The following is a 144,179-nucleotide window of genomic DNA, read 5'->3' on the forward strand; positions in this document are numbered from 1 at the left end:
ATAAGGTATGCTGACTGTAAACAAACATTTTTTGACAGCTTACAGCATATAATTACTAGAATCAGTAAAAGTTCATGGATACTATTTTCTCTAGAAATCCCACCTAAGGCATATAGCACTTACTTATGGAAAACAGGTGGCGTTCATGCATTGCTATTTCTGCCAATGGGAGCAAATGCATATATACAGGAAATTCAGAAAATTTGAGAAGGCTCAGTCTTGGAACACCATACATCAGTTTCATCAATAGTGTATGGCAACCATCCGAGTTTGCCTTATCTAATTAAAACTCATTAACACTCAAACATCATTTTAACTAAAGCACTATCCAAAATACAATCACGTAAAAACCAATGCAATATTACTGCTAGTGGTGCAATGGCAACTGTGCTGCCTTACATAACTTGTTCCCTTTTACGTATGTTGCATATCATAATGTTGTTTCAGGAATGAAAGATAATTCTTACATAAATGAGTATAACAATACAACAAACAATAAGCTGTAATTATACGAATGACTACTGAAACATTAATAGAGGTTAAAAGTTAAAGAGATTAGAGGGATGAGAGGGGGTGGGGTGGAGGTGAGAAGGGAATGGGTTTAGAATTAGCACACTTCAAATGACATACACGTGATCTTTTGCGGTTCTATAACCATAAAATTGTTTTCTGTGAATAATTAGCATTGTACGAGGGTTATTCAGAAAGTAAGGAACGATCGGCCGCGAAATGGAAACCCCAGTGAAAATGCGATGAAGTTTTGCGCAGGTGTATTGGGCAATGTCTCTAGTATGCCGTCGATCACGTTACGTCGTTCTTACTAGTTCTGAGCACACAGAGAGCACATAAAGATACCTAGGACAATAGTGTCTACCGCGAAGTACGAGGGCCTGGTGAGATATCTGGCCTGAAGCTATGCAGTCAACATTACGTAACTGTCGTGCGTTTTCTTCTTCAAGACAATTGTCAGCCGCATTTTGCATGGGCAATGAAGATGCTCCTGCATCGTTTTCAGTCGGAAATGTTTGGTTACCCACAATGCAGCCCGTAATTGTCACCCTCTGAGTTTCATCTCTGCTCACATGAACTGCTGGCTACGAAGACAACAATTTGACACAGACAACGAGCTGTAGGCCAGCGTACAGAATTGTCGGAAAGCACTGGCAGCTGCCTTCTATAACGAAAATATGGGAAAGTTGGTACAACGCTACGACAAATGTCTAAGTCGGATCGACAACTATGAAGATAAGTAGCTGGAAGTTGTAGCTATCTGTTGCAAATAAAACAGTTTTGATTTTTACTATGGTTTCTATTTCGCAACCTATCGTTCCTTACTTTCCGAATAGCCCTCGTAAAATAGTATGACGCAATTGCACAAGATTACGAAGAGTTTTACAGGATTTTTCAAAATGTCAAGATTAATCTTGTTTACCGCTCCATCCCCATTTTTTCAAACTGTCAAGATTAATCTTGTTTACCGCTCCATCCCCATTTTAATTGCATCATGCCATTTTATAATGCTTGTTATTCACAGAGAACGGTTTTATGATTATAGAACCACTAAAATCGCATGTACGTCATTTTAAGTGTTACAATTCGAAACCTATTCGCTTCCTACTCCCTACTAATCTCTACAATTTTTAATCATTATTAATTTTTAAATTGTAAAATGAACAATTACAGTGTATGCTTCGTTATACAGGGTGGTCCATTGATCGTGACCGGGACAAATATCTCACGAAATAAGCACCAAACGAAAAAACTACAAAGAACGAAACTCGTCTAGCTTGAAGGGGGAAACCAGATGGCGCTATGGTTGGCCCGCTAGATGGCGCTGCCATTGGTCAAACGGATATTAACTGCGTTTTATTAAAAATAGGAACCCTAATTTTTATTACATATTCGTGTAGTACGTAAGGAAATATGAATGTTTTAGTTGGACCACTTTTTCCGCTTTGTGATAGATGGCGCTGTAATAGTCACAAACATATAGCTCAGAATTTTAGACGAACAGTTGGTAACAGGTAGGTTTCTTAAATTAAAATACAAAACGAAAGTACGTTTGAACATTTTATTTCGGTTGTTCCAATGTGATACTTATCACATCTGAGAACAGATGCTGTTACAGCGTGATTACCTGTAAATACCATATTAATGCAATAAATGCTCAAAATGATGTCCGTCAACCTCAATGCATTTGGCAATACGTGAAACGACATTCCTCTCAACAGCGAGTAGTTCGCCTTCCGTAATGGTCGCACTTGCACTGACAATGCGCTGACGCATGTTGTCAGGCGTTTCGGCGGATGACGATAGCAAATATCCTTCAACTTTCCCCACAGAAAGAAATACGGGAACGTCAGATCCGGTGAACGTGCGGGCCATGGTATGGTGCTTTGACGACCAATCTACCTGTCATGAAATATGCTATTCAATACCGCTTCCACCGCACGCGAGCCTCCATCATGCTGGAAGTACATCGTCATTCTGTCATGCAGTGAAACATCTTGCAGTAACATCGGTAGAACATTACGCAGGACATCAGCATACATTGCACCATTTAGGTTGTCATCGATGAAATGGAGGCCAATTATCCTTCCTCCCATGATGCACCATACATTAACCCGCCAAGGTCGCTGATGTTCCACTTTTCGTAGCCATCGTGGATTTTCCGTTGCCCAATAGTGCATATTATGCCGGTTTACTTTACCGCTGTTGGTGAATGACGCTTCGTCGCTAAATAGAACGCGTGCAAAAAATCTGTCATAGTCCCGTAACTTTTCTTATGCCCAGTGGCAGAACTGTACAAGACGTTCAAAGTACTCGCCATGAAATTCCTGGTGAATAGAAATATGGCACGGGTGCAATCTATGTTGATGTAGCATTCTCAACACCGACGTTTTTGAGATTCCCGATTCTCTCGCAATTTGTCTGCTACTGATGTGCGAATTAGCCGCGACAGCAGTTAAAACACCTACTTGGGCATCATCATTTGTTGCAGGTCGTGATTGACGTTTCACATGTGGCTGAACACTTCCTGTTTCCTTAAATAACGTAACTATTCGGCGAACGGTCCAGACACTTGGATAGCGAGAAGCATACATAGCACACGCCCGTTGGGCATTTTGATCACAATAGCCATACATCAACACGATATCGACCTGTTCAGTTATTGGTAAATCGGTCCATTTTAACACGGGTAATGTATCACGAAGCAAATACCGTCTGCACTGGCGGAGTGTTACGTGATACCACGTACTTATACGTTTGTGACTATTACAGCGCCATGTATCACAAAGCGAAAAAAGTGGTCCAATTAAAACATTCATATTTCTTTACGTACTACACGAATATTTAATAAAAAAATGTGGGTTCCTATTTCGAAAAAAAAAGCAGTTGATATCCGCTTGACCTATGGCAGCGCCATCTAGCGGGCCAACCATAGCGCCATCTGGTTTCCCCCTTCAAGCTTGACGAGTTTCATTCTTTTTAGTTTTTTCGTTTGATGCTTATTTCGTGAGATATTTGGCCCGGTCACTATCAATTTACCACCCTGTATAGTTGTACCTATTTCTGTATTTTTTGCTGGGAAAAATCGTTACATGGAGCGTAAGTTAATAGGAGAAAGTTATGTAAGGTAGGACAATTAACAGTGTACAATTAGCAATAAAATACGCTGGTTTGTACATTATTGTATTTTGGATGGTGCCTTAGTTAAACTGATGTTTGGTTGTTAATGAATTTTGATTAGATAAGAGAAACTGGTATAGCTGTCATATGCTATTGATGGAACAGCTGTATGGTATTCCAAGATTTTGCCTTCTCAAACTGTTTGAATTTCCTGTATTATGCGTTTTCTCTTATTCGCGGAAATAACAATGCATGGGAGCCACCTGTTCTTCACAAGTGAGTGCTACATGCCTCAACTGCTGCTTCTAGACTTGGTAAATTCTTGTGAAATTGTATTTATGAACTTTTTCTGATGCTATAGTTACATGCTGTATGTTGTCAAAAACTGCTTTTTGACGGTCAGTTGACCTTATGTACCCTGGAGCCATCCAGCTGGCCCTTCGGCATTATTTTCGACCACTCAAAAGATCTGTTACACATAAATGGCTCTGAGCACTATGGGACTTAACTGCTGTGGTCATCAGTCCCCTAGAACTTAGTACTACTCAAACCTAGCTAACCTAGCGACATCACACACATCCATGCCCGAGGCAGGATTCGAACCTGCGACCGTAGCGGTCGCGCGGTTCCGGACTGTAGCGCCTAGAACCGCTCGGCCACTCCGGCTGGCTGTTACACATAGTTTTTAAAAAAGCGCTTTTGTAAAACACTGTACAGTGATTTTCAATTATTTGCCGGTCGGTGTGGCCGAGCGGTTTTTGGCGCTTCAGTCCGGGACTGCGCCACTGCTACGGTCGCAGGTTCGAATCCTGCCTCGGGCATGGATGTGTGTGATGTCCTTAGGTTAGTTAGGTTTAATAGTTCTAAGTTTTAGGGGACTGATGACCTCAGATATTAAGTCCCATAGTGCTCAGAGCCATTTGAACCATTCTTGATTTTCAATTGTTTACTGATGAAATTTTTTCACACGCTGTAACGATGAAATGTAGCCGTAAACAAACAAATGAAGCTTGTACCATGTACCAGCTACGTCTTGAGGGCTAGTTCATTTTATCTGCAATTTCTCCCTTGGTAGCAGTTTGCGTTTACCTCGTGACTGAGGACGTTGATGAAATACAATGCATCTAATGAAAAATCTATATGACTGACGTAACATTGGTAAGCTAGAAAGCCATATTCTACCCATTGCACTATGTCTCTAATCAACTGCAAAATGTTAGAGATTTTCATAGTATTTGATACCAGTTTTGTGTTGCATTTTATAGCCTTAGAAACTGACGGAAAGTCGAAACGCGTAAGGTGATTTTGGGAACAATAAAAAGTGGGGTCAAGACACCAGAAGGTTATTGAACTGACTCTTCATGCCAGGCGGCCCTAGTTACATCATCACGCTGTTGAGTACACTCCATCTGCGTGGTTGGCTGCCGCCAGCCAGGATGCCAAACTGCTAGTTTATTTGCCCTCCACCGAATTTAATGTCATGTAACAGGTGATTGGGATCGACAGAAGGCGTAGTGTTCTTTTGGGCAGCTGTCGCTATGAGCCTCGTTGAACGTCCATGACAGCTCTTTGTGCAAGCAGTGACACTGACACATTCAAGGGATGTCATCTGATGGGCACTGAAGGACGTAGCCGCCCTCTCTTAACGAAAAGGGAAGCAGGGTCTGGAAGAACGAATGTCTGATGCCGAGTCATCTGTTGATGTTCTAAGTTGTTGCCTCCCGGAAGCAACGATGCGAAACGTCCCGTTCCCCTGCAGGAAGAAAAGGCAATAGCATCTGCAATTGAGAATGGTTCTGACATCGAGATGGACCAAAAGAACTGACGCATAGCCGTAATTCACTGGTCTCAGTGCTATTCCTGCCATAGCATAGGATGGGGCGGGAGCACCATAAGCATCACGGTGGCGTGGCGCAGATCCTGACGGAAGGTGCAGCTTACTGAGCCCTTGAGAGACTCCTGGCGGCACGTGGACGCAACCGAAGGGATCCTGGAAGGGGATCAGAATGGGAGACAGGCATCCATTTGAAGAATAACAATAGAAGGACCCCGTTTTGGGGAAGGCGGCAGATAGAGAAAGCTATCGATGTGTCTGTCTGAAGGATCCCACAGCATGAAATGAGCATTAGAGTTCCACACCTGAGGAAGGCTGTCCATCATGTAGTTTCACGAAAGCGCGTTGGCAATGTGGGACATTCATGGGTTGTTCCTTCATTTTACATACTGATACCTGATGTAAGCATGACCAACAATTTCTATTCCAATGGGGTCACCGGAGCAGAACGGGAGCCAGTACCCTGGCGCCAGTCGCTCCATCTCAGGCTTGGAAGGTGATGGAGGGGCTCCTTCATCGACCAAATCTACATCTACATCGACTTCTTCATGGATACTCTGCAAATCACATTTAAGTGCCTGACAGTGGGTTCATCGAACCACCTTCACAATTCACTATTATTCCAATCTCGTATAGCGAGCGGATAGAATGAACACCTATATCTTTCCCTAACAGCTCTGATTTCCCTTATTTTATCGTGGTGATCGTTCCTCCCTATGTAGGTCGGTGTCAACAAAATACACTCCTGGAAATTGAAATAAGAACACCGTGAATTCATTGTCCCAGGAAGGGGAAACTTTATTGAGACATTCCTGGGGTCAGACACATCACATGATCACACTGACAGAACCACAGGCACATAGACACAGGCAACAGAGCATGCACAATGTCGGCACTAGTACAGTGTATATCCACCTTTTGCAGCAATGCAGGCTGCTATTCTCCCATGGAGACGATCGTAGAGATGCTGGATGTAGTCCTGTGGAACGGCTTGCCATGCCATTTCCACCTGGCGCCTCAGTTGGACCAGCGTTCGTGCTGGACGTGCAGACCGCGTGAGACGACGCTTCATCCAGTCCCAAACATGCTCAATGGGGGACAGATCCGGAGATCTTGCTGGCCAGGGTAGTTGACTTACACCTTCTAGAGCACGTTGGGTGGCACGGGATACATGCGGACGTGCACTGTCCTGTTGGAACAGCAAGTTCCCTTGCCGGTCTAGGAATGGTACAACGATGGGTTCGATGACGGTTTGGATGTACCGTGCACTATTCAGTGTCCCCTCGACGATCACCAGTGGTGTACGGCCAGTGTAGGAGATCGCTCCCCACACCATGATGCCGGGTGTTGGCCCTGTGTGCCTCGGTCGTATGCAGTCCTGATTGTGGCGCTCACCTGCACGGCGCCAAACACGCATACGACCATCATTGGCACCAAGGCAGAAGCGACTCTCATCGCTGAAGACGACACGTCTCCATTCGTCCCTCCATTCACGCCTGTCGCGACACCACTGGAGGCGGGCTGCACGATGTTGGGGCGTGAGCGGAAGACGGCCTAACGGTGTGCGGGACCGTAGCCCAGCTTCATGGAGACGGTTGCGAATGGTCCTCGCCGATACCCCAGGAGCAACAGTGTCCCTAATTTGCTGGGAAGTGGCGGTGCGGTCCCCTACGGCACTGCGTAGGATCCTACGGTCTTGGCGTGCATCCGTGCGTCGCTGCGGTCCGGTCCCAGGTCGACGGGCACGTGCACCTTCCGCCGACCACTGGCGACAACATCAATGTACTGTGGAGACCTCACGCCCCACGTGTTGAGCAATTCGGCGGTACGTCCACCCGGCCTCCCACATGCCCACTATACGCCCTCGCTCAAAGTCCGTCAACTGCACATACGGTTCACGTCCACGCTGTCGCGGCATGCTACCAGTGTTAAAGACTGCGATGGAGCTCCGTATGCGACGGCAAACTGGCTGACACTGACGGCGGCGGTGCACAAATGCTGCGCAGCTAGCGCCATTCGACGGCCAACACCGCGGTTCCTGGTGTGTCCGATGTGCCGTGCGTGTGATCATTGCTTGTACAGCCCTCTCGCAGTGTCCGGAGCAAGTATGGTGGGTCTGACACACCGGTGTCAATGTGTTCTTTTTTCCATTTCCAGGAGTGTATTTTTAGAATTCGGAGCAGAAAGTTGGTGATTGGAATTTCGTGAGAAGATTCCGCCGCAACGAAAAACGTTTTTGTTTTAATGATGTACACTCCAAATCCTGTATCATTTCAATGACACTCTCTCCCCTAGTTCTCGATAATACAAAACGCATGGCCCTTTTTGCGTTAGTTTCAATTTGGCATGCTTTCCTCGTTGTTTCTGCAACAGTGTTCTGAACGGTTTTGTGTATCAAGTGGGATCAGCTGCGTCGCTTGTTAATTTATTTGGTATAAATCTCTCAATTTCTGTCGATACTATTTCTTTGAATTCAAGCCATATGTGGTCTACTCTTACATTGCTAATTTGGAACGAGTAGAGATCGTACTCAGGAAGGCGCGAAGTAAAATTTATCTGCTTATTTCAGTAGGTGTACTTTTAATTTACTTTTGGATAATTTGGGGGTCATAATATTCAGTCTCGCTACGACAACCCTGTGTTTACTAACCCCTGTATCCGCTTTGATGCTCGTTATTAGCTCAAGATTATTGGTTGCTAAAAGGTCACGTGTGTTTTCACAAGCGTTTACTATTCGCGTTTGCTCATGAACTAACGTCTCGAAATAATTTTCAGAGAATGCGATTAGCACAATTTCTGATGATGTTTCATGCGTACCTCCAGATTTAACCCTGTATTTTCGCCAGCGTATCGAGGATAAATTAAAGTCGCCACCAACTATAATTGTATGACTCGGGCTTTCCTTTAGGTCTTGGAGCTCTGATACTTTCCCAACACAGCTACGACAATATACATTTGTTATACCGATGGTTCTTGTATCTATGTTCTTCCTGTGTTGGATTGCACCCTTTGAGACTGAAGCCCGTTTTGTGTTTCCTCGGACGGAAGTGCTTGAATTGTGGACACAGAAACTCAGATGCTGGAAAGAGCAAGGCCCGTGACAAGAAACTGCGCTGTAACAATGACTGAATGGTGCTTCACATGCACATTTAAGTGCCTGGCAGAGGCTTCATCGAACCACCTTCACAATTCTCTATTACTCCAATCTCGTATGGAGCACGGAAAGGGCGAACACCTATATCTTTCCATACGGCCTCTTATTTCCCTTATTTTAGTATGGTGGTCGTTTCTCCCTATGTAGATCGGTATCAACCAAATATTTGCCCATTCTGAGGAGAAAGTTGGTGATTGGAATTTCTTGAGAAGATTCCGCCGCAACGAAAAACGCCTTTGTTTTAATGATGTCCACTATAAATCCTGTATCATTTCAGTGACACTCTCTCTCCTATTTCGCGATAATACAAAACGTGCTGGCCTTCTTTGAATTTTTTCGATGTACTCCGTCAATTCTATCTGGTAAGGATCCCCCACCGCGCAGCAGTATTCTAAAAGAGGACGGACAAGCGTAGTGTAGGCAGTCTCCATAGTAGATCTGTTACATTTCCTAAGTGTCCTGCCAATAAAACGTAGTCTTTGGTTAGTGGAAATTGTCCCTCAAGAAGGCGGATTCCTTTTCGCACTCTTGTGGATGACCTCACACTTTCCGTTATTTAGGGTCAAATGCCAATTTTTGCACCACACAGATATATTTCCTAAATCGTTTTGCAATTCGTTTTGATCTTCTGATGGCTTTATTAGTCGATAAACGACAGCGTCATCTGCAAACACCCTAAGACGGCTCCTCAGATTGTCTCCCAAATAGTCTATGTAGATAAGGAACAGCAGAGGGCCTATAACACTACCTTGAGGAACGCCAGAAATCACTTCTGTTTTACTCGATGATTTTCCGTCAGCTATTACGAATTGTGACCTCTCTGCTAGGAAATCAGAAATCCAGTCACATAACTGAGACGATATTCCGTAAGCACGCAATTTCACTACAAGCCGCTTGTGTGGTACATTGTGAAAAGCCTTCCGGAAATCCAGAAATATGGAATTAATCTGAAATCCCTTTTCAATAGCACTCAACACTTCATGCGAGTAAGGTGCTAGTTGTGTTTCACAAGAACGATGTTTTCTAAATCCATGTTGACTGCGTGTCAGTACACCGTTTTCTTCGAGGTAATTCATGATGTTCGATAACAACATACGAGGGGGGACCCAAAAGAAACCGGACTCCGAGGGCGCTGCCACTCGTAGACGTAGTGCAGGGTTCTCACGCTAGATGGTGTTAGTAGAGACCTTCATGAAACAGCTGTGCAGACGGCGTCAGTGTAGAGCTGAACGTGCAAGTGTGGTATTGTGTTTCTCCGACTGTTGGAGAGTTACCTCTGCGAAGTCGTTATGGCAACTTTAAAAGAACAAAGAGTGTGTGTGAAATTTAGTTTCCTGCTTAAAAAAACTGCAACGGAGACACACTAAATGCTTCAGGAAGCTTTCCAGGAGGACGCTATGAGCTGCACACAGGTTTTCGAGTGATTTGGGCGTTTTAAACGTGGTGAGATGTGTGTTGAAGACCAAGCTCGTTCTGGACCCCCTTCAACATCGCGAAATGAGGAGAACATTGAAAAGGTCCGCCAAAAGATCGAGGATCGTCGCCAAACGATCGACCAAATTTCAGCAGAGACAGGAATCAGCTGGAGGTCGTGCCAGCGGATTTTGAGTGAGGATTTGCACATGAGACTTGTTGCTGCTAAATTTGTTCAGCGCCTTCTCACACAGGAGCAAAAAACCATCCGCATGAATGTGTGTCAGGACTTGAAAACAGAGACTGCACGTGATCCAAACTTCTTGAACAAAGTCATTACAGGGGATGAGAGTTGGTGTTACGGGTATGACAGAGAAACCAAGCAAGCGTCAAGCCAGTGGAGGACTCCCAACTCTCCCAGACCAAAAAAAGCAACGCAAGTGAGGTCAAATGTGAAGACGATGATAATTGTCTTTTTTGATGTTCGTGAAATTGTGCGTCGGGAATTCGTACCCCTGGCCAGACTATTAACCAGCACTTTTACTTGGATGTTTTAAGGTGTCTGCGAGAGGATGTGAGGAGGAAACGCCCGGAATTTTGGCGATCAGGTGACTGGTTTCTGCATCACGACAGCGCTCCAGCACACACGGCCTTACGAGTGACCCACTATTTGGCATCTCAGAGGTGGTCTGTCGTTCCCCACGCTCCGTATTCGCCCGTGCGACTTTTTCCTATTTCCACGAATGAAAAAAACGCTAAAAGGGGAGCGTTATGACGATGTGGAGGCGGTAAAAACAGCTTTGCAAAGGGCACTGGACAATATCAAACTTGAAGAGTTCCAAACATGCTTCCAACAGTAGGAAAAGAAACTTGACAAGTGCATCGCATGTAATGGAGAGTATTTTGAAGGTGGCTGAAGTAATTTTGTAAAAAGATTCATCAATAAATTTTTTATGACAACAATCCGGTTTCTTTTGATTCCCCCCTCGTATGTTCCCAAATCTTGCTGCATATCGCTATTGATGGGTGACGACTGCTTAACGGCACGTAGTGAGTCCTGGTCCCATGGTGTAGCCTGACGTTACAGCAGTGAGTGGCTGGCAGATGAAGTGGAGACCTAGCGGGCGACCAGCTGGAGAGGGGCGAAGGGTGAGCCTAAGGTGCGGGTCGAGGCCTAGGTGTGTGATGCTGACGGCCCGAACGACGTGCCTCAATAACGGCAGGATGCTCAAAATGTGCCTCAAACTCATCGGAATCGACCCACTGGAATGCCCATTCAGAGCTTTGTGGTTCTTGAAAAGTATGCACCAGTGACAAACTTTCTTTTAAATAGGAGATACTCGGGCGAAAGACGCCGTTCTACTGCCTTGGGGCAGAGCTTGAGCAAGTAACATGTCTCTGATCGTGGAATGAACTTATGACACCGCTCGGATTTTCACGTAGAAACTGAAAAATACTGGTCAGCCCTTGCAAAGAGGCAGTTCATAAAGTATATTAATGTCCCGATTGTTTATACGTAAGAAAAAAACATACAGCATGCCGCCACCACAAGAAGGTTACCCTGTAATATATGTGACTTATTTACATGTCTGTATAACTCTATTCGCTCCAGAAAAGGTTGCTTTACAAGTTAAAAGACAGGAGCACCAGTGGTGGACAAGAAAACTGCACACTTTCTTACATCAGCTCAAGGTCCACAAGCAGCAAATTAGTTTTCCAAGCGGTCCACATAGCCGGTACACCAGTCCCGATCCGGATCGAATGGTAGGAATGCAAGGGACGGACGCTGAACGTCCAGGTTGTGCTCTGCGTCGCCTTCCATATGATGTAACAACCGGTTCTGTGCAACTGCCAACGTGTCCAGCATAGCCTGCAGAGGCTTGAGGAAAGTAATCGTAGGCCCAAAGGCGTCCACAGGTCCCACCACTCGAATAAAACACATACAAGGATAATTTGTAGCACGGAATGCACAATAAGTGCCCAGGGAAGCAAAACGTTGTCGAGAGTTCTAGCACACGGCCACAAGGGCAACTGTAAAACCTCTTACAAAATATCCAGAGATCGGAGCAAGCACACTCCACCACCGCCAGCCGTGAAAAGAAACAGATATTCCCGTGATGGAGATGGCCACAGTGGCAAGGTAAACGCATGAAAATAGTCAAGGAAGTGTGCAATATCGGAGCAGATGCAGGTGAAGTAGAGAGTTCGCATCGCAATACCAACGAGTAGCAAGATGCGTAGGCTGATAATCAGTAGTGACAAGAGCAATGTTGTAACGTGGGTATATCTCCAACACCACACCACCGCATTATGACTGCACCGTTGTAGTGTCGGAGACAACTACACAGATAAATAATGCAAGTCCATTCACTGCATTTATTAGAACATTCAAATTACACGGAGAACCCCGTCATAACTGAATACTAAAAATACGCCCTGGAAGAGGTAGCTTCCAATAACATGCAATACAAGTGTGATTATTCTGCGTAGTAATCTGTATCTACCAAGTAATATTCCGAGATGTCTTCACGGAGCACTCTTAGATGACTGCTGTAGACTGTAGCGTGAACTCCAACCGTGGACTGGTCGCTGCCTGAACTTGCTGTGAACTCACTGTGTACTGAACATAGGCCGTTTGTTGAGGCCCGACGGCGCTGCTTATATTGCCCCGCTTATGAGTACACTCAGTCTTTGTGATTGTTTACCGCCGGCCGGAATGATGAGTTGCTTGCTCTTTGGCCCTCGTGATTGGCACCTATAGAAAGCGTGGAGCTGTATTTCCATCGGCTGCCGTCGCTGTCAGCCTAGCCGAACGGCCGCGCCTGCTGGTTATGCAGCCGGTGACACTGTGCCGTACATGGGTATATACTCGGGGGGCGCCAGAGGATGCACCATAAATAATTCAGAATTCGAAACAAGAACTGTGCCTACCTGAGTAACTTAAAGTTAGATATCCTCGGTTTCATTAAACGACTCAGATCTCGTAATAAATGCCACTCTTCAGGACCAGAATGTTTACATATTAGATTCCCTTTCAGAGTATGCTGATATAATAGCTCCATACCTAGTAATCATATACAAACGCTTGCTCGATGAAAGATAGGCATCTAATGACTGGAAATTTGCACAGGTAACGTCAGTACTCAGGAAAGGAAATAGGAGCAATCCCCTGAATTACAGACCCACAGCAGCGACATAGATTTGCAGTAGAATTTTGGAGCATATATTTTGTTCGAAAATTATAAATTGTCTCGAAGAAAAGGATAAGTTGTCACGTAGTCAGCACGGACTCAGAAAATATCGTCCTTCTGCAACACAGCTAACTCCTTATTCTCGTGAAGTAATGAGTGCTGTCGGCAGAGGATCTGATATTGATCCCATATTTTTGGATTTCCATAATGTCATTGAACCATTCGTCATAAACAGGTTCTAATCAAATTGCGTGACTGTATTATCGTCTCAGTTGTGACACTGGATTCGTGTGTTCAGACAGAAAGGTCAAAGTTCGTAATAACCGACGGAAAGTCATCGAGCAAAACAGTGATCACATCTGTCGTTCCTAAATTACACTGGGCAACAGAATTGAAGGATGACTTTTTCTAAATTGCCTCCCATTGCTATGCATATGTTTAAAATTTCGCTCACAGGTCCCTACAACCTTTCTCCGAGATGGTGAAAACACGTGGCGCCCTGCAAAGTCACTCTCGGGCAAGCTGTTGATTCATGCGATAAAAGGCCACAGTTGAGTAGTTCGTGTAAACTGTAAGGTGGGTTAATGATGTTACATTGGCACCTAGTTTTACCGCAATTCTGTCCAACGCTACAGTGGTCATGCCACAAGATGAGAAGATTGTCAAAGCCCCTCTTACCCACATCCCACGCCTTCATTTGACGTCTTTGCGGTGGAGGCTAGAGTCGCGCTGAAACCAAGCGGGGTTCTTATGAGTGGCCCTAGAGAACGTTTCAGATACACCGCTGCTCAGAATCGACACGAGGAGGTCTCAGGGGTGCCATAAAGGTCATCAATGAAACCACCACTTTCCACGGGGCGTTGATTCCCACAAATTTAGCGGCTTAAAAGGACAGTTCGCAGTGTCATGAGCAACACGAAGACGTTCTTCACAACCGTGGACACTAGTGACACCCTCGGAAGTTCCAACCCTTCTCTAAGACCACTGCGGGGCTGCTTCCCCATTAAAGGTGATCGCACCCCATTGGAGTGCAGCGCGAAAGCAAATTTTTGCCCACATGTTCAGGTTGGAACCTCTAGGGACCGTTCAAAACCTTGTGGCGTGATCACGAGAGACAGTAACATTAACATGTGCATGTATAAAACTGCAAAGGGTACCTCTAAGACCCCCACGGTTCTGCAAAACCCTCGGTGCCACTTACGTACCTTTGTTAAGCACGTTAGAAATGTTCCTTCAGAAATTTCGACACCAAATAAGTCTGGTGGCTTCTCTAGCGCCTGCACGTTACTCAACCTTTTAGACACCTCTCGGGTGTTGTTTTCCTGCCTTCAGACACTAGAGCAGCCGCCAGGCTAAATTAGAGACAACATTTGTTATGTTATTAACATTCGCAACAAAGTTGCGTGGGTGGAGCCGTGGTTGGTGTTGTCGTGTGACTCGGCCACGGTGGCGTAGAGCGGAATTGTAATGAAATTTGGTGCCAATGTGACATAAGTATTTCCAAATAACTTCCGGGAATTCAGCCAGGTAACACTTTCAGCGACCGCCGATATTTCGGCGGGAGAACACCCCGCCATTTTCAAGGCAAACTGCAACGGACAGGCGACGTGCATGCAAATTTAATACCTCGGTTCTCGGACCCAAGCAGGAAAGATAACACACACACACTGAACACTAGTGCCACCAAAGATGGCCAAAGTCAGAGCTATCGATAGTGAGACTATGAATTCGCAGGTGAGGTAGCATTGAGTCTGTCCCTCTGTTTCTTGACAAGGGAGAGAGCCGGATTCCAAATAGAGTTTAAACAGAAACCTCCATCCCTGTTAACAAGGTTGCTCGCTAATTTAATCTCAACTGCCTCCCGAATCACACTGTCCCAATAGCTGGACGTGCATGCCAATATCTCGGTGTTATTATATAACATGGAGTGACCAGTATCCAAGCAATGTTCGGCAATAGCAGATCTATTTGGCTGCTGTAATCGTGTGTGCCGTTTATGCTCAATACATCTGTCCTCCACGGTCCTGATAGTTTGACCAATATATGCCATGCCGCAGCTACAAGGGACACGATATACACCCGCCTTACGCAGTCCAAGATCATCCTTAACGGAACTCAAAAGTGCTCTAATTTTAGATGGAGGTCGGAAAACACATTTCACATCGTATTTCCGTAAAATACGACCGATCTTATTGGACGTGTTTCCTACGTAAGGCAAGAAGGCAGCAGACTTAGGTGTTGACTCAGAACTATCATCAATCACCTGATGTACAGTTGGTCGATAGCGCAACGCACGTTCAATCTGTCTATCACTGTAACCATTTTGACGAAATGTAACTTCAAGATGGGACAGCTCAGCTGGCAAAGTCTCAGCGTCAGAAACGATACGTGCCCTGTGTACCAAGGTACGAAGTACCCCTTCACGCTGAGCCGAATGGTGACAACTATTAGCTTGTAAGTACAAGTCGGTGTGAGTACGTTTCCTGTAGACTGCATGTCCCAATGATCCATCATCCTTCCTCCTAACCAACACGTCGAGAAAGGGAAGGCAACCATCCTTTTCCACCTCCATCGTAAAACGAATGTTCGGGTGGATCGAGTTCAGATGTTCTAGAAAAACATTCAAATTCTCCCTACCGTGAGGCCAAACAACGAAGGTATCGTCAACGTATCTATAGAAACAGGCGGGTTTTAAAGGCGCCGACTCCAATGCACGTTCCTCGAAGTCTTCCATAAACAAATTTGCGATCACAGGAGACAACGGACTACCCATCGCAACTCCATCTGTCTGCTCGTAATACTGGTCATTAAATAAAAAGTAAGTGGATGTCAACACATGCCTAAAGAGATTAGTTAAATCAGCACCAAACCTGGCTTCAATTAACCGCAACGAATCAGACAGAGGAACACGAGTGAAGAGAGAGACCACATCGAAACTCACTAAAATATCAGTCATTCAGCCTCGGGCCTATACTAAGCTTGTGAATCCTCTGCTAGAGTATTACTGTACGGTATCAGCAACCATCAAACAATTTTATTATTCAAGCGTCCTACAGTTACCTTCAAAGGGGGATTAAGGAGACAAATAGGGAAAGTGGTTATCTGTCAAGTTGGCTTCTTTCTTTGCACTGCTGAAATACTCGATAACACAAATTTAAAGCCACCGCTCTCATTCACTCTGTATACTGGCGTGAGTTAATAACTTACTTTTTATATACAAATATTAAAATTTGCAAAGCCTGCTCATACTTCATTCACACATATATGTAAAATTCTCTCATATTTGTCCCTATCTTAAATCCCTCCCGCTTCGTTGATGTCCTTGTCTTAAACCCCTTTCACTTCGTTGAAGCTACAAGTGCTCACATTTACATATCGCAAACAACCATCTACCCATCCTATTGGTGGCTCACCTGTAATCCATTTACAGTTATTTCATGACTTTTGCAATGCCCCACATTAATTCCTTACTAAACTCATCCATAGTTACATCACAAAATAATATATAGAAAATTATAAACATCACTTGGCATCTAGATCATACAATACAGTAACACGTATGACATAACACACAATAGATTCTTAATTTTAAATGTTTAGCATATACCAAAGATAATCCTTATTTTAAACCAAAGACAGTGATTTACAATCAGATAGTTTAATCATGAGTGTAATAATGAGAAACCTGGAAAATGACACAAATTAGCTAAGTATTATGCATTTTTTTTAGTTCATGGAATCAATTATACTCTGTCATGTTCCAAACATCCCCAGATACTAAATACATCAACGCATTATTCAATGGGTACTTGGCAGGTTGGCTAACCTTGTATATAATAGAACGTGAAATATCATACTACTAAAAAAACTGAAAAACCAACAAAATACATTTATTTAGCATGTGACAAAAAGTATAAGTTAACCTCAGGTCTTTGCTGAATACGACTTTGCTGAAAAGGATAATAAGAGAGACAACACAACAAAAATAAACACTGCGTTGCAATTTGACAACAAAAAATAGCAAATGTGTGAGTGTGAAATCTTATGGGACTTAACTGCTAGGGTCATCAGTCCCTAAGCATACACACTACTTAACCTAAATTATCCTAAGGACAAAGACACACACCCATGCCCGAGGGAGGACTCGAACATCCGCCGGGACCAACAAAAAATAGCTCATAGCTTGGTTTTGTCCTGCATTCATCACACTTTAGCATGTCTTAGTTTGACACATGTATAACACGTACGGACACCGCCACGCAGAGCATGGACGACGATCATCATTCACCACTGACAGCTACTTCCATTTCCACGGAAGATTTCTGCCGAAAAGTCCATCTTCTGAGCAGCCCTGTCTTTCATGGAAGGTTGTGGAGCACAGTAACTCGTTATTGTTCTCAAGGTGGTGGTAGGGTCATGGATATTATGATTGACACAGGACATAAATCTCTTTTTTGTGCCATTGTTCTTATTGTTTTGCTGAAGCTAGGTGTCTCGCCACAGAGAGAGAATTTGTACTTCATGACACCACTTCGCTTTAGCGGGTGGGGTGCTGACGTCAGTAGGTATTTAATCTCGAACTGCATTGTCGACAGTGAGATGCTAGTTTTACTCTCATGGAGTACAGGAAGGAATAACAGGGGTGGTATTTCCTCCACAACTAACGGCAAAAATCACGCTTTCTCTGACAGCTTGGTTACGTTTGAGACTAAAGGTGCTATAGAGATATAAAATGGTGTTGCTTTCTCCCGCACAGGCCCGTCAAGTGTAGCAGAGTGCCCAAATTGTCATTATATATATATATATATATATATATAAACAGTATGTTGAAGTGGTGGCTGACTACTTAGAGTTGTCTCAGCGATGCATTTATTATTTATTTATTATTTATTGTTTATTAACATTACAGTGTGACCCACTACCTTGATAACTATAGTAAAAATGGTTCAAATGGCTCTGAGCACTATGGGACTCAACTGCTGAGGTCATTAGTCCCCTAGAACTTAGAACTAGTTAAACCTAACTAACCTAAGGACATCACACACATCCATGCCCGAGGCAGGATTCGAACCTGCGACCGTAGCGGTCTCGCGGTTCCAGACTGCAGCGCCAGAACCGCGCGGCCACTTCGGCCGGCGATAACTATAGTAGTTCGTTTGCTACTACAGACTAGACAATTTTCAGAATTTTAGTACTTTTCTTGTCTTTTATATAATTTTACTTAATCGTATGGCTAGGGGCCCCCGCCGGGCAGACCGTTCGCCGGGTGCCGGTCTTTCAATTTCACGCCACTTCGGCGACCTGCAGGCGAGGAGGTTGATAGGATGATGATGTGGAAAGCACAACACCCAGTCCCTGGGAGGAGAAAATTCCCTGACCCAGCCGGGAATCGAACTCGGGCCCAGAGGATTGACAATCCGTCACGCTGACAATTTAGCTACCGGGGGCGAACTTTTATATAATTAAATTGTTAATTAAAAAAGAAAACCAAAACCAAAAAACAAGATTCAAAAAGTACAATCGGAAAAAAATACTATATCCTTAAGAAGAAACTAATACGTGAAAGGAATGATTTAGAGAGCAAACGGGGTCCTTTTTTCCCATTCATTTCAACTAGGAGGGCTCCACTAAACACTCCGAGCCTGTCTAACCTAAATTAGCATATTCTAATCTACTATAGCTACTACTACAGCATATGTATGTATGTTGTGAAATTAACTCTGCGTGATTTGTGTATGAGGTACGACAGTACTATATTCCAAGTACAATTGCTTTCTCCACTTAACCGTGCTGTAAGCGGTACAGGAGCTTCTGAAGCTAATCTCTAGCCTCGTCTCCCAGAAGAGCGCTTGTGCTTGTGTATTTACGTCTTATTATACTGCATGTGCACTTTTATGCAAAACTTTATAAAGTTCACGTGTTTTATAGTTTGCATGTTATACTTTTCACAAATGAAACAGTTACATGTTTGAAAGTAATGATTCAAAGAACTAAATAATTACTTGTTTTACTTGCACAAACAGGAAAATTCGTTGTTTTATTTCTATTACTTATTTCTAAAATCCATGTTTAAATTACTTGTAGTATTGTTGCAGTCGTGTGGTCTGCTACTATGGCGTGTATGTACCTGGTGATATTGGAGTGTTCATTCCATCATCTGTGTCTCTGTGTTCAGCTGTCTCCATATCAGTGTCTGAATCTCTGTTGTCCCGTGCAACATGTGTGTCGTAGAGTATGTTTCGGGTCGTGATCTTGTATATGGTCGTTGCTGTTTATAAGTCTTGTGTAGCGCTCTTGATATTTCATCAGTAATGCGATTAAGCATGGCTCAAATGGCTCTGAGCACTATGCGACTTAACTTCTGAGGTCATCAGTCGCTTAGAACTTAGAACTAATTAAATCTAACTAACCTAAGGACGTCACACACATCCATGATTAAGCATGTTTCAGTTGTCTGGGTCTCTTAAAGCTTGCTCTATGTCTTCGATTTATGACGTCGGCCTTAAGTGTCTTAGTGTGCCGCATTTCAGCGTTAAGTGTTCGGGGGATCCATGTTGCCGACATTCACACATATCACTTTGGCTAAGGCCAAAGCGGTGTGTATGGTAAGGGCCATGGCCCGTCAGGAAGCATATCGTACTGCGACTTGGGTCAACGTCTCTGAGCCTCAACCGTTCTCGGATGTGCGGGAAGAAGGGGAAAACCCGACGGTCCTTGTCAGATGTTTACCATTCTTTTTGCAATGTCTCAGCCTTCCAAAGATTTAATTGGCATGTTTCTGTAATATACTCCTCTGTAATCTCACATACATTATCCAGTCTTCCTCTTTTGAGCCAGTATGCTGCTGCTCTGTTTCTAATGGCTATGTCAATAGGTTATGTGGCAACTACACCGTATAGGGCTTCCACATACGTGGTGCCGAATTCCCCTGACATTCTGAGCAATACACCTCTTTGTCCACGCCTCACAGTGGATTTTTGGGTCGTGAATGATAATCGATGCACCCAGGCATATGCTGCGAAAAATATTATAGATTCAAAGAGGGTAGTATGATACATTCACAGTGCCTGCAGTGGTATCCTGTACTGATTTCAGTTTAGTGTGGCGAGCTTGTGCATTAATAGTGTCGCTTTTTGAGTCGTAAGTCTTATGTATTCGTTGAATGTCAGTCTTTCGTCGAGGTGCATCACTAGATATCTTGGTATTTTCCCGTGTGCTACTGTTGTTCAGCGTAATGGTGGGGATTCTCTGCAAGGCCCCTTTGGTCAGTGAACATACTGTTTTGCTTGCCGCAATTGTGAGCTTATTATGGCTGCACCAGTCATTCAGGTGTTAAGGGGTTGTGTAGCCTTGCTTTCGAGTTGCATTCTCGAGTTTGCAGTTTTGAACATACTGTCTTGCTTGCCGCAACTGTGAGATTGTTATGGCTGCACCAGTCATTCAGTTGTTAAGGAGTTGTGTAGCCTTGCTTTCGAGTTGCATTCTTGAGTTTGCAGTTATTACTACTAGCAAGTCGTCAGCATAGGCTGCTAAACCCTTTGCCCTATCATCTTCGTGCGGATTGTTTAGGAGCGGTTCTACGGCAATATCCCAGAAAACTGGCCGACAGATTGAGCCTCATGGGCATCCTTTTGTTATTGTTTTGATAATCCTTTGTGTTTCTGCTTGCCATTGCACCATCCTGTCTTTGCAGTGGTCAAGTAAGCTATTGTATAAGACTGTTGGCGTCTGCATCTCTCGCAACGTTGCGAACAAGGCTGGCCACCAGGGACTGTCGAAGGTACCTGTTATCTCTATTGCTATTGCTGCTACGTAGCGCGCGTTTAACTGCATCGTCTGTTGAGTTTTTTGGTCTAAAACCATACTGATGTGGACTAATGCCGAAGAGCAGTGTGACTGTAGTTGATTACACAGCAGCCTCTCCTGCACGTTAGCCAAGTGTCCAAGTGGCAGAAGGGCCTGTAAGTCTTTGGGTCTGTTGGGTCCTCTGATTTTTTGATGATTACCTCGTTCGCTGTTTTCCACATGTCAGGGACCCTATCTTGGGGCAGTGCTTCATTCAGTAAGTTGGTTAGAAAGGGGGTGACCTGTGCACCAGTATCTTTTAGCGTTTCTGAGTGTATGCCATCTGGACCGAGCGTCTTCTCATTTTTTAATTGTTTTATTGCTAACGCTATCTCTTCGTTGGTGAGTGGGACAGTGACGGGGCCTTTTGTGTAGGTGACCTCCATTGGTCTTCGTAAGTCTGTGTGATGTAGCTGGTCATTTGCCATTTCGTCGTCAGGGAGAAGCTTGTTCAGCAGGTACTCTGTTGAACATCTCCAGCCCCTTGTTATAGCGCCGTCTGTGCACCTCAAATTTGACAGTACTGTCGGCGTCTTTACATCATCTGGTAGAAATTTAAACGATTTCCCCCCCCCCCCTTCCGCCTCCCCCCCATGTATTTTTTGTACCTGTATTTATGCAAAATTGTTCCAATCATCTTGTCGGGTCGTATATAGTTTGTTTTTATATTTTTGCTTTGCATCACGGTATAGTTCCAGACTTACCGCCCTCAGTTGTGCTGTTTTTGCTTTTTGGTATCGTTTCCTTTTGTCTCTAGCGTCTTTCCTTAGTTTTGCTAACCCAGCGGACCAGGGGAGTGTCTGTTTCGGCGCACAGTCGGTCTTTGGGATAGCTAGTTGTTAAGCTTTTTGGAGTAGGTCCGCCAGAATGTGAGTTGTATAGCTTATGCTACCATTGACTGTATGGAGGGAAAATTCAACCACGTCCCTTAATTTTTGCCAGTCACCCGTATTTAGAAGAAGTCGTTGTTTTTGTTCATGTGAAGTTTGTGTGTTCGTGTTTGTGTATGTGTTTGTGTGGATTAGTGTGGCGTTGTGGTCACTATCTGTGTTTTTTATAGTACTTCCCATTTGTTGACAGTGGACTTCGCATTTGCTACTGAGATGTCAATGTTGCTGGATCCTCCTGCACTGTTGTAGTATGCAGGTGTTTATCCTGCTTTGTTTAGAACAAAGAAGCTGCATTCATTTATTATGTCAACTACGGTTTGTCTCCTATAGTCTGTTCTGCCTGCGTGCCATAGAGTCGACCATGCATTGAAGTATGAGTAATCTTTCGTCCATAAGAAATTGTGCTATATCTCTTATTTAGTCAGTAAAAGGCTCCATGTCATATGAATACTGTGCATACATGGATGTGATAACACTAGTCCGCATTTTAAAACTTTTTGTCAGACGATGTGTTGAAAGTAAGTGCTATTGAATCGATTTTATGCTGATTTTAGATATAACTACCGTTTTTGTCTATCACGTCAGGTTTTTTCTCAAAATAAGAAGTAATATTTTGACGATTTTCACTTCTGAGTCCACAAATATATTCCAACACAAATTCACACAAGATGAGTTAGTGAACAAAACACATTAAAAAAATGAAATATATTTAAAAAAACAACACAGAACCCCCCTAATTTGTTTCGTAACTACCTCGTGTAAAATAAGAAGTCAACAGTGTTCCAGAAATTTTAAACTCTCTTCTTTGGCTTCCTTACTGATATGACTGACCTTCTTCAACATCCGCAAGTAGTCGGCTATCACAGCTGTTGTCCAGTGCCGCTGGTACCTTCTCTCCATCTCCTTAATCTCTTGGTGTAAAGTTCACTCTGCTCTTCAATATAAATTTTTCGGAAAGTAGTTGACATGTGAGTGTAGAAAGTGGGCTTTCACACTCATGTTACATTCCATCTTCTTGAAATTCTGCAACTTTTGTCAACAATGGCCTCGTAATTTGGATCTTTGTTACTGCATAGTAAGTTCTCAGTAACTGATCGGAAGGCGGTCATAGACCTTTTTCTCTTTTCTTCATTGTCTTCTCCGAATCTTCATCCTTCGTGAATTTCTTTATTTGAGGACTAAAAAAAATTCCAGCTTTCAATTTGTTCGTGTGATGAAAGGAAATTTCTTTGGAAAGATACTTGACGCAGGGTCCATCCTGTGGTAGAACCTTTAGAAATTACTTTATCAAACCGAATTTTGTTTGTAGAGATGGAAGCAAGGCCTCTTTTGTTCTACAAGCGCTTCGTGCAGGATATTTTTAGTTACAGGCACAAAATTTCTCCTCTCTAGCCAAAGTTTCACACTCCAATGTTTTTGCCTTGCCAGACTGTCTCATTCACATAGAAAGCAAGGCATTTTTCAGAACCCAGCTTGTTGTCCTAATAGTATTCCGATAACTTTGAAGGCACCGCAGATAAGCTGGGTGTGTTCCTCATACTGGATACCTGTTAATAGTATCTTCATGTTCTCATACATCGCTTTCATTTGTACTGAACGGGCCACAAGAATGGACCCATACACGTTTCCATTTTGCAGTAACACGCCTTTCAGACTCCTCATTGACGAGCCTAGAAAAGTCTCTACTGTGTAGGCTCATGTTCAATGCCATAGAAGTTCAGTAACTCGTTCTGTCAGAATAAATGAACTAATTCTTTCTCTCCATGTCTGTATAACGAGTAATGTGTTCCTGATTCCAGAAGATTCTTACTTTTTAACCGGGAGCCAAGTAGTTCAATCCGAGAGAACAGCTATGGAGTAAAGTCGCATTCAGGCTGGTAGACATCACTATCGTCTTCGGTAATTGCGTCAACTTCATTTTCTTCATCATCTGCGGCCACATCCTCTACAACACCTGGAGGAAGAGGAGCAATCAGATCTCCTCCATGTGCAAACTGACCTAATGGCTGAATCAATGCCTGGATACACAATTTGTCTCTTATTTTTCGAAGTGCATCCCTGAACATTAACTAAGCAGAAGTAACAGTCATTAAGGTGATTTTAGGCTCCCTCCACACGATTGGAATCACAAATGGCATGCATATTTTCTTTCCGTTTGTCTACAATCTTAACCTTTCCACATAATATGGCAAACTGTCTCTGGCACCCATCCCTTGTTCTTGTCACCAAGCTTCATTTTAAAATAAGCATGATAATCTTTTTACTCACAGTCTATCTAGTCACTGCAAAATTCCCAAAAATGTAACAGAACATGTTTATGTTCTTCACACACTTGCGTGTTGACATTGTAGTAATAATCAACAGTAGGTGAAGTGTTTTATTAATACTATATTAATTATACAGAATAATCACAATATGGCACTGGTAATACAAGCCTGTCAGATAAGCAACACTTTCAGCTTCACACAGTAACAACTATCATCAACAGGTGTAACAACCTAAAGGTATACAGGCCCGTATTGAGAAATTTCCCTCCAACTATACGCATAAACTACGGTCAAAGGCCGTTGTGGCCGAGCGGTTCTAGGCCCTTCAGTCCGGAACCGCGCGACTGCCACGGTCGCAGGTTCGAATCCTGCCTCGGGCATGGATGTGTGTGATGTCCTTAGGTTAGCTAGGTTTAAGTAGTTCTAAGTTCTAGGGGACTGATGACCTCAGATGTTAAGCCCCATAGTGCTCAGAGCCATTTGAACCATTTCTACCGTCATAGGAACACACCTTTGAATTGTGGCAAAACTGTACGTGATAGCGAAAGACTGAAAAAAGTTTATGAATCATTGTAAAAAGTTGAGGTAGTATCACATATTAATTTTCAGTCATCTGACACCATGCAGACTAGTGTAATCCAAGATTCTAGTCCATGCGTAATTTCAGCTGTGTATACATGTTTAGAACAACGTTGTGTTATTTTTGTGACTGTGTAATTTATGTGCGCTACTACAATTTCAGCCTTGACATTCTGGATCCCGGTAATTGTTATGATATGCTTGGGAAGGCTTGGAAGTCTCCCGTCACGCTTGTATAGCTCTTGGAGACAAATTATGTCTGCCTGTACCTCGTTCAGAAGTCTAGCCAGTTCCATTCTTACCAAAGTGCTCTTATGGCAGTTTACTTAGGTGCTGTCTCTTTATAGTCGTAATAAACGCGCCCATGCGCCCTGACGAAATCCTTATAAACTTCATCTATGTTTAAACCTTCACCGCGCCGGCCGGAGTGGCCGAGCGGTTCTAGGCGCTACAGTCTGGAACTGCGCGACCGCTACGGTCGCAGGTTCGAATCCTGCCTCGGGCATGGATGTGTATGATGTCCTTAGGTTAGTTAGGTTCAAGTAGTTCTAAGTTCTAGGGGACTGATGACCACAGCAGTTAAGTCGCATAGTGCTCAGAGCCAAACCTTCACCGCTTCGTGCGCATGCTTCTCCTAAGAGTGCGAAGGCCTCACGATGGTCGTTTGACAGGTTTTCTGTCCTGTCATTCTGTCGGTCAGTTCTGTTGTAGGGAAACATATTTTTATAATCAATTATGTTATTATTGTGTTGTGTGGGGTTTCTGTGTGTGTCCTGTGAAACATCCTGACATTTGTCTTCCCCCTGTTGTCTGTGTAAACTGGGAAATGTGTATGGATGAAGTATTTTTAACTGTATTATTAGGTAGATGGTTCGTATTTCGCATCGGACTTTCAGTATCTCTGTTTTTGGAATATTGTTTGCCCATCTCGAGGTGATTTGGCACCTGAGTGTTTCCTTTGTGGCTATTTCCCTGTGTGTCTGTGCCGTCTGTGCTGCCACCATACGTAAAACGTACGGGCTTTATGTACGGTCTGCATTTGCTAGAGTCATATTCTGAATGTAGTTTTAATGATGTATTTTAACCTAGTGAACTGTTAGCAGATGTCGTATCTTTTTGTGTTTCTTGCACTGGTATGTCAGTATGTATATCTGTTCGTTGTTTTTCAGTGTTGTTGGTATGACTGAGGTGCCCTAGGCATCCTTTTGTGTTTATTTTCATTGTTTTGTTAAATTCCCCTCTACAATGGTAGAAAAATGTCCTCTTCCAAGTCTTCTACTCGTAGCAGAAGTCCGGTCTGGAAGATCGTCCACTGGAGCATATCGTGTTTTATCTGCCTTCCTACGTGGTGGTCAATGGCTCCCTGAGGACACATGGCGTCTACCAAATCAGTAATGTTAGAATATCTTTGCTGTATTATGTCTCACGTTAGCAGCGCCGTAAGATTGTTCGCTTCTAGATCTGTTAATTGTTCTATACACACAAGTTGTGGCCAAGCGACTGCACACCGCCAATCTCTTTTTTAGTTGATGGCGACTTTGTTCGCGCTTGCATATAGTGTTTCTCTGCATATCTATACCTCTGTTTAAGGATGGCTTCATTGTCTGACCGTTGTCGTTGTACTCCTTGGAAATTGGAAATTTGTGGTAAGTTCTTACGGGACCAAACTGCTGAGGTCATCGGTATCTAGGCTTACACATTACGTAATCTAACTTAAACTAACTTACGCTAAAGAAAACACACACACCCATGCCCGAGGGAGGACTCAAACCTCTGACGGGGGAGCCGCCCAAGGCGCCTCAGACAGCGCGACTAGCCCGCGCTGCGTACTCCTTGTTAGTGAATGTTGTTGATAATGTCATATTCAGTACGCTCTATTTGCCTCTCGTTCAATCGCTTGTAGGTAGGACAGTCAGCTCCCCTGCCTTATCACATGTCCTGTTTCTATATTTGCGTGGTATACACCCAGCTGTGGCTTCCTCTCGGCATTCTGACTTCTTGTGGCCTGGTTTCGTACATTTTCCACAGAATGGTTCTTTATTGCAACGTTTTGGCGGGTGACCTAGGCCCCAGCATTTGAAGCGTTTCTGAACAGCCTCAAAATCTTTTATGTACAAGGACTCGAACTGAATATAAACTATTTCCTTTTGGAGTATCAGAAAACGAACCCTTGGAGTGACTTCAAGGACATTATTAACTGTTCATTTACCTTGTATACCTGTTTTGAACTTCTTTTAGAGGGTTGGGTTGGGTTGTTTGGGGAAGGAGACCAGACAGCGAGGTCATCGGTCTCATTGGATTAGGCAAGGAAGGGGAAGGAAGTCGGCCGTGCCCTTTCAAAGGAACCGTCCTGGCATTTGCCTGGAGTGATTTCGGGAAATCACGGAAAACCTAAATCAGGATGGCCGGACGCGGGATTGAACCGTCGTCCTCCCGAATGCGAGTCCAGTGTCTAACCACTGCGCCACCTCGCTCGGTGAACTTCTTTTAGACTTTCTCATAAAACTCCTCCTTAGATATGTGTTCACTTATGTTGATCTCATATAGTTCCTCCAAGAAGTCCTGATCAGTTAGAGTAGTTGCGACCTGATAGACTGCAAGGAGAAATCGGAATTTCCTTGGCTCTTCACGTCTAATATCTTTCAGCTGGACTATCTTTTCTACGATTTACCATGATGTATCTGCTTGTGCTTCCGTTTCTTAGATGGCTGTATTTGCTGTGGATCTGATTGCTTTTATTTTTACGTTGTCTTGTCTGGGATTGATTGTTTTATTGATTGTTTCACCTACGGCCTTGGCGTCTTGATTGCTTTCCGATTTGAAGAAAATATTTGATTGTTTTGATTTGGCTTGCTGTATGCGTTCTTCTACTTTGCTCTTCGGTTTTGAAGCTGAGCCAGCGGCTGCAAGGGGCAGTGAAGTAGACTTACTTTCTGTTTTTAAACTTTGATTTTCTGATATGAGATCGGTTATTTCTGATTCCAGAAGGTGAATTCATTCCAGCGCATCTTGTGCATTGGCGTTAGCTAATTCTTTACGTAAACGCTCATTTTCCTTACTTAACTCCTCAGTCTGCGCTTCTAATTTTGTTTGAGTGATGATGAGTGCCCTAATTTTAGTTTTCACTAGTGCTGGTATAGCTGTTAAGGCTATTTTAGCTCTGAGTTCGCTTCGAAGTTCCGTAGGAATACCGTCGACTAAGGCGATCTTTTCCGCAGTGGACGCATCTGGTATTCCCGACGATGCCATTTCAGCACAGGTACTTTGTTTTATAGCAGCCGTTTTTCTGCCGCTTGGTGTGCTGTCGTTCTTTTTTCCTTCTGAAATAACCGTGATTACTAGTTTTGGTAATCCGCTGTCGCTACAAGGACCAGCGGCGGCTGTCGCCAACAGAGACCAATTAGTTTTCTCCAGTATCCACACTTTCGCGTGGATATGGAGACAGCGCAGTCAGAGAGGCACAAAGTGCGCGTCCCGAATTCTTCGCAATGCGAGGTGTTGGGAACAAAGATCACTTCTATTTTTGTAAAAGACGGGGCACAAAAAAGTCACACGCCGGCTGAATGACGTTTCGCGTCCCTGTTGCTACTTTGCTCGTTGCTACTCACATACAGACGCCGTTGTTGCTGACGCGTCTGCTGTTTCTGCAGTCGCTGACGTCGCACGCCTCCTCCGCCATTGAAGCCGATGTCCCCTGTGGCCGGTGGTGCGTCAGCTGATACCGATGTTGCCGCTATTGCTGATGTAAGTCGCGCTGGCGTTACGCCAACTGACGCGCAAGGCGACTTGGTGAGCCACGACGCGAGCCGCGGAATAACAACTATTACACACAGGCGAAAATCACCAAGAGTATTTGTACGTCTGTTATGACCGCAATATCAACCACGCTGACTGCACTCACAGCATCTTCAATGGCACTACATGCACTAGCCAGTCGAGCGCGAAAGTTAGTGGATGACACTTTCCAACATAAATGCGTTATACGATCGGAGCGGACGTTAACGGGCTACCGAGACGGCCTCCATCTTGGAAAGCATACAGAGATATCGTCAGTGTTCATATTCTGTGCTTGCATGGGATTACCAACAGCTACTCTGCAGATTACTGCTCCAATTGGCGGTGGTCTTCCAGTGCTCTTTGCTGCACCTACCCGGACTTTGATTTCTTGTGATACGCCCAGCGCGGTGCGTGTTCCCTGTTCCTTGCAGATCGTTGGTGTTTCCGTGCACAATCCTTTCTGGATGGCAGAACGGTGGAATCGCTGTTCGCTTAGCGCCCTCCGTTATCCCAACTGTCCACTTTTGCTTGCGCAGCTGTCCGGTCTGATCAGAAGTCTCGCCGTAGCGAGGCTGGCCCATTTAGTTCCTCTGCCATTCAGTTACCTGCTGCCCTCTTCTCTGCCATCTGTGCATGCCGTACCTGGACAGGTCTTGTCATAACAATTACTAACTTCTACGTATATCAGAAGTACAAATGAAGACATGCGCGGAAAAATGGGCTAACCCTCAAATGTAAACACTTAGAGAAAAGTGTTGACATCTGTTTCTGGCATCTGGTACTATCAAAATTGACATTGGTCTCATCCCTAAATGATATTTAGGGATGAAACCAACGTCAGTTTTGATAGTTCCCGTAGCCAGAAACAGATGGCAACACTTATCTCTAATGCAATTCTGTTATATGATGACATGGTTGGAGATAGTGGCTGTTATTTGAAGACAAATGTTGATGGTGTTGAGACAGTAACCAGCCATTTGTGGCACGTTGCTGTCTCAACACCATCAACTTATCTCTAAGCTTCTACGTTATAGGGTTAGCCCGTTTTTTCGCGCATGACTTCAAATGAATGTATCTCTAATAGAACGATATTTGAAATTTAAGCAAAACTCATCCATCTCTTTAATTTCAGCAATGTAGGCTGCCATATCAACTGTCCTATTTATTTATGTACAAAAGTGTTCACTTTCATAGCTGAGCGGGCAATATGGGGGAAGCCATGCGCGGGCCTAGGTTCAATTCCCGGCCAGGCCGTAGATGTTCTCCGCTCGGGAACTGGGTGTTGTGTTGTCTTCATCGCCATTTCATTCTCACCGACACGCAAGTCTCGGAAGTGGAGTCAGATAAAAAGACTTTCGCCAGGTGGCCGGGCTCCCTGCAGGTGGGGATACAGGCCGAGCCACACGCATTATTATTATTATGTACAGAATTAGCAGAGTATAACTTTTCAATTAATTTATCCACTAATCGAAATAAAAAGAAAAGAATTTACAAACTCTTAATATAAACTTACCTCCGCACTATACTTTATTTCATAAAAATGAGTATTCAGATTATTTTTATAAGTTTTTTTGCACTGTCTTAGAGTTAAGCTCACTCTGAAAAAGTAGTTACTAGAAGTCGTTAGTTCCTCACCCTTCGTTTGCATTGGTTCCTTAATAGCTGCATACTGTCTAATCCTTTAAATGCATTGGTGCAACTAAGGTTTCTCCTAAGATGACATTCCTCATGCTTCCCCCCTCCCTAAGAAAAGCACAAAGAAAGAAATCAAAGAAGCTATGAAACTATATTTAACATTTAGTTGACACAGTATCCACAGCATACCTTCTCATACACCTCATTCACATAATTTCACAACAAAAGAAAACACATTGACATAAAAACAAATTATGATCAGTATAAATTTTCTTCAATCACATCTTCATTAATTACTATCTTTAATTCCTGTCTTATTCCATCTGTCGTTGCCTCTGATATATCATTCTTTTAATTTCCGAGCATGGTGGGATTGTTCCACACTCCCTCTTTCGGTACTCCTTGTATCTGATCATATTCTCCACGATCTACAAAACACAAAGAAACATCAAACATCTTTAATAAGCTAGTACAGACTTCCTTTTCTGACTGCTGGCCGCTTTACTGTTTCCTTCCAGCCTGCTGCTCTCTTGTCTGCGATCTCCATCTAATAACGTGCAGGAGAAGGAATTTTCTAGCAGATTACAAAAATCTTTCTCTACCAACTACAGACATAACAAAATAAGATCCTATGACCAAAAATCCGTCGTGTAAACGAAAACGTGTGTTTTACATATCGCTGTGTGAATAGTGTTCTAATTGTCTATGTGTCCTTTTGTAACCCGCTCCTGTCGCAAACAGCAATGAATATCTTCACATAGTTCATGAGATTCTATCTTTAATAAATCCTCGTTTGACATGGATTTGCCATTACCACAATTTTATCTATTGTATTTACTTTCTTGTGGTGCCTACTCCACCATACATTCAAAAAAGTTAAAAGGGGAATGGGATTCCTCGATAAAACATTATTACTTACTTGGACGAAACCACTGACGCACAACACTCCAAAAAATGCTGTCCCATGATCAAGAATGCTACTCCACCACAATTATGTGCAGCACTTTCTCACCTTACAAAAAACATGGTTGTTTACCTTCTATTTAAACTATTTTCTCAGATTTAGAAATGAATTTAGATACTTATACTAGGTTACTCCCCATAGTAATTCAGCTTACGCTTGTTGTCTCATCTTATGAAATTCATTTAGTGGAGGGTTTAATGTTGCAAATGGGATGTGTTCCACAAGATTTCTGGAATTTAGTCCTCTGCACCTCGACATTCACGGTTCCTCGTGCGCTGAGTGTACCATAATGCAATGGCAAAAACTCAAAACGCAGTGGTTTTTATTTGTTTCATAATCTGTTTCACCTGAGCTTCAGTTGTGGTGGACTGGGGGCGTCCACTTTCATGAAAATCTCGCTGTCGCTGAAATACACTCAGTCGCAAAAGTATTCGGACAGTGGGAAGTTTCACAATGAGTACTCGAGAAACACTGACTATGAAACCCAAACATATTTATTAGCAATATATATGCGTAACAACATTAATTACAAAAGAATTATTGTTTTATTTCGTTTCCAAAACATAAATAACAGAAAAATGCAACATCCTGCACACCCTGCTGCTGCAAAAGTATTCGGACACTGTCCGATAAATGTTCATAAGTTGTACGACGAAAATGTCAATACCTTGTGGGTCCACATTCTCAATACCTCCTCCAATCTACTAGGCATACTTTCCACGAGTTTTTTCGTGAAATCTGGGCCTATATTTTCCCATTCTTGGCGCAGTTTCTCTTTCAAGGTCTCCTTCGTATAGATGTTGTCCGCGCGGAGGATCCGTATCAATTTATCCCACAAATGTTCGATTGGGTTAAGGTCTGGTGATTGGGGAGGGGAGTGCAATACTTTCGGGCAACTGAAGAGCAACCGCATTTGTACAATATGCGCCGCATGCTTGTGATCATTATCCTGATAAAAATGAAAGTTGTCCGCAATACCGAGATGTCGTGCACTCTGCTTCAAATGTCCTCGCAGTATATTCAAATACGCTTCCTTGTTCATCGTATCATCAATGAACACTATATCACCCACACCATTGTTCGGGATGAACTTTTATACCAATGTCTCCTTCCACCTCACTTGCAATTCGTGTGGCAGATATTTTCGCATTCTGTTGTACCTTTCACACAATCACACGTTCATCTGTCTGTGAAAATGTCCGTGGCCGTCCTGTACTGCAACGGAATTCCAATCGGTCTTCTTTCTCGAAACGTTTAATAATGTCGTGAACTGTACTTTTCTTCATGTTCACTATTGCGGTAATTTCCCTGCAGGTTTTCCCCTTCGCGTGATGATAAACGACAAGTTGCCTTTGCTCGAACGTAGAACACTTCCCTCTGCGTCCCGTCGTCGACCTGCACAGGCTCGCGATACGTGTTTACTAATCATCGCTATCATCTCGCGGAAATGTCGGACACACTGCAGTCTCTTCACCCTCTCTCACACGTTGTCCGCCTTTGTCCGAATACTTTTGTTGCACCTTCCCACGCCGTTTTCAGGAAATATTACGTAACAGACACATGTCCAACAACAATTCTTCGTATTTGACACGTGCTTCACGTTGCGACATCGTACCCAGAATCCCAAATACATTACAAAGTGCAATTTCTGTATTTGTTCAAGCGGCAACACACACACACACACACACACACACACACACACACACACACACACACACACGAAAGGAACACAGAATAGTGAACAGAAAAATATGTTACTCAACTCTGGTAACGCTGGTTACAGCAATTATTGCAGAATGATGGTTTAGTCTACCTGTCCTGTGTTGACTACAATTCCATGAACACAAACTAAATAATGTTCTCTGAAATAAATACAGAAGAAAACTAATGTTCTGTCTTGATGTACTTTTCTAAGAACAGTTCCAAACCAACAGTAGTCAGTTAAATCTCTAGGCAGACGCTTTCTGTCCATACACGATAATTCTGTTCACTGTTCTGTTTCCACTGAAGACTAACCACTGTCTGTCAGCCACTATTTCTATCTCCGTCGACGAATTGAAGACTTGAAGACATGAAGAACATTCTGAAGGAACTCCGTAGCAAGACTCGGACTGACTTAACAACTTGCAGCTGCCAACTTCTGCTTGTGCACGGTTACTGAAGTACGTGTCTCTCTTTCCGGTGGCGCTGCCGCCCTTAGGGGGCGTGATTCACGCTGGCAGCGTGTTGTGCAGGAATATTACGCCCTGGTTTGTACCGCTTGTTCCAAATGTAGTCTCCTCCAAAGAGGAATTCCAGCTCCAGTAGTAAGCTCCTAAACGCTTCACCACAACGTACTGCCACAATCTGTTGGTATTTCACAGGTGGTCTCTGATAGCAAAATTATGTTATTTCGGAAGGGCTATACACAATATACAGGAACAGGTTCTTCTTCAACATGTCGTCTAAAATTTTCACTGCACTCGGAATTCCAGATGCCTCCAGGTCATGTCCCATGATTATTTTTGCCTTTTCCCTTGCCTGAACATTCTTTGATCAACAGTTAAATAAGACTGTTTGTACGATGTAAATTGCAATGCATTTGTATGCATCCTTGTAGCTGTTTTGCCTTCAAGATGTCTGCAGATGAATTCCAGATGGAGCATCAATGGCCTAGAAAGCGGAAAACAATGGTCAAATTGTTCCATATAAGACTTTGGGTGCAGAGTGTTGTGATTATTCTTAACAACTTGAAACTTGTGTACTCACAGGTAGTACTTGTTAAAAAACTCTTCAGTCTCTGGTGACATTGTAAATGCCCAGGTGTTGCCCTTCTTATACTCTTTACGATACAGAAGAGCCTGACTTCGCAACACTTCATCCCGGAATACCTCATCTGATACCACACGCACCGCTCTTAGTGCATAGCTTGCTGTAATTCTTGCAGCCATCATCTCTGTGCCAGGCAAACAAGTCAACTGCCTTTGTTTTAAAACTTCCACATCTTTTGCTAAGTGCTCGCCCATCCTTTGCTGATGTTTATTCAGTATTTTTTGCTGCTTCTTGAACACAAGAAGTAATTGCACTTCCGATATGCATACTGATTCCTCATCCACGTCCCTCATTCCTTATTTAATTATTTCCCATTTGTGAACCTTAAGCTGACCTGTTGCTTCACATAACAGATGTTTGATGTCTTCTGCTGTCTGATTTTAATCTTTCTTCTATCACGTTTACACATTTTTACACACTTTCAATGTGGTTTTCTGGCTCATTTTGCTGACACTAAATATTAATGATCTCTTGGTGCATCAGCGGAATTTTCTCCAGTTGCAGCCCAATTCCTTCAAACGGTTGCTTCGGTTTTACCAATATTTCTTTCGTCTCCTTTCGTGATTCGTAGGATCTCTTGTCGCAATCCTTTTAGAAAAACGAATAATGAGCGCACCTCCTCCTCCTCTTCTTCTTCTTCTTCATCTGGATTTTGTGATGATCTGAAGGTTGACTCAATTGAGTGCCATCAGGTTCTGCTGTATTATGCCTAACGCTAGCTCCTATGTCAGAAATTGCTGAAAACATGCCCGTATCTGAATACTGAAACACACCCATACTCTGATTCACATTCCTCCCAGTTCTACTCTACACATTTTCCTCTCTTTTCTGGAGACAAGAATCGCTACCATGCCCTACAGTCTCCATGTTTTGTACTAGATAGGTTACTGCCTTGCCCACTTCTGCAACTTCCCTTTTTTCAACCTATTTCCTCTGTGACAGCATTCGTTATTAATTTAATTCAAAAGAACAGTGATCCTTGTCACATCTATTCCAATTTAAAATGTGTCCTCATCAAATCTACAAACATACACAACACACATCAAAAGAAACGCTTCCAAAATTTTAATACCCAATCATGCAGTATGAACAATATATGTGGATCAGACACACACAAACATCAGCCTATTAAAAGAAAGAATAAAAAGGAAAGCACATAGATTATACCAAAAGGTGCTAGCAACTTAGATTACTTACACCACTTTACGAATATACTGACAATTACTATTAAACTCTCCTCTCTTTCTTCTGAGCAAATCTTAATTGATCTTCCCGCTAACCGTTCAGTGTTCAGTTCTTCATTCAGAAATTTATAGAAAACAAAATTTCGCATTTTCCAGTATGTTTGAAATACTAACAGTATCACATCAACCAGAACTGTAAGTGAAGCAAACATCAGACACCAAACGGAAAAACGTTACATAATAAGCAATTTAATGAAACCAGAAAAAATTTGAAGTAATCAGAGGCTTACCTAATGGAAAGAAATCGAAATAGTGCCAATTTAATATGACACCAACCTGCTCATGGTTGCCGCTTTGATTTGCATGAGCTGAGCCCTATCGAGATGCATGTGACTCCCCACAGACTAAGATGTGAAATCAAGGGCTGCTGAGCAATGGAAATGTTAGAAAAGGATCATGTCGGCAATTCGTAAGTCGTCGTAAAAAAAGAACAAGTGCACAATCCGCTGAGGACATGACGATTGCTTCGATCTGCCGCCAGGTTTAGGATATCGTATGGAAATACCCCAGAGGGTCTGAATTGCTAGCAAGCACCAATTACATAGTGCAATTCTGTAACAAGATCCCATAAATCGCCGAAAAATGCCTACATTTTCCTGATCTTTCTCATCTCCCCTTTGCCTTGGTAGCAAGATATTACCATATGACCTCTCCACAGATTGCATGTATCATCTTGCCACGCAGGGCTCCTGTCTGATGCTAGATGAGAGCCCCATCTCAATATTGCAGTCTCAAAACGTGTCTTAAGAAATATCTGACTACCTCCTAGCCTCGAGTCCAGGTCCAAGTTCCAAGGGTAAACTTGCAAAATCCTCTCTTCACAGAACTCCACAAAGACACACTTGTTTTCCATAGAAAATGTTTATCAGTCGGCTCTCCCAAAGGCAAACATCATATCAAAACTTACCCCGTTCCCTCTGGAAAAGTTAGTTTGACCGCTAGCCATTCTCCTGTTTTCCCAAGATAGAAATGTTTTAATCATTTAGCAACAGTCCCCCACGATTGAAAAACGTTTCTATGATAACCAATGTGAGAAGCACCCGCACTTGCATCTCTCAGAAAACAGCGTCCGATTTCCCACTCGAGTTCCCCTTTTTAGTCACTATCCAGTATTCGTTCTTTATGCTACTTTCTGCAGTTCTCAAAACCTTAGCCAGGCGACAGATTGTAGGCCCACCGGTTCTTTACAAAGCACGGCTGACATTCCGTTCCAAACACGAGTTTTGTACTCTCATGAGCCAAGTAAGGTCTAATCCAACTTTCCGGTCAGCCTCACACCATTCCTTTTCCACCATCATGCTGCCTGCAGCCAGCACCGCATGCGACCATTTTGACTGAATACGGCACTACGTAAAGAAAAATACAGATTCCACACAGTCCCAGCTTTCTAGTTAGCCCTCATTGCTGAGGTCAATTTGCCAATGCCTGCCCACCTGGGCCAACATGGATTCTTCGAAAAGCCAGGGGGGCGTCCAAATGCGGTGCCATTAATTCAACAACACTTGCCTGATGAATGCCAGCCTATGCGACTAGTGGCTCTCCAAGGCATTGTCCTGACCCACACAATTAGGGTCTTCAGACCACAAATTAAGCTGTCCCCTGTGAGAATTTCCCCGGACTGTGGCTAGCAAGCTGTCTCTATTCGGATGGCTGCTCAGATTTGACCTAAATCTCCAGCACTGTACTACATGCGGACTAAATACTCAGAGCTAGTCAGATTTATTTTCGTAGGGGACGACAGTTATTAATGCCGTTAAACGCTCTATGAAAACGACACCGTCAACAATATTGTCGCAGAAGCAGCTAACAAGGGAACCTCCCCATCGCACCCCCCTCAGATTTAGTTATAAGTTGGCACAGTGGATAGGCCTTGAAAAACTGAACACAGATCAATCGAGAAAACAGGAAGAAGTTCTGTGGAACCGTGAAAAAAATTAGTAAAATATTCAAACTGAGTAGTCCATATGTAAGATAAGCAACACCAAGGAGAGTGCGACCACAGCAGCGCCGTGGTCCCGTGGTTAGCGTGAGTAGCTGCACAACGAGAGGTCCTTGGTTAAAGTCTTCTCTCGACTGAAAATTTTACTTTCTTTATTTTCGCAAAGTCATGATCTGTTCGTTCGTTCATTGACGTTTCTGTTCACTGCAATAAGTTTAGTGTCTGTGTTTTGCGACCGCACCGCAAAACCGTGCGATTAGTAGACGAAAGGACGTGCCTCTCCACTGGGAAACGAAAACATTTGCTCGCAAGGCCATAGGTCAACCGATTCCTCCACGGGAAAACACGTCTGATATATTCTATACGACACTGGTGACGGCATGTGCGTCACATGACAGGAATATGTTGTCGACCCACCTAACTTGTACACTTAGCGAATGGGTAAAAAGATTCTTCTACCTTGCCCGATTTAGATTTTCTTGTAGATGTGATAATCACTCCCAAAATAGTGATGAAAACATAAGAGTTTGTCACATAAACTGAAAATAAAAAATTAAAATTTTCACTCGAAGGAAGACTTGAACCTAGAACCTCTCGTTCCGTAGCTGCTCTCGCTAACCACGGGACCACGCCGCACCTAGACTCCCTCGACGTTGCCTATCTTCGCATGGACTACTAAGTTTGTATATTTTACTAATGTTTTTTCATAGTTCCACACAACTTCTCCCTGTTTTCTCGATTGATCTGTGTTCAGTTTTTCAAGGTCTATCCAATGTGCCAACTTATAACTAAATCTGAGGGGGGAGCGATGGGGAGGTTCCCTTGTAAGTAGCACAGTCACTGTAGTGTAGTGGTTATGATACTAGACTGTTCCATGGAAGGTCGTGAATTCAAAACTCACCTGAGGTATTAAATTTTAATTTCTATATTCGGTTCGAGTACATTCTAGAAGTATCAAAAAATGTCAAGAATCATTGTACTGGAATGTTCTGTAACTGTATATATACCGTATGTGTTCTGGCCGGAGGCAGTTCGCTCCGCACTTTTGTATGTGCAAATGCTGAATAAACCTTCGTTTAGTGAAGTTAGTGTTCATCATTCATCTAATTACGCCTTCTTCTACGTGACATGATTCTGGTGGAGGCGCTGGGTATTGGAAGTTGTGATAGCGCACATTATCGACAATACAGTGGCTCCCATCAGGCCACGACAGAGCCGCCGTTTACGTGGCAAGAAACCCGAGTTCGAGCCAGATTCAGCAAATCGCAATCTATCGGAGACAGAAGAAGAGGACGTTACGGTCACATCAACTGTGTGCCACCACATGACACATCCTTCCAGGTTCTCTGGTGACGATGGCCAAGATCCAAACAAGTGGCTGAAAGTGTATGAGCGTATAGCTAATCTTAACAAATGGGATGACATCGTGTGTTTGGCTAACGTATTTTTCTACTTGGAGGGCACTGCCAAGCAGTGGTATGAGACCAATGAGGAGAAGCTCACAAGCTGGGAAGTATTCCAGGCCGGCCGTTGTGCCAGAGCGGTTCTAGGCGCTTCAGTCTGGAACCGCGCAACTTTTTAACGGATGATGGATAATCTTCTAAGTCACTTGAAGTGGAAGATGTGTCTTTGTTATTTAGATGACATTATAGTGTTCTCAGAGACATTTGATGAACACATAAAAAGACTGAGGGCCGTTATTAAGTGCCAAGGCGGACTGAAACTTAATCCAAGAAAGTGTCTCTTTGGAGCAAAAGAAATCAAAATACTTATATACTTTATGTCAAACGAAGGTGTGCGGCCAGACCCAGAAATGGTGAGAGCTATAACGGAATTTCCTATTGATAAAAGTATTAGAGATGTGAGAAGCTTCCTCGGATTATGTTATTATTACCGTCGTTTTATTAAAGACTTCTGTATCAAGGCCAAGCCACTCCGATACTAAAGTTATCTGGCATGGTGCTCAACAAGATTCTTTCGATGTGCTGCGAAAATCTCTGACGACTGACCCTGTACTTGGTCTGTATGATGAGAGAGCACCTACAGAACTACACACAGATGCCAGTGAGTATGAGATCGGTGCTGTTCTGGTGCAAATTTCGGATGGGAAAGAGAAGATTATAGCCTATGCGTCTATGACACAAAAGCCGAGAGAAACTACTCAACTACAGAAAGAGAATATCTTGCTGTGATCTGGGCCATGTGCAAATTTCCGACAGTATCTCTATGGAACGCCATTCACAGTTGTTACAGAGAGTCGTTCACTTTGTTGGTTGACAGGTCTTAAGGATCCAACAGGACGACTCGCTAGGTGGGCACTACATCTTGAAGATTATGACATTACCATAGTGCACTGATGACGTGGACGAAAACTACATCGGCCAGGTGTTAACCAGAGCTGAGGAAGCTCGGCAGCTAGTTCGACTCTGCACGCAGCAGGCCCAAGAAAACGATCACCGAAGGTGTACCAGCTTGGTGCCCTCGTCTGGATCTTCACTCCTGTTCGGAAGGCTGGTCTCTCTGAGAAGCGCCTCAGGTGCTACTTTGGACCTTAATAAGGCTGTAAGACAGTTGTCTCATGTTACTTACGAAGTTGAAGATTTCGAAGCTGACACAAGACGACGAAAGATCAGAGATACAGTCCATGTCCTTCGAATGAAGCCTTATAAGGATCCTGCAACCCAGGGTAAATTCGAAGCTCCAGCGACAGGCAACAAGCGGAAAGGTGACGAAGAGCGTAGCGGCAAGGGAAGTTCAAAGAAGATCACCGCCAGGGCGAACATCAGTCATCGGGAGTCGGAGAATGCAGAACCGATGACTTGTTTCCGGACTAGGAGGACGTAACACCGAGAAGCTGTTCTCTTAAGGAGGGAGCAATGTCGCAGAAGAAGCTGAGTAGCATAGTCACTGTAGTGTAGTGGTTACGATACTAGACTGTTCCATGGTGGGTCGTGACTTCAAAACTCATCTAAAACTTTAATTTGTATATTTGGTTCGAGTACATTCTAGAATGTATCCACAAATGTCAAGAATCATTGTACTGGAAGTTCTGTAGCTGTATACAGACCGTACGTAATCAACCGGAGGCAGTTCGTTCCACGCTCTTGTATGTGCAAGTGCTGAGTAAACCTTCATTAAGTGAAGTTAGTGTTCGTTATTCATCTAATTATGTAGTAACCACAACCAACAGCGGGAACGCCTTGGGTTGCGGGTCGGAGCCGCCAGGCGGGGAAGCCGTCGGCGGTGGAGCACGCACCACCGGGTAAACACAGGACGAGTCGGACGACAGACCAACGACAACTGACGGCAACCGACCACGACCGACTATGAGCGACACAACAAGGAAGAGATAAACAACGGAGGCTTGTGGAAACCCCAACACCAAACACCAAACGTAAATCCACTCGGAACCAGAGCCAGGCAAATGTCATCAACGAGCAACGACCAGAAAGCTTTTTTTTTTCTTTATTGTGTTTCAATTCCCCATCGGGGCGGGCTGGCAGCAGCATAGGCGCTGCTCTTCAGCCGAAAGACATAGAACAAAACAATAGAAGACATTTAAAAACAGCAAACATAGATATATAAAAGATATATAAAAGGGGGAACATCATGGAAGGCAATAGACAAAAAAACGGGGTGACTGTAAAATGGAGATAAAAAACTGTTTAAAAGTAGCACACGCAAAAAGCCACACACTGCGACGGTTAAAAGAACACAAGGCACGGTACGACAGGAGCATAAAGGTAATGACGGATGGCATAGCACATAACGTAACACTGACAGCGAACCTCAAGGCAGTACACAATTAAAATCACACCTCTAGACGCACACGAGAAACAGCACTAAACACAACACTGATGTGGTACACTGATGATGATCAATACAGATGATCTGCCAGGCGCTAGGAGATGAGGGAGACCTGAAGAAGGGAGGGAGGGGAAGAGATGGAGGAGGTGAGCGGGGGGCGCGCGGAAGAGGGCCAGGTAGGGAGGGATGTGGGAAGGAGAGAGGTAAGTATGGGGTGCAGGGTCTCAGGGGAGGGGGGGGACGGAGGAAAATCCGCTCTGGGAGAAGGAGGAAAGAGGAAAAGAGGGCCCTGGGGAGGGGGGGGGTGAACAAGGCCAGGTTATAGTTGGAAGGAAGGGGAGATGTCACGGCGAAGTTCGTCATCCGGGAGGGGGAGGCGTTGGAAATTGCCCTGATGAAGGAGATGGAGGGTGTGGAGGTGGAGAGAGGGAGGGATACAGCGATAGAGGCGCGGCAACGGGCGGGGGGTGGAGAGGAAGGAGGAAACCAGAGGGTGGGGGGGATCAAGCCTGTGAACAATGTAAAGGATGCGGAGATGTTGGAGGAACAGGAGGAGGTGGGGGAAGGGGATCAGTTCATACAGGAGCCGTGTGGGGGAAGGAAGGCGGATACGGAAGGCAAGACGGAGCGCATGGCGTTCAAGGATTTGGAGGGCCTTGTAAAAGTGGGTGGGGGCAGAGAGCCCGGCGACACTGGCATAACAGAGGATAGGACGGATAAGGGATTTGTAGGTGTGGAGGATGGTAGAAGGATGCAATCCCCATGTCCGGCCAGAGAGGAGTTTCAGCAGGCGGAGGCGGGAATGGGCTTTCTGCTGGATGGTCAGGAGATGAGGGGTCCAGGTGAGGTGTCGGTCAAGGGTGAGGCCAAGGTATTTCAGGGTGGGGGTGAGTTGGATAGGACGACCATAAAGGGTGAGGTAGAAATCATGGAGGCGAAAGGAGCGAGTGGTGGGGCCTATGATGATTGCCTGGGTTTTGGAGGGGTTGAGACGGAGGAACCACTGGTTACACCAAGTGGTGAACTGGTTAAGGTGGGTTTGGAGGGTACGTTGAGACCGTTGAAGGGTAGGATAGAGAGCCAGGAAGGCGGTGTCATCAGCATATTGGAGAAGGTGGACTGGTGGGGGTGGCTTGGGCATATCAGCTGTCTACAAGAGATAAAGGAGAGGGGAGAGGACAGAACCCTGGGGGACGCCAGCCGTGGGATAAAACATACGGGTTGTGGAGGGTGACATAGGAAGGACGGTGCGAGAGGAAGGAAACGACCAGACGGACAAAATTGATAGGCAGGGCGTACATTTGGAGTTTAAAGAGGAGACCGGGATGCCATACACGGTCATAGGCATTTGGAGGTCAAGGGAAACAAAAATGGCGGAGTGACGGGAGTTGAGCTGGAGGGACAGAAGGTGAACAAGGTTGAGGAGTTGGTCATCAGCAAAGAAGGAGGGTCGGAAGCCACACTGGGTAAGGGGGAGGAGGTGGTGTTGAGCAAGGTGCTGATGGATACGGTGGGAGAGGATGGATTCAGAGACCTTACTGAAGATGGAGGTGAGGCAGATGGGACGATAGGAGGAGGCGGCAGAAGGGGGTTTGTTGGGTTTGAGGAATAAGAGGACGCGGGAGGTCTTCCACAGGTCAGGGTAGAAGCCAGTAGAGAGGACGACATTATAGAGATGGGCGAGGACAGTCAGGAAGGAATAGGGGCTTTCACGAAGGTGACCGTAGGTGACACAGTCGGGACCAGGGGCCGTGTTGCGTTTGGACCGGAGGATAAGTTTAATGTCTTGTGCTGTGATGGGAGTGTTTACGTCGAAGGGGGGCAACTGCCCCAAGTACTGGAGACTAGGAGCAAGTGGAGTGACCGAGGTATCGGCACGTTCCATGACTGTGGGGAAAAGAGAATAATCAAAGTGAGGATCATCGGGGATGGGGAAGACCTCGGAAAGGTGGGAAGCGAAGTGGTTGGCCTTACTGAGGTTGTCAGGAAGGGGGCGATCGTTATGGAGAAGGGGGTGGTGGGGAGCGGAAAGGGAACCAGTAAGACGATGGAAGGTGGACCAGTACTTGGAGGAGTTGATAGGGAGGGTGGCGTTGAGTCGCGTGCAGGTCTGGCGCCAGTAGCGGCGTTTCGTTGCTGTAATAAGGTTCCGTACGTGTCGCTGTATTTGCCGGTGGCGCTGGAGTGTATCCCTGTCACGAGTGCGCAGGAAGGAGCGATAGAGGCGGCGGGATTCACGGAGGAGGAGGACAGCCCGCGGAGGGAGAGTGGGACGGTGTGGTTGGATGGTTTTAGTAGAAACATGGGCCTCCACGGCGTCAGTAATTACCTTCTGAAGGAAGGACGAGGCGTGGATGATGTCGTCAGGATGGCGATACGTAAGAGGGTGGCTTTCGACCTGGGTGGAGATGGAATCCCGGTAGGCATCCCAGTTGGCACGGCAATAGTCATGGACGACCTTGGGAGGGGGTGCAGGGTGCGGAGCCGGAGGGGGGCGGTGAGCAGACGTTATGGTGAGAAGGACAGGGAGGTGATCGCTACCTGTGGGGTCAAGGACGGCGACAGCGATACGCCCAAGGAGGTTGGCGGAGGCAATGACAACATCGGGGGTGGTGTCACTTTCGGGTCGGGTGTGCTGGGGAAGGGGAACAAGGTCACCTTGGATTGTGGAGAGGAACTGACGCCACCGCTGAAGGGCAGCAGGAGTGCGGCTATGGATGTTGAGGTCGGCAGCAATCACATAGGTGGAGAAGGTGTAGTCAATGTGTGAGATGAAGTCATAAGGAAGAGGAGCAGTGGAGCGGACATAGATGGTAGCACAGGTAATGGTGAGGGAGGGGAAGAAGACACTAAGGATAAGGTGTTCAGTGGGGTCATTGAGGAGAGGTTGTGGCCGGACGGGGATATGCTTAAGGTAGCCAATCGCGACTCCACCCTGCGCACGTGGACCAGGAGCGTCAGTGCGATGGACGATATAGGGGGAGGTGCGGATAGAATGGTGGGGCTGGAGAAAGGTTTCGTTCAAGAGGAAGGTGTCGACCTGGTGGTGAGAGAGGGTGTGCATGAGGAGGTATTTGTTGGAGCAGAAGGAGTGAATGTTCTGGAAGAGGATGCGAGACTCGTGCTGCGCCATGACGGGAAGGAGCGGGGGGGGAAGAGAGGGAAGGGAAGAGACTTAAACTAGGGTGTCGAGGCGGGTCAAGGTGAAGTGGGCTTGATTGTGGGAGTAAGTGGCGAAGGTGTTCAGGTGGAAAACAGAGCAAGCAGCAAGGGAGATTTGTTGGAAGGTGTGGGGGTGCTGAAAAGGGTGAATGTTTTGGAGTACAATGGTAGTGAACCGGATGATGTCCTCGGCCATGGGGGGTGGACGGAGGGAATTGTTGGGATGGACAGGGGGATCGACGGGACGAACTGGGACTGTAAGTTCAGGGGTGGCTGGAGGGGGTTTAGCTTTACACTTGTGGGAGTATGTGGGATGGGGGCCATTGCAGGTATTACAGGAAGGAGGAGCAGCGAGGTTGGGGCAGGTCTTAAGAAAGTGGGAGGCCTTGCAATGGGGACAGGTGGGGGGGTTTTTGCAGTTGTGAGTCAGGTGGTCATTGTACATCAGGCACCGCTGGCAACGGTAGGATTGGGGAGGGGATTTTGAGGATTCAACAGGGTGTCGACGGTGGTATATCAGGGCACCCTGGGTGAGGAGATGGTCTATGGATGGGTTAGACTCAGAGAATACCCGAATGAGGTAGGTGGGACCAGAGGCATTGTGGATACGGCGGGCAGAGCGGATTTCCAAGTCCGGGTGGGAGTTCAGTTCTACCAACACTTCATCCTCTGTGATCACCGGGCTGAGCTTGGTGATCACAGCGGTGTAGGTGGGGAGGCGACGGGGAGGCTGGGGCTGACGAGGAGTGGAAGCAGAAAGGAAGGGTGTCAGAGAGGCGTGGAAGCCAAACATAGCTCGTGGGAGTTTTCGCAGGAGGTCTGTGTGAAAGGATGGGGACGGGGACTTGATAAGGACTGAGTCCCTGCGGGGAATGAGCTGGGAGATGGGAGCACCAGGTAAGTACTTTCGTATTTCCTTGGTGAGGGTACGAGCGTCGAGGAACTTAGGATCGGGAGTTGACAGGACAAAGGTGTGGAGGGTGGGGGCCAAGGTATGGGTGGCAGGAGGAGGGGTGATGTCCATGGTGACGGCAGGGGGAGGGGGAGGTGGTGTTGATTTTTTGTGGGAAGTGGCGGGAGCAGAGTCGGTAAGGACGCGCTTTTGGGGTTTTTTGGAGACTGGAGGCTGGGAGGAGGGGAGAGGGATGGGGAGGAGAGGGAGGTGGCGGGTGGCAGATCCCTGTGGCGTAGTGGAGGCACCGGGAGAAGCAGCTGGTTCATTGGTGGCGATGGTGGCTCGGCGCGACGTGATGCGTGCGGGAGATGCAGAAGACGAAGCGACGGGGTCGGTGAGAGAGGGGAAGCCAACCACCTGAGGGGCGGCAGCAGAGGCGGCAACAGAGGCGTACGTGAGGGCGGGGGTAGTAGTGGGAGCTGTTGAGGGTGTAGAGGCTGGAGGAAGGGTGTAGAGGTGTGGGTATACAGCAGGGGAGGAGATTGGGGGATGGGTAAGTGGGGGAAGGGAAGAGGAGGTGTAAGGAGGGAGGCCAGGGGCGGCACTCCAGGAAGTGACTGTGGGAGAGGGGGAGGGGGAGGTGTAGATGACGGTGGAGGTGGGAGTACTCATTGCAGACGAACGGCGACGGACAGACAGACGGACGTGCAGCAGGCGGCGGCGGCGGCGGCGGCGGCGGCGGCGGCGGCGGCGGCGGGGGCGGCGGCGGGGGCGGCGGGGGCGGCGGCGTCGGCGATAGTCGGCGGCGCACAGACGGACGAACAGCAGGCGGCGGCGGCAGCAGCAGCGGCGGCGGCAGTAGTGGTTACGACGACGGCGATGGACAGCGAGCAGGCAGGCGGACGGACGAATGAACGAACAGCGATAGCAGCAAGCGGCGGGCAGACAGACAGACAGATAAACACAATCTTCGAAGACGGAGATTCCACCCTGAGAGTAGCCCAGGCTTTGCAATCTGACGCTGTCGAAGGAGGGGATCCAACCCTCTAGATGGACCAGAACGCAGTACCGCCGAGATAGAAACGAAATCCCGAGCGAGTAGCAGACTGGCTGGACTAGGGTTTTTTTTTTTTTTCCTTACTGTAATTTTAAACACCTATACAGGTGGGCTGTCAGCAGCATAGTACGCTGCTCTTCAGCCTTAAGTGGAACAATAAACATGACAGAGAGGTGATATATACAATACAAAAAACGGCGGGCAAAAAATGGAGATACAAAAAAACAATAAACAAGAAGCCGTTCACGTTGGACGAAAAAAAACACTAACACTTGGAGACACGGCGCACAAAACACGGAGAACGGCGACGGCACATGTGAACAGTTGAGTTGTAACTGCACGAAACACAAAACGATGCACACACACACTTAACACTGATGGTGATGATCTCCGGCGCGCGAATGTTCACTGAGCGTGTACGAGTCCGGGGACCTTCCAAGAGAGGAGGTGGAGGAGGAGGAAGGGGAAATGGGAGAGGGGAGAGCAGAGATGCCATGGGCAAAGGAGAGAGGGGGATGGAGGAAGGGGTAGGGGAAGCCTGGGGGAAGAGGTGTGGACGGAGGGGATGGGGGAAAAGGAAAGAGAAGGGAAGGGAAGAGAAGGGAGGGAGGGTGCCTAAAGGAAAGGACACCGGAAGTGGGGGGTGGGGCAGGATCAAAGTTGATAGGAGGGGTAGATGGAGGGGACGAGGACATCATCAGGGAGGGGGAGCTGGCGGAAGCCACCTTGGGAGAGGGTAAGGAGGGTGGAGAGATGGAAACCGGGTGGGACGTGCGAATACAGGCGCGGCAGCGGGCGGGGGCGGGAGAGGATCGGGGAGACGAGCGGGTGAGGAGGATCGAGTTTGCGGGAGGTGTACAGGATCCGTATCCTTTCAAGGAAAAGGAGGAGGTGGGGGAAGGGGATGAGATCGTAGAGGATCCGCGTGGGGGAGGGGAGACGGATGCGATAGGCGAGGCGGAGAGCATGGCGTTCAAGGATTTGGAGGGGTTTATAAAAGGTAGGGGGAGCGGAGATCCATGCTGGATGGGCATAACAAAGGATAGGGCGGATGAGGGATTTATAGGTGTGGAGGATGGTGGAGGGGTCCAGACCCCACGTACGGCCGGAAAGGAGCTTGAGGAGACGGAGGCGGGAACGTGCCTTGGCTTGGATTGTCTGGAGATGGGGAGTCCAGGAGAGGCGACGGTCGAGGGTGACGCCAAGGTACTTAAGGGTGGGAGTGAGGGCGATGGGACGGCCATAGACGGTGAGATAGAAATCAAGGAGGCGGAAGGAAGGGGTGGTTTTGCCTACAATGATCGCCTGGGTTTTGGAGGGATTGACCTTGAGCAACCACTGGTTGCACCAAGCAGTGAACCGGTCAAGATGGGATTGGAGAAGGTGTTGGGAGCGCTGTAGGGTGGGGGCAAGGGCAAGGAAGGCGGTGTCATCGGCAAACTGGAGAAGGTGGACGGGGCTGACGGCGGCGGCATGTCCGCTGTGTACAAAAGGTACAGAAGGGGGGAGAGGACGGAGCCTTGGTGCACACCGGCAGAGGGGAAAAAGGTGTAGGAATCTGAGTTATAGACGGTGACATAGGAAGGACGGCGGGAGAGAAAGGAGCCGATCAGACAGACGTAGTTAATGGGAAGGGCGAAGGTTTGGAGCTTGAAGAGGAGACCGGAATGCCATACACGGTCATAGGCACGTTCGAGGTCCAGGGAGAGGAATATTGCGGAGCGACGGGAATTAAGCTGTTCGGAAAGGAGATGAGTGAGGTGAAGGAGAAGGTCGTCGGAAGAGTAGTACGGCCGAAAGCCACACTGGGTGACGGGAAGGAGGCGGTGCTGGCGGAGATGCTGGTGGATGCGGCGGGTGAGGATAGATTCCAGGACCTCGCTGAAGACCGAGGTAAGGCTGATGGGGCGGTAGGAGGAGACGGCGGACGGTGGTTTGCCGTGTTTAAGGAACATGAGGATACGGGAGGTTTTCCACAGGTCGGGGTAGTAACCGGTGGACAGGACTACATTGTAGAGCCTGGCCAGGGTGGAGAGGAAAGAGACAGGAGCTTCACGAAGGTGACGGTAGGTGACACGATCGTGACCAGGAGCGGTGTTGCGTTTTGTGCGGAGTGTAGCAATGAGATCCTGTGTAGTGATAGGGGCATTGAGTTCCGTGTGTGCAATGTTGTCCAAGTACTGGAAACCAGGAGCGAGGGGAGGGGAAGAGGTGTCAGTTCGATCACGGATATCCGGGAAGAGGGAGTAATCGAACTGGGGATCATCGGGGATGGAAAATACATCGGAGAGGTAGGAGCAAAGTGATTGGCCTTACTAAGGGAGTCAGGGAAAGGGTGATCATCATGGAGAAGAGGATAATAGGGGGAGGGTTTAGTTCCGGTAAGGCGACGGAAGGCCGACCAGAACTTGGACGAGTTGATTGGTAGGGTAGCATTTAAACGGGTGCATGTCTGTCGCCAGTCCCAGCGTTTCTTAGCCGCGAGCAAAAGACGAATGTGTCGCTGGAGCTGCCGGTGGCGTCGTAGTGTGTCCGGGTCACGCGTGCGGAGGAAGGCACGGTAGAGACGATGGGATTCACGGAGGAGGAGAACGGCCTGTGGGGGTAAGGTAGGATGGTGGGGGTGGATGGCGACAGTAGGGACGTGGGCCTCCACGGCCTCAGACAAGGTCTGCTGGAGAAAGGAGGTGGCATGGGTGACATCGTCAGGGTGGTGGTAGGTGAGAGGGTGGCTATCGACCTGGGTGGAAAGGGTATCCCGGTAGGCATTCCAGTCGGCTCGGGAATCAACGTGGACATACTTAGGGGGAGGGTCAGTACGAGGGTCGGGGCGAGGGCGACGACCATCTGAAACGGTGAGGAGGACAGGGAGATGGTCGCTACCAATAGGCTCCAGGACATCCACCATTATGCGGCCAAGGAGGTTGGGGGAGGAGAGGATAACATCAGGAGTGGAGTTGGATTCGGGACGGGTGTGCTGGGGGATGGGAATGAGGTCGCCTTGAAGGGAGGAGAGGAACCGATGCCACCGCCGTAACTGGGCAGCGGAACGACTATGGATGTTGAGGTCGGCGGCGATCACGTGGGAGGAGAAGGTACGGTCAATGTGGGAGAGGAAGTCGAAGGGAATAGGGGCGTTAGGGCGGACATAGATGGTGGCGCAGGTAACGGTAAGGCCAGGGAAGAAGAGACTAAGGATCAGGTGTTCGGTGGGGTCGGGAAGGAGAGGTTGGAGCCGAACGGGGATCTGGCGATGGTGCCCAATGGCAACTCCGCCACGCGCAATTGGGAGGGGATTATCAGAGCGGTGGAGGAGGTAGGGCGAAGTGTGGACGGTGTGGTGGGGTTGGAGGAAGGTTTCAATAAGGAGGAAGGCGTCCACGCAGTGGGTGGCAAGGGTATGGAGAAAGAGGTTCTTGTTGGCGGGAAGGGAGCGGATGTTGTTGAAAAGGATATGTTGCTGTCGCGCCATGACAGGGATTTAAACGAGGGTGTCAAGACGGGAGAAGGTGAAATGGGCCTGGTTGTTAGAGTAGGTGGCGTACATTTTGAGGTGGAAAACGGATCGGGCAGCGAGGGAGATCTGTTGGAGGGTGTGTGGGCGCTGAAAAGGATGTACATTCTGCAGGACAATGGTGAGGAATCGGATGATGTCCTCAGCGGTAGCTGGTGGGCGAAGGGAGTTGCCGGGAGGGGTGGGGGCGTCCAGAGGGCGGACAGGAACGGTGAGTTCAGGAGTGGTAGGAGGGGGTCGGGCCTTACACTTCTGGGAGTAGGTGGGATGAGGGAGGTTACAGGTATTACAGGAGGGGGAGGGACTGGAGATTGGGGCACTGCCGTAAAAAGTGGGCTTGCCTACAGTGCGGGCAGGTGGGGGCCTCGCGGCACTCAGATGTTGGGTGCACATTATATCGCAAGCACCTTTGGCAGCGGAGGGATTGAGGAGGGGAACGGGAGGGGTCAACTTTATAACGCTGGTTAAAAAGGAGGGCACTCTCCTTCAGGAGACGGTCTATGGAGGGGGCGTGCTCAGAAAAAACGCGCATAAGGCGGGTGGGGCCGGCAGCGTTATGGATCCGACGAACCGCACGCACCTCCAGATGGGGATGGGCCTGAAGCTCCGCCAACACCTCCTCCTCCATGATCACTGGACTGAGCCGAGTGATCACGGCGGTGAGGGTCGGCGGGCGACGTGGAGGTTGCGGTTGGCGGGAGGGATGTGGCGAGGGAGCAGGGGTGAGAGAGGCATGAGGGCCAAAGCGGGTGATCGGGATGCGGGAAAGGAGGTCCGTGTGGAGGGTAGGGCTGGGGGAGGAGATGAGTACCGAATCACGGCGAGGAGTGAGGAGGGAGATGGGGCCACCAGGACAATTCTGGCGAAGTAAGAGGGTGAGGTTCCGGGCTTCAAGGAGGGAGGGATCCGGACGGGAGAGGAGGTAGCGGTAGGAGGAGGGGGTAGAGGAGGAGGAGGAGGAGGGGGCAGGGACGGGCGGGGAGACATCCATGGCATCAGGGGTGGGGGAAGGGGGACGAGGCGGAGCCTTTTTTGGAGCAGACGAGACAGGAGTGCCACTGGGGCGCTTGACGGCGGCGGAGGAGGTGTGGGGGATGGGAACAACTGGAATGTGGTGGGGAGTGGCAGGTCCCGGGGCTGGAGTCGGCGCCGGAGATGGTGACGGTGACGGTGAAGGCGAAGGCGACGGCGACGATGACGATGACGGTGGCAGTGGCGGCGGTGATGGCGAAGGTGACGGGGAGAGCTGGGCGTGGACAGTGGCCCCGACGGGCCACCACCCGAGCCGGAGCTGCAGTGACAGGCTGGGGGAGTGGGGGGAAAGGATCAGAACGAGAGGAGCGAAAGGAAGAAGCGGGAGAGGGGGTGACAAAGAGAGAGGGTGAAGGGAGAGTGAGGAGAGGTGGGATGGAAGGAGGGGGGTGGGACTGGGCACACCAAGTTATAGTGGTGGAGGCGGCGGAAGGGGATGTATAGACGATGGCAGTGGTGGTAGTAGTGACGGTGGTGGTGGGGGCGGACATGACGACACGAAGAAAAAACGCACAGCACGAAAAGGAAAGGACACAAACTGGGAACAGGCGAAGACGCAGACTGACGAAGACCAGGGTCGGACGACCAGGGCGGACGGCGACGGCGACGGCGGCGGCGGCGGCGGCGGCGGCGGCGAGCACCGGCTGGCGGCGGCGGCGGCGGCGGCGAGCACCGGCTGGCGGCGGCGGCGGCGAGCACTGGCTGGCGGCGGCGGCGGCGAACAGACGGACGGACAGCAGGCGGCGGCGGCGGCGAACAGACGGACGGACGGACAGCAGGCAGCAGCGGAGACGGACAGCGAGCAGGCAGGCAGGCGGACGGACGGACGGATGGACGGACGGACGAACGAACAGCTACAACAGTAAGCGGCGGGCAGACGGGCAGACAGACAGACGGACACAATCTTCGAAAGCGGAGATTCCAACCTGACAGTAGCCCAGGCTTTGAAATCTGGCGCCTTCGAAAGAGGGGATCCAACCCTCTGATGGACTAGGTTTTTTTTTTTTTTTACTTTATTGTTATTTGTATACCTGTACAAATCAGGCAGGCTGGCAGCGGCACACTACACCGCTCTTCAGCCATAGTGTTCACAAAAGCATAAGAACGAAGAATGATAATGAACAAGTGACGGACAAAAGAGAGAGGTCACAGAGACACCAAAAACACGGGGTCGTTCACACGTGACGATAACAACACTGAAAACACGTTGACACGGCGCACAGAACACTGATGAATCCGACGGCACAAGTGAATGGAGTAGCGGGACGGCGGACACCAAAAACACTAAACGTCGTCACACACACGAGACACAGAAGGCGATGATCTCCGGCGCGTGAAAGTTCACTATGCGTGTGCGAGTCCGGGGACCTGCCAAGAGAGGAGGAGGAGGAAGGGGAGTGGGAGAGCGAGAGGGGAGAGCAGGGATGCCACGGGCAGGGGAGAGAGGGGGGATGGAGGAAGGGGTAGGGGAAGCCTGGGGGAAGAGGTGTGGACGGAGGGGATGGGGGAAAAGGAAAGAGAAGGGAAGGGAAGAGAAGGGAGGGAGGGTGCCTAAAGGAAAGGACACCGGAAGTGGGGGGTGGGGCAGGATCAAAGTTGATAGGAGGGGTAGATGGAGGGGACGAGGACATCATCAGGGAGGGGGAGCTGGCGGAAGCCACCTTGGGAGAGGGTAAGGAGGGTGGAGAGATGGAAACCGGGTGGGACGTGCGAATACAGGCGCGGCAGCGGGCGGGGGCGGGAGAGGATCGGGGAGACGAGCGGGTGAGGAGGATCGAGTTTGCGGGAGGTGTACAGGATCCGTATCCTTTCAAGGAAAAGGAGGAGGTGGGGGAAGGGGATGAGATCGTAGAGGATCCGCGTGGGGGAGGGGAGACGGATGCGATAGGCGAGGCGGAGAGCATGGCGTTCAAGGATTTGGAGGGGTTTATAAAAGGTAGGGGGAGCGGAGATCCATGCTGGATGGGCATAACAAAGGATAGGGCGGATGAGGGATTTATAGGTGTGGAGGATGGTGGAGGGGTCCAGACCCCACGTACGGCCGGAAAGGAGCTTGAGGAGACGGAGGCGGGAACGTGCCTTGGCTTGGATTGTCTGGAGATGGGGAGTCCAGGAGAGGCGACGGTCGAGGGTGACGCCAAGGTACTTAAGGGTGGGAGTGAGGGCGATGGGACGGCCATAGACGGTGAGATAGAAATCAAGGAGGCGGAAGGAAGGGGTGGTTTTGCCTACAATGATCGCCTGGGTTTTGGAAGGATTGACCTTGAGATGGACTAGGGCAGAGCGGGTCCCTATATACGAAACCGGAGGGAGCGGCTATTGGCCGCTGTCTGCAATGCACGGAATAGCCGCCGCGGAGGCGGAGCCCTCCATGGGCTGACCACGTCCATTTGTTCTGCCGCGTGTTCGACTTCCGCGGCGGAAGGTACTAGAAATTGCACCTTCTTCTACGTGACAATATATCAGTAGTAATTTTACTGTACCCATTTTAACATGTTCATCTATGTATATTTCGAAAGTCACGCATCACCGTTGTCACGTAACCCAAAGGCACATTAAAAATCTAATTTGTTTATGAACAGCTATTTATGAACATATTTGAATTTTACGTGACACGAGCAACTGTTTTGTTGTAGATATGGATTCAAACCTTGCACCTGTAGCCAATACTAACCCAGAAAAACGTCTGCACTTGATCGAGGCTCTAACGCGTAACTGGTGGCCATTGCTGACTAGATAAAATGACGTGAAATATTTAAATTTTATCCAGTATCAGTTAGCAAATCTGCGATGAAATTACACGACGAAACTTTCTGTACTGGACTGGAACTCTTATCCAGCAATGATATCCATGTTATCCAGCCACAAAAGATGTTAAATTTGGTTTCATTCACAAGTAACACACATGTGATAACTTGTTGTAATGGTTTGTGTTGGACAGGAATTAGAATCCATGGTTAACTAAGCACAATCAAATGTCAAATACCCAATTTCTTCAACAGTAGGGAGATTTTTAAATCTGAACTGTAAGACGAATGAACTATTCTTGCCTTCCCTACCTTAGACTGGGAGTCAAGTGTTGGCTACTTTCAGCACTAGCGAGATGCTCGCATGTTTGAACTAGAAAAAACGTAACGAGGAGTTCAGTGCTGACACGGAATCAAACTCCTCACATATCGTCGTTGGCTAGGCACTAGGAGGCGTTAACTATCGAAATCGTTCTTATTAGTAGGTATCAGCGGCGTGTTTTAACTTGAAATGATGTGACGAAAAGATATGTGGGTATTGAAATGGTCACCTATCGTGAGAAGAAGAATTTTTATGTGATTACGTATTTTTATTGCTTAGCCCCTATGCTTGTGATAATTGTAAATGTTCACAGACCATGTTGCCAGCCTTGTTATACTTCATTTTGTCGTCATATATGTCCACATACTTCACTATAATTTCATATTTTGCAATACTGTAACTACACTCCTGGAAATGAAAAAAAGAACACATTGACACCGGTGTGCCAGATCCACCATACTTGCTCCGGACACTGCGAGAGGGCTGTACAAGCAATGATCACACGCACGGCACGGCGGACACACCAGGAACCGCGGTGTTGGCCGTCGAATGGCGCTAGCTGCGCAGCATTTGTGCACCGCCGCCGTCAGTGTCAGCCAGTTTGCCGTGGCATACGGAGCTCCATCGCAGTCTTTAACACTGATAGCATGCCGCGACAGCGTGGACGTGACCCGTATGTGCAGTTGACGGACTTTGAGCGAGAGCGTATAGTGGGCATGCGGGAGGCCGGGTGGACGTACCGCCGAATTGCTCAACACGTGGGGCGTGAGGTCTCCACAGTACATCGATGTTGTCGCCAGTGGTCGGCGGAAGGTGCACGTGCCCGTCGACCTGGCACCGGACCGCAGCGACGCACGGATGCACGCCAAGACCGTAGGATCCTACGCAGTGCCGTAGGGGACCGCACCGCCACTTCCCAGCAAATTAGGGACACTGTTGCTCCTGGGGCATCGGCGAGGACCATTCGCAACCGTCTCCATGAAGCTGGGTTACGGTCCCGCACACCGTTAGGCCGTCTTCCGCTCACGCCCCAACATCGTGCAGCCCGCCTCCAGTGGTGTCGCGACAGGCGTGAATGGAGGGACGAATGGAGACGTGTCGTCTTCAGCGATGAGAGTCGCTTCTGCCTTGGTGCCAATGATGGTCGTATGCGTGTTTGGCGCCGTGCAGGTGAGCGCCACAATCAGGACTGCATACGACCGAGGCACACAGGGCCAACACCCGGCATCATGGTGTGGGGAGCGATCTCCTACACTGGCCGTACACCACTGGTGATCGTCGAGGGGACACTGAATAGTGCACGGTACATCCAAACCGTCATCGAACCCATCGTTCTGCCATTCCTAGACCGGCAAGGGAACTTGCTGTTCCAACAGGACAATGCACGTCCGCATGTATCCCGTGCCACCCAACGTGCTCTAGAAGGTGTAAGTCAACTACCCTGGCCAGCAAGATCTCCGGATCTGTCCCCCATTGAGCATGTTTGGGACTGGATGAAGCGTCGTCTCACGCGGTCTGCACGTCCAGCACGAACGCTGGTCCAACTGAGGCGCCAGGTGGAAATGGCATGGCAAGCCGTTCCACAGGACTACATCCAGCATCTCTACGATCGTCTCCATGGGAGAATAGCAGCCTGCATTGCTGCGAAAGGTGGATATACACTGTACTAGTGCCGACATTGTGCATGCTCTGTTGCCTGTGTCTATGTGCCTGTGGTTCTGTCAGTGTGATCATGTGATGTATCTGACCCCAGGAATGTGTCAATACAGTTTCCCCTTCCTGGGACAATGAATTCACGGTGTTCTTATTTCAATTTCCAGGAGTGTAAGTGCTTTAAAAATTACGCATGATTGCTTTTTACCCTTCTTTCCCTCAATACGCCAGACGCCAGAAAAACATTCGAATCGGAACCACAAAAGTTGAAACCGGGAAGTAAACGACCCTTAAATATCATACTATAGTGCAATAAAACGTGGTTAATAAAACTTCCAGTGGGATTGTGGAGGAGGTGACTCTGCTAAATTTTATAAGTTTCGAAATTTCACTTCTCAAAAGCAAAGCAGATTCGATAATAACATAACCATACCGAGATGATCCTGTATCCTGGCAAAATTGCCAGATCTGCCTCCCATCCTCCTTTCTGCAATCTCTTCTGTCTAGATTTACGAAATTTTATAATTTTGTACGTGAATCATTATTGAAAAATGTTAATTAAATGAAAAATATTAAGGAAAAATATGGCAGACAACAACTTAAACGTGTCATTGTAGGAAATAAATTAATAATTCTATTAAAAAGCTGTAAAATGTCAGATACTGTTCTGTACATTAGTTTTAGAATGATGTGAAGATTCTGTTTGCTCCTCATAAATTATTAACAGTGCAAAAGTTGTTAACTACATTTGCAGAGAAAAGGATATAACAAAGAGTTTGGAAACTGTCCTGATTACATATGTTTACAAGGTGGCTCAACTTGGTTTATTACTGAATAGCTGCCTATATGCCCATCGACTAACAATTCCAGGAATATTGATAATCAGCCGCTGAATGCTTATTCTTGAAATCTTTATTCACACGGGAGAAGCAGTACGAAGCAAAAGTTGGGTGCAGAAAAATTAGAGACAGGAGACCACATAAATCCACCTTTCTGCTCGCTCTAGTTTTAGCGCTCCCTCTGTGACTGCACCATAACTCGCCACGTACTCGTCACGGCCCTGGGTAGCAACACCTTGTGTAGGAAAGAGCTTCGCGTGTTGTCAAGACTGAAAGTGGCGCAAACAAGACTACAAGTCCGAAGTTTTCCAATTACTTGCGATTTATACCGATTCTGGATTAGTGAGCGTGCGACCCAAGAAAAGTTTACTTAATTGCACTTCTTTGGACTTTCTGTTGAGGACGTTTCTTGCTGCATCAAAATCATCGTCTAAATTACGATCTTATATTACGACGGACGACGCATTCATAACTAATGTAGAGACTGCTCTACGTCGAACGTGCAGTAAGGAAATCTGGTACACTATAAAGTCCCAACTTCCGCAACACATATGCAGCGAGGGGCAGGGAACAACGTAGTGCAATCGTCTAAGGAGCACATGTCACTGACGCAGATGAAAGAAACTTTGATATGAAGAGACTCTGAAAAGAACTCGGTGTTATATAATTAATCGCAGCATATGGAAACATCAGAGGTATGTGGAAGCTTAATTGGAAATACAGTATCACAGTTGTCAAACTCAATGGAGTAGAGCGCTCAAAGCCAGAAATGAGGTCCTGAAAAGTGCTGGAACACACAACTGATTCAACACTAGCTCGTTTTGTGACTGATAACCTTAATGTGCTGTTTCTTGATGGAAACCAAGAAGAAAAACTTTTTTATGCATCCTGCTGCTACAGCGTACATACTAAAGGGGGCAACTGCCCTCAACGTATTCTATCAGTATTTAATCCACTTCACTCGTCTGGCCAATGCACTGCAACGTATCGTCGACGAAGTAAGCAAAATAATTTCATACACAAAGAAAGTCACGCACCGTGTGTCGCTTTATGGAGAAGTCCTGCCAATCCTAACGTTGCCACCTGAGCCTGTCCTACCGCGGTGGTGTACAACGATTGAAGTCGTTGGTTTTTGTAATGAATATTTTAAATCCTTGAAATCTGTAAATGATCCATTTCCGAGAGCTTCTTCAGTTTCAACACGAAAGGCACAAAACGCTTTTACTGAAACGAAAACCAGAAAATGCTCAGGCATTCATCCATAGCAATTTTGGCTTCCTTGCCAGTGCCACTGAAGAATTAAATCTACCGGGCTGTCTTTACAGAAATCGTTAGAAATAGTTAAGAATGACCAATGGAAGATGACTGAAATTAAATGTGATACTGGTCAAAGGGCAGTGAATAAATTCGAAGCGATTTTGGCTAGAAATCTTGGCTATTCGACTTTTGGTGCTATTAGCAATATCCACAGCGGAAGAGAAGGCAACACTTCGGACGACATCTCTCAAGGAATGACGTGGAAAAATTATTTTCCTCCTACGAAGCAATCTTTCCGATAGGCGAATTCCATGTCTGGAGAAGTTTTGGAGACATACCCTGTTCTTTATTGTGCTGCAAAATAAAAAGGAAACGTTCGATACTTCCGTAATTTAAATAAAGACGAACAGTTTAGTAAAAGGCCTTGACCGAAAATAATTTTCTTTTAATAGTGCAGTGCAGATTTTAAAAATAAAATATCAGGCTCTGCAGAGAGCATGTTAAGACAAAATACTAGGCTATGGTGTGATTCACATATTGATTTCAGTAGAAATTATCATTATGGTAAAAGTTTTCGAAACATTACATAATTTCATAAATATTTTCCACTTTTTCATTAAAAACCATACAAAATCGATTAAACTATTTGCGTGTATTGATAAGCTCGGGTACCCTCGCTTGAGTACAACTCGAGCTCTGGAGACACATACTGGCAGTGGCAGTATCACCACATGTAACTTACATTTGATGAGTCTTGATAATCTGGTATACCTTCCACTGCACAGCTCGCAGCCGCCGTAATACAACACACAGTGGCAATGGCGGCAGCAGCACATGTAACACACTTGAGGCATGCCTTGAAAAGCTGTCGTATTCTTTGTGATACACAGTTTGCAGCCCTGTTAACGCAACATTCACTGGTAATGTTGGAAGCACCACATGGAACACATTTGAGACATGCATTGATTGGGTAGGGTGTCTTCTACTGTGTACTGATCGCAGTCATGGTAATGCAGTACACACTGTCAACGGCAGAAGCACCATATGCAACACACTAGAGGTATCCCTTGATAAGCAGGTGTACCCTCAGTTGTAAACATATCCCAGCTATGGTAATGTAACACACACTGCCAATGATGGTAGCACCACATACACTCCTGGAAATGGAAAAAAGAACACATTGACACCGGTGTGTCAGACCCACCATACTTGCTCCGGACACTGCGAGAGGGCTGTACAAGCAATGATCACACGCACGGCACAGCGGACACACCAGGAACCGCGGTGTTGGCCGTCGAATGGCGCTAGCTGCGCAGCATTTGTGCACCGCCGCCGTCAGTGTCAGCCAGTTTGCCGTGGCATACGGAGCTCCATCGCAGTCTTTAACACTGGTAGCATGCCGCGACAGCGTGGACGTGAACCGTATGTGCAGTTGACGGACTTTGAGCGAGGGCGTATAGTGGGCATGCGGGAGGCCGGGTGGACGTACCGCCGAATTGCTCAACACGTGGGGCGTGAGGTCTCCACATTACATCGATGTTGTCGCCAGTGGTCGGCGGAAGGCGCACGTGCCCGTCGACCTGGGACCGGACCGCAGCGACGCACGGATGCACGCCAAGACCGTAGGATCCTACGCAGTGCCGTAGGGGACCGCACCGCCACTTCCCAGCAAATTAGGGACACTATTGCTCCTGGGGTATCGGCGAGGACCATTCGCAACCGTCTCCATGAAGCTGGGCTACGGTCCGGCACACCGTTAGGCCGTCTTCTGCTCACGCTCCAACATCGTGCAGCCCGCCTCCAGTGGTGTCGCGACAGGCGTGAATGGAGGGACGAATGGAGACGTGTCGTCTTCAGCGATGAGAGTCGCTTCTGCCTTGGTGCCAATGATGGTCGTATGCGTGTTTGGCGCCGTGCAGGTGAGCGCCACAATCAGGACTGCATACGACCGAGGCACACAGGGCCAACACCCGGCATCATGGTGTGGGGAGCGATCTCCTACACTGGCCGTACACCACTGGTGATCATCGAGGGGACACTGAATAGTGCACGGTACATCCAAACCGTCATCGAACCCATCGTTCTACCATTCCTAGACCGGCAAGGGATCTTGCTGTTCCAACAGGACAATGCACGTCCGCATGTATCCCGTGCCACCCAACGTGCTCTAGAAGGTGTAAGTCAACTACCCTGGCCAGCAAGATCTCCGGATCTGTCCCCCATTGAGCATGTTTGGGACTGGATGAAGCGTCGTCTCACGCGGTCTGCACGTCCAGCACGAACGCTGGTCCAACTGAGGCGCCAGGTGGAAATGGCATGGCAAGCCGTTCCACAGGACTACATCCAGCATCTCTACGATCGTCTCCATGGGAGAATAGCAGCCTGCATTGCTGCGAAAGGTGGATATACACTGTACTAGTGCCGACATTGTGCATGCTCTGTTGCCTGTGTCTATGTGCCTGTGGTTCTGTCAGTGTGATCATGTGATGTATCTGACCCCAGGAATGTGTCAATAAAGTTTCCCCTTCCTGGGACAATGAATTCACAGTGTTCTTATTTCAATTTCCAGGAGCGTATAACACACTTGAGACGTGCTTCAATAAGGTGGGGTATGTTCCACTGAGTACAGATAGCAAACATGGAGATTATCACACGCTTGCAATGGTAGTTGCTTCATATGTAACACACTTGAGGCATGCAATGATAATGTGGGGTACTTCTGTTGTATGCTGCTAACAACTGTGGTAATGCAACATGTGCTACCAACGGCAGTAGCACCACATATAACACATTTGGTGCATGCCTTGAGAAGCTGGGGTGCCTTCTGCAGTGCACAGCTCAAAGGTGTGGTGACAAAGTACACACTGGCTATGGCAGTAGCAGCAAGTGCAACTCACTAAATTCATGAATTATTTAGGAATAAAGGAGATGACTCACCTAAATGAAGAAGTGCAGTGTCGTCAACAGATACACACGCAAAAGGTACAGAGCTTTACTTCGCTAGCTTTCAGAATGAGATTCTGTTCTCAAGCTGTAGGAGAAACATGCACGTGCGCACACACACACACACACACACACACACACACACACACACACACACACACACACACACTCGACTCACTCATATGCACATGCCCATCTCCTCACGCTGTGCTCATTCGATTGCCAGCTCTTTCTTGGCCCACAGTGAGTGTACTGGAGATGGTTGGGGTGCGGTTTGGAGTGGGATGAGGGATGGAGAGAGATGGGAGGCAGGGACGGGTTCGGGGGGGGGGGGGAGAGGAAGCGAGATAAAGCTCTGTACATTTTGTGTGCGTATCTGTCGATGACACAGTGCTTCTGCCTTTAGATGAGTCATGTGATTTATTCCTAAATAATTCGTTATTCTGAACCAGAACTTTCCATACATTATCACTTAATTCGTGTGCTGATAAGTTGGCATATCTTGCGTTTTGTACGGTTCACAGCTGTGGTAATGCAACACACACTAGCATTAGTGGCAGCATTACTCGCAACAAACATGAGACATGCCTTGATAAGCTTGGGTACATCCAATTGTGTACACCTGAAAGCCATTACAATGTCAAACACACTGACAGCTTGCAATTGCGGTAGTAGAACACACTCTTGCAGTGTAATGGACTTGATTCACAAGCTGTGGTACATTCCACTGTGAACAGGTTGCAGACTTCTTAATACAACACACACTGGTATTTATGGCAACATTAAATGTAACATACTTGAGGCATCCATTAATAAGATGAGGTACATTACATTGTGTACAAATAGCAGCTGTGTTAACACAACACACAGTGGCAAAGACACAGCATCATATGTAACACACTTGAGGCATGCGTTTGCAAGCTGGGGTACCTTCCATTGTGTATTGCTCACAAATTCAATAACACACACTGCTGATTACAGTGAATTAGAATAACAAAATTGAAGAATGTCTTGGTAGGATGAGTTGCCTTCCGTTGTGAACAGCACACAGATGGGGGAAAGCAAAAGACACACTGCCACTGGGAGCAGAACAACATGTAACTCATGTAAAGGATGCCTAGTAAAGTTGGTGTACCTGCAGTTGTGTGCAGCTCATAGCCATGATAGTGCAACACACACTGGTAATGGTGGTAGCACCACATGTAACACACTTGAGGCATGCTTTGATAAGCTGTCGTACCTTCTGATGTGTACAGTACTCTGCCACAGTAATGCAACACTCACTGGCAATTTCAGCAGGACCACATTAAATGCACTTGAGGCATGCCTTCATACGGTGGTGTACCTTCCATTGAGGACAGCTCACAGCTGTGGTAATGCAACACACAGTAGTAATGGGAGCAAATTCAGATATACCACACTTGATGCATGCATTGATAATTTGGGGTACCTTGCATTGTGCCCAGCTTGCAGCTGTGGTAATGCAGCACACAATGACTTTGGCGACAGCACCATGTGTAACACAATTAAGGCATGCCTTGATGATGTATGTTATGGCCTGTTGTCACAGCCCATAGCCATGGCAATGCTACACATGGTGGCAATAATGGTAGCAACACATCTTATGCACTTGAAGAATGCCTTCACAAGTTGGGATATATTCTATATATACAAATGTCGTAGCTATGTTAACATAACATACAATGGCAATGGTAGAAGCGCCATATGTTGCACACTTGAGACATGCCTTGATAGGTTGGAGTGTATTTTGTTGTGTATAGCTACTAGCCATTGTCACGCAACACTTACTGGCAATGGCCGCAGCATCAAATGTAACACATTTGAGGCATGCGTTGATAAACTGGGGTACCTTCCATTGTGTACACAATTGAGCCATGGTAACCCAACACTAGCAATGGCAGCAGCACAACTAATTGTTGCAGTGGATTTGTTCCTCTCTGATTGTAACTATTTTACTTACATACGTTTTTAAATTTCTGAAAGTACATATAATTATCCCATATTGTTTTGTTTATACATTATAACAATTACTTTTTCTGCTTGAAACGCCGAAATATTTGTGCCTCCAATAAAAAAGTATTAGCAGATCTGTGTATTTATGTAGGAGATGTGTGGCTGCGATTACGACTGAGTTTCACTGAATTAATTAGGGTTTGTGTCACACTGATACCAAATTTATTTTTACATTATATTATTCGTTGATGTTATGAGTCTCTGTCATAGGTAATTACAAACATCGTCTTTTGGCGCATCTGTCATGTTTTACTAGTTTCTTATATGTAGTCATTGTATTTTGTCGTAACAGCAAGTAGTGTTTTCTATTATTTAAACATACTAATGTGATCCATAGTCTTTCTGCCGGTCAAATCACTGTCTCATTTTTTTTACATAAACTAAGTGAAAAGTCAGTTGCCAATCTACTTTGTTACTGTTTTCATTCCACAGTTAAAGGTTCATTCCTTATGTTCTCATTATCTTTCATCTCTCTTTACCATCCCAACCCTGTTATATATTTATCTATGTTTCTTACCTTAATCTTTGTGGAACGGCTAGTTACTGCTGTTCGTCTGTGTGTGTCCACGACGCAACATCTCAAGAGTATTCGCCGTGTATTATCTCCAGTGTCAATAAAACCTTTTCTTATGAAAGATTGAGACTTCTCATCAGGCTAAGTGCATTTTGGGGCCGAGTCAGTCCTTTTTGTGGTGTAATTGTGAGCTCTCTTAAGTACATTACATTTCTATATGTGGTTTATGTATGACGACATGAAACTGAATATCTGTTACGTACCAAATCTAATCTCATTTGTGGCCTTTGTTGATATTTTTGTATTTTGTATTTATCTAAATGTGTATGTTTACCCGTAATATATCCTTCAATATTGGTGGAAATCACATCGCCTTAAAGCTCTTAATACCTCGATAGTTCTTACGTAATTGGCCGACTTAGACGTCGTCTTTAACAAACTCTCCCACAACAGATCACCTTTTGGCCGACTTGCCTGTGGCCGTATAAATCTCCTTTCAACACTATTAACTTCATTTGTGGGACAATCCCTCACCTGTATAAGCATTCAACATCATGAAGTGTTGCGGAAATCTACTTCACCTAATTAACTCTTTTTATGCGGCATACCATTATTTATATTCAATCCAGTCTTTAGCCTGTTATGACCAAGAGAATGCGTTCTATATGTTACCAGTTTCTGTTACCACCTGTTAATTAAAATTTTTCTTATTGCAGTCATTTACTTTGTTTTGCTTAATACTCTTCTTCTGCAGCAGCGATCTCATACAATATAGTGTTTTCTTTGTGATTTTGTCATTACGTACCATCATGATTGCAACTCAGTTTATTACCTTAAATGTACTCATTTGTAATGTTTTTTAAGTAAGCTTAGTACGCAATTGCATTCTTAGTGTAAGTGTTTATTAAATGAGAAGATGTGGTTCCACAGTATTCCATACAATATTAATATTTTAACTTATTTTCCATCAACTGTCAAATGTTTGTCGATAATGCCATGTGATAAAGTGTTCTCTTTATCCATTACCTGCTATTACTTGCTGTTTTCTCCAGTTACATGTAGCTGGTCCGCACAGATGGTTTCAAGTTCTAGGTGTGTGTTTTCAGTGTTGATCTGTGTCACATTTAGGCATAATATCATGTATCAATATTCTCATTTCATGTTCACCTAATGTCTCCTATTTAAGAGATAACATGTTACATAACATAAATTTATTTTTACTCTGTACATATCTGCACCTACATATCTACATATATATTCCGTTAGCCACCAAGCGGTGTGTGACGGAGGACACAATTCGCACCAAAGTCATATTTTCCCCCCTCTGATCCACTCGCGGATCGCGCGAGGCAAAAACAACTGTCTGAACGCCTCAGTACGAGCTCTAATTTCCCTTATCTTTGAATGGTGATCATCGCGCGATTTGAAAGTTGGTGGTAATAATATACGCTCTAACTGCTCGACGAAGATCGGATTTCGGAATTTAGTGAGCGGCCCCTTCTGTTTAGCGCGTCGTCTATCTGCAAGTGTGTTCCATGTCAAACTTTCTATGAGATTTGAAACGCTCTCGCGATGGCTATATGTACCAGTCACGAATCTTGCCGCTCTTCTTTGGACCTTCGTAATCTCTTGAATCAGACCCAACTGGTAAGGGTCCCATACAGACGAACAACACTCTAAGACTGCACGAACTAACGTATTGTAAGCAATTTCCTTTATTGAAGGACTGCATTACTTCAGGATTCTACCAATAAACCGCAGTCTAGAGTTTTCCTTGCCCGTTACTGGTGTAATCTGATTATTCCATTTGAGATAATTTCGAATAGTCACACCCAGATACTTGCGGGATGTTACCGCTTCCAAAGACTGGGCATTTATTTTGTGCTCGTACATTAATGGGGATTTTCGCCTTGATATACCCAGTAGGTTACACTTACTAATATTGAGAGATAACTGCCAGTCATTACACCAAGCATTTATTTTCTGCAAATCCTCATTGATTTGTTCACAGCTTTCGTGTGATTCTACTTTCCTGTAGACTAGAACAGCATCGGCAAACAGTCTAATACCGCTGTCAATAACATCAACCAGACCGTTTATGCAAAGCGAAAAAAGCAGCGGACCTATTACGCTGCCCTGGGGCATACCTGAAGTTACGCTTGTTTCTGTTGAACTCACCCCATTCAGGACGACATACTGCTCTCTGTCCGTTAGGAAACTTTCTGTCCAACCGCATATGTCATCGGATAGACTGTAAGCGTGCACTTTTTGGAGCAAGCGACAGTGCGGAAGTGAGTCGAACGCCTTTCGAAAGTCGAGAAATATGGCATCAACCTGGGAGCCCGTATCTAGAGCCTGTTGTGTATCATGCACAAAGAGGACCAGCTGTTTCTCGCATGACCTCTGTTTCCTAAAACCGTCTTGGTTTCTGCAGATGAGCTTCTCAGAGTCTAGAAAGGTCATTATGTCTGAACACAAAATATATTCCATGACTCTACAACAAACTGATGTCGGCGAAATTGGCTGGTAATTATATGCATCCTTCCACTTACCTTAATTACTACTTTGTAATTTTTCCCCACATGTCAAAAGTTTCTTTTTCATTTATCATAGTTAAGAATGATAAAGATGATAGATTTAGTTTTGAATAAGTGAAGAGGAAGAATGGAAATATGAAAAAATGAAGTAATATCGTCAATAAATTGAGCGTTTCGTGGTCATGAGTTACCTAGCGTTATACAGAGAACAATGCCTTCTGAGATCAGTGTTTATATTTCATTTGTTGTAATGGTCGAAACTCGCGTTTTCTTTGCCAGCCACTGCTTTCACAGGGAACTCAACAATATTGTGTTCTCCTTTACTTTTTTCACGAGTACTGTCAAATTGATGTGAACCACAGTTGCACTGTCTTTATAAACGGTTTCTAAATGATTTCTCTGCTCGTTATTGACGCCAGTTGCGAGTTTGGGCAACTCCTCAGACATATATTGTTTGGCAAACAAAGGACATCCTGATTGTTAGCAAGGATCGACAAGCATATTCTGTGATATCGCTCACTAAGTTTCAAGTGTGCATTCACACAAATTGTTACACATATCCTACTGTATCATTCCACACTAGTGTCGAGAATTGTGAAATTGCAATTTTTTTTTTTTTTTTTTTTTTTTTTTTGTTGAGAAACTAAAGCATAGAACAACTTACTGCATTCGGTATCATTTCCAGCTGTAGAAGCCTAGCCTTCTGCAATTCACTGATGAAGGGCAAATTACATTTCATCGAGCCACCGCGCACATAACTGAGTGGAATATGCAGTAATTGAGTAATACATGCATAGACTGGTTATCCCCAGTGGACGAGGATATTATCAGCGATTTCAGATCGTCAAAATCAGCTGTGCCCAAGCAAAAGCCGTCGGGGAACTATCATATTGAAAGGCATTTTGAATACGGTGCTATTCAGGCATGGCACTTCTTTATGTCTCAGCATTAGTAGATAAAATGTTTATATGTATTAGTTTGTTTCACTTTTGTTATATAGGGGAGCATTATATTTTACTTGGTCGTGGGCCAAACCAACAACTTGGGATGTCCCATTAAATATTAGCCTCATTGGGAAGTACGTGAATTAAGTTTAAGAAAAAAAACAATATTTTAAGGTTTATTCGAATAGATCAGATCATTATGGATGAATAATCAGTCTGTAATCTATCTATCTATAATTTCTGACATTATAACTTTCATAAAACAAACCATGAAGTTCACAGGAAAAGTGATGAATAGCGACGTTGTCCAGAGATCGCGGTACCATACCGTAGTCGGCAATGCGAATCGATATCACAGACTTTAGCGTGGTCTCGTCGCAACCGCAATGATGTGTGGGAGGCGCTACTGAAGACCACGCCCCCATTCTCACCATGCTGAGATCAATGCATATAGTGTCAAGCACGTAAGAGCTCACTCACCCCAGTTCGAGGCCTCATCTACAGCAGTCGATATCACAGTGTAGATCCAATGAGTTGTTAAAGTGTCAGATTAACTTGTACTATTGTAAATACTGAACATTGTACCTCAAGAAAACAGTTAGTAATAAGTGCAACAAGTCATGCTTTCATAGTCAATGACAGCTGTAAATTATCAAGCGATCCTGTGACAAACAACTGTGTCAGAATTAAGTAAATTCATTTATGTAATAAAGTGAACTAGTATTTCACGTGTTCTAGTTTGATGAGCCTTCCCCCAGAGCAATCAAGAACCCACAGTTACGGCTGGATGGAGGTATTTTCGTCCGGTCACAACACGAATATTACCAATTGCATTATACCCCCCTGTTGTATAGAAATACCCCCACGAGCCACCACTGATACGTGACTTTGATGGAGTGTTAGATCCTCCCCTAGCCGACTAGACCAGACAGCGACGCCTGTCTATCATCACCGGCAGCCTCAGCACTGTCGTTACCGACCATAATACTCCATTACTGCGCTCAGGACACCAACGCACCAGCGTAGCCGCTGCCCGGCTGATGCACCTTGGCTGACCTCGCACTGTCCTTGCCTTCTCAGTACACATTCGCTGCACCTGGATTCGTCTGCACGCCACTATGCCAGCGCGTCGCCACGCCACCCCAACTGGTCACATATCTTTCCATTGTTGTTAATAAAAATTAGCCAATAAGAATCATCACTTATTGTACTACTTTCCTAAAGATAAGAATTTGTGTCCTTACGCTCTTTACCGCATTAAGAAGTTTTTAAATTACGTGGTACCTCGTAGCAAGCGCTACACTTCCAAAGGAGCATTTTCAATCACTCAAATACCATCTTTGCAATTTTGAGATCAGTAACCTTCTCCTGAAGAGTGAGAATGGAATGTGCAAGGTGGGTTACAGATTGAGTGGTAAAATGTTTATTTCAATAAAAAATTTTAATTTTTCAGTGTTTCGGTCTTTCAATAGCCGAGCTGTATTTCAAGGGAGAACTGTGGTTAGGCACGGGCTGGCTCGGTACCGTCTGTCACCCGATATCGCCGCCAACACACGCCTTGTGAACGTGTATGCTATTCCCACAAGGACTAAAGCTGAAGAGGTGGTGCTTAGGTGAAGCTTCGCTGACAAGGGAACGCTTCTAAAAATCTCTCCAGCAACCGAGAAGAGAGCTGTGTATGATCACGTGGGGGCCGCAGAGCGGCCTGGCAGTAGGCAGCCAGTCTTCGAAGTGATCAGACGTGCCTTTCACATCCCTCTGTCAAGCGATATGCCCCTCAAGCTATTAGTGGCCTCCCAAGCGCCCTTAAAGGCAGGGACTCGTAGTGTTAACCAATAAACAGATTGTAATAATACTTATAAAGTGTATTTTCTGTGCAAATATACATTTTTTGAATGGAATAATACCTATTGACGTAACAGACTAAAAGTATGGTAAATTAGAACGTCGGTGGTGTTTGTTGCAGGATTCTAGTGCGAGCCACGTACGAGATGAAAAGTTTCGACTTGCACACTTGTGAGAAGCCCGCTAAACCCGCTGGGCAGAACAGGTGATTAGGATTGTGGAAAGGGCCAAATAAGGTGTGGTCAGGTTCACTCAAAATTGTAATTTATTGTAATTCAATAACACCTTTAAACCAATACGGCACGTAGCCGAACCTTTAGAACTACGAGTTTCAAAAAAGGCAATTATTTCACTGCAGAAGGCCTCTAAACAAGAAATCTTAAAGCAACAAGATAAATTTCAAGTGATAAAGACATGCAGTTAAAATTTCAGATAAGGTGTTACAAAAAGGTACGGCCAAACTTTCAAGAAACATTCCTCACACACAAATGAGGAAAAGATGTTATGTGGACATGTGTCCGGAAACGCTTAATTTCCATGTTGGAGCTCATTTCAGTTTCGTCAGTATGTACTGTACTTCCTCGATTCACCGCCAGTTGGCCCAATTGAAGGAAGGTAATGTTGACTTCGGTGCTTGTGTTGACATGCGACTCATTGCTCTACAGTACTAGCATCAAGCACATCAGTACGTAGCATCAATAGGTTAGTGTTCATCACGAACGTGGTTTTGCAGTCAGTGCAATGTTTACAAATGCGGAGTTGGCAGATGCCCATTTGATGTATGGATTAGACGGGAGCAATAGCCGTGGCGCGGTACGCTTGTATCGAGACAGATTTCCAGAACGAAGGTGTCTCGACAGGAAGACGTTCGAAGCAATTGATCGCCGTCTTAGGGAGCACGGAACATTCCAGCCTATGACTAGCGACTGGGGAAGACCTAGAACGACGAGGACACCTGCAATGGACGAGGCTATTCTTTGTGCAGTTGACGATAACCCTAATGTCAGCGTCAGAGAAGTTGCTGCTGTACAAGGTAACGTTGACCACGTCACTGTATGGAGAGTGCTACGGGAGAACCAGTTGTTTCCGTACCATGTACAGCGTGTGCAGGCACTGTCAGCAGCTAATTGGCCTCGACGGGTACACTTCTGCGAATGGTTCATCCAACAATGTGTCAATCCTCATTTCAGTGCAAATGTTCTCTTTACGGATGAGGCTTCATTCCAACGTGATCAAATTGTAAATTTTCACAATCAACATGTGTGGGCTGACGAGAATCCGCACGCAGTTGTGCAATCACGTCATCAACACAGATTTTCTGTGAACGTTTAGGCAGGCATTGTTGGTGATGTCTTGATTGGGCCCCATGTTCTTCCACCTTCGCTCAATGGAGCACGTTATCATGATTTCATACGGGATACTCTACCTGTGCTGCTAGAACATGTGCCTTTACAAGTACGACACAACATGTGGTTCATGCACGATGGAGTTCCTGCACATTTCAGTCGAAGTGTTCGTACGCTTCTCAACAACAGATTCTGTGACCGATCGATTGGTAGAGGCGGACCAATTCCATGGCCTCCACGCTCTCCTGACCTCAACCCTCTTGACTTTCATTTATGGGGGCATTTGAAAGCTCTTGTCTACGCAGCCCCTGTACCAAATGTAGAGACTCTTCGTGCTCGTATTGTGGACGGCTGTGATACAATACGCCATTCTCCAGGGCTGCATCAGCGCATCAGGGATTCCATGTGACGGAGGGTGGATGCATGTATCCTCGCTAACGGAGGACATTTTGAACATTTCCTGTAACAAAGTGTTTGAAGTCACGCTGGTACGTTCTGTTGCTGTGTGTTTCCATTCCATGATTAATGTGATTTGAAGTGAAGTAATAAAATGAGCTCTAACATGGAAAATAAGCGTTTCCGGACACATGTCCACATAACATCTTTTCTTTATTTGTGTGTGAGGAATGTTGTCCTGAAAGTTTGGCCGTACCTTTTTGTAACACCCTGTATATATACAGGGTGAGTCACCTAACATTACCGCTGGATATATTTCGTAAACCACATCAAATACTGACGAATCGATTCCACAGACCGAACGTGAGGAGAGGGGCTAGTGTAATTGGTTAATACAAACCATAAAAAAATGCACGGATGTATGTTTTTTAACACAAACCTACGTTTTTTTAAATGGAACCCAGTTAGTTTTGTTAGCACACCTGAAAATATAAACAAATACATAATCAATGCCGTTTGTTGCATTGTAAAATGTTAATTACATCCGGAGATATTGTAACCTAAAGTTGACGCTTTAGTACCACTCCTCCGCTGTTCGATCGTGTGTATCGTAGAGCACCGAATTACGTAGGGATCCAAAGGGAACGGTGATAGACCTTAGTTTCAGAAGAGAATGGAACAGCACATAACGTCCACATGCTAACACCTTTTTATTGGTCTTTCTCACTGACGCACATGTACATTACCATGAGGGGTGAGGTACACATACTCACGTGGTTTCCGTTTTCAATTACGGAGTGGAATAGAGTGTGTCCCGACATGTCAGGCCAATAGATGTTCAATGTGGTGGCCATCATTTGCTGCACACAATTGCAATCTCTGGCGTAATGATTGTCGTACACGCCGCAGTACATCTGGTGTAATGTCGCCGCAGGCTGCCGCAATACGTTGTTTCATATCCTCTGGGGTCGTAGGCACATCACGGTACACATTCTCCTTTAACGTACCCCACAGAAAGAAGTCCAGAGGTGTAAGATCAGGAGAAACACGGTCGTCATCGTAAACATGTCCCTGCAGATGCTGCTCGCCGACCGTGGCCCGTGTTTGTTACAACACGCAACTGAACGACGGAGGTTTCAAGCGTCAACTTTAGGTTACAATATCTCCGGATGTAATTAACATTTTACAATGCAACAAACGGCACTGATTACGTATTTGTTTATATGTTCAGATGTGCTAACAAAACTAACGTGGTTCCATTTAAAAAAAACGTAAGTTTGTGTTAAAAAACATACTTCCGTGCATTTTTGTATGGTTTGTATTAAACAATTACACTGGCCCCTCTCCTCACGTTCGGTCTGTGGAATCTGTTCGTCAGTATTTGATGTGGTTTAAGAAATATATCCAGTGGTAACGTTAGGTGACTCACCCTGTATATATATATATATATATATATATATATATACAGCGAGGCTGAGAGCCTCAAGGCAAGGGTGAACAGACAAACATAAATAAGATGCTATACAAACGGCTGTAGGCCCACAATACAATTTTCAAGATTTTAAATAAATTACAATAACCCTTCAAAGGCAGAAGGCCGAAAATTTTTTTTAGAAACAGGATTTAAGTGGCTGAAGGCCCACAATTGATTTTTCAAAATTCAAAAATACATAAAATCCAGTAAAAGCAAAAAATTGTTTAATCATTGGCTATGATAGATTATAAACAGACAATTAAACACCGGTGAGAAGGACAATAAAGAAAACGGCACTCAGAAGCCTCCAGGGAGGTCGGTCTGCCCTCGTTCACTTAGGTGAGACAGGTGGTGAGCCCAACTACACTTGATCCGTCGGAGCCCAACCAGGGGACAGCCACGGACCGACCGACAAAACGACTTGCTTGCCACCAATCGGTACATGAGAACTCAAACGCAAAAGGTTGCGAACGTGATTATCCACAATGAAATATGTATTAAGCTGTCAAAACTACACATCATGTTGGACAGCGACTACAGGTGAGGAAGGGCGCAGACATGCTCATGGTGTTTGTTATGTCTTGCTTTACAAGCTGGGTGGTCCTTTGGTGGATCCAGGAGAGAGGAACACATGCCATTCATGAACAGAGAATTGAAAAAAAATGGTTCAAATGGCTCTAAGCTCTATGGGACTTAACATCTTAGGTCATCAGTCCCCTAGAACTTAGAACTACTTAAACCTAACTAACCTAAGGACATCACACACATCCATGCCCGAGGCAAGATTCGAACCTGCGACCGTAGCAGTCCCGCTGGTCCGGACTGCAGCGCCTAGAACCGCACGGCCACCGCGGCCGGCAACAGAGAATTGAGATATTAATTTATTCTACATAAGACGGCAAAAATAATACAAAACTTTTTTTACTGCATTTGTAGCGTCAGTTGCTAAGAGCAGATTTGAACGTCGAAATATATACATACTCAAAAGATTTATAAATCTGTACATGTTATTGAACTGGCAAACACACACAATCAAAGAAAAGGAGCAGGGCATGAAAGATCACATAGATAATATTGTGAGTAGAGCAAACCAAAGACTGCGATTCACTGGCAGAACACTTAGAAGGCGCAACAGGTCTACCAAAGAGACTGCTTATACTACGCTTGTCCGCCCTATTCTGGAGTATTGTTGTACGGTGTGGGATCCTCATCAGGTGGGATTAACGGATGACATCGAAAAAGTACAAAGAAGGGCAGCTCGTTTTGTATTATCGCGAAATAGGGGAGATAGTGTCACAGACATGATACGTGAATCGGAGTAGCAATCATTAAAACAAAGGCGATTTTCGTTGCGACGGGATCTTCTCATGAAATTTCTATCACCAGTTTTCTCCTCCGATTGCGAAAACATTCTGTTGGAACCCACCTACATAGGGGGAAATGATCATCACGATAAAATAAGAGAAATCAGGGCTCGCACAGAAAAAATTAAGTGCTCGTTTTGCCGTGTGCCGTTCGAGAGTGGAACGGTAGAGAGACAGCATGAAGTTGGCTCATTGAACCCTCTGCCAGGTACTTTATTATGAATAGCAGAGTAATCACGTAGATGTAGATGAATGTCCGAACTTAAGTACACCCGCCACTGGAGCTCCGAAGAGGGGATGATTGCATCTCATTGGCAGCGGCGGCACACTCGTGCCGCTGTGGCGGCTGCAGGAGTCGCTGGGGCGCAACTGGCGGCGCGCTTATTTGAAAGTGCGGCCGACTGGATAGCGTCCGATACCACACCCCTCCCCATCCAACTTGGGAGGTACTGGGGCAGGCCTGTAGCATGGATAGTGATGGGACTGATTGCTTTGCTGGGGGAAAAGCAGACGAACCCGCACCTCGACATTGCGTCTTCCGAGCGCTGGAGAAGCTGCATGGAAATCCAGGCGCCGCACTCATTCGAGGGCACAGGTAGATTCTTGGAGAGTGCTGCAGAGGGTGCCGGCGGTGACGGCGTCGATGTCCACAGGAGAGGCGGTCTGCGGCGTTGGCGGCAACGGCGTCGGAGGTGGGCAGGGGGAGACTTTTAACGGTGATACGGCCGCTCAGTAAGCTGCGTAGGAAGCTGCTTCACGATGCCGAACATCTTGCGGTGAAGAAATCTGAGACAGTTAGATCTACGGCAAGATCACTGAACTCACGGAGCCGTAGCTGATTTTGGTGGCGCCGAAACGTGCCTGTGCTGCTCTGCCAGCTGATCTGAGAACAACGTCGGATTCCCATAAATGTGGCTTGTTGCACACTCGATATTGACATGTCACCCTCACATGAAACTTCGTGGTGAAGTCTGGAGCAGAGGATAACGACGAAGCAAATGCAGTAAGGTCCGATAGCGTCTCCCATGCAAACGTTCTGTCAGGAAAATGCCAGTCAAAGTACGAAATGAATTCAGAAGTATCCTCACGTGAATGTGAAGCTCAAAGTATTTACATCTGCGTCTTGAACGCTTGAACGAAACGATCGGCCTCACCATTAGACTGTGGCCAGAGTGGTACTAACCTGACATGACGTATTCCATTGTGTTTGCAGAATCGCACAAATTCCTTGGAAGGAAAATGAAGTCCATTGTCAGAAACATTTGTTTGTGGTAAACCTCCGAGAGAAAATACGGAAACGAGCACCTTCATAATGCTGGTGGCATTCGTCGAATGCACTGGGATAACAAAATGGTATTTGCTGCAGACATCTACGATAATGTGTTTGCCAAAAGGTGCCAGCAAAGTCTATGTGGAGCCGTTGCCATCAGAATGGAGAAAAATTCCTGGCTCGAAGCTTCCTGGCGGGGAGTCAGGGATTTTCTCTGCCTCGTGATGACTGGGTGTTGTGTGATGTCCTTAGGTTAGTTAGGTTTAAGTAGTTCTAAGTTCTAGGGGACTGATGACCTCAGAAGTTAAGTCCCATAGTGCTCAGAGCCATTTGAACCATTTTTCGAAGCTTCCTGATTTTCCGCACAACGCGAAATTGTGTCGGCACACGTTCTGCTCATTTTATCCATGCCACCTACGATGTTTCGCAGGCCAGCTGGTTAGTGCGAACTGTTCCTCAATATGGATTGACACTCCTGTCTGTTAGTTAGTCTTGTGAAGCAGAATCACATCATTCAGAAGAGATAAACTGTTGCGGGGCACAAAATATCTTCGCACTAACGGGTCGGGAATACGTTTCTTAGAGTTCAGCCAACTTTTGTGAATGTAACTTTTTAACAATCGTAGTGATAGTCATACTCCGTGGTTTGTGCAATACGTCGTGAATCAATAGGAAAAGAACCCAGTGCTTGCTATTCAGAAGTATCAATACGTAAGGAAGAAGCTGCCGATACGTCGAATGCTGTATCTGTGCCAACATGTAACCGGGACAGTGTTTCGGGGTTCGCGTGTTGCGCCGTTTGGCGGTACAGAATTTGATACTTGTAATTTTACAGTAATAGCGATCGACGTTGAAGGTTTTGTGCCCTGCAGCCGGGATGTTGTTTCGACGCCTATAACAGTTTCCACAACGAAACTTTGTCTCGAAACCTGGCAGAAAATCCAAAGAGATTCTGGTCTTATGTGAAGTATGTTAGCGGCAAGAAACAATCAATGCCTTCTCTGCGCGATAGCAATGGAGATACTATCGAAGACAGTGCTGCCGGAGCAGAACTATGAAACACAGCCTTCCGAAATGCCTTCACAAAAGAAGATGAAGTAAATATTCCAGAATTCGAATCGAAAACAGCTGCCAAAATGAGTAACGTAGAAGTAAATATCCTCGGAGTAGTAAAGCAACTCAAATAAAAGCAAGTCTTCTGGTCCAGACTGTATATCAATTAGGTTCCTTTCGGAGTATGCTGATGCATTAGCTCCATACTTAACAATCATATACAACCGTTCGCTCAACGAAAGATCCGTATCCAAACACTGGAAAGTTGCACAGGTCACACCAATATTCAAGAAAGGTAGTAGGAGTAATCCACTAAATTACGGGCCCATATCGTTAACGTCGATATGCAGCAGGATTTTAGAACATATATTATGTTCGAACATTATGAATTACCTCGAAGGAAACGGGTCGGCCGAGGTGGCCGAGCGGTTCTAGGCACTACAGTCTGGAACCGTGCCACCGCTACGGTCGCAGGTTCGAATCCTGCCTCGGACATGGATGTTTGTGATGTCCTTAGGTTAGTTACATTTAAGAAGTTCCAAGTTCTAGGGGACTGATGACCTCAGATGTTAAGTCCCATAGTGCTCAGAGCCATTTGAATCATTTTGAAGAAAACGGTCTATTGACACACAGTCAACATGGGTTTACAAAACATCGTTGCTGTGAAACACAACTAGCTCTTTATTCACATGAATTGCTGAGTGCTATTGACAAGGGATTTCAGGTCGATTCCGTATTCCTGGATTTCCGGAAGGCTTTTGACATTGTACCACACAAGCGGCTCGTAGTGAAATTGCGTGCTTATGGAATATCGTCTCAGTTATGTGACTGGATTTGCGATTTCCTGTCAGAGAGGTCACAGTTCGTAGTAATTGACGGAAAGTCATCGAGTAAAAAAGAAGTGATTTCTGGCGTTCCCCAAGGTAGTGTTATAGGCCCTTTGCTGTTCCTTATCTATATAAACGATTTGAGAGACAATCTGACAGCCGTCTTCGGTTGTTTGCAGATGACGCTGTCGTTTATCGACTAATAAAGTCATCAGAAGATCAAAACAAACTGCAAAACGATTTAGAAAAAATATCTGAATGTTGCGAAAAGTGGCAGTTGACCCTAAATAACGAAAAGTGTGAGGTCATCCACATGAGTGCTAAAAGGAACTCGTTAAACTTCGGTTACACGATAAATCAGTCTAATCTAAAAGCCGTAAATTCAACTAAATACATAGGTATTGCAATTAAGAACAACTTAAATTGGAAAGAACACATACAAAATGTTGTGGGGAAGGCTAACCAAAGACTGCGTTTTATTGGCAGGACACTTAGAAAATGAAACAGACCTACTAAGGAGACTGCCAACACTACGCTTGTCCGTCCTCTTTTAGAATACTGCTGCGCAGTCTGGGATTCTTACCAGATAGGATTGACGGAGTACATTCATAAAATTCAAAGAAGGGCAGCACGTTTTGTATTATCGAGAAATATGGGAGAGAGTGTCACTGAAATGATACAGGATTTGGCGTGGACATAATTTTAAAAAAGGCGTTTTTCGTTACGGCGGAATCTTCTCACAAAATTCCAATCACCGACTTTCTCCTCCGAATGCGAAAATATTTTGTTGACACGGACACTCATAGGGAGAAACAATCACCACTATAAAATAAGGGAAATAAGAGCTCGTACGGAAATATATAGCTGTTCATTCTTCCCACGCGCTGTACGAGATTGGAATAATAGACAATTGTGAAGGTGGTTCGATGAACCCTCTACCAGGCACTTAAATGTGATTTGCAGAGTATCTATGTAGATGTAGACGTAGACAGACGAAACAGTGCAGCCAAAGGCTTGTGTTCCGTGACCAGGTAAATTTTCTGCCATAGTAATGATGATGAAATTAGGTGACACCATATACTATAGCCAGGGCTTCCTTCTGCAGCTGACTATAATTAATATGAGCGCTGTTCCAAGTTTTGGAAGTAAATACGATGGGGGTGTTCTGTTTTGCCAGTTTTGTGGGTTAAAATTGCCCCAATGCCATGGTACGAGGCATCGACTCCAAACACAGCTGGTTGGAGCGGGTCGTAGCGCATACGGCAAGGTTGACGAAGCAACGTATTTTTCAGCCTTTGAAAAGCTTAGTCACAAACTTTTGTCCAATGGAACGTGTGGTGTCACCGCCAGACACCACACTTGCTAGGTGGTAGCTTAAATCGGCCGCGGTCCATTTAGTACATGTCGGACCCGCGTGTCGCCACTGTGTGATCGCAGACCGAGCGCCACCACAAGGCAGGTCTCGAGATACGGACGAGCCCTCGCCCCAGTTGTACGGACGACATTGCTAGCGACAATACGGAAGAAGCCTTCCTCTCATTTTCCGAGAGACAGTTAGAATAGCCTTCTGCTAAGTCCATGGCTACGACCTAGCAAGGCGCCATTAGCCTTACCTAGTTTGAGAGTTATCGTATAAATGTCTCAAGAAGAACGTTGTAAACCAACAAAGAATAAAGTTAAGTATATTCCAAAGCTACGTATTTTCTTGATAGCAGTCATAACGTATCCTGTTCCAGATTTGACGCTCGTCGGCGTGTGTGTACGCGTGCCTTTCGGCTCCCTTCTCAGTGTGGCGTAGCTAGCTTGTTACGCCACAACAGAACGGAACATTTTTACGTCTGAGGCGGTTCAGGGGCGCAGCAGTTTGCGCCGCATTAGGAATGAATTTTACGTAGAAAGTCAATTTACTAAGAACATCTTGCAGCTCACGTAAATTATTCCAAGATGGAAATTGCTGAATTGCCTGCAAATGTTTCGTCTAATGATAAAAAGCATGGGCGTCGATTTTATGTCCTAATTATTCAACCGCTGTGTTGAAAAAAGAACTTTTCTGCAAGTTACATTGAGGCCCACCTTAGATAAAACTTGAAAAGGACAATCCATATTTTTAACGTGACGTTCCAGTGTTTGTCCGGAGACGATTACGTCGTCAAGATAACCAAAAGAAGAAGGCACTTTGGAAGTTACTTGTTCGAGAAATTTTTCAAACAACACGAGCGCGAAAGCGTCATCTATCAGGTTTCAAATTAAGTTCTTCCGACAACGTACGCACAGTTACATGACGGTCTTCTTGGAGTAACTGCCTTACACGCTCCACATTTGCATCGGTATGTGCGGAAGACGGGCGACCGGCTCTCGGATCGTCTTGCACTAACCCTGTGCCTTTACGACACCTTTTGTTGCCTCTCGGAAAAACGACTTCTTGAAAGTGCCTCGCCTGCATGTGGTTGCTTAATCATTGTTCGAGTTTCACTAGGGGTTTTCGTGATCTTAACATAGAACTTAATGTTCATTCTTTACTCACAATCAGCCTGCAGTGTGTCATCTTATCTAATGTGCCAAGAACCCAGCAGTGTGCTGCTAAGCAAATCCCTATCATCTAAGGAGTTTGTGGGGGAAAATGGAAGAAGTTATTTCAAGGACGCACACATATTATGTAACATTAAAACAACATCTGTTCCTTTTGAGTACTGCAAACTCAGAAATAAAAACAACTCTGTGCTGGAACTTTACTGACAAAGGGAGCAAGTAAAGGATGTTGGCATTTCAATCTGGGGCTACGATATTGGTTGTTAATGGAACGAAGCGCAGTTATCCGACGTTCTTACAAGTTTTCCAATAATGCTTCGCTTTAGCGAGCACCATTTTAGCGGGAAGAAGATAATACATCATGCTTTGTACTAGAAAAATACAATCTGTGATACTTATTGCCAATTATTGATTTTTATTACGACTGATTCAGTTATGTACATACACAAATTTCGAGGAAGACTGCAATATTTAAAATTCGGAAATATGGTTCCGAGCCTCTCCGAGGTGTTAACAGACAGTATTTCCCATAATCTGCTCCGAAAAAATATAATCGTAATGCTCCAGAATACGACATGTAAAATAATATGAAACAAAGCAATATGCAAAGGAACTGACCAAACGCCATTTTAGGGTGTTAGGAAGAAGGTGCTTTGATGAGATCTTTATTGTGATGTAACACTTAAACTGCATGTGGGGTGGACTTCCATGTCTGTTGTACTTGGTCGGTCGGTCAACATATGAATGGTTAATGCTGTTTGTGGATGACGTTGAAGTTCTCGTCCGATGATGACGCACATGTGCTCGACTGGAGACAGATTTGCTGATCGAGAGCGTCAAAGCAACATGTCGACACCCTGTTGAGGATGTAGGGTTACAACAGCGGTACGTTGTTGGAAAACAGCCCCTGAAATGCTGTTCATGAATGGCAGCACAGGTCTATTCACAAGACTGACGCATGAATTTGTAGTTAGGATGCGTGGAAACCTCAAGAGTTCTCCAGCTGTCATACTTAATCGCTCCCCGGACCAGAACTCCCGGTGGAGGCCCAATGTGTTTAGCATGCAGACAGGTTGGTTACAGGTCAACAACTGCCATCTTTCTAATCACGGCCATCCCTTCTCTGAGACAGAACCAGCTTCCATCATAAAACACAACAGACCTCCATCCCGTTCACTAATGACTTCTCGCCAGATACCACTGAAATCACAAATGGCGGTGGTTTTGTTTCAAGGGTTCTCACGCTGCAGGGCGCCTGGCATGTAGCTGTCCTTGAAATAACTGATTTCTAACAGTTCACTGTGTCACTGTTGTGCCAACAGCTGTTCAAACTGCTGCTGCAAATGCACCAGAGTCATATGCCAAACACAGTGGTCTTCCCTCTCGGTAGTGTCACTTGGTCATCCAGAGGCTGGTCTTCTTGCGACCATACATTATCGTGATCACTGTTGCCAGCAGTCATGTGCACTGGCTGCATTCCTGGCAAGTATTGCTGCAATATCGCAGAAGGAACTTTCAGCTATTACGTGACCATATTCAAACTCAGTGAGGTGTTGATAATGGCGCCTCTGTGGCCTTAAAGGCATTCTTCACTAACATCAACTCATAACATCCAGTCTCAAAGGTAACCAACGCACGACCTTATAGTGTCTATCCAAAATAAATCTTATTTGCATCCACATAGTGTCGCTACTAGTGCCACTCTAATGCGAGTGGCCCTAAATTTGGGTAGACATAAGTATTGGAGTAAAGACAGTACCACCAAATTGATATCGAAATAATTAATTGACCAGTCAGTTAAACACCCGGCCCTGGATTATATCATGGGTTTTCACCAGCTGGCACATGTCCTCCAGCCCCCTCCCACTCTCCTCCCCCCACCTCCCCATCCCTCACTTGTCCTATTGGTGGGAATTTCGAATTTTAGTGGGAATTTCAAATTTTGATGGAATTTCAAAAATAGCAGAAATTTCTTTGTCCCAAGGGTTTGCCGATGTGCCATCCCATCTCCCCTCCCCACCCCCCCACCCCCAACTTGGGAACTGGCCAGAAATTCAAAATGGCAGGTGCCCTTTCCCTGACTCGAATTCCAGTCCTTCTGGGTGGAGAGACCAATTTCACAGCCCCTATATGGGGAAACGGTCAATCTCTCACTAGCTGCAGGGGAGGAAGGTTAGGTTAGTATTCTTTATTTATGTTGGGTGGGAAACTGAAATAAATATCGCTCCTAACTACGCAATTAATCATAAAGGTCAGGCCTAATTACACATTTATATGCATAGCACTACACAACAAGCATCTAAAATCACAATACACCTCAAAAATTGACGATGTCATACAACTTGTGTTATCCTGCTGGGAAGAAAATTCACAACACCACACGACACTAGTAACAGATTTACTCAGAATAAATAGAAACTCTACATAGGACGATCCCTTTATCTACAAATCGAAATAAATCTCTCTGCTCCACTTGTGAACTGGCAGTAAAAAGGCTGGTGTGGAGGTTACTATCATTATTTTTGGTGGGAAATTTGCTGAACTGATGAGATGTTTGTGTTGGACAGAGAGGGCCCCGCGGGGTAGTCACGCGTTCTAAGGCGTCTTGTCACGGTCCGAGCGGCTACCCCCGTCGGAGGTTCGAGTCCTCCCTTGGGCATGGGTGTGTGTGTGTGTGTGTGTGTGTGTGTGTGTGTGTGTGTGTGTGTGTGTGTGAGTGTGTTGCCATTAGCGTAAGTTAGTTTAAGTTAGATTAAGTAGTGCATAAGCATAGAGATCGATGACCTCAGCAGTTTGGTCCCATCAGATCTTACCGCAAATTTCCAATTTGGACAGAGAGGAGTTTAATAAATGTTTTACATGTAAGCACACAGCTGAGAACTGTGTCTATACCCTCCTAAACGAGGAATGGAAGGAGGTGCGAACTATTGCTGTGCTGGAACTATTCGTATTTCTGAAATGGCCGGTCAATCTACAGTGCAGGAGACGACTTTGCACACCCATAGCCATCCCTTTTTACCAGTCACATATGAGTCTCACTGCTTGATGTCGGAGTTCACTACAGATGCCTCTCGCTCAACAAACACCCTGGTACTCAAAATTCAAATAAATGGTGGGGTCTTTATTTGTCGACAGCTTCGTCCTATTGCACAGCCCCTGATAGATCACCTTGGTATAGCTGCTGTGTAACTTGTACACTGATAAATAGTAAGAATGGTTACTACAGCAAACCATTACTGAAGTGTTAGGAAGGCCAATACACGCTACCACAACTGATGGAAAGTGCTTCGCTGTTCTAATAACACATCAAAATTCTTGTGATAAACACCACCACTCTTAAACAACGATTCATAATGCAACACATGAACTGGGAATTGAAAAAGTCATTATAAGAAGACAACTACCACAAAAACCGACCCGAAAAGATCTCACTGGGAAAGAGTGGTGGCAGCTTCATGTGCGTTCTCCTCGATGAGTAGTCACAAACTAAACATCTTAGAGACAGTCTTACCTCCCTTCCCACCATCGCTCATCCCTCCGTCTCCTCACCATAGGTAGGGGTACAAGCCTGTTCTATCCTGTAGAATCCATCTGGTGGCAGTGACATACTGTCTCCAGTCTGCCGAAATCAGTCACGGGTGGACAAACGATGCAAGAACAGGGTTAAAAATAATTCTCAGAAAGACTAGTCAACCCACCTGGAACAACAACAAAATTCTGGAGAACTCTCCAGTACGCTTTTCCTAATGTCTGCTGCCAACCGCCACCGCCATCCACCACCCACCACCAACTTTCATAGCTGAGAGTACAGTCTTTGCAGCTGTAGCCATGGAAACTGTCTCCTGCTGAGCACATGGCTGGCGGTGCTCAGCGTATCGATCCTGACAAAAGCTACATATACACAATAGGCCGAAACTCCAGCAAGCCACAGAACAAAGCGAGATAGATGACGGGTGTCCTGACTGCATGTTGTTTGTTTAAAAGAGCAGTTGCGACTGGCTATGGGACACACTCCCACACCACCAGTAGCACCCCAAGTGTACGCCTTTCTGAGAGAGAGAGACATTTCAGTGCAATAGATGTATTTAACGTCAATGAGCTTGTTATAAGCGAGCATGTATTAAAAAAACACACAATTGGACGATAATGACTGTTCTATTCCCACGAAAATGGGTGCAGTCCATTTGTTTTGTTTTTATGAGAAAAATCAGTATAGTGTTTGCGTTCGACTGCAGGATACAGTTCATATTCCCCCCCCCCTCTCTCTCTCTCTCTCTCTCTCCCTCCCTCCCTCTCTGCATCCCTTATTCTCTGACATCCAACGACGTGAAAAATAAAAAACTACTGCACTACCACCGATTACAAATCAGCAAACTGCAGAGGTCGGAGGTCTATAGCGATACATCTGACTGATGTATCAACTTATCTCACACATCCTATACATGTCCGCCCTGCATAAAATCGAAAAAAAATGACTTGCTGCAAAAACTACCGATCACTGCGCAATGTCCTCGGTATTTCGAAACTTTCATCAAAGTAAGGAAAAAAGAACAATTTGAACTCTGAAGAAAGATACATACAGTCTAACGAAACATCTATGCTAAGAGCTTTTTTCCAGTTTGATGGACAAAATTAGATGGTTTGAGAGCGTCGCAGCATTCAAATCAGTGTTCATCAACAAACTGTCACGCACATGTGTGTTACAGACATTTCGCACATGAAACAACATTATAGAATACAGTCTTTGAAACTATCTGTTGCGAAAATCACACTCATTTTACATTTGGCAAAAACAAGCTATAATTCAAGAGGACGTTGTTACTTTGTACACTGTGACAGGTCCCGTTTTTCCAATGAAATGAAATAGCCCGCTGGTGTTTGCAAAACATAAAAAACAAATCGTGAAAGCATGCTTTGTATTAGAACCTCCTAATGTCACCTAATAGAGAATCCTATACGATCCCACAGATTCATCGAAAAAAAAATACTATCTGTGTGCTGACATCTGGCAGTTTTTCTTCATACCTCGCCTCTACCGACCGGTGGGTAAAATTTCTGTTATCCATATTTGAAGAAGACCACACCCAGCAAACCATCATTCACAAAAGCAGTAAATTCTTGTGCTGTAGTGTCGTATGCCATTCTGTCATCACAGAACAGCCTGTTTCACACAATCTACTCACATGTCGGGAAGAACACTATCATTTCTAAGTTCCACAATGGGATATAATTCAAGTGGTGTCTACTTTATAATAAGAGGTTACGAAGTATGAAATAACACAAGACATGTAGTAAAACTTATTTCTAAATACACAATCGTGAAGTTAATAATAAAAACAGGCATGATATCATGTGAACAGGTACAGTGGATTTCTATTAGTTTCATGGGAAATATCGTTATTGTTTGAGAGCATTCCGCACCTTCAAATCACAAATTGCCATGAATGAGGGCACTACATTCATTTCAGACATGTAAAATACCGATACAGATCAGCATCTATATAGTTAAACATTACGTTAGAGAGGATTTCTCTTCATTATTTTGTAACATTCAGAGAAGGTACAAAATAAATAAAGAGTTACGAACTGTCTGCATTCTAACTTTAACCTTTCTTTGTAAGAGAATCTCTGAACGTCACAATATAACATTTTATAGTGTCATCATACAATGTAGGCTTTTACGGCCTTTATTTTCTTCACTTTAAACTTACGGGCTGATAGGCCGTGGTTGATGTATAAAACTTTCCCCTGACGTTTCGTCTCCGAAAGCAGGAGACATCATCAAGGTAAAGCGACGAACTGCAAAGAGCACTCGAGGAAGCGCTGATTATATAGTAGGCAGTGCAAAGGGTGCTACTATCTGTCACGTGGAGTCGGCTGTGATACTGTCTGGTAATGCGAACATTCTCGATTGAAAGTATTCGATAGTCACGCTTCTGGTGCAACGTTGCCATCCAAATTTTATTCTTTCTCCTGTTAAAATTATTACGGTGTTTATCAGTCTCGATCGCCTCTCTCTACAAAAAATGGCTCTACTTAACTTCTGAGGTCATCAGTCCCCTAGAACTCAGAACTACTTAAACCTAACTAACCTAAGGACATCACACACATCCATGCCCGAGGCAGGATTCGAACCTGCGACCATAGCGGTCGCGCGGTTCGAGACTGTAGCGCCTAGAACCGCTCGGCCACTCTGGCCGGCCCCCTCTCTACATGCGCGCATTGTAATGCAGGGTTTTAGATACGATTCTCGTCTCGCTGAATTGTAATTCATGATTTCTCTCCTGGTGCCGCGCGGCGTGGCCGGGCGGTTGGAAGCGTCACGTCAGGGACTGTGCGGCCTCTTCCGCCGGAGGTTCGAGTCCTCCCTCGGGCATGGGTGTTGTGTAGTTCTTAGCGTAAGTTAGTTTGAGTAGTGCGTAAGTCTAGGGCAGGCTCGTCCAAACTATGCCCCTGGGGCGCTAGCGCCCGCGATCGCCCCGGGCGTATTCGTATGTTGCTGCAGCGGCCGAGCCGTGCCGCTTAGCTGGCCGTGCGGACGGCCCGAACGCCAGCCGATAGATATATTTGTTCGCCCGTTTTCCTTTCGGGCAGAGGACGTCTCACAAGCGCTTCAACTAGAGCTGATTGACCTACAGTGCCATATCCGCCTGAAGGACCGCTTTCTTATGTGTAAAACTTTGGATGACTTTTACAGCTGTCTTCCACGAGAGAAATATCCTCTTTTGCACAAGCATGCGGCCAAAGTTCTCTCAATGTTTGGTTCCACGTATATTTGTGAGCCCTTTTTCTCTCTTTTAAAGCTTGCTAAAACTAAGAACCGTTCATTCCTTGGCGATAAAAATTTGACCAATTCTTAAAGGTTAGCAGTCTCACGGAATATTGTACCAAGCCTAGACACAATCCTTTCCTCGAAAAAGAAAAACGTATAAAATGTTAATTGTCTTCTTTAACAATGTTGACTGTAAGAATTAAACAGCTTTATAACCTTAAGTCTATTTTAATAAGTTTTCAAACTTGGTCAGTTAAAATTATTACGTACAAAACAGCAAACTAAGGATCCGATTTCTAAACTCTGAAAAGGGATACAAAAAATTGTAGCACGACGTATAACAAAAAATACTTACTTGTAACTACTAACAGTAAGAATGAGACTCCATATCCCTTACATAAAATTAATTCTAAAATAGAATATTTTGTTTACGTTAGATCTGACCGCTGGACAGTCCAGCGCAGAGCAGTGCTGTGCGGTCTCTCTCTCTCTCTCTCTCTCTCTCTCTCAATTCTTGGATGAGCCTGGTCTAGGGACTGATGACCTCCTCAGTCTGGTCCGTTAGGAATCCACACAGATTTGACAGATTTGAACATGGACGGTCGAAGTGGCCGAGGGGTTCTAGGCGCAACAGTCTGAAGCTGCGCGACCGCTACGGTCGCAGGTTCGAATCCTGCCTCGGGCATGGGTGTGTGTGATGTTCTTAGGTTAGTTAAGTTTAAGTAGTTCTAAGTTCTAGGGGACTGATGACCTCAGAAGTTAAGTCCTATAGTGCTCAGAGCCAGATTTGAACATGTTTGAACCTTCCTTGTAAACATGTTCTGCTACGGCCAATTCATCCGTGTGACCCAGGCGGCAATTCCTCTTATGTTCGACAAGACGGGTGTTAACACTTCTCTTTGTGGTAGCGATATAAACCTGTCCACAGCTACAAGGAATTTTATATACCCCCGGTATAGCCAAAGGAAGTCCTGCGTTCTTTATTTTCCTGGTGGTCTGAAAAAAGTTTCCACCCAATATTTGCTTAACATTTTCCCAATACGATCGTTGACCTTACTAATGAGTGGAAGAAAAACCTTGCCGTTGGGCGGCTGTTGTTCGTCGTTGCTCCTGATTCTCTGCTTAGAGCGAAGTGGTCGATCTATCTCTTTGCTAGAATAGCCTTCCTTCGTGAAAGTCGACCGCAGATGTTCTATCTCATCTTTTAAATAAACAGGTTGTAACAACAACGACTCTGTGCTGTTGTACATATAAGTATTTCTTTTCATCTGATTTTACGATAAACTTGTGTAATTGACGTTCTGATTTCATTTCTTTTTTGTTTCATGCCATTATGTTAAGAAAACTGTAAATAAGTTTCAATGTGAATATTAATGTTTCTGTCAAATATCAAGTAATATTGTAATAGGATTGAAATGTAACAAATGTTGAAACTGTTGATGTTTGAAATTGTAACTGTGCGTCTGGTCCATACGTAGGCAGTGTGTTGGGATATGTAGAATGCAAAACCTCGGGTGAATACCTGGTCTGTCAGGGAGTGGTATAAGGTGGATGGCAGGCGAGCGCGGGAATATGCACGCGGGCACTGCACGGCACAACGGGCACAGTAGTGGTTGGAGTTTGGCACTGGTTTGAGCAACACCTTCTGGAGCGAGGAGGCTCTCCTGGAAGACATAGCTTCACTGAGCCTCGGGTATGCTGTTCCAACGCCCACACAGCATGATAAAATTCCATAGGCACTAAATGGAAAAGTATGGCGACGCTAAGAAGAATTAAGGTGCCGATACGTCAAGAGCCATAGCTGTGGTTGTATGTGTGCTCTGCGCCTCGCCATCTTGCCGCCCGCCAACCGCCGCATCGATACTAGCGGGTTGAAACTTTTAGTACTGTATTCGTATGGATCAGAGAGTGAACTGTGTTTGTTTGGTGGAATAATAACTTAAATTTTACCAGAACTTTTCCATCATTTAATTATCCTCACAACTAACCTAGACAGAGTCCTTTCCAAACGGTGTGCAATCCGAGTGTCCCGAAATAAAAATTAAATATTGTGTTAATAATAATTATTTGCAGAACTAGCTATATTAGAATGGTGTTTAAAGAAATGTTTTGTTAATGAACCAGTAAACGAATAGCGAAGGTCTAACGAAGTCGAAAGATAACTGTAGTATAGTAGTGATATAGTAATGAAGTTTATTATTTCGAGACAGATTTAAAGGCATTTAAATGAGCAGTAAATAAGATGAAAAGAGTAGTAACTTATATACTGGAAATCTTGAATAAATAATAAATTCAGTAATCATTTTTTTAAATACAGCGATCATATTAGACACTGGACTCGCGTTCGGGAGGACGACGGTTCAATCCCGCGTCCGGCCATCCTGATTTAGGTTTTCCGTGATTTCCCTAAATCGCTCCAGGCAAATGCCGGGATGGTTCCTTTGAAATGGCACGGCCGACTTCCTTCCCCGTCCTTCCCTAATCCGATGAGACCGATGCCCTCGCTGTCTGGTCTCCTTCCCCAAAACAACCAACCAACCAACAGCGATCATAACAGTTTCAGGGTCCCCCCTTCATTCATTTGAATTCTGAAGTGTTCTAAATTGGTTTGACCATCAAACGTTAAAGTCAATATAAAAGTCAAAATTTATCAGTGTTTTATCTTTAACAAAATTGACATTTTGTGTGTGGCATGAAAGTACAATTTCTAGGGTAACCTATGCCCGATTTTAATCAGATTAATAGACAGCATAAAGTTTTGTAGTAAACGTTATAGTGTAGTGTTGTGTATTCATGATTTTCCATATCAGTACAGAACGCCAAACTATCAGTTCAATAGATTTCCTCGTTCTAAAATTCTACTATATTATGCAGTGTTACAACCTGTTGTTTTTCATGAATATATACAAACTTATACAGGGGAGAAACTCAGTTAATGCCTAATTAGGTTGGCGACCGTATTATTGTCACATTCGTAGCATCATTTGGTTTGCTTTTGATCCAGCCTGACGTATGATTGCATTTCGAACTTACTTGACGTATCATTGTTATTACAGAGTGGATGTAAGTCTCATTTGTCACCAGTCAGGTACACGCGGTCGATATCTATGCGAAAATCCTTTCTCATAAGGTGAATCCCGCTCACTTACCGTAGCACAGACTTTAACGAGTACTGTGTCAGGGATTACAAGGTTCACGCCCTGACTACCAAGGTTTTTATGACACCTCTTTTTGTCCATGGTGGTGGTTTGAATCTTTATGCAGATAACGATCAGTATGTGTGGCCTTTTTGTACACCTTATGGTCCAACGTTGCGTCCCGTCGTTTAATCACAGACACATCCAGAAAATTCAGTTGCCCATTACTCTCCGTCTCCATAGTAAACTGGATTGCCGGCCGAAGTGGCCGCGCGGTTCTGGCGCTGCGGTCTGGAACGGCGAGACCGCTACAGTCGCAGGTTCGAATCCTGCCTCGGGCATGGATGTGTGTGATGTCCTTAGGTTAGTTAGGTTTAACTAGTTCTAAGTTCTAGGGGACTAATGACCTCAGCAGTTGAGTCCCATAGTGCTCAGAACCATTTGAACCATTTAGTAAACTGGATTTTCAGATTACTGCTGTTTAGATGTGTCAGGAAGGCGAACTTTCTTCTTTTGTCTATTTACTGATGTTTCTGCACTAGCTTCCATAGTTTTGAATGTTAGACCATCAACCTTATTCCAGTCACCACACTTCGTAGCATTACTAATAACCAAATGGAGATGAAAAAACTTACTGCTAGTTTCCGCCAGTGCTCGCCGCATCTGATGAATCCTATCTCGTAACATTGCAGGTTCCATACCATCGGATGAATCCTATCCCGTAACATTGCTGGTTCCATACGGTTGTAAATTCGATGAGCCTGAGCCGAGCGAAACATCCTCTTCACCTTCAGAAATTTCGGAACCGTCGCAGTGTCCCTGCTCCCTGCAGTGAAGACAATACCGGCCGTGAAAGCCTACATTGTATGATCAAACGCCTCAACGGGGAGTATATCTCAGCATCGGTTCGAAGATTCGAAGGAATGCGTAAGAAGAAAGCACAACAACTGTGTACCCTCACCTTCCTGTTACGCTGCAGAGACACACACGGAGCAGAGGGGTTGGATGCCTTATTGACACGTCTAAACAGCATTAATCCGAAAATCCAATTTACTGTGGAAACGGAGAGTAATGGGCAACTGAATTTTCTGGATGTGTCTGTGATCAAACGACGGGACGTAATGTTGGGCCATAAGGTGTATAGAAAGGCCACACGCACTGATCGTTATCTGCATAAGGATTCAAACGACTACCATGGACAAAAGAGGTGTCATAAAATCCTTGGTAGTCAGGGAGTACAAAATTTATGAACCTGTTTATTTAAAAGATGAGACTGAATATCTATGGTCGACTATCGTGAAGAATGGCTATTCTAGCAAAGAGATAGATCAAGCACTTCGCTCTAGGCAGAGAATCAGGAGCAACGACGAAAAACAGTAAGGTCACAGATCGTATTGGGAAAGTGTTCAGCAACTATGGGGTGGAAACTACTTTCAGAGCCACCAGGAAAATAAAGATTGCACGACATACTTTGGCTACACCGGTGGTATATAAAATTCCTTGTAGCTGTGGACAGGTTAATATCGGTACCACAAAGGGAAGTGTTAATACTCGTCTTTTTGAACATAAGAGGAATTGCCGCATGGGTCACACGGATAAATCAACCGTAGCAGAAGATGTTTACTGGGGAGATAATCATGAAATAAAATTCAGCGAGACAAATGTCATATCTAAAACCTCACATTATTATGCCCGCATGTATAGAGAGGCTATCGAGATCGATAAATACCGTAATAATTAAAACAGGAAAAAGGAAGGTGTTAAACTGGATAAAATTTGGACGAAGCGTGAGAAGCGATTACTTTCAATCGAGAATGTTGGCATTATCAGAGAGCCTGCGCAATATGATAGAGAGTGGAGTCCTCTGTTACTGCCTACGTAATGAGCGCTTCCTCGAGTGGTGAGCCGACGCCACGTGATAGACAGTGGCGCTCTCTGTACTGCCTATATAATCAGCGCTTCCTCGAGTGGTCTTTGCAGTTCGCCGCTTTAACTCGGAGGACGTCTACCGCAGTCGGAGACGAAACGTCAGGGGAGAGTTTTATAAATCGACCAAGGCCTATCAGCCTGGAAGTTTTAAGTGAAGATTTTATAGTGTCTCTCTTCCGATATATTGAAAAACATATGCCGTCAGTGTGCTGACATTAACGATAATTGCTCCATAACTCACACTTTCACAGACCTACATGTGTATTTGTAAAGTTTTGTCACCTGTGTGGGAAAGAAGACTATATCCAGCAGGCTATCACGCGAAATAGACGATTCTTGTGTTACAGCGACAGGTAATGGATATCCAGGCATTCTGTTCCGAGAGGCCAATAGCACTACAGCCTCTTATTAGACATGTACATGACCACCGTTACGGTGTTGACCATCCCCGTAAGGTGCTGTTCACAGCACGCATGAGGAAGAGAAACATAAAGATGTACCGTTATCTTATTGATGAAAAATAAAATGTGTCAGGCATCGCAGCATATGGAAATAGGGTGAGTCTGCAGCACTAGGGACGTCTCCTAACAGTTGTCTGAAGGTGATGACCTCTACATTTAATCCCACGGTCCACAGTGACGAGTACCGGATGTCCAATGTTCCGCTAAGGCATTCTCCATCTCAAACAAGCACTGTCAGTCAATCATTATGCAGTAACCAACAGCGTACCAGTGGATGGACGGTATGGAGAAGACAATGTAGATATGAGACATTGTACTGTAATAAGCACCATAGTTGATAGTGCAATCGGTTTTACAGTTTTTCCGTAATTTCAACGCCAACCAATGACACAGCAGAATTCTTCTCAGTTTCTGTGTCATCACTAAAACACCCCTCTACTACCGTGTGGGTACCATTTACTAGACTGCAAATGCAGCTAGATGACTGTGCAGTACATCATTTTCGGTCATATACACCAAAGTATACCAGACAGCGACCTATACCGATGCAGTTCCGTCATCTATATATTTCTAGCACATCGATCATAGTGCGGAATTAACGATTATGACTGACCGTCTCTCCCTATGTGGATGGGAGTCACAGAGTATTCCCGCATTCGTAGGATAAAGTTGGAACCCCCCCCCCCCCCTCATGCAACACTGCCACCGATTTAATTTGCAAACTGAGCGGAAGTAGGAGGATGCTATAACCGCCACATTCCACGTCTTGTGAAGGAACACAGCGAGATGAGTCAGTTACTGCTGGTCAGTGAAGACTGTTTCGCACCAATCTTACTCATGGCACTCATCCAAGTGCACAAGATCCCTCCAGATGTGTGCATGTCGAGGAGGTTAGCGTCTCTTATCGGTGTATAGAAGACATGAGAGTGTTGTGATTCAACAGACGGTTAAGACGAAAAGTGTGGTCTACGCAGAATGGACCTCCAGATGATTGGAGTTTGAAACACTTTACGACAGTCAGCTGTGCTATCTATTCTGGAGTATTGTTCCTGTTACTTAGGCCAGTACCAACAAGGTACTGTCAACAGAGAAATGATCATACACCATAATCACACACACTGCCAAGGCTACAGGGTTCTGCACTTAAAAACGCTTTATGTTAAAGCCATATGGGATCTGAAGAATTAGTCGTGCATAATGCAACGTTCTTAATACTCAAATGCAAGGCCCATATGTCCAACATCTGACATACAACCTGTCGTGTTGGCAGAAGAGCCAACACCGTGTTACGAGTGGAGGCCGATATGCACTCGTTTTAGCTCATGCAGGCTGGCGTGACGAGGGAAGAATTATACTGACGTGAGGTCTGGAACATGACAAGGAATTAGAATTCAGATAGCGGACGTAATTAGTTTGATACTTAATTTTAATCCATTAATGATGAACTTCGCTCTTTACGGTACATGAGTCACAATATTATCTGTTCAGAAGACATATTAAGTGAATATGGCGTCTTGCTAGGTCGTAGCAAATGACGTAGCTGAAGGCTATGCTAAACTGTCGTCGCTGCAAATGAGAGCGTATGTAGGCAGTGAACCATCGCTAGCCAAGTCGGCTGTCCAACTGGGGCGAGTGCTAGGGAGTCTCTCTAGACTAGACCTGCCGTGTGGCGGCGCTCGGTCTGCAATCACTGATTGTGGCGACACGCGGGTCCGACGTATACTAATGGACCGCGGCCGATTTAAAGGCTACCACCTAGCAAGTGTGGTGTCTGGCGGTGACACCACACAACCACCCTGCAAGTTTTCTACCCCAATCACTAAGGTGAAAAATTTTAAGATGATAAACCTACTTCCTTCTACATTATTCTGGTGTCCTGGGAAGTGACTGAGCTGTTACTCACTTCGAGGATAAAGTCTGTGCATGTCCGCCTCTCAAACCGCTTATTAGCCAACTAGACTGCTGTTCTGTTTCTTAGGAAATCGACGGGTTCTGTACGTGTTTTTAAGTCGGAAATGCGCGCAACCTCAGTCACTTTTCCTGTATGAGTCGTGTTTATTAGTAGAAGTAGCGGTTTTGACGAATGCTACCATGCCTCACTAGTTTATAGAGGAAGGGAAAACGACATGAATATTTTCGTTAGTTAATACACTGAAGAGTCAAAGAAACTTGTACCCCAGCCTAATATCGTGTAGGACCCCGTGAGCACACAGAAGTGCCGATACACGACATGGCATGACATGACTGATGTCTGAAGTAGTGATGGAGGGAATTGATACCATGAATCCCGCAGGGCTGTCCATAAATCCGTAAGAGTACGAGGGGTTGGATATCTTTCTGAACAGCACGTCGCAAGGCATCCAAGATATGCTCAATAACGATCGTATCTGGGGAGTTTGGTGGCCAGCTAATCAGTAGCAATTTTGGACGGGCGGGGCGTCGCATTGTCCTGCTGAAATTGCCCAAGTCCGTCGGAATGCACAATGGACATGAATGGATGCAGGTGATCAGACAGGATGCTTACGGATGTGTCACCTGTCAGAGTCGTATCTAGACGTATCAGGGGTCCCATATCACTCCAACTGCACACGCCCCGCACCATTACAGAGCCACCACCAGCTTTAACAGTCCCCTGCTGATATTCAGGGTCCATGGATTCATGAGATTGTCTCCATACTCGTTTGAAACAAGACTCGTCCGACCAGTCATCAACAGTCGAATGTCATTGTTGACGGGCCCAGGCGAGGCGTAAAGCTTTGTGTCGTGCAGCCATCAAAGGTACATGAGAGGGTCATCAGCTCTGAAGGCCCATATCGATGATGTTTCGTTGAATCGTTCCCATGCTGACACTTATTGATGGCCCAGTATTGAAATCTGGAGCAATTTGCGGAAGGGTTGTGTTTCTGCCAAGTTGAAGGATTCTCTTCAGTCATTGTTGGTCCCGTTCTTGCAGGATCGTTTTCCGGATGCAGCTGTGTCGGAGATTTGATGTTTTACTGGATTCCTGATATTCACGGTAGACTCGTGAAATGGTAGTACAGGGAAATCCCCACTTCATTGCTACCTCGGAGATGCTGCGTCCCATTGCTCGTGCGCTGACTGTAATACCACGTTCAAACTCATTTAAATCTTGATAACCGGTCACTGTAGCAGCAGTGACAGATCTAACAACTGTGCCTGACACTTGTTGTCGTATATAGGCACTGCCGAAAGCAGCTCCGTATTCTGCCTGTTTACATATCTCTATATTTAAAAATGCATGTCTATATCAGTTTCTTTGGCGCTCCAGTGTTCAATGAGTTACCACCCAATGACGTATATAACTTACAATTGATTGAAATCAAGGCTTCGCAATTGGTAATATGCATGCAGAGTTTCTACGTGTATGTGTGTAGAACTGTCAGTGGCGAATGGTTGCGGTTCGAGCACATAACTTACCAACTGTTCGTCTGTAAATTACGCTGCGTGGAAGATGCGTACTGTAGTTAGGTAGAAGGGAAACTCTTACTGTCCAGAATGCTAAGTGCAGTAGAAACACTATCAAGTGATGCATAACTTATTACTGGGATAAAAAGAAATACACGAAATCTACAATTTTTAGATGTCCTGACAGGGTTGTGGGAATGTATCAGAGTTGGAAGGTATAAACAGAAGTAGCGAAGCTCATCTGGTAAGCAATAAGAGCATACACTTATGAGAAAAATATAGGAGCAGCAACAGAATTCAACTCTGCGCACATGTCATCTCCCTGCTGAGGATCACTACCCGATAGACTGGAAGTCAAGGGAACCTGTAGAATAGAGGTCTGCAAACTGGCAGTAGGCTCGCTCGCAGTCGTTCGAGCGCCCCGCGCTGTGTCATGGCTTACCCAAGTACGAACGCTCGAAGCGGGCTGTGGTCAAACGAGGCGTCGTGGAGCGGGGGCAGAGGCTGGCTGGTCTGTTGCCACCATTTTAATAGTAGCACTCTGTGTCTGCAGGCTGGCACCGCTCCTGACATACTCCCACCAGGTGATGGAACTACACTCAGATAGGTCTGTTTACGCTATAGACACATACCCCTGTGTGGCCGTTTTCTAATCGCGACATCATTTTGATCCACAAGAGAAAACATCTTGCTTAATGCAATAACGAAATTTTGGAAATAATCTGGAATCTCACAGGAAAAGCTATGTATCTACCAACTTTTGCCGGCCTCATAACGAAAAATCACAATGTTGCTTTTTGTAACAACATCTGTTTTATTGATTCAAATGGCTCTGAGCACGATGCGACTTAACTTCTGAGGTCATCAGTCGCCTAGAACTTAGAACTAATTAAACCTAACTAACCTAAGGACATCACACACATCCATGCCCGAGGCAGGATTCGAACCTGCGACCGTAGCGGTCGCTCGGCTCCAGACTGTAGCGCCTAGAACCGCACGGCCACTCCGGCCGGCCTTTATTGATTCAAACGTACATATGTGAATTTGACCATCTAAGAAATTAGAAATCTAACAAGAACAAAATTTTCTCCAAATTATTCCCTGTTAGCGTAGTTAGAATAGCTCGACTCGTTTCGGATCAAGTTCGCTTTGTCAGTCAGATATAACGTTCCAAACCGTAATGAAATTTCTTTTTAATTTTTTTTCTAGGTTATCAGAACTTGATACTTCATCACATGTCTGACACACAGTGTTTGACGTCTCACCTCTGTTGCAAACAAATATCATTTCCAGTAATCGGAAGGACGACCACAGAATTGTTACTATTCTGTGGAAAGTCGGAATTTCGATTTTATCATCTGCGAGATGAAGACAGCAATGACTCAGTACTCGTAGTACTTACAGCTAATAGATGATAATACGACCGTTGTAGTGTACTGTCAAAATACCGATGACACTGAAAGCGGCGTTTTGCAATCAATCACAATTTTCATTTGCTGGTACGCAGCGTGTCTACAGTAATTTAAGCGTATGCACCTTTGTGTCTTCGGGTCCTCTATTACAATGACATTTTAGTTTGTGCACCCATAACAACTCAAATTGAACAGTTGGAAACTTCTCGCCCACCAGCATTCCTGATGCATCTCTGAATGGCTCTAAAAATGTCACGAGCTCTTTTGCAGTGTTGTTGACGTAATCAGTAAGTTTTTCAGAGACGCCTCTCTCTGGAAGCAGTTCCATGACTTTGTCGTAGTGTCTTAATACAGACTGTAGCATTAAAAACAAGCTGTTACACTTGCTCTATGTTTCTTGCTTCAAGCTTCTCTACATCGAATTGTAAGGGTCACCATTTCTCTTCATGAAACGGTCACTATTTTTAGCGGCGTAAGTCGTGGAATAAATTACTCCAAGCCCATTTATTAAACAATCATCATCTATCATATGTTTCATGAATGTGTACAAAACATGTGTATTGCATGCATAATGCGGAAAGGATTGCAGTGCCTTACATACATTAGTGCCTTCGTCAGTGGCAAATGAAATTTTATTGAAATGCTGGGGAGTTATTCCTAACAATTTGAATGACGTTTTCTCAGTATAGTTCTTAGTAAAATCCCTATAGCTTTTTCCCTTCTCAGAAAGGTGATTTGTCGCCCCTGTCATATTTCGCAGTGTCTAATCTCGACGAGCGAAGTCCACAGTACTAGATAGGTAAGACATTTTCCGATATCTGTCGGTCCGTAAAATTATATGTATGTAACTTTCTGTATTTATTTTTCTTATAAATTCGACTAAACCAATCAATGTACCATACCTCACGCATGATTGATTGTCAATAACATAATGCTGTAGGCGATGGGCGGAGCTTACAGTATATAATCTTGACTGAAACTGCATTTTTAGCAGTGACATCCTTGCTTCTACGGATCACCGCTCCTTCTGCAGCCAGCAGCAGCTATGTGTGTATACGTCATACTTTTTAATTATTGTAGCTTATATTTTAGGCGTTTTTAGCCATATTTTCATCCTTCTATACTGAATATGTGTTATTACTGTACTGCAGAAGGGAAAAGCCTGAAGATGGTTTGAGGGAAGGGCTGAAATCGGTTGCTAACGATTAAAAATCTGAAAACGCGATCTCGACTGTTTTTATTTTATTTTTAGCATTTTATACCGATCGCTGCTTTGCTCCAATTACAGAACACTTTCTAAAATTTTGCATGCCGATGTGGATCATGCTAACACTCATCTCTCCCAGGTTGATGTCTAGGTTCAGGATGTGACCTATTCAAGCGATCCTTTCTTTTTCTCAAGATCTGCCATAATTTCCCTTTTTCGCCAATTCCACTAAGCGACGTCTCGATTGGTCATTCTCTTGTAGCCTAGGGAACCGCACCATACAGATGTGTGCTGCTGTCCTTCCTAAAGACGTACACCTAGATATTCTTTATGAGCTTATTCGTGTGAATTTTTTAAGCACCAACATTCACCTCTAAAATTCCCAGTGGTGTCCGGTCAAATATGTGGCATTTCACTTGGAAAATTTTACAAAAGAATGTATAACAAATAGTTGACAGTTTGAGGTGAGTTCCAGTTATGGGATAGCCTGTTTCTTCAACGTAACATTTCATCCACAAAAGTTTTATTTTCCTTCGCCAAAATCGGATTCTAGAGTCCTTAAACCCAGGGCAAACCGTTTTCAAATAACTTTATTCGATAAACGTACGTCCTGGGAAAGTACTGTATTTGAATTTAATGCAAGTACAGCTTGCCTGGTTGTCACGTTTCTTTTGCCATCAAAGATTTGGCTAATAAACATGTTTACTTATTTCAACCTTGGAAATAACAATACATGGACAAGAATATAAACTCTTCGTTATTTTCTTTAAGCACATATAGTTATTGGTACTCACGATAATGAATTGTACTGAATAACTCAACGATTTCCATTCTTTTCATTTTGCAATATTGTCCATTCCTTAAATCATAATTTCTATAACATAATAGTGTAGATATTAATAGTAGACCTTAAATAGTATGTGACAGGCTTTTATATCCAATATTGTTCTATAATGCTGTTTTTGCGGTCTGGTTATCACAAAATATCCTGTAGCCCAGCGGTCTATACGGCGCTGTGTAGCTACATTCCCTCCTAATCTCAACTGCTTATGCTACAACTTTCACTTTTAGACAAGGCTATACGACAAGTACATTCAGATAAGACTTCCTAACACTTAAAGATATTTTCTGTGTTAACAAATTTCTCTTTTTCAAAAATACTTTCCTCGCTGTTGCCAATATGTCTATCGAATTCATTTCGGTCATCAATTTTCTAGCTCCACAAACAGCAACAGTCAGTTTACTACTTGTACATCTCATTTCCCAGTCTAATTTCATCATCCCCCGATTTAATTCGACTATTTTCCATTATCTCCTTTTTATTTTTGTTTGTGTTCATCTTGAAAGGTGTGTTTATATAATTTTATAGGTAATTTTCTTGTTTTCGGTTGTCTTAGCACGCGCATGTAATATTTGTATTGTCCAGTTATGGGCGCTCAGCCTCGTCAGAGAAGTTGCGGGTCTTTGCTTTTTTTTTTATTTATTAAGACAACTTTCAGTCTCTTTTCGAGACAGTGTTCATTCCTTTCTAATGCTCCTCCAAGATCATTGTCATCCTCGTCAGAGTTTCGACGTCATTAATAAAACTGAAAGTTCTCGCTTCTTCATCCCTCTGCAAATTTCTCCTCGGTTTCCTTGGAAGTCTGTTCATTGTTCGGACTGAATAACATCTGACATAGGCTACAATCCCGACTCACTCCCTTCTCACCTACAGTTTCCCTTTCGTGTGCTTCGACTTTTATGACTTGCATAAACGGAATAAGGTTGCGCTGTTTTTAAGAGACTGGCTCTGGATTCAGGAGGGCTCCAGTCTCCATCTAGCCATCCTTACTTTGCATTTCAGTTACTTTAGGAAAATGCCAGGTTGATTCTTACCACAAGGCGACGGCCGACTTCCTGCCCTATTCTTACCAAACTACCGGTAAATAAGTGAATCCCTACTGAAACGTCCCCTTTTGAAAAATTATATACGTGACTGGGCTTAAACTGCCACACAATATTTTTAGCGCAACGCAATCTGACTTTCAATAATCCCTACAAAAGAATGGCCCTGACTAACATTAACCTATACCTTTCACAAATCACTTACCTCACAAAAATCTTCATTACTCGAACTACTGCAATACAGCGAGCGCCACTACTGCCAGGTAAATAAAAGATTCAAACTACTGAAGGCACTAACTACTAATAGGCATAGTTAGCAAATGAAAGGTTTTGATAGAGAACAAACAATGTATTTACCTCAATAGTGTTCAAAAGTCATAATGTACATAGCAGTTCATGACATCTAGTCTTACAAATTTCAAAACTCCCCCATCTCTCTCCCCACATCCACCACTGCTGGCGGCTCACCTCCAACTGCGCACCGAGCGAGGTGGCGCAGTGGTTAGCACACTGGACTCGCATTCGGGAGGACGACGGTTCAATCCCGTCTCCGGCCATCCTGATTTAGGTTTTCCGTGATTTCCCTAAATCGCTTCAGGCAAATGCCGGGATGGTTCCTTTGAAAGGGCACGGCCGATTTCCTTCCCCATCCTTCCCTCACCCGAGCTTGCGCTCCGTCTCTAATGACCTCGTTGTCGACGGGACGTTAAACACTAATATCCTCCTCCTCCAACTGCGCAACGCTACGCGCTGTTCACATCCAGCTGCCCAACACAACAATGGCAGAAAACAATGCAAACTAGCCACAGACTGCACACAGCACAGCCGGTGATTTTCATACAGAGCGCTACGTAACGTTGCCAATAAGAAAACATAAACAGCCTACTTACATACTTGGCGAAAGCTTCTGACAATGCTGACTGGAAATTCTTTTTCAAATTCTGAAGAAGTTGTAAGGAGGCTGTTTACGTTTTCTTATTGGCAACGTTACGGAGCGCTCTGTATGAAAATCACTGGACGTGCTGTGTGCAGTCTGTGGCTAGTTTGCATTGTTTTCTGCCAATGTAGTGTTGGGCAGCTGAATGTGAACAGCACGTAGCGTTGCGCAGTTAGAGGTGAGCCGCCAGCAGTGGTGGTTGTGGGGAGAGAGATGGCGGAGTTTTGAAATTTGTAAGACTGGATGTCATGAAGTGCTATATACATTATGACTTTTGAACACTATTGAGGTAAATACATTGTTTGTTCTCTATCAAAACCTTTCATTTGCTAACTATGCCTTCAGTAGTTTGAATCTTTTATTTAGCTGGCAGTAGTGGCGCTCGCTGTATTGCAGTAGTTCGAGTAATGAAGATTTTTGTGAGGTAAGTGATTTGTGAAAGGTATAGGTTAATGTTAGTCAGGGCCATTCTTTTGTAGGGATTATTGAAAGTCAGATTGCGTTGCGCTAAAAATATTGTGTGTCAGTTTAAGCCCAGTCACGTATATAATTTTTCAAAAGGGGACGTTTCATACTACATATACGAACTATGTTTTCTTTTTTTTTTTCATTGTTCTTGAACTATCATTCCTTTACATGTCCAACAGCATTCTAAACGTGATCCTCGGGTTGTTAAAACTATTAGAACTAATACTACTACAGTCTGATTTCCACACAAGTTGTAGATCGCCTCTCGCTCCATTTATGTTTTCCATACTACCTTCGTAATTTGTACACATAATTTCCAACGTTTCTGAAACTTTTTCTCGGTGACGACGCCACAAAACGATGAAATTAAAAAAATTTGTCATTTACTTCTTCAGAATTTGAAAAAGAATTTCCAGTCAGCATTGTCAGAAGCTTTCGCCAAGTCTACGAACGCAATAAAGTTAAGTATGTCTTTTTTATTCACTACAATTTGTATGGAAATAATACATTTGTTCCAAAAAACACTAGCACATCCACTAAGAGTGACGCAAATTACTGCCAAAACAAAACGTGTATTGCCATTTGTTTGTAGAGTGCCTACCACAACAGACAATATTCTAACAAAAGGAATAATTAATGATCTACTACAACACATAGAGAGTAGGAAAAACATTTGTTTAAGCACAAAGACATGCGATCCCCAAGGAACAAAACTTGCGTATTTAAGACTGCTTGCGAAGCGTGTGGCTCATGCTACATGCAGGAACAGGTAAATCATTGTGCACCAGACTTAAAGACTCGAAGCCACAGAAAACAGATTCCATCTTGTGCAGCGCTTTGTGGAAACCAGACATTTTTATGTAATAGATGCAGAGGTACTGTACAGTGGACAGAAACGGTCACAGCTTGATATGCTGGACTTGAAGAGGCATTACAGACAGTTTTCATTACTCTAAACTTTTTGATACTGTCAAACCTGGTTCTTTACCAGTGAAATGTTAAATTTTGTTCCAGTGTGCACGTTATACATATAAATAATAAGAATGGATGTACGTATGTATGTATATATGTGTGAATATATATATATATATATATGTATCCATGTTCCACATCTCTTCCTAAACCACTGGGTCAATTTCAACCAAACTTGGTACACATGTCAATTACTGTCTGGCAACAATCACTGTGGGCGTAAGTACCAACTACCTATCGAAGGGCTGGGGGTGTGAATGAAAAAGCTATGTAGCCCATGACGCGAAGATACTAATACTTTAGTTATCCAGTTTTTCAGATTGAGAGCACTTAGACACTTGCAACAGATTGTACACATAATTTCCAACGTTTATGAAACATTTTCTCGGTGACGATCCCACAAAACGATGACATTAAAAAGGTCGTCATTTACTACATTTTCATTGTTCATGCAGTAAAACTGTCACATGTGGCATGACGTTTTAATTTATTACTTCCTTATTACTGAATTTATTCGTGCCGCATTCTGCAGACAGTATTTGCTTATACAACTGAATGTACGAGGCCGTGCCGGATTAACCGAGCGGTCTGAGGCGCTGCAGTCATGGACTGTGCGGCTGGTCCCGGCGGAGGTTCGGGCATGGGTGTGTGTGTTTGTCCTTAGGATAATTTAGGTTAAGTAGTGTGTAAGCTTAGGGACTGATGACCTTAGCAGTTAAGTCCCATAAGATTTCACACACATTTGAACATTTTTTTTTTTAATGTACGAGGAAAAGTATATCATTGCACGACCCTTAGTTAAGGAAATACGAAGTCATAAAAACTGAATGTGTGAAAAACTACCGCATCATCCAAGACTTTTAAATTTACTACTTCGTTACTACTAACTCCATTCCTAACTCTTTTCGCATACAGTACCTGTATTTACTACTGAATGTACCCACAAAAATGTATCATTGTAGGACACATATTTCAGGAGATATGACGTCAAACAATGAGATGCGAGAAAAAACTGATGCACCATACAGGACATTTTAATTTATTACTTCTTTGCTACCAATCCCATTCACAATAAATTTCTGCGATAGTATCCACATATCTATCTAAAAAAATATATGACTGTGCGACATATGGTTCACGGGATATGACGTCATAACTTCTGAGATGCGTGAGAAACTGCCACGTCATGCATGACGTTTTAATTTATTACTTCCTTACTACTAATTCTATTCAAAACACATTTCATAGAAAGTAAGCACATATACCGCTGGGTATACCCGCAAAATTATATCATTGTACAGTGTATAGTTCAGGAGATACGACATCATGTGCTACGGTAGCAGGTTCGAATCTTGCCTCGGGCATGGATGTGTGTGATGTCCTTAGGTTAGTTAGGTTTAAGTCGTTCTAAGTTCTAGGGGACTGATGACCACAGATGGCAAGTCCCATAGTACTCAGAGACATTTGAACCATTTGAGCCAACGACATCATTAACATTAAGCTATCTGAATATGAAACTACAGGGCGAAATTATCTGGACATACAGGTGAAATATGTGTACAAACATGCTTGGAATATGTTAAATATGTGTGAATATCTTTGACTTGTGCGTACAGGTAAAAAGCTCATCCCGAGCCCCTGGAACAATTTCAGTCAGAGTTGGTACACATATTATTTATAGCCTGGATAGAAATATTGTACGGTATGAACTACCAGCCGCCTATTTTGGTGAGTGTGATGGCATGGAGAGATAAGGGAGGATGAAGAGATGGACAGACAGTGAGGGGGCAGGAGGAGATAGGTGCAGATATGAGGAGGATGGCATGTACAGAGATAAGAGAGGGGAAAATTGACAGTGAGAGGGGAGAGGGAGAGATGGATGGAGAAAGGAAAGATAAGGAGGTGCGCAGATACAGGGGGAGGAAGAGACAGCAGAGAGATGGGAGAGCAGGGGATGATCAGATGTAGGGGATGGAGGAAATGGTCACAGACAGGGAAGAGGATGGGAGGAGAGAAGGTGATCGACACAGAAAGGAAAGGGGAGGAAGTGAACAGGGATAGGAGATTGAGGAGTTGGACAGAGAGAGGGTCAGGAGAAGATGCATAGAGAGTGGTGGTGAAGGAGGTGGGCAGAGAGGAAGTGGTTGAAAAGGACAGAGAGAGGGAGAAACGGAGGTAATAGACAGGAACAGGGTGGGTGGATAGAGAGAAAGGAGAAGAGGCAGATGAAGAGAGAGGGGATGGATAGAGAGAGAAGGGAGGAGGAGGTAGATAGAGAGAGGGTGAAGGAGGAGATGGACAGAGAGAAGAGGAAGCGGGAGCGAGACTAATAGAAGATTGTAGCAAATAAATATCTGGGCATTCCATGTTTCTCATCTAGTTTATTTATATTAGTGTTCTACGATTATGAATGTATTCTTTAGTATATTTAGTATTAACAATTAATTTCTACGACGATTGTAAATTATTTGCTATTTACGATTTTCACTCAGTCCCACACCCACGATTATTTCGTATTATCTTCGTTGAAGAGTCATCAACCGATGTAAAAATAACTTCAGCTGTGTTCTAGGGAAGTGTGGTGGTATCCTTCCTATATATTTTCTATACAAAGACCTGACAGACAATAGCAACAGTAACTTCAGACTTTTGGCCCATGATTCGGTTCTTATAAAATACTGTCTGATGCAAGCTATACAAATATTCAGTTAGATGTTGATAAAATTTGAGAATGGTGCAATATTAGCAACTTGCTCTAAATGTTCAATATTGTAAAATAATGCACTTTATTAGACAAAAAACAAAAAACGAAGTATCGCATGACTATAATATCAGTGGTACAAAACTGAAATCAGTCAACTCATACAAATATCCGAATGTTACAGTTTGTAGGGATATGAAATGAAATGCTCCCATAGACACAGTCGTGGTGACAGACTTCCGTTCACTGGTAGGATACTGAGAAAATACAGTCAGGTTACAAAGGAGACTGTTTACAGCTTGCACGTCACATCTTACAAGGGAACCTCCCCATCGCACCCCCCTCAGATTTAGATATAAGTTGGCACAGTGGATAGGCCTTGAAAAACTGAACACAGATCACTCGAGACAACAGGAAGAAGTTGTGTGGAACTATGAAAAAAAAATAAGCAAAATATACAAACTGAGAAGTCCATGCCCAAGATTAGCAACATCAAGGATCCATAATGAGATTTCCACGCTGCAGCGGAGTGTGCGCTGAAATGAAACTTCCTGGCAGATTAAAACTGTGTGCCCGACCGAGACTCGAACTCGGGACCTTTGCCTTTCGCGGGCATGTGCTCTACCATCTGAGCTACCGAAGCACGACTTACGCCCGGTACTCACAGCTTTACTTCTGCCAGTATCTCGTCTCCTACCTTCCAAACTTTACAGAAGCTCTCCTGCGAACCTTGCAGAACTAGAACTCCTGAAAGAAAAAAAAAAAAAATGGTTCAAATGGCTCTGAGCACTATGGGACTCAACTGCTGAGGTCATTAGTCCCCTAGAACTTAGAACTAGTTAAACCTAACTAACCTAAGGACATCACAGACATCCATGCCCGAGGCAGGATTCGAACCTGCGACCGTAGCGGTCTTGCGGTTCCAGACTGCAGCGCCTTTAACCGCATGGCCACTTCGGCCGGCTCCTGAAAGAAAGGATACTGCGGAGACATGGCTTAGCCACAGCCTGGGGATTGTTTCCAGAATGAGATTTCCACTCTGCAGCGGAGTGTGCGCTGATATGAAACTTCCTGGCAGATTAAAACCGTGTGCCCGACCGAGACTCGAACTCGGGACCTTTGCCTTTCGCGGGCAAGTGCTCTAACATCTGAGCTACCGAAGAACGACTCACGGCGCTCCTGAGCTCGGACTATCCTTGTTGTTGCCTATCTCACGCGTGGACTACTCAGTTAGTATATTTTGCTCATTTTTTTCATAGTTCCACACAACTTCTTCCTGTTTTCTCGATTGATCTGTGTTCAGTTTTTCAAGGCCTATCCACTGTGCCAACTTATAACTAAATCTGAGGGGGGTGCGATGGGTAGGTTCCCTTGTTAGAATATTTGTCAAGTATGTGGAACCTATACCAACTACGACTAACAGGTGAAAACAGAACGTATGTCGGAGCGAATGGTCACAGGTCTGTTTGATTCATGGGAGAGCCTTACAGAAATGTTGACAAACCTGATTCGGCAACTATTGAACACAGTCGCTAATTATCCCTCGAAAGTCTGATTTAGAATTTAAAGAACCAGAATTAAGTTCAGAATCTCGACATATTTTTGAGCCCCCTAAGTAGTCAAAATGAGACTAATTACAGCACGCACAATGGCATTTTAGTATTGATTCTTCCCGTCCTCAGTACCTGACTGCTTGGGGGCAAACCCTATCACAGTAATTATCCTCTACAACGCACTCTACAGTGGTTTGCATATTGTGTATTAATAGATTAGCAACAAAAAAATGTTCAAGTGTGTGTGAAATCTTATGGGACTTAACCGATAAAGTCATCAGTCCCTTAGCTTACACACTACTTAACCTAAATTATCCTGAGGACACACACACACCCATGCCCGAGGGAGGACTCGAACCTCCGCCGGGATCAGCCGCACAGGATTAGCAACAAAACCACTTTTGCTAATATTGCTAGAGACGGGGTAACTATTATAAATCTAGGGCACACAAGCAAGATATTACCAAACGAAGCGGAAAATAAAGGCTTTTTCATATGATAATGTTTTATCGACTACCCGCAGTAAAATCAACAGATTTTACCATTTTTTATTTATTTATTTTTATTTATTTATTTATTAAATTAAGGAGAAGTCTCCATGGTCATGGAACGAGTCAATACGTGAAATTATAACATGATAGTAGAAACAGATAAAATGAAATATAAGTAACATATTCAGCGACAATTCGTAAGTTTAAATATAGAAAATCAATAATGTAACACTGGAATTTGCTTAATTTTTCAGCTCTTCCAGGAGCTCCTCGACAGAATACAAGGAGTGAGCCATGAGGAAACTCTTCAGTTTAGACTTAAAAGTGTTTGGGCTACTGCTAAGATTTTTGAGTTCTTGTGGTAGCTTATTGAAAATGGATGCAGCAGAATACTGCACTCCTTTCTGCACAAGAGTCAAGGAAGTGCATTCCACATGCAGATTTGATTTCTGCCTGGTGTTAACTGAGTGAAAGCTGCTGACTCTTGGGAATAAGCTAATATTGCTAACAACAAACGACATTAAAGAAAATATATACTGTGGGGGCAATGTCAGAATTCCCAGACTATTGAATAGGGGTCGACAAGAGGTTCTCGAACTTACACCACACATAGCTCGAACAGCCCGGTTTTGAGCCAAAAATACCCTTTTTGAATCAGAAGAATTACCCCAAAAAATTACACCATATGACATAAGTGTACGAAAATATGCGAAGTAGACTACTTTTCGTGTTGAACTGACACTTATTTCAGATACTGTTCTAATGGTAAATAAAGCAGCATTTAGTTTCTGAACAAGATCCATTCGTTAAGGCCTTTCGGAACCGCGGAAGTTGTAGGTACTTGCCAGAATTAGCTTTCACGTTTTATCGATATCGCGGTCGGAACTGTCGTTACTTAAACGTGTCGGCTGTGTAAGTAGGGAGCGGGCAGGCGCCGCGGCCGGGAGGTCGTGCGTCTATCAGCACCAGGGCCGGGCAGTCTGCCCCGCCGTGTGACGTAGGCGACCATGAATGCCGCTGACTCATGCGCTGACGTCACGCAGGGGGGGAAGCGGAGTGGGCACCGCCGCGTCATTTACAACCCAGTCCCGCGGGCCGGGCCGTATATCCGCTATTCCTAATTTCATATTCGAGTTCCCTGACGTATGGGGCAAGAAGTTTGGCCCGCAACCATTCCAGTATCGTAGAGCGCTACTTAGCCGTGTGTATGATGAATATTCGCAATATTCTTGAGATAACAAATAGTCATCCTTCAGGTGAATTTGTATAGTTTTAATAACACATGTTACTGCCGCTTAGCAAACAGAACACAGCATGTTGTTATCAATGGAGAGACGTCTACAGACGTTAAAGTAACCTCTGGCGTGCCACAGGGGAGTGTTATGGGACCATTGCTTTTCACAATATATATAAATGACCTAGTAGATAGTGTCGGAAGTTCCATGCGGCTTTTCGCGGATGATGCTGTAGTATACAGAGAAGTTGCAGCATTAGAAAATTGTAGCGAAATGCAGGAAGATCTGCAGCGGATAGGCACTTGGTGCAGGGAGTGGCAACTGACCCTTAACATAGACAAATGTAATGTATTGCGAATACATAGAAAGAAGGATCCTTTATTGTATGATTATATGATAGCGGAACAAACACTGGTACCAGTTACTTCTGTAAAATATCTGGGAGTATGCGTGCGGAACGATTTGAAGTGGAATGATCATATAAAATTAATTGTTGGTAAGGCGGGTACCAGGTTGAGATTCATTGGGAGAGTGCTTAGAAAATGTAGTCCATCAACAAAGGAGGTGGCTTACAAAACACTCGTTCGACCTATACTTGAGTATTGCTCATCAGTGTGGGATCTGTACCAGATCGGTCTGACGGAGAAGATAGAGAAGATCCAAAGAAGAGCGGCGCGTTTCGTCACAGGGTTATTTGGTAACCGTGATAGTGTTACGGAGATGTTTAATAAACTCAAGTGGCAGACTCTGCAAGAGAGGCGCTCTGCATCGCGGTGTAGCTTGCTCACCAGGTTTCGAGAGGGTGCGTTTCTGGATGAGGTATCGAATATATTGCTTCCCCCTACTTATACCTCCCGAGGAGATCACGAATGTAAAATTAGAGAGATTAGAGCGCGCACGGAGGCTTTCAGACAGTCGTTCTTCCCGCGAACCATACGCGACTGGAACAGGAAAGGGAGGTAATGACAGTGGCACGTAAAGTGCCCTCCGCCACACACCGTTGGGTGGCTTGCGGAGTATAAATGTAGATGTAGATGTAGATGTAGAATAGTGTCGTGAGTCCAGGATACATAGAAACTCATGAATATGCCGGATGTCTGTGGTAAGTGCCTATGGGACCAAACTGCTGAGGTCACCGGTTCATAGGCTTACACACTGCTTAATCTAACTTTAAACAACTTAGACTAAGGACAACACGCACGCCCATGCCCGAGAGAGGACTCGAACGTCCAACGGGGGGAGCCGCGCGACCCGTGACAAGTGCCAGATATGTGACACGCGTGGATGGTAAGTTAATTCATCTGCATACTGCAGATGTTTGCTTAATCCTATGCAGCTGCAGCTAGGCTTACAATGGACAACAGGCTGTGTGCTTCAGGAAAATTTCTTTAAACGACTTCGACATCATCAGCAGGGCGAAAGAGGTAAATCAACATCGGATCAATATGTCATGTCTGACGTAAGTCATAAACACACCTCAGTTTCAGTCATCCATCAACAATCAGCACCTAGAGCATTTTACAATGAAACAGAGGCAGCAGTTCGCTTTGAACCCAGAACACGTGTAATGACACCCAGTGTATCTCATTTTTTTAATGTTTGTAACTAGCAGTTGTGCTGTTGTTCAAAGACCACCCACGTCTCCTTCCACTGTTCTGTATCCAGTACTAGTGTTGCCATGATGGTCCATCACAAGATTATAGCTCACCGTGCCGTCATTTCCTCGTCTTCCTCTTCTCGTTGTTTCTTATTGAGGCTGTTAGTCTGTTGTTAATTTATTTGTAAATAATTGCAAGGGCATCCACACGATATGCTGTGTCCCAGAATTCGCGTTCAAGACATAAATCATGTATGACGAAATCCTGAATAATACTGTAACTCCTGTGTAGAAATTGGAGACTATGTTGCCGCAGAAATGTTTGTGAGACTGCATTTCACAGCGTCGACATTGTAGTGGATCGTACACAAGCAGGGTAATGGAAAGTGAAATAGTAGTTCGGCACATGTGACGGATGATTGGTTCAAATGGCTCTGAGCACTATCGGACTTAACATCTGAGATCATCATTCCCCTAGAACATAGAACTACTTAAACCCAACTAACCTAAAGACATCACACACATCCATGCCCGAGGCAGGATTCGAACCTGCGACCGTAGCGGTCGCGCGGTTCCAGACTGTAACGCCTAGAACCGTTCGGCCACTCCGGCCGGCGTGACGGATGAGATTTGGTGGTATGTGATCGAGCATTGTGATGCAACATTTTGCTTAACTAGGCCAAGCAATAGAAGACCTCGAGTTTTATTTTTTAATTTTGTACCACGATGTTTGGTTTGTGTCCAGAAAACTATACCAAGCTTAAAACCCATTAATTGTACTTTTGTCACTACTTGAGATATGAATGTCTAGGTACAAAGGTCTCTGGTAGCTTTTAATTGTGGGCATACTTTATTTCTAGTAGATTTAATACGTTACAGTTAATATTCTGTGAGGATTAGCTGATCCAGCAACGTTGAGTTACTAATTTGATAAAACCAGCCATTGATGTGAGCTTTAATGGCTGTATGTAGGAGCACAAATACCTCTTATATCCTTACTAGTTCGCTCTTGGTCGAAGTAGTCTGTCGTTAAATTATTGGGAAGTTGTAACCACTGCTTTAAACAGTTAGAGGTAGTAAATATTAGGCGTAGCTGTACTAATTATAACGGTAATGGTTCTGTGATCCAGAGGCAGCAACACTAGCCACTAGACCATGTTAACTCATCTGGTCCAGGGTATTTGAGCACTGTCCCATTCTTGAGTGCTGTCCTTATGTTATCTTCCTCTGGGGATTCCAGTGACGCCGCTGCATCCAAATCATCTATCCCCATATGCATCTTCTCCCATCCGATTGCTCGTCGCCGTCCCAGTGAAAAGAAGGCGTTAATGCTCCTCAAACCCAGCAGCAATGTCCTGTTGTGTTTTCAAGGGTCAATCATACCTGTCATGGAGCACTGTGATCAACGATTGGCGATTTCATGCACGTCGCACGGACACATGGTGGATGGAAATACGCTCTCCATCGACGCTGTCCAAGCACCTAGCACGGATGGAAAGTCCCTCCAACCGACATCTCGTGATCGATGAAATGCACGCCTGAATGCGATGGACTTCCGCTTGGCGCTCGGGCGATGGAACTCTGAAGAACAGATCACGTAGCACCATGTAGTAATATTCAAATGTATCTCGGAGCCATCCCGCTTTTTCCTTGCCGTAATTTATTAGAGCCCTTCGCAAGGCCAGTTTTTGCACGTGTTTCCTTCTCCTCTATTCCGGCTTGCTGAAAAGCTGTCTGGATGTTTCCAGATATAGAGGTGGATGGCTATAATGTGAATTTGAAGTCACCTTCTGTATAACCCACCTGCCCATCAGCACACGGAGTCAAAGCAAGGTTCTTACAAAGAGTCGAAGGAACACAGCAACTAAGCTTTGCTATCACGTTTACAAACACACTAAAGACGTCAAACAGTTGTAGTGATGCCAGCGCTCCAAGCGGTTAATGTCACATTGCAGTGAACAGAAGAAGAACGACTTTTATGATCAAATCTACGGCGAGGCCATAGATTTGATCATATTTCTTTCACGAAAGGCGAGATTTGAGAAAGTTTGCTATTGCGCTATCAAATTTCTTTGACATAAATATTTGACATATCGGCTTTGACAAAGAAATACAGTGTAGTACCGGCCTTAGGTTCCTCGGTCATCTGCCATGAGGGGGTGTAGGGGCAACCTCTCTGTCACCTCCATGCTTCCCTAACTCTGTCCGCTCTTGCTTTAACGTGTCCGTGTCACGCCCTGAAGTGGGCAACACCTACCGACACGTACGTCATCGGCAGTTGCGTGGTAACTTCCCGCTGGGGCGCATCTGCTCGTGGCACTCCGAGCGGATATGCCCTTCTCCACTACAGCCAGAACATATACGCTGCTGATCGTCGTAAATTACAATAGCTCAACATCCTCCAATAGGTAAGTTTGAAAGAATATGCTTGTCAGCGACGATCCACACCTGTTGGACGCCGTTTAGCACGGGATAGGGTCTAAAACTCGCCTAGAGTTCAGGTGTATGACTGATTAGCGTCCTATCTGATAGCAGCGATTCAATAACCATCAATTCTGGTACCTCAAACGCAGTTGAAAGATCCGAAAGACCTTCACTCCCAAGCCTGAAGGAGCCAGTGTTACTTCGCTTGTATGGCCATCAGAGTGTCGAAATTTAAAACCCATTTGAGCAGTGGCGATAGTTCTTCCACATACAACTTCGTCGGTCATCCTAACGTACGCTGTGCTGCTTATAGTGGATCCCAGTGCCGTCGATATCAGGTAAACGAACTTCATCCCTCAAAAGTTCTCTATTTGAAAAGCCTTGGGTCTGTCACATTCGTTGGATCGTAGTCTTTCCGAAATTATGTGCCATGGCAATCTATTCAGACAACAACACGCGTGAGTATCAGCAGACTGTGACGCCATTCGGAGTTAGGGGCCACCGCAGTTGCACAGACTATCTTAGCACCTCTCTCGTCAGACCCAAATTCTCAACTTAACCACACACTGGTGATGTAGTGCCCCTTGCCTATTATCCTTATTACTCGCAAAATTTCGCCGGCTCCCATTAGCGTTCGACTGTGGTGTGCATCCACACTGAGGGGATCACTGACCGTCGTCTCCCTACTTATATATATATATGATGCCTGTCCTTTCGGGCATATCCGAAAGAACAGACAACACATGGATAAACATAATTTTCAGTTGCCATTGTAAAAGGAGGATCGTATCAGCAAATAATAGGTAGAGAGAATGCATCATTGTTACTAGCGCAGGGATTAGAGGTCGTTGATTGTAAATGAGAAGGGAAATGAGTATTAGTGAAAATGAGGTATAAAGGAAAAGTAGCGAGAATTACAGACATTGTGGTACCAGATGAAAGTTTGTTTTATTATAGGAAAGAATGTGTTTGCAGAAGGCAGTGTGGCCGTTAAGGTAAGTGGTACGGAAAATGAAATGAAATTTGCAAATATTGATTCTTCCTTGCAAACAGGTGATAAACGATGTTATGTGGTAATGATAAGTGAATGTTTTTGATACGAACCCAGCAAAGGTTAAATTGAAGCTTAAAAGGAAGATAATAGTTAGATTTTTAGGGGAACAAAACTAGCGAACTGTGAAATGAGAGTTAAAGCAAAGGAAAGTAAAATGAGTAACGAAATGGTAAACGCAAATTTAAAGAACTTGGTTTTGAAGTACCTCAATGTATTTTCAAATACTGCAGCCGTGATGAAGAATGAAAGTAATGTATATAACGTTATTGACAGAATAAAAGTAATTTATAAAGCTCTAAACAGAGGGTTACAGAACTTGTTCTCAAGAAAACAGAACATATTTTCGATGTGTACAAGATTAAGGAAAAATAACAAAAAATAAAACAATATTAAGGACAAGCTAAAAACCTACTATGAGAATCCTGAACAGCCGTATACTTTGAGCAGGATACACAGTCGAAATCCAGTAGAAGTGGCACATCCAGAATCCAAAGTAATAAGCCGTATATACAATGTAGTTGGTGTTAAGAGATGCCATGGAAGTTAAGGGGAAGCCCTCTGGCTCTTACAAAGCTGTATACAAGGTACCGATGAGACTATCTCTTTAGTAAGTAAATATATGACATGTACTCAAAAGAACAAGATATGTTGCAAAATTCATTATACGTAGAAGCACTGTAAGAATATTAAGAGAAATAGTAGTTGTAAGAACTTCGAAATGACGTGTATGCAGCACTTGTTTATATTCATTAAGTAGCACGAGTTGAATGAACTGCACGAAACCTCGTGTTAGGCTTGTTGTGATGACGACGAGGCATTTTAAAGAACCAGTGGAGGCGGTGCAATGCCAATGGTCTCTGAACGGCCCAGCTGACACAGCCGGGTAAGTGAATGAATGGACGGCAGCGTGACGTATTCAAGGATGCCACTCAATAGGTCTCTTAGTAAGCAGATAGGTGAAAGATATTGAAGGAAGGGGTATAAACAAAATTGGCAAACACAATTATTTCCCATAGGGGATTAACAGTTACTGTTAAATGATCAGTTAAACAGTAATATAGTGAAATCAGTGTTCAGTAGACCTAGAAGTGGAAAATCATTTTAAGGATATAGTGAAAATTGTAGTGATTTACCTAATGTATTAGTTGATTCTTACTGACTAATTAATTGAAAAAAATATATATTTAAGAGAAAAAGATTCACTAATTAATAAAACTATAATTTTCAACAGTTTTTTTTAAATTTGCCACAGGGACAGAATAGGAAACAGGGTTATTAAAATATTCATTATATAGGAAATGTAAACTATTGTTTTTATTTTGTTTCTAAAATATGTGTTTTTGTTGCACGTACCCACAAAAAATGTAATGATGAACGGAAGCACAGGAAAATTCGGAGCACATATAACCAGACGACGTGCACTGGGGGACGAACAAAATGAACAATCAGCAACAAGAGATACGGTTGATATACACGCAAATCATGGCTATCACCAGGGAAACACAGTGCCACAACGTATCGCCTGGGACCAGCAACTTCGGCAGGCAAATAACAGTGTTTCACGCAAAGCAATTGTGTCAGTATCATGAGTTCTCAAGGAACAACTTGGGGTCTTAAGTGCTACTTCAAAAATGGCTCTGAGCACTATGGGACTCAACTGCTGTGGTCATTAGTCCCCTAGAACTTAGAACTAGTTAAACCTAACTAACCTAAGGACATCACAAACATCCATGCCCGAGGCAGGATTCGAACCTGCGACCGTAGCGGTCTTGCGGTTCCAGACTGCAGCGCCTTTAACCGCACGGCCACTTCGGCCGGCAAGTGCTACTTAAAATCAGGCTGCCGTGCTATGAGAAACCCATATGTTGCAGTTAAAACAGCGCTTAGCAGCCTGTATGTGGAATCCAGAGTGAGCTAGAAAAATCTGACGTGATAATGGTTAAGGAACACTCCACGCACCATAGGTGTAAGAAAAGGAGCACAAATAAGGGAGCCCAGAGGCTCGAGGCAAGCAGTCGTGTCGCCAATCCACAACCGGTAAGAATGACAATTGTTTAAGTTAAAGGCCAACGACGAGGACCATCTGGTGATAAATTTCGGCGGCTAGCCGGCCCGCTGAATCAACCGCCAAGCTCCGCTGTACGGACGCGCCGCAGCCGGGTCCGAAACTTGGCGCTGCACAGGTGCACAGCACAGGGCGGCGGATAGCCTCCGCTCTCTGGCAACACCGACTCAAAGGAAGGCCTCGGCGCTTGTTGGTGACGTCACGTCAGCTAGGCACGGCGAACGCCAGGCCTGTTGCAGGCAGAAACGCCTGGGCGTGCTTATCACTATAAATTTCTTATTTTTGGACAAAATGTTTGTTATTGTTTTGGATTCTGCAGTTTTATTTACATGAAAGATTTTCTTACTATCGTAACGCTACAAATGAAGATCATAGTTCTGTATTACTGAATCCTGTCGAAACAAACGCAGATCAATATGAGAAGACGCTTTGCTTTGCCCCATTGCAAGCTTCGGAAATTTTACATTCAAGTAACTATTTTTACGTGATCCATTTTGCTATCGAAACTTACCCCAACCCCCTTACAATTAAATCGTTTCTTTTATTTATTTATTTATTTATTTTCGTTTGACACCGTCACTGGAAATGTGAACTAATTTACATGTGTAAATTCCCACTGTTGCCAGTCATTAGATTACAGTCGTTTTCAACGAAAGGAATTCTAAACAGGAAACAAAATAGCTTCATACATCAAAAATACAGCTGAGCTTAAACTTTTTTAAAGATGCACATTAGAAAAGATAAATATTCCCCTCTTGCAACTGAAAGCAGAAAGTTTATAAGATAAAAAAATTTTATTTGATAAAACAAGTATCTCTCTTTTGCCTCTTCTTCTGTCCCCCACCCCCTCCCCCAACGTGTACAATCGCAAGATATTTCATTAACATTCAGTGCTCCTCACCCCATAGTCAACCAAGATACCTAAAGAAGAGCACCAATATGTTCACAGTTTCTTGTAAAAGCAACCCAGTACAAACGTAACTTTCTCAGATTTACAAATAAGGTAAAGAAGCACAAATTCTGTTGCTGCTGGACCATGAAGTTGTTTTTGTATGTCAATCCTTGAAACAGGTGGAAATTTAAGTTCAGGAGTACACTATTTGTTAAGAAGTGTAATGAATTGCACAATTAATTGATTGCAGAAATCTCTCAGAACACTGTGTGTTGGTCAACTACCGCCAATAGTTTCACATTTTCCTGTGTCAGAGAGGGAGACACCACCATTATGAATATGCCTGCAACAGACCTGGCGTTCGCCGTGCCTAGCTGACGTGACGTCACGAACAAGCGCCGAGGCCTTCCTTCGAGTTGGTGTTGTCTCTGGGCGACGTCGTCCGACAGACTGCAAACTGCCGTCTGCAAGGCCGGAGACGTGGCGCGATCTCGCAGCCTTCCGGGTCCAAGGCTGTCCTCAATCATTAACCGAGCTGCCTTGGGCGGGCGACTGGAGCTGCTGAGACTCCACTACAACGACGGTTCCTGGTTGTTTCCCTTCGGCGCTCTATATGGTGACCACGAGTCGCTGGAGGGCAGGCGCGGGGCTTCCGGGTCGGCCGACAAACGCTACCGGCCATGTCGCCGGGCGAGGACGGGGCCATACCTCTTTAAGGACGGAGCTCACTGGTGCCGGAGCAGCAGATTCCGGTACAGGCATTTGTGCTGACACACGTACACATGTCATGCCACCATAGCCTGGATCAGCAGAGGGGTTGTGTATCCTTCGACAGAATAAAGTCAAGACGAAATGTGCCTGTGAATCTATGCACATACTGACGTGATTCACCCCTCTCTCCCAAATCATATCTCTCACTCGTCTAGGCGCATTTCGACCCCTGAGGCCGGGGGTTCGTAACAGTTTGGTGTCAGCGTGGTAGTTTCGTTTACCGACGCAACAAGTTGTGTTGGAAAGGTCGGCCGAAGTGGCCGTGCGGTTAAAGGCGCTGCAGTCTGGAACCGCAAGACCGCTACGGTCGCAGGTTCGAATCCTGCCTCGGGCGTGGATGTTTGTGATGTCCTTAGGTTAGTTAGGTTTAACTAGTTCTAAGTTCTAGGGGACTAATGACCTCAGCAGTTGAGTCCCATAGTGCTCAGAGCCATTTGAACCATTTTGTGTTGGAAAGTGTTCATTCACGTCCAACACTACGGTTTGGTGAGAGAGTTGGTTTTGGGAGGGGTGAGTGAGGCCGTGGCACTTGACGTGGGTTCGGCGGTATCAGCTCAGCATAATGTGATGTGGTGAGTCTAGTTATATTTACGTTACTTTTGGTGTTTGCTCTTGGTGTCAAAGATAATTGGCGGTAATAGTATGGAATCATTAGGTACGGCAGTATGGAGGTATTGCCATACATAGACGAAGGCTATTTGGTGATTCCCGGGCTAGATATTCTCGACGAACATCATGCTAAGGTTGATCTTTGGCAACGCACAATAGAACTCATTGGGGCTTTGTTCTAATTAGAGGAAACAGTTGTAACTCAGGCAATGGCGCAAGGTTCCCCTATCACGGGGGTAATACCAACTGAACTGCGAACGTTTTCAGTATTGATCGAGCAACAGGATAAAATACCAGTAGATACAGAGAAGATAGTTGGGGTTTAAGGGATATCTATTTGCCGAGAGAAACATTATGTATGTGGTTCGACTATTCTTATGCCCTGAAGAATTGGATCGTTCGCAATGTTTTGTCCGCAGGAGTTTGCCGCTTGTGAGTAACGTTAATGGGGAACGGATGATTCCAGTTAGTGTCGATAACTCTGGCACAGGGGAGGTGACTTTGTCAAAGGGTGCGGAAATAGCCGCTGTAGAAGTGTTGGAAGATGAGGACTTCGATAGACCGAGTCCAGAGGAAAGCCACAAGCAAACCATCGGCATGGAAGTGTTATGATGGAAAGTGGGCTAACCGAATGGCAGAGATCTAAGGGCTATGGAAAACTTGTTGAGGTTGTGATTTATTCTGTACAGACGGAGGTTTACCAGCAACCGCGGTGAAACATCAGATACCGACGGGGAATAGCACACCAATTGACAGGAAGCCATACCATATAGCAACGCAGCTGCAACCATTAGTGGAAAAGTTTATTGAGCAACAACTATGAGATGGGATCATAGAACCCAATAATAGCCCCTGGAGAGCGAGTATAGTGGTCGTACCGAAAAAATCGCCGGACGGAACAAGGAAACAAATTTTGCTGTGACTTCGGATATCTAAATGCACGAACAATTTCGGATGCTTATCCAATTTCAAACACCACAGAAAATTTGTATAATTTGTATTATTGTCCGTTCTTTACAATTAACGCTCTCAGAAGCGGATATCATCAATTGGAAGTGGCGCCTCAGGACAGACCGAAAAGAGCATTTTCGGCACTGGGTGGCCATTTTCATTACAAGCGCATGACGTTTGGACTAAAGAAGGCACCGGCATTGGTTGCTAGATGGGGTATTGGGAGGGTTTAAACCTAAAACTTGTGTTACGTATCTGTATGACATAATTTGCTTTCTAATGATTTACCGCAGCATGTGAGACTTTTGGAGGCTGTCTTTAGTAGACTGCGGTTCGCACATTTGATGTTAAGTTTGGACAAGTGCCATTTTGCACAAACTCAGGTAAACTACACTCCTGGAAATGGAAAAAAGAACACATTGACACCGGTGTGTCAGACCCACCATACTTGCTCCGGACACTGCGAGAGGGCTGTACAAGCAATGATCACACGCACGGCACAGCGGACACACCAGGAACCGCGGTGTTGGCCGTCGAATGGCGCTAGCTGCGCAGCATTTGTGCACCGCCGCCGTCAGTGTCAGCCAGTTTGCCGTGGCATACGGAGCTCCATCGCAGTCTTTAACACTGGTAGCATGCCGCGACAGCGTGGACGTGAACCGTATGTGCAGTTGACGGACTTTGAGCGAGGGCGTATAGTGGGCATGCGGGAGGCCGGGTGGACGTACCGCCGAATTGCTCAACACGTGGGGCGTGAGGTCTCCACAGTACATCGATGTTGTCGCCAGTGGTCGGCGGAAGGTGCACGTGCCCGTCGACCTGGGACCGGACCGCAGCGACGCACGGATGCACGCCAAGACCGTAGGATCCTACGCAGTGCCGTAGGGGACCGCACCGCCACTTCCCAGCAAATTAGGGACACTGTTGCTCCTGGGGTATCGGCGAGGACCATTCGCAACCGTCTCCATGAAGCTGGGCTACGGTCCCGCACACCGTTAGGCCGTCTTCCGCTCACGCCCCAACATCGTGCAGCCCGCCTCCAGTGGTGTCGCGACAGGCGTGAATGGAGGGACGAATGGAGACGTGTCGTCTTCAGCGATGAGAGTCGCTTCTGCCTTGGTGCCAATGATGGTCGTATGCGTGTTTGGCGCCGTGCAGGTGAGTGCCACAATCAGGACTGCATACGACCGAAGCACACAGGGCCAACACCCGGCATCATGGTGTGGGGAGCGATCTCCTACACTGGCCGTACACCACTGGTGATCGTCGAGGGGACACTGAATAGTGCACGGTACATCCAAACCGTCATCGAACCCATCGTTCTACCATTCCTAGACCAGCAAGGGAACTTGCTGTTCCAACAGGACAATGCACGTCCGCATGTAGCCCGTGCCACCCAACGTGCTCTAGAAGGTGTAAGTCAACTACCCTGGCCAGCAAGATCTCCGGATCTGTCCCCCATTGAGCATGTTTGGGACTGGATGAAGCGTCGTCTCACGCGGTCTGCACGTCCAGCACGAACGCTGGTCCAACTGAGGCGCCAGGTGGAAATGGCATGGCAAGCCGTTCCACAGGACTACATCCAGCATCTCTACGATCGTCTCCATGGGAGAATAGCAGCCTGCATTGCTGCGAAAGGTGGATATACACTGTACTAGTGCCGACATTGTGCATGCTCTGTTGCCTGTGTCTATGTGCCTGTGGTTCTGTCAGTGTGATCATGTGATGTATCTGGCCCCAGGAATGTGTCAATAAAGTTTCCCCTTCCTGGGACAATGAATTCACGGTGTTCTTATTTCAATTTCCAGGAGTGTATGTGGGGCAGGTGATTAGTGGACGTGGCGCACAGACCGCTCCTCCTCTCACAGACGCAGTTTAGAATTTTCCGACATCAGAAATAACTAGGCAGATACGTCTTTCTAATTACTATAGACGATTCATGAGGAACTTTGCAAAAATATTCGAACCCCGAACAGGCTAGTGGAAAAGGCGCTAAATTCCATTGGTCGCAGGAATGTCAAGTGGCATTCAAAAAACTGAAAGAATTATCAGTTTCGCTTCCAGTACTGGTTTTTCCGGATTTCGAGAAAGAGTTTATCCTTTCATGTAATGCTTCAGCTGAGGCAGTCAGTTGTTTTTGGGACAGATAGTAGATAGTAAAGGACATCCGATAGCTTATACTTCGCGGCAGTTGAAAAAGGCGGATTGTAACTACTCGGCGACTGGAAGATGTTTGCAGTTATAATGGTATTATCTATTTTCGATATTACCTGTATGGTAGGAAGTTTAAGGTCATGAAAGACCATGCCTCATTGATTGGCTGCTTGGTTTGAAAGACCCGTCAAGTAGATTACCTCGCTGGGCACTTAAGCTTAGTGAATTCGAGTACAAGGTAATCCATAAGCCAGGAAAATCGCGTGCATACGCTGATGTATTAAATCGTAGTGTAGCGATGCATGGAAAGGGCCGATATTGCCCCTCAGAAAGTGCCGCTGCAAAGATTACCAGAGGCGTGCAATCAGTTTTCTATGTTGAACTTGATGTGAGACCTGGCGTATACTATTTTCAAACAACTTACGGGAATGCAGCCAGGTAATATTATGAAACGTCCCCTTAGAAAAAATGTACATGACTGTGCTTAAACTGACACACAATATTTTTTTAGCGCAACGCAATCGGACTTTCAGTAATCCCTACAAGAGAATGGCCCTGACTAAATTAACCGATACGTTTCACAAATCACTTACCTCACAAAAATCTTCGTTACTCGAACTACTGCAATACAGCGAGCGCCACTACTGTCAGCTAAATAAAAGATTCAAACTACGGAAGGCACTAACTACTGATAGGCATAGTTAGCAAATGAAAGATTTTAATAGAGAACAAACAATGTATTTACCTTAATAGTCATAATATATATAGCAGTTCATGACATCCATTCTTACAGATGTACTGTTTCTGATGGACACCTCCAGATTATCCATTCTCAAAAATCCGCCATCTCACTTCCCCACATCCACCACTGCTGGCGGCTCGCCTCCAACTGCGCAACGCTACGCGCTGTTAACATCCAGCTGCCCAACACTACAATGGCAGACAACAATGCAAACTAGCTACAGACTGCACACAGCACAGCCAGTGATTTTCATACAGAGCGCTACGTGGCGTTACCAATATAAAAAACCTAAACAGCCTACTTATAATATTTACAGCGACCGCCGATATTTCCGCGAGAGTATACACCGCCATTTTCAAGACACAAACAGCAAAGGACAGGTGATGTACAGGCAAATTTAAAACCTCGGTTCATGGACTAATTCAGGAAAGATAACACACACACACACACACACACACACACACACACACACACACACATACACTGAACACTAGTGCCACCAAAGATGACTAAAGCCAGAGATATCGATAGTGAGCCAACCATTTAATGGTTGCTTCGAAATTGTCTGATTTCACTTGGGATTGGTTGGACGGTGCCTCATGGACTCAAGCTGACTGGGAATACAATTCTGTTACATTTGGCAAAGTTTGAACATTTTCACCGCTCCGAGTCTGATTTTATATCTTTACGCTCTGTGGTAAATCTCACAGAGAGATCTTTTGACGACGCAACCTTACCCGTGGCGTGCTTGGGAAGGGTTTAAATTTTGCACCCACACCGAAGAGTTTCCTGGTTGTTGATTTAATTAGTTCAATTGAACAGGCAGTTCGCAAACTACCTCCTGAGGCTACAGAGGAGGTTAGGAGGGGTGCACGTCGTGTGTTGACTAGGGCTCGTCCACCCAAGAGTAATGTAACAGCAGCAGAGAGGGCTGCTTTACGCTCTCTCAAAGTTGATCCTGATATTGTTATTTTACCTGCGGACAAGGACAATGCCACCGTTGTTTTAAACAAACAGGATTATGTACAAAAGATGCAACGTTTATTATCTGACTCAGCACATCGCAGAATCGATGTCGACCCCACGAAAAGTGTTGGTAGAAAGACCAACAGCCCCCTGAAGAAAAGTATTGCTATACAACATAGGGCGACCAGTATCCAAGCAATGTTCGGCAATAGCAGATCTACTTGGATGCAGTAATCGTGTGTGCCGTTTATACTCAGTACATCGGTCCTCCACGGTCCTGATAGTCTGACCAATATATGCCATACCACAGGTACAAGGAATACGATATACACCCTCCTTACGCAAGCCAAGATCGCAGGACACTGTCAAGAGTTTTACCTTCCGAAGGTACACAAGAAGGGCTTCCTTTCTGTCCTGTAGTGAGTAATATCGGCGCTCCGACATATCGTGTAGCCAAGCATCTTGCTTCTCTGCTGAGTCCACAAGTTGGTCGGTGGGAACATCATATCAGGGACTCAGCTGACTTCTTACGTCGTTTGGAGGGACTGCGGTTGAATGACTCTGATATTTTAGTAAGTTTTGATGTGGTCTCTCTCTTCACTCATGTTCCTCTGTCTGATTCGTTGCGGTTAATTGAGGTTAGGTATCGGCTGGTCCCGGCGGAGGTTCGAGTCCTCCCTCGGGCATGGGTGTGCGTGTTTGTCATTAGGATAATGTAGGTTAAGTAGTGTGCAAGCTTAGGGACTGATGACCTTAGCAGTTAAATCCCATGAGATTTCACACACATTTTTTTGAGGTTAGGTTTGGTGCATAATTAACTAGTCTCTTTCGGCATGTGTTAACATCCACTTACTTTTTATTCAATGACCAGTATTACGAGCAGACAGATGGAATTGAGATGGGTAGTCCGTTGTCTCCTGTGATCGCAAATTTGTTTATGGAAGACTTCGAGGAATGTGCATTGCAGTCGGCGCCTTTGAAACCCGCTTATTTCTTCACATATGTTGATGATACGTTTGTTGCTTGGCCTCATGGTAGAGAGAATTATAATGCCTTTTTAGAACATCTGAACCCGATCCACCCGAACATTCGTTTTACGATAGAAGTGGAAGAGGACGGTTGTCTTCCTCTTGTTGACGTTTTGGTTAGGAGGAAGGATCATTCGGACATGCAGTGTACAGGAAACGTACTCACACCGACTTGTATTTACAGGCTAATAGTTGTCACCATCCGGCTCAGCGTGAAGGGGTACCTCATACCGTGGTACACAGGGCACATGTCATTTCCGACACTGAGACTTTGCCAGCTGAGAGTCCCATCTTGAAGCTACGTTTCGTCAAAATGGTTATAGTGAAAGACAGATTGAAAGCGCATTGCGCTATCGACCAGCTGTGCATCGGGTGATTGATAATAATACTGAGTCGACATTTAAGTCTACTGCCTTTTTGCCGATCGATATTATTTTACGGAAATACGAAGTGAAATTAATTTTCCGACTTCCATCTAAAATTAGAGTGGCTTTGGGTTCTGTGGCATGGCATATATTGGTCAGACTATCAAGACCGTGGAGGACCGATGTACTGAGTATAAACTGCACACACAATTACTGCAGCCAAGTAGATCTGCTATTGCCGAACATTGCTTGGATACTGGTCACCCTATGTTATATAACAATACCGAGATATTGGCTTACCGTCCTGCTATTGGGATAGTGTTATTAAGGAGGCAGTTAAGATTAAATTAGTGAGCAACCTTGTAAACAGGGATGGAGGTTTTTGTTTAAACTCTGCTTGGAATCCTGCTCTCTCTCTTGTCAGAAAACAGAGGGACAGAGTCAATGTTATCTCACCTATTAGTTCGTAGTCTTTCACTGTCGATATCTCTGACTTTGGTCATCTTTGATGGCACTAGTGTTCAGTGTGTGTGTTATCTTTCATGAATTACTCCAAGAACCGAGGTTTTAAATTTGCCTGTACATCGCATGTCCGTTGCAGTTTGTGCCTTGAAAATGGCGGGGTATACTGCAGCCGAAATATCGGCGGTCGCTGTAAATATTATCTGGCTGAATTCCCGTAAGTTGTTTGAAAGTTGAACTGGATTTGCTTGGACCATTTAATAAAACACTTGCAGGGAATTGGTATGTCCTCACGATTATCTATCATTTTTCTCGATTTTTTGGCAATGGTACCGATTCCAGACCAACGGGCTAGTACCATGACGCAGGCCCTGCCAAAGAACGGTTTACCGAAGTTTGGGGTACCTGTTACCATGGTTACGGGTCAGGGTACGAAACAACTATGCGGCTTATTGCGTATACCGAAGTTACGAACGAGTCTGTTTCATCTGCAGACCAACAGGAGAATCGAACGTGTGCACAAGACAGTTGTAAGAAAGTTAAGTTATGACGTTAATTCAAGGCACGATGATTGGGACACATATCTTGCCTCTGTCTTGTGCGCCTGTAATTCGAAGGTTCATACTACGACGGGCTTGTCGCCATGTGAGGTGGTGTACGGCAGGAAAATGTCGCCTCCCTTTGGTGTCTTGACTCCTAAATTAGTGCTGGGTGGCGAGGCGGTAATGAGGTTTGCCAGAAGAGTAAGTGAAGCCCGAAGCAATGTGCAGAATGTGAACATGAAGGCGCTACAATGTCAGCAACTGCCAAATAGACGCATAGGCAAGCTGCATCAGTGCCGCGTGAGACATTAGTTGATGATCAAGAATGCCAAAGGGGGAAACAAAAAAATGTTTAACGTAGTACCAGGGGCTTAATCAGCTCGTGGTAGTGACATCTTCAGTCAACGTGAAGATACAGTTCCCCACAAAAACGTCTGTATGCACGTCAGTTGCATAAAGACGTTTAAAGAAATGGTAGAAGGTGTATTGCAGTTATCGGTAACCAGCGAGGAGGAGAAAGTTACAAGGAGTAAGGGACCTGGAATTGGCGAACGACGTAAGGCGCGTGGTGTGCCATACAGTTTAAGGTAAGTTGCTAGATTGTAATTTTTTTTTTTTCAGGTTAGTGTATCGGGCAGTGTGTACTTATATTGCCATACGGATTTTTTTGTTCATGTTCTTATTACTGATGTTGCTTTTATTGTGTATTGTGCGTTCTTGGAAGGAAAGGTTTTGATCTGTCTGGGTGGCCAGGTATGGACTGATATGCGGACATGTGAAGCGAGTTTGTTTCTGGGGTATGTAAATGGGACGAGTTGCTGGAAGGAGTTTCTGCCAGATCGAACTTACTTCCAGAGAATGGGGACACATCGGTTATACTCAGATTCACGCCAAAAAGTGTATGATTGAATTGCTATGAAAGAGGATGATAGGTATACATGAGAAAACTCGAGCTTCGGGAAAGCGGAATGATTATTAACGACACGACTTGTGGTAATCTGGATTGACTTTCGTCTTCCGGCTGTACTCACAGGCTCAACTGTTGTGATTTTGTTACGGAATATGTTGTATTGGCCGGAAGAGTCTCTGAGGGTATTAACCCGTTCAAAATTTAACGTACTTAAATAACACACTCAGTCCAGAACATATGCAGTCCTTGGAAAGATTAATAGAGTCACAGCAAGGGAGAATTTAGATAGAACAAATGCGGCAGCATATACCCCATTTCTGGAAACAACAGCAGCACAAAGTGTTAGTAGTAAGCGTATGAGCTACCAGTTGTGACGTGTTTCTGGCAGGCTTTTGCGTACCGTATTTCTGGATCAAACGCAAGCAGGCCCAGGCTGTAGATGTGCCAACAGACGAATTACCAGTAGAATGGTTGCCTGACATTGGCCAGGGAAGCAAATAGTTTTAAGGCCTTAATAAATATGTAAGATTATGATAAGGGAACATGGTAGTTAGTTAAGAGGAGCAATACAAGTGTGGCGAGAAGTATCGTGTGTGAACATTACATTGGGGGGGGGGGGGGGGGGATTGCCCTGAGTACATAAATTGTTACAGCTTAGGTGGATTAGTGGAAGCCCGATACTAAAGATTCGGAACGAATCTTTGGTATACTGTGCCACGAGTAAATATGAGCACGGATTTGGGGAATTCTTAATACATTACTGGCCATTAAAATTGCTACACCAAGAAGAAATGCAGATGATGAACGGGTATTCATTGGACAAATATATTATACTAGAACTAACATGTGATTACATTTTCACGCAATTTGGGTACATAGATCCTGAGAAATCAGTACCCAGAACAACCACCTCTGGCCGTAATAACGACCTTGATACGCCTGGGCATTGAGTCAAACAGAGCTTGGATGGCGTGTACAGGCACAGCTGCCCATGCAGCTTCGACACGATACCACAGTTCATCAAGAGTAGTGACTGGGGTATTGTAACAAGCCAGTTGCTCGGCCACCATTGACCAGACCTTTTCAATTGGTGAGACATCTGGAGAATGTGCTGGCAGGGCAGCAGTCGAACATTTTCTGTATTCAGAAAGGCCCGTACCGGACGTGCAAAAGGCGGTCGTGCATTATCCTGCTGAAATGTAGGGTTTCGCAGGGATCGAATGAAGGGTAGAGCCACGTCAGAAATGTAACGTCCACTGTTCAAAGTGCCGTCAATGCGAACAAGAGGTGACCGAGACGTGTAACTAATGGCACCCCATACCATCACGCCTGGTGATACGCCAGTATGGCGATGACGAATACACGCTTCCAATGTGCGTTCACCGCGATGTCGCCAAACACGGATGCGATCATCATGATGCTGTAAACATAACCTGGATTCATCCGAAAAAATTATGTTTTGCCATTCGTGCACCCAGGTTCGTCGTTGAGTACACCATCGCAGGCGCTCCTGTCTGTGATGTAGCGTCAAGGGTAACCGCAGCTATGGTCTCCGTCCGAGCCGATAGTTCATGCTGCTGCAAACGTCGTCGAACTGTTCGTGCAGATCGTTGTTGTCTTGCAAACGTCCCCATCTGTTGACTCAGGTATCGAGACGTGGCTGTACGATCTGTTACAGCCATGCGGACAAGATGTCTGTCATCTCGAATGCTAGTGATACGAGGCCGTTAGGATACAGCACGACGTTCCCCTGAACCCACCGATTCCATATTCTGCTAACAGTAATTGGATCTCGACCAACGCGAGCAGCAATATCGCGATACGATAAACCGCAATCGCGATAGGCTACAATCCGACCTTTATCAAAGTTGGAAACGTGATGGTACGCATTTCTCCTCCTTACACGAGGCATCACAACAACGTTTCACCAGGTAACGCCGGTCAGCTGCTGTCTGTGTATGAGAAATCGGTTGGAAACTTTCCTCACGTCAGCAAGTTGTAGGTGCCGCCTACGGCGCCAACCTTGTGTGAATGCTCTGAAAAGCTAATCATTTGCATATCACAGCATCTTCTTCCTGTCGGTTAAATTTCGCGTCTGTAGCACGTCATCTTCGTGGTGTAACAATTTTAGTGGCCAGTAGTGTAATTTTGCACAGCTATGGCCAGAAGGTAGAAGTTGAGGGACCGATGGACACACAGCGCATCGGACACTGTCAGTGTTGATATTAAGCAAACGGTTCTGCAATGCAGTTTTATGGCACCGCTTGCGAGCGAGGAAACACGGCTGGGCAGGCCATTCTGTCCACGTTTGTAATCGGAGAGAATTACAACTTTTTCAGTTGTAGACCAACCACGATGACCACTGTTAACGAGCTGCTCCAGTGTATCAACCGCCTGGACGGACCCGCCGCAGCCAAGGCGACGTCGGTCCAAAACTTGACCCTGCACGGGTGTGCGTACCACAGCGGCGGGCAGCCTCTGCTGTCTGGGTGAGGTAGTCCGACAGACTGCAACCTGGCTTCTGTAAGGCCGGAGCCGGCCCGCGACCTCGCGGTCTCCTGGGTCCGGGCGACTGGAGCTGCCGAGGCTCTGCTACAACGACATCAGCTGACTGTTTCCCTTCACGCTCTACATGGTCATCACGAGTAGCGCTTGAGGTAATAGTCAGCTGCGCACCGGAGGAAAAGCGCGGGGCTTCCGGCTGTGCCGACACACGCCATAGGTGCCGTTACGTCTCAACGACTGAGTGGCCAGCTGTCGGAGTAGTAGATTCCGATGCTGGCGTTTGTGTTGACGCACGTACACACACCCCGTCGCTGTCGCCAGGATCAGGAGAAGCATTGTGTATTCTTCTATGGAATAAAGTCAATGCCAAACTTACCTATGTATCTCTCCTGGCCTCGGCGTGATTCATCTCACTCTCCCAAACCATATCTCTCAGTTATCCTGGAGCATTACGACCTCTGTGGTCGCAGGACCGTAATAGAATCGTACACGACGACTCACTAAGATAGCCCAAGGACTGATTGTCTTAATCTCAACAAGTTGGATGGAAAAGCACGGCAAGTCGTACTGTAGGCCTCTTATACAATCATCTATGGGCTCACTGGATAAACTGAGACATTTCTGGAGGCTGAATACCAGTGGGGGTTCCTGCAAGGAGTCTGAGGAAATTTTACATTTTCCCATAATACATTCCTGCCGTGTAACATTCCATTCTTCCTTAAAATATTCGTCCTGAAATTATCTTAGCTTATCTATGAATGCTCATGAAACGTGTGTTCAAATTTTCAAATGTGTGTGAAATCTTATAAGACTTAACTGCTAAGGTCATCAGTCCCTAAGCTTACACACTACTTAACCTAAATTATGGCCGGCCGGGGTGGTCGTGCGGTTCTAGGCGCTACAGTCTGGAACCGCAAGACCGCTACGGGCTGAATCCTGCCTCGGGCATGGATGTGTGTGCTGTCCTTAGGTTAGTTAGGTTTAAGTAGTTCTAAGTTCTAGGGGACTGATGACCTCAGAAGTTAAGTCCCATAGCGCTCAGAGCCATTTGAACCTAAATTATCCTAAGGACAAACACACACACCCATGCCCGAGGGAGGACTCGAACCTCCGCCGGGACCAGCCGCGCAGTCCATGACTGCAGCGCCCGAGACCGCTCGGCTAATCCCGCGGGGCAAATGTGTGTTGCATTGGTAATTACACACTGTACAATATTCCGTTATTTACACGTTTGAAATGCTTGTTCACTAAGTTTTTTGGTCTATCCTTAATCCTATATTACATATGTTGAGTCCTTACTTTATAATACAACTTTATAATCTTACTCTACATTACACTTTTTTATTCCTTATACAACCATGTAATCACTTGACAGGTATTTGATGGATGAGTGGTTGGTTATACGCATCAAGTCTGAGGAGAATGCACAGACTTTTAGTATAACCGTGGTAGCACTTGTAGTGGAAGTACTTCATGTTGTGATCTTACACCATTGCTTACTTCTATAGTTGTGAATACGCTGGAAGATTTGTTCTGACAAAATTCGTCGTTGTTATGACTCTATCAAGTTGCCTTGTGAGTGCAATGGATCGGGGGTTAAGATGTTGTTGAGTAATGTTAGGTTATGTGCGGGGAACACTTATAATGGTTTTTCCGGCCAATGCAACGTAAATTGTAAGAATTGGATCGTGGCCCTACCTCTGATAATAACTAGAAGACGAATTTGTGCTCCTGCTGTACCACACGTTGGACCTTTTATTAACATACCATTGTTTTGTAGATCTAATTTGGTGATACCCAAGGGTTTTCCATTTTGGTAACAGTTTACGATGAAAATTTCTGGTGCGAAAAATGAATAAACTTAATGCACTCCCACACTCTGTGGAGCAAGCACTTCTCTTTGACACTACGATATTTCTGTTTTCCCTAATAACAACTGTACCTCATACCCCTGTACGTTTGTCTGTATTGCTCTGGCTGGACAAATCGTGATGCTTTCTCTTATACATTCTTGTAAATCTGCTAATGACATAAGGACGTAAGATTCTCTTTGTTTTGAGATTAAGACTACTTCTCGCATTTATATTTGGATCCACTTGCTTACAGCTTTTTACTTACAGTTTGTTCTGAGATTAAGACTACTTCTCGCATTTATATTTGGACCCACTTGCTTACAGTTCCCAATTTTATCGGATGAAGCTGAATGGTAAAATTCTGGTAGCGTGCACTCGTGCCTACTATCGGAACTGAACGTACACATGTAGCTTCGCTCTATCAGAGGTTATTATGTGGTAGAATAAGTCTAGGTTTCTCTCTGTTAAAGTTACGACGTGTCTGTTGGGAATTCTCTTTGTGTCTGACGTAATCCTCGATGAAACTGCGTTGGAGGCAACAATGTAGAACTCAAGTGTTTCTTTTTTTAATTTAAAAAAAGTCTCAGTTCCTTGGATATTTATAAGTTACGTATTAATAATTTATTTCTGATACTTCATTTTTAAAAAAAGGGAAATTAAAAAATACAACAACTACTTCTACTACTACAAAACTATGTTAAAACCCTTAACCAATTACCCAGCTACTAATGTACAACAAACACTAGAATTTGTTTCTCTGTTTCTTCGTTTATTTTGGTGCATTTAACTTGTACGTGGCTGTTTGCAGCGTTTCCACTGTAGCAAGTAATTCCACCCATTACTGTTACTTCCTAAAGTTCACACTTCCATGATCACTTGCCCCAACGCAATATACACTAAAGAGATAAAGAAACTGCTACACTTGCCTAATATCGGGCCGGTCGCTGGTGGCCGAGCGGTTCTAGGCGCTTCAGTCTGGAACCGCGCGACCGCTACGGTCGCAGGTTCGAATCCTGCCTCGGGCATGAATGTGTGTGATGTCCTTAGGTTAGTTGAGTTTAAGTAGTTCTAAGTTCTAGGGGACTGATGACCTCAGATGTTGAGTCCCATAGTGCTCAGAGCCATTTGAACCATTTTTGAACCTAATATCGTGTAGGGCCCCTGCGAGCACATAGAAGTGCCCCAACACGACGTGGCATGGACTCTACTATTGCTGGAGGGAACTAAAACCATGAATCCTGCAGGACTGTTCATAAATCTGTAAGAGTACGAGGGGGTGTCCCTTCTGAACAGAACGTTGCAAGGCATAATAGATATGCTCAATGATGTTCATGTTTGGGGAGTGTGGTGGCCAACGGAAGTGTTTAAACTTAGAAACGGTTCCTGGAGCCACTCTGTAGCAATTCTGGACGTGAAAGGTGTCGCATTGTCCTACTGAAATTGCCAAATCCGTCGGAATGCACAATGGACATGAATGGATGCAGGTGATCAGACAGGATGCTTACGTGCGTATCACCCGTCAGAGTCGTATCTAAACGTATCAGGGGTCCCATATTATTCCAACTTACACGCCCCACACCGTTACAGAGACTTCACCAGCTTGAACAGTCCCCTGCTGATATGCAGGGTCCATGGATTCATGAGGTTGTCTCCATACCCGTACACGTCCATCCGCTCGATACAATCTGAAACGAGACTCGTCCGACCACGCAACATGTTTCCAGTCATCAACAGTCCAATTCCGGTGTTGACAGACCCAGGCGAGGCGTAAAGCTTTGTGTCATGCAGTCATCAAGAGTACCTGAGTGAGCTTTCGGCTCCGAAAGCCCGTATCGATGATGTTTCGTTGAATGGTTCTCACGTTGACACTTGTTGATGGCCCAGAATTGAAATCTGCAGCAATTTGCGGAAGGGTTGCACTTATGTCACGTTGAACGATTCTCTTCAGTCGTCGTTGGTCCTGTTCTTGCAGGATCTTTTTCCAGCCGCAGCGATGTCGGAGATTTGATGTTTTTCCGGATTCCTGATATTCACGGCAGACTCGTGAAATGGTCGTACGTGAAAATGCCCACTTCAGCGGTACCTCGGAGATACTGTGACCCATCGCTTGTGCGAAGATTATAGAATCACGTTCAAACTCACTTAAATCTCGATAATCTGCCGTTATAGCAGCAGTAACCGATCTAACAACTGCTTCTGACATTTGTCGTATATAGGCGTCGCCGACCGCAGCGCCGTATTCTGCCTATTTACATATCTCTGTATTTGAATACACATGCCTCCACTAGTTTCTTTGGCGCTCCAGTGTAGATTCTTGGGACAGTATTTGACTGGTGGTCGCCTACATCAGTCATCTTCTCTTCATCTGTAGACTAAGTTGTCTAGCCTGGACGGAAGCAGAATGACTTATGGTTGCAATGCCTCGAGAAATCTCCCTTGGCCTTCCTGGACACTGCAGTTGCAGTATCGTTCAAGATGCACCAGGTCGACTGGCTCCTTAGTGCTGCTTTGGCATCCTATATCCTTGATACCTGACGTACATTACCCGCAGCGTCTTCATAGAGCTCGCAGTCACACAAAGGGTGATCTGGATTTGTATAGATACTTGGCATAATGGCCATGGCGAGTCAGGTAATGTATCAGCCCACTTGATGGGATAAGATTTTTTTTATTTTTTATTTTTTTAATCTTATGGGACTTAACTGCTAAGGTCATCAGTCCCTAAGCTTACACACTACTTAACCTAAATTATTCTAAGGACAAACACACACACCAGTGCCCGAGGGAGGACTCGAACCTCCGCCGTGACCAGCCGCACAGTCCATGACTGCAGCACCTTAGACCGCTCGGCGATGGCTTAAGAAATCTCATTTTTAATCTCTCCCTGATGTTAGGGAGAAATTCGTACGTTCTCCTGCCAGTGCCTGAAGTGTCCGATTTGTTTTGCCACAGTTGTAATATGCGATATTTTATTGCTTTTTTTTTAACTGGCTTCAATTCCAAGCGTCCTTCGTACTTCCATTTGATTGTCTTTTTTTACCCAGTAAAAGGCTCCTCTTTTCCCACTTTCCAAGTCCAGTGAGCATATTCCTAGAACTGCTGACAAAACATGATACGGGGTAGTGCAGTAGGCGCCCGTTTACCTTAGTAGCACGCCTCATTGAATTCTTCTCACTATTGAAGCTACCTTCACTAGCTGCAGTCTATGAGCCCAGTTGCTCGCACAACATCCTACGATTGATGCTAATAGAGGTTGGTGGCATGCTCTGATTGTCTTCAAGGGAAGCCGAAATTGCCTATTGCAATGGTTATAATTTTATTCATTACGTTGGTACCTTTCCTGCCTGCTTCCTCTACATGATGTGCAAATTTACGACGTTCGTCCAGAAATACCCATAGATATCTTGTTACTGCGCTTCTCCTAATCGCTACATCATTTAATTACTGGCCCATATCATTAACGTCGATATACAGCAGGATTTTGGAACATACCAGTGTATTGTGTTCGAACATTATGAATTACCTCGAAGAAAACGATCTATTGACACACAGTCAACATGGGTTTAGAAAACATCGTTCTTGTGAAACACAACTATCTATTTATTCGCATGAAGTGTTGATTGCCGTTGACAAGGGATTTCAGATCGATTCTGTACCTCTGGATTTCCGGAAGGCTTTTGACACTGTACCGCATGCGGCTTGTAGCGAAATTGCGTGCTTATGCAATATTGTCTCAAGTTATGTGACTGGATTTGTGATTTCCTGTCAGAGAGGTCACAGTTCGTAGTAACTGACGGAAAGTCATCGAGTAAAACAGAAGTGATTTCTGGCGTTCCCCGAGGTAGTATTATAGGCCCTTTGCTGTTCCTTACGTATCTAAACCTTTTGGGAGACAATCTGAGCAGCCGTCTTAGGTTGTTTGCAGATGGCGCTATCGTTTATCGACTAATAAAGTCACCATAATATCAAAACAAATTGCAAAACGATTTAGAAAAGACATCTGAATGGTGCGGAAATTGGCAGTTGACCCTAAATAATGAAAAGTGTGAGGTCATCCACATGAGTGCTAAAAGGAAACCGCTAAACTTCGGTTACACGATAAATCAGTCAAATCTAAAGGCCGTAAATTCAACTAAATACCTAGGTATTACAATTACGAACAACTTAAATTGGAAGAAACACTTAGAAAATGTGGTGGAAAAGGCTAACCAAAGACTGCGTTTTATTGGCAGGACACTTAGAAAATGTAACAGATCTACTAAAGAGAGTGCCTATACTACGCTTGTCCGTCCTCTTTTAGAATACAGCTGCGCGGTGTGGGATCGTTACCAGATTGGACTGACGGAGTACATCGATTAAGTTCAAAGAATGGCAGCACGTTTTGTATTATCGAGATATATGGGAGAAAGCTTCACTGAAATGATACAGAATTTGGCGTGGACATCATTAAAAGAAAGGCGTTTTTCGTTACGGCGGAATCTTCTCACAAAATTCCAATCACCGACTTTTTCCTCCGAATGAGAAAATATTTTGTTGACACCGACCTACATAGGGAGAAACGATCACCACGATAAAATAAGGGAAATCAGAGCTCGTACAGAAAGATATAGGTGTTCGTCCTTTCCGCGCGCTGTACGAGATTGGAATAATAGAAAATAGTGAAGATGGTTCGATGAACCCTCTGCAAGGCACTTAAATGTGATTTGCAGAGTATCCATGTAGATGTAGATGCATTTTAGGTTTTTTTTATTAGGTTCCCTTTCAGCAGCAGGTACGTCGTTTTGTGAGGAGCTAGTGACAATAACACTTCGACACCAGCCGTCAAGATCGTGGAGGGCCGCATTAGATTTGTCTTCTATAATTCTTCTGGAGTCACCACTTTACAGCGAGCAGCACGTCATTGCAACATCACCCAACTGTGTAAGCTAATTACATCAAGGTATGTGATGTAACAGTCATTGATGTTTTCGTCTTTCTAAGACGTGAATGTACTGTTGGCAACAGCATGTCTAAAAGAACAGTGAACAATCCCGCCTCCGACGCTTCGTCCTACAAACTGGAGTTGTTCGATATCGGTTATTAGTTGCAGGCCATTTTTGGTAGTTTTCGGCTGAGCGTCCCACGCTAAAGCAGGTGCGCTAATACAGTGTGCAGAGTCCAGGTCATACGTTTTAACGTAAAGAGCGCGAAAGTTTTAGCAACACATCAATTTTTAAATACAGTTCGGAGTATTCTCCAAATGTCTCACAACTGAATGCGTCCCATACACTGCAGGCGCTTTAGTTCACAGCCTCTGTTATTGTTTTGTCCGTTAACAAACTCTTAAACTCATCGACTGACAGTAGGCTATCTTCCAGAGGAATCGATTCACTGCTTAAATACCCATATTAGATATTTCTCTCCTTGTTAACTAAGTTAAACTTACGGTTGTCGGGAAAATGTGACCTCATTGCTTTGAGTACTTCTCGTTTCATGTAAGATGCGCGCTTTCGGATTGAACACATCAGAAAATTTAGTGAGTCAGTGAATCGGAAATTTATGTCACATCTCTTGTCCTGATGCGTTACCGGAAAATTCTTTGAGAAAGATCCGTATTTTTCCATATGTGGTGGTATAATGGAAATACGACCAGGATTTAACGTAATTTCTTCATATCTGTCTGTTGTGTTTTGTTCACATAGGTCAACGATCAAGAAATGCCCGTCGGAATTGTCCAGACTGTAAAACGCGACGGGCAAAGTACAGTGATGTCTATAACTCAGATTACAGCCGGGATATACTGAGATCTACGCGCACCTTCAAAATGACAATGATCTCAGTGCTTCACATCGCCTTCCGCAAATGATTTCTCGCAAATGTGACTGGCGTTTGCTGAGCTTAACGCTGATTCTACTGCGGGGCTTAATATCATCGTTTTATTTTGTTATGAAAAGCCATTGTCAGTCTCAGAGATTGCATTGAGTTGTTGAGTAAACGATTCCATGCAATCTCTCCCTGTTTATAACGTAATTGAAACTGGAAATAATCCTAGTTATAGCTGCAGTGTATGTAGTAGGCGAGACTACATGGACTATTCAAATGCGCCTGATGGGAATACGAACCATAGTGAGCACTATGCCTGCAACCAACGACTGGTTCCAATATGCACTCAGTATCAACATAAATCACGAAAGGCAGTTTCAGTATTTTACTACACTTTAAAAATTTTCACGAACTCTGGGGACTGGTTTAAACTGCACACAGTCAACTAAATGTGCATCTGAGCCTTCGTTGGAATAAAAGTAACACGGGAATCGTTCACATATTACGGCACACTGACGAGAAAGAGTAATGTTACACCGTGCGAACCTCGAAAAGTTTTATATGTAAGAGAAATGATGTGTGTCTACTATTTTCAACTTGCAACATTCATAAATTCACATGTCTGTGACGATGATTTTTTGTAATATGCAGTGGTACAACTGTCATTTCTTTGCCTTCCCTACTATCTTCCACAGTCATCCATTTATAATCTGAATACTGGATGCCACAGACGTTTACAGACAGGTCTTCAATCTGTTTTTCGGAAACATGACCGTTTGGGTCGTGTAGGGAATTGTATGTTGGCAGAGTTTAATTTCTTTACATGTGGCTAGTATTTAGACTCTCGTTCTGCATACGCATTTGCGGGATACAATCCTGCTAGAATTGACAGCTTGGAAGAAGCATAATCCGTTGCCTTCACGTTATGACTTCATGTTTGTCTGCCATCACATTAGGATGTTCTGCTGTGTAATCATGCACAAAGACCTTTATTTTCGATAACGTTAACTCGCAACTCGAATACTTCTATCAGCGCCCATCCAGAATCACGTGTTAACAAAGTTTCCAGTTTTTTCAAAAGTGTCTTTGTGGCATTAGTTGAGTACCATTCACTGACAGCATTTTTATTTATTTATTTATTTATTGTTCCGTGCGACCAAATTAAGGAGAAGTCTCCAAGGTCATGGAACGAGTCAATACATGAAATTTTAACACGATATTAGAAACAGATAAAATGAAATGTAAAGAAACATATTCAGGTGACAAGTCGTAAGTTTAAATAAATAAAATCAACAATGTAACACTGGAATTTGCTTAATTTTTTAGCTCTTCGGTTTAGACTTAAAAATGTTTGGGCTACTGCTAAGATTTTTGAGTTCTTGTGGTAGCTTATTGCAAATGGATGCAGCAGACTACTGCACTCCTTTCTGCACACGGCTCAAGGAAGTGCATTCCACATGCAGATTGGATTTCTGCCTAGTATTAACTGAGTGAAAGCTGCTAACTCTTGCGAATAGGCTAATATTGCTAACAACAAACGACGTTAAAGAAAATATATACTGTGAGGGCAATGTCAGAATTCCCAGACTATTGAATAGGGGTCGACAAGAGGTTCTCGAACTTACACCACATATAGCTCGAACAGCCCGTTTTTGAGCCAAAACTACCCTTTTTGAATCAGAAGAATTATCCCAAAAAATAATACCATACGACATAAGCGTATGAAAATATGCGAAGTAGACTACTTTTCGTGTTGAAGTGTCACTTATTTCAGATACTGTTCTAATGGTAAATAAAGCAGCATTTAGTTTCTGAACAAGATCCTGGACATGAGTTTTCCACAACAGCTTACTATCTATCCGAACGCCTAGGAACTTGAACTGTTCCGTCTCGCTTATAATATGCCCATTCTGTCTGATCAAGATACTGACGAGAATAATATATAAGAATGGAAAAGAAAATTGAGGATCTGCTAGGTGACAATCTGTTTGGCTTTAAGGAAGGTAAAGGCACCAGTGAGGCAGTCACGACACTGCGACTGATAATGGATGCAAGACTGAAGAAAAATCAAGACACTTTCATAGGATTTGTCGACCTGAAAAAGTTCGACAATGTAAAATGGTGCAACATGTTCGAAATTCTGAAGAGAATAGGAGTAAGCTATAGAGAAAGCTTATCCATCGACTCTTTGATTTGGTCTGAATGTCAAATATCAAGGTAAAAAACCAAAGCAGCAAAACAATGTAGAAGTATATCAGAAATAACGGTGACAATAAATGCGTGACTTTTTAATATTTCTTTGAATTCAATCAAATTTTATTGGCAGGAAAACCATATTGCGCACACGATTTTGCTTTAGACTAGACAATACTAACGATGTAAGAGCTAGAGAATTTAGAGTTAGCCTATTTGTTTCAAAAAAATTTCCCATAGAGAGATACAATGTATATTGAGAAACATATCGCAACCAGATATGACTGAAACTGAAGTGCTCAGAGCTTGTTTTACAAATGCAAATTGACTAGTGCGGTATCGCCAATTTTAGTGAACCTTGAATGCCCAATACACGTAGCTCTGATATTAAAAAGGGAATGAGCGTTAGATGGACACTTTCAATCAAAGGCGAAAAATACAAAGCCGACTTTGCATTCAACGTTTGCTATTGACACTTTCTTACACAATAATGCCCGTTATTAATCTGGGTGGTTCATTGTTACATGTGTGAATGGACCAGAAACTTTGGTTCACGCCTGATAATACCAGCTTTACATACAGAAAAAATTGTGAAGGGATCATCGATGTCTGGAAAAAAAAAGAACAACTATAAGAGGGAGAGAAATAAACATCTAGCATTTTTCAGACGTCAGGCTTTATTTCCGTTTTAAAGATAGTTATTGTTGTCGTTCTGCGTTCTGTATTCCATACAAATGGTTTGAGAAATGCAAGAAAATTCTACTGGATTTCATTAAGCCGGAGAGTCCCCGTGGAATGCACGAAGGGACCCTTCGTGTCTCATGTGGCAAAACAGCAGATAGTAGTACAGTAGAAAAAAAATCAGAGATACTAACAATATCTCGCTTCTACTTGGCACGTACATCAAAGCTGCTTCTTTAACACTGCTTGCTTGTATCAAAAACATTCATCTGAGATTATAATGAAATTAGCGTCACTTTGATATTTATAGAATGTGATGACATTTAGTATAAAACGACTGATTTGATCTTCAATACTTTTAAATCTTAGGTGTAATTTTAACTGGTACGTCTGTTATAAACAATATGGCAAACAGCCAAATCCCATTAGATAGCACATCAAATGTTACTGAAGTAAACAATAAAGGTGCTACAATTATCAAACACGAGTATGTTCATATTTATAAATTTTAGTAAATGAAATGTATTTGTGAAAAAGAAAAATTGTATGACTGGCATTGTAGATGGATGAGTTCATATTATTTTGAATAATCAAAAGTTAAACTCTGGTTTTTTATGAACTCGTTAACAACAAGACTGATAATTTTAGTATCTTCCCTAGGGACGCTTTTGGCAACACCTATGTCGATTGAAACTTATAGTGACATATGCATGACTTCCCACAGATTTTGATATGTATATACTGTTATAATGTAGTTTTACCTACTGCTACGAATTTCAAATAAAAAAATTGACTGCGAAAAAAAAAGTCCATAAATTAAGCAGATATACGTGAGAAGCGTCAAATCATAAATAGTGCCAGTCTACTGCGAGAAAAACGGGGAAAATGTTTAACTGCCTGATAAAACAAAATAAGAGTTTCATTCAAACATGAATGAATCGTAGTTGCTTATGAATCACAAGCATGAGCATAGGAAACATATCGCTATTACAGAACACATGACTCACCTTCCTTGATGTACGACCGAGCGCTTCCTCTTGCTACACAGCCACAGATGAACTGGTAACTGTTGATTTTTGCAGGGCCGTGTAACTGTGAACGCAGCTTCGACGAGCCTTTGAGGGGGCATTCAGCATCACGGTCGACAGGATTAGAGTCGGTACCGAGGTCCTACTGCGAATTGGCTACAGACAACACGGGGGTGCGTGTCCGGTCTGGGTTACTTCCGCTCGCCAGCTAACACTAACACCTACCACTACGAAGGTGGGTGGCGATTTTGAAACCTGATCGAAAGCCGACCAGGGTGGGGAGGTAAGCGAGTCGTCACTGCCAATGAACTTTTAAGTGCTAAATTATTTCTCAGTATGATAACCAGGTAATGCCGGAAGTGTACATGGTGCGTTCAGCATGACTTGTTCTACGTCGCTCTCGTAAGGCCTCGTGCTTCAAAATCCTCATACCCAAACGTTTGGGCAAGTCGTAATTGCCGTGACCTGGCGAGAGTACAATTAAGCCAAAAGGATCTATGTTCCTTCAAAACCTCAAATCTGCTAATAAATTGTCGACTCAGCGGAGATAAAAGAATAAGGTAAAAATATTTGTTATGGCAATTACCGTGGCAAAATTAATGAGACCAGTAATATTAACAACGAATCTTGTTTATAGGTGTATGTGATAATTGTTCTGTGCGGCTGATCCCGGCGGAGGTTCGAGTCCTCCCTTGGGCATGGGTGTGTGTGTTTGTCCTTAGGATAATTTAGGTTAAGTAGTGTGTAGGCTTAGGGACTAATGACATTAGCAGTTAAGTCCCATAAGATTTCACACACATTTGAGCATTTTTTTGGTAATTGTTATTAAATAGGTCTAATATGACTTTCTGGGTACTTTGTTAAGGTAATATTTTGTAACTGTTGCCATAAGCTAATATAACAAGTAAATAATATTTACTTACCGTGAATATAGAGCATACGTTTACTTGCCCAATAAAACAAGAAATATGTCAACTGGATCTGACCACAATCGCACTTTATGCATTTGCAGGAAGATTTCAAAACTGGTTTGCAAGGTTATGCGCTCTCGTGCTCTGATAAAAAAAGTTCATGGAGTAAGGAGGTTCAGCTTGGGTAGTATATATTAGCTGAGCACTGCCAAAAAACAAGGATAAATTAGTAATAGTACTAGTATTTTTCAAAAGTTTATCTAAAAAGATAATACCGGAAGCGGCGCACATTCTGTTTCGCGCAGACTGCACATCGACGCCATAGTGTGCGTTTCTTGGACTGGTCACTTGGACATGAGGAAAGTGCCTCCCAATAAATCGAAGAGGATTCTCGTCATCAGAGCGTCTTCCTTTACTATCTCTTCTCCGTTCTGTAGCAAATTTTCCCACAATTTCTCGTACCAGACTGGCCGCGGCGCAGCGTTATTTTTTCAGAGGGCGGTGCGGCGCTCCGTTGCGTCGTCGCCTGCGGCCTTTGGAATTTGCGCCGCCCTTGCTCTTGCGCCCCTGGCGGGGGCCACTCCTGCCAACCCCTAGGTACACCCCTGCATAAGAGTTACAAGAAAACTTAATTTTTTTTCTGTAGTACCCAACTCCCCCACTACTATTTTAGTGAAGAAAGACTTTGCTGCTTCTTTTCTTTTTTCGTCTGCAAAATTTCTATTTCTCCGTTGCTTCCGGGGCTCAAAACAGATGTTTACAGCTCTAAGGATAAAGATGGAATGACTTCTGTGAGATGAAGCTGCGCTTTTTATACCCCTGCAGAAAATTGTGGAAGAGAGATCCCCCTCGAAGTTTCTTTTGCGGAAATCAGAGCAGATCTTATGTGAACTGCAGAAGAAAAAACTCCAAAGATGCAACACAAAATCATAGATTCTGTAACTTTAAACGAGAAAACACGTACTTACTGATATGAAAAACGGAACGGTCGAATTATAGCATGTACAATGAGAAAAATTATTTCATTCCTAGCTCCAATTTCCGACTCCCAACTGCTCTTTTCAGTGCAGAAACTTCGAATTTCCTTATTTCTCCCCAGGCTGCTCCAGGAGCTCAAAACAGATGTACACAGCTCTGGGGATACAGCGGGAATGACTTCTGCTAGTTGGGAATCTCTGCTTTCTTTTATACCCTCCGAATACTTCTAAGAGAAACCTACTACTATCAGAAGGACCACAGATTCTGTACCATTATATATAAAACATGTATCCACGGATATGACTAACAAACTGTATTCATAGGTATAACAAATAGAATGTTTGATTGATAGACTGGATAAGCCAAGAAGAATTTACAGCTCTTTATATGTCGCATGTTTCCAACTTTCCTCTCTTTCAACTTGCAACCGATCTTCCACTATGTTGTCAACCATTCCCCTAACGGTTCAGTGTCAACTGGAAAGCTCTCTAAGCGAGTCTTCCTGCTTTCGTACCCATATCTTCCTGTTGAGTCAGTAGAGATTTCTTATCTCGAGTGCTGAATCAGGGCTTACCTTCCTAAGCATATCCCCATTTTTTAAAGCTTGTCTCCCTACAGTAGTAAAATCTCCAACAACCTCAGGCGATGTGTTTTACGTTAGATTTATAGCATTTATTTGTATATACAAGCCACAATGAAATCTAATGACCCTCACAGAAAAAATTCCAGGGAAAGACAAAAGGGAAAAGGAAGATGAAACTTCCTATCGCTTGGGTTAATACCACTCTTTCTTTAACGTGATTTTGTACTACTGTCACACTCAGTCCGTGTGCTCTGTGTGTGGTGACACCAAACTACATTGTCCTTGTGAGAAGATAAGATAATGCACCCCTGTCTTAGAAGATACCTGAAGACATCCTACACGCCTCTAATGCTTGTGCCGGCCGCTGGTGACCGAGCGGTTCTGGCGCTACAGTCTGGAACCGCGCGACCGCTACGGTCGCAGATTCGAATCCTGCCTCGGGCATGGATGTGTGTGTTGTCCTTAGGTTAGTTAGGTTTAAGTAGTTCTAAGTTCTAGGGGACTTATGACCTCAGCAGTTGAGTCCCATAGTGCTCAGAGCCATTTGAACCATTTCTAATGCTTTTAAAATTAGAATACACGAAATCTCTGCCCCGTAATTTGCAGGTATAAGAAACGAAGTTTCATCTCGCAAAAATTCATTTCTCTTTCAGTTTCAGAGCTGTAAAAACATCGTGGAGAAGACTGATATGGGGAGTAACTACGTTAATTACAAAGCCTAATTTCCAAAGGTGCGTTATTTTCAACAAAGCTCTTCTGGTCATTGGACTTAGCGGACTAAATATCTTCTTCGGTAAACTAAACATAATTGTAAAGGTGATTGTTGCATAATTCCGAGATGTTTCTCTTCTTAGACTACGCTTTTCCAAACATCGGACAAATCTGAGGAAGTACTGGGAAGCTATTGTTATTTATTAATGCTTAAATAAAGGTAATAGTAACAGAAAGAAATACACGAGATACGGCATTGTGGAGGTGTAAGTTGGATGCAATCTGCTGCTTTAACTGAAAAAAAGGTTTGGCACAAATGTGACTCGGAACACTGTTGAGTCTGAATATTGTCGCTCACGGCATTGCGTCGTCCCACTGGGATAATGGGACAGCTGTGGCACGACGCTGAGTTCATGATACTTGTTCCTGGCCATATTGTCCTCGTTTTTTAAATCGCATTTCTATTAAACCTGTTGGCTGGACTAGGTTTTGCTAATTACAATTTTATCTTGATTTGGGATGAGGATTCGCATGGCAACCGCCAAGTATGACATTTTTTCTACATCTTGTATATTTGGTCCATGTATAAGCGTAATACATGGATGTTATACCAATGTAATTGAGACACAACTCGTTGGGCAGTGGCGGCGGGGGAGGTGAAAACAGGGATGCGATCTGCACATTATGAAATTTCAATTATGTCACTTGAAAAACATACGCCTACACATGCCATCCTCTAAGAATCATGGACCTCGCCAATGGTTGGGTGGCTTGCGTTCTCAGAGATACAGATAGTCATACCGCAGGTATAACCACAACAGAGAGGTATCTGTTGGGAGGCCAGTCAAATGTGTGGTCCCTAAAGAGCGGCAGCAGCCTTTTCAGTAGTTGCAGGGGCAACAGTCTGGAGGTTTGATTTATCTGCCCTTGTAACGTCAACCAAATCGGCCTTGCTGTAGTGGTATATGAAAGGCTGAAAGCAAGGGGATACTACAGCCGTAATTTTTCGGAGGGCATGTAGCTCTACTGAATGGTTAGATGATGAAGGCATCCTCTTAAGTAAATTATTGCGAAGTTAATATAGCCCCCATTTGGATCTCCAGGCGGGGACTAGTCAGGAGGATGTCGTCATCGGGAGAAACAAAACTCGGGTTGTACGGATCAGAGCGTGGATTGTTAGATCTCTTAATCCGCAGGTAGGTCAGAAAATTTTAATAGCGAAACGAATAGGAAATTAGTGAAGTTTGGTGGTAGTAGGAACAGGACTTCCAGTAGGTGAATACGTGGTTATAAGTACAATATCAAATAGGGGGAATGCAGGAGCAAGTTTAACAATGAATCAGAAAATAGGAATGCGGATAAGCTTCCCTGAACAGCATAGTCAATGCATGACCGTATCCAAGATAGACACATAGCCAACACCCATCACAGTAGTAAAAGTCTATATGCCAACTGAGTCCGCAGATGATGTCGAGATTGAACAAATGTACCATGAGATAAAAGAAATCATCCAGTTAGTTAAGGCAAAAATGTAACTGCGGTGGGGGCTGGAATTCGACAGTAGGGCTCAACGAAGAGACGGAAAAATTATAGGTCAATATGGTCTGGGGGGAAAAAATTGAAAGAGGAAGCCACCTGGTAGAATAATCATAGAGCATAATTTAATCATCGCTAACACTTAGTTTAAAAATCGTGAAAGAAACTTCCTGGCAGATTAAAACTGTGTGCCGGACCGAGACTCGAACTCGGGACCTTTGCCTTTCGCAGGCAAGTGCTCTACCAACTGAGCTACCCAAGCACGACTGACGCCCCCTCCTCACAGCTTTACTTCTGCCAGTACCTCGCCTCCTACCTTCCAAACTTTACAGAAGCTCTCCTGCGAACCCCGCAGAACTCCTGAAAGAAAGGATATTGCGGAGACATGGCTTAGCCACAGCCTGGGGGATGTTTCCAGAATGAGATTTTCACTCTGCAGCGGAGTGTGCGCTGATATGAAACTTCCTGGCAGATTAAAACTGTGTGCCGGACCGAGACTCGAACTCGGGACCTTTGCCTTTCGTGGGCAAGTGCTTTACCAACTGAGCTACCCAAGCACGACTCACGCCCCGTCCTCACAGCTTTACGTCTGCCAGTACCTCGCCTCCTACTTGGAAGGTAGTGAGTCGTGCTTCGGTAGCTCAGTTGGTAGAGCACTTGCCCGCGAAAGGCAAAGGTCCCGAGTTCGAGTCTCGGTCCGGCACACAGTTTTAATCTGCCAGGAAGTTTCATATCAGCGCACACTCC

Source organism: Schistocerca piceifrons, chromosome X (genome assembly GCF_021461385.2).
Source record: "Schistocerca piceifrons isolate TAMUIC-IGC-003096 chromosome X, iqSchPice1.1, whole genome shotgun sequence".
NCBI classification, from domain to species: Eukaryota; Metazoa; Arthropoda; class Insecta; order Orthoptera; family Acrididae; genus Schistocerca; species Schistocerca piceifrons.